Source organism: Oncorhynchus nerka, linkage group LG24, assembly GCF_034236695.1.
Source record: "Oncorhynchus nerka isolate Pitt River linkage group LG24, Oner_Uvic_2.0, whole genome shotgun sequence".
NCBI lineage: Eukaryota > Metazoa > Chordata > Actinopteri > Salmoniformes > Salmonidae > Oncorhynchus > Oncorhynchus nerka.
The window spans coordinates 3,947,861-4,092,039 of NC_088419.1; the positions used below are offsets into that span (position 1 = coordinate 3,947,861).

The following is a 144,179-nucleotide window of genomic DNA, read 5'->3' on the forward strand; positions in this document are numbered from 1 at the left end:
TACCTTCAACCCAGTCACAGACAACAGGGAAGTTGTCTGATATGGACAGCATTTACCTTCAACCCGTCACAGACAACAGGGAAGTTGTCTGATATGGACAGCATTTACCTTCAACCCGTCACAGACAACAGGGAAGTTGTCTGATATGGACAGCATTTACCTTCAACCCCGTCACAGACAACAGGGAAGTTGTCTGATATGGACAGCATTTACTTTCAACCCCGTCACAGACAACAGGGAAGTTGTCTGATATGGACAGCATTTACTTTCAACCCGTCACAGACAACAGGGAAGTTGTCTGATATGGACAGCATTTACTTTCAACCCCGTCACAGACAACAGGGAAGTTGTCTGATATGGACAGCATTTACCTTCAACCCCGTCACAGACAACAGGGAAGTTGTCTGATATGGACAACATTTACCTTCAACCCCGTCACAGACAACAGGGAAGTTGTCTGATATGGACAGCATTTACCTTCAACCCCGTCACAGACAACAGGGAAGTTGTCTGATATGGACAGCATTTACCTTCAACCCCGTCACAGACAACAGGGAAGTTGTCTGATATGGACAACATTTACTTTCAACCCAGTCACAGACAACAGGGAAGTTGTCTGATATGGACAGCATTTACTTTCAACCCCGGCACAGACAACATGGAAGTTGTCTGATATGGACAGCATTTACTTTCAACCCAGTCACAGACAACAGGAAGTTGTCTGATATGGACAGCATTTACCTTCAACCCAGTCACAGACAACAGGGAAGTTGTCTGATATGGACAGCATTTACCTTCTGAACAGCCCTTCAACCCCGTCACAGACAACAGGGAAGTTGTCTGATATGGACAGCATTTACCTTCAACCCAGTCACAGACAACAGGGAAGTTGTCTGATATGGACAGCATTTACTTTCAACCCCGTCACAGACAACAGGGAAGTTGTCTGATATGGACAGCATTTACTTTCAGCACAGACAACATGGAAGTTGTCTGATATGGACAGCATTTACTTTCAACCCCGTCACAGACAACAGGGAAGTTGTCTGATATGGACAGCATTTACTTTCAACCCCGGCACAGACAACATGGAAGTTGTCTGATATGGACAGCATTTACCTTCAACCCAGTCACAGACAACAGGGAAGTTGTCTGATATGGACAGCATTTACCTTCAACCCAGTCACAGACAACAGGGAAGTTGTCTGATATGGACAGCATTTACCTTCAACCCCGTCACAGACAACAGGGAAGTTGTCTGATATGGACAGCATTTACCTTCAACCCAGTCACAGACAACAGGGAAGTTGTCTGATATGGACAGCATTTACTTTCAACCCCGTCACAGACAACAGGGAAGTTGTCTGATATGGACAGCATTTACTTTCAACCCCGGCACAGACAACATGGAAGTTGTCTGATATGGACAGCATTTACCTTCAACCCAGTCACAGACAACAGGGAAGTTGTCTGATATGGACAGCATTTACCTTCAACCCAGTCACAGACAACAGGGAAGTTGTCTGATATGGACAGCATTTACCTTCAACCCAGTCACAGACAACAGGGAAGTTGTCTGATATGGACAGCATTTACTTTCAACCCAGTCACAGACAACAGGGAAGTTGTCTGATATGGACAGCATTTACCTTCAACCCAGTCACAGACAACAGGGAAGTTGTCTGATATGGACAGCATTTACTTTCAACCCCGTCACAGACAACAGGGAAGTTGTCTGATTGGACAGCATTTACCTTCAACCCCGTCACAGACAACAGGGAAGTTGTCTGATATGGACAGCATTTACTTTCAACCCCGTCACAGACAACAGGGAAGTTGTCTGATATGGACAGCATTTACCTTCAACCCCGTCACAGACAACAGGGAAGTTGTCTGATATGGACAGCATTTACTTTCAACCCCGTCACAGACAACAGGGAAGTTGTCTGATATGGACAGCATTTACCTTCAACCCAGTCACAGACAACAGGGAAGTTGTCTGATATGGACAGCATTTACTTTCAACCCCGTCACAGACAACAGGGAAGTTGTCTGATATGGACAGCATTTACCTTCAACCCCGTCACAGACAACAGGGAAGTTGTCTGATATGGACAGCATTTACCTTCAACCCCGTCACAGACAACAGGGAAGTTGTCTGATATGGACAGCATTTACCTTCAACCCCGTCACAGACAACAGGGAAGTTGTCTGATATGGACAGCATTTACCTTCAACCCCGTCACAGACAACAGGGAAGTTGTCTGATATGGACAGCATTTACCTTCAACCCAGTCACAGACAACAGGGAAGTTGTCTGATATGGACAGCATTTACCTTCAACCCCGTCACAGACAACAGGGAAGTTGTCTGATATGGACAGCATTTACCTTCAACTCCAGTCACAGACAACAGGGAAGTTGTCTGATATGGACAGCATTTACTTTCAACCCAGTCACAGACAACAGGGAAGTTGTCTGATATGGACAGCATTTACCTTCAACCCAGTCACAGACAACAGGGAAGTTGTCTGATATGGACAGCATTTACCTTCAACCCCGTCACAGACAACAGGGAAGTTGTCTGATATGGACAGCATTTACCTTCAACCCAGTCACAGACAACAGGGAAGTTGTCTGATATGGACAGCATTTACTTTCAACCCAGTCACAGACAACAGGGAAGTTGTCTGATATGGACAGCATTTACCTTCAACCCAGTCACAGACAACAGGGAAGTTGTCTGATATGGACAGCATTTACCTTCAACCCCGTCACAGACAACAGGGAAGTTGTCTGATATGGACAGCATTTACTTTCAACCCAGTCACAGACAACAGGGAAGTTGTCTGATATGGACAGCATTTACCTTCAACCCCGTCACAGACAACAGGGAAGTTGTCTGATATGGACAGCATTTACTTTCAACCCCATCACAGACAACAGGGAAGTTGTCTGATATGGACAGCATTTACTTTCAACCCCGTCACAGACAACAGGGAAGTTGTCTGATATGGACAGCATTTACTTTCAACCCCGTCACAGACAACAGGGAAGTTGTCTGATATGGACAGCATTTACCTTCAACCCCGTCACAGACAACAGGGAAGTTGTCTGATATGGACAGCATTTACCTTCAACCCAGTCACAGACAACAGGGAAGTTGTCTGATATGGACAGCATTTACTTTCAACCCAGTCACAGACAACAGGGAAGTTGTCTGATATGGACAGCATTTACTTTCAACCCAGTCACAGACAACAGGGAAGTTGTCTGATATGGACAGCATTTACTTTCAACCCCGTCACAGACAACATGAATATGATTATAAAATATACTTGTTATAAAATCAACATGTTCCTAATGCCCAAATAAACACAATTATTAGATATATAAAATCTCAGAAATGTTTGCTTTTATTAAAACCCTGAAATAGACATATTGTGTGTGTCATCGGGCTCATCATTTAAAATAAAACAAACAAGCTTTCAATTCAGCATTGTAACATGAATCTAATCCTCTCGGGATTGCCCTTAACATCTCAGACGGAGCTCTGAAAAAATAAAATTCATATTTATTAGTGTCCGCCATTTTATTGAACAAATATTGTCATGTGACAGGGTCGTGTGACTGGGTCGTGTGACAGGGTCGTGTGACAGGGTCGCGTGACAGGGTCGCGTGACTGGGTCGTGTGACAGGGTCGTGTGACTGGGTCGTGTGACAGGGTCTTGTGACAGGGTCGTGTGACTGGGTCGTGTGACAGGGTCGTGTGACTGGGTCGTGTGACTGGGTCGTGTGACTGGGTCGTGTGACTGGGTCGTGTGACAGGGTCGTGTGACAGGGTCGTGTGACAGGGTCGTGTGACTGGGTCGTGTGACAGGGTCGTGTGACAGGGTCGTGTGACAGGGTCGTGTGACAGGGTCGTGTGACTGGGTCGTGTGACAGGGTCGTGTGACTGGGTCGTGTGACAGGGTCCTGTGACAGGGTCCTGTGACAGGGTCGTGTGACTGGGTCGTGTGACTGGGTCGTGTGACAGGGTCGTGTGACTGGGTCGTGTGACAGGGTCGTGTGACAGGGTCGTGTGACAGGGTCGTGTGACTGGGTCGTGTGACAGGGTCGTGTGACAGGGTCGTGTGACAGGGTCGTGTGACTGGGTCGTGTGACTGGGTCGTGTGACAGGGTCGTGTGACTGGGTCGTGTGACAGGGTCGTGTGACAGGGTCATGTGACAGGGTCATGTGACAGGGTCATGTGACAGGGTCATGTGACAGGGTTGAATACTGTAAAGGCGTAGAAGAGACATATCGGAATAATAATTTTGACCGCCCAATTTTTCAGTTTTTGATTTGTTAAAAAAGTTTGAAATATCCAATAAATGTCGTTCCACTTCATGATTGTGTCCCACTTGTTGTTGATTCTTCACAAAAAATACAGTTTTATATCTTTATGTTTGAAGCCTGAAATGTGGCAATAGGTCGCAAAGTTCAAGGGGGCCGAATACTTTCGCAAGGCACTGTATTTAGAATAATATGGGTTTTATTAACCAAACTGCAGTAGATATCGAAACAAATAAAAACACATCAGGCATTAGGTTAATTAGTAACATTCAACAGGGTTTCATCAGAAGAGTTCAACGTGTCGTCAAACTGAAGGAAACATTCTTCCAAGAGCATTTAGAACGCTAGAACAGCTGTAACTACATCACTGGTGTCACCATGACAACCCTTCTTCTGAAGGAAACATTCTTCCAAGAGCATTTAGAACGCTAGAACAGCTGTAAATACATCACTGGTGTCACCATGACTACCCTTCTTTCTCAGGAGCGCCATGTTCATTTATTCAGTAGTGGTTTTCTTCCTGAGAGTCTGGCCCACACATCTCTCTCAACGTCTACGTAGGTCGGGATGTCACACGCTGTCGGGGGGGGGGGGGATCGTCTCCATACATTTCACTTGTACACTCATTTCATCCGTGCCGAAGGATGATGGTCTGGATAGAGGTCATCATCCTATTCCACTACACACCACTGACCAAGAAGACCTGGATTTCCCCACTGGATTTCGTCCACAGGTTGTGGATTTCTCTCATTGGCTGGCTGTTCTGGAGAAGCCAGGACATTCCTGTCTGAAACTGAAGTGCTTTGTGTTAAAGCCTGTACAGTTTTTTTGGGGTCCTTTGTCGAAACAAAAGGCAGCTGACGTCATGAGACATCAGCTCAGCAGGAGTAAGGGTGATGACCTGGTGTATTCTCATGGTGGACGGCACCGTTTTTTAATCGGGCTTGGTGTCATCTCCATGACACGTTGTGGTGAAGTTCCTCAGTGCTCCTTTCCTCTCCTTGATTCTTTTGTTCTACTGTTTTCTGACACTGGTCTCTGTCACTTAAAATCACCTATCTTTTTCTTTCTCCCCTGCCTCAATATTTATTTTCCCATCTCTGACGCGCTCTCTCTCATCTCTGACGCGCTCTCTCTCATCTCTGACGTGCTCTCTCTCATCTCTGATGTGCTCTCTCTCATCTCTGACGCGCTCTCTCTCATCTCTGACGTGCTCTCTCTCATCTCTGACGTGCTCTCTCTCATCTCTGACGTGCTCTCTCTCATCTCTGACGTGCTCTCTCTCATCTCTGACGTTCTCTCTCTCATCTCTGACGTGCTCTCTCTCATCTCTGATGTGCTCTCTCTCATCTCTGACGCGCTCTCTCTCATCTCTGACGTGCTCTCTCTCATCTCTGACGTGCTCTCTCTCATCTCTGACGTTCTCTCTCTCATCTCTGATGTGCTCTCTCTCATCTCTGACGTGCTCTCTCTCATCTCTGACGTGCTCTCTCTCATCTCTGACGTTCTCTCTCTCATCTCTGATGTGCTCTCTCTCATCTCTGACGTGCTCTCTCTCATCTCTGATGTGCTCTCTCTCATCTCTGACGTGCTCTCTCTCATCTCTGACGTGCTCTCTCTCATCTCTGACGCGCTCTCTCTCATCTCTGACGTGCTCTCTCTCATCTCTGATGTGCTCTCTCTCATCTCTGACGCGCTCTCTCTCATCTCTGACGTGCTCTCTCTCATCTCTGATGTGCTCTCTCTCATCTCTGATGTGCTCTCTCTCATCTCTGACGTGCTCTCTCTCATCTCTGACGTTCTCTCTCTCATCTCTGACGTTCTCTCTCTCATCTCTGACGTGCTCTCTCTCATCTCTGACGTTCTCTCTCTCATCTCTGATGTGCTCTCTCTCATCTCTGATGTGCTCTCTCTCATCTCTGATGTGCTCTCTCTCATCTCTCTCAAGGGATTGTTCCCTTCATTCTGGATCAGCATTTCGACACTTTGTGCTCAACACTTTGTCTTTCTGCTGCTGTGGCACCATCATTCCCTAGATGTTTCAATGGAATAACGTTAAATCAAAGATTATTAGACTGTATAAATGTATACACTATAATCCTTGAGTAATTTAGGATGTAGAGCGACTTAAAGGAACAACCGAAGTGAAGAGCGTTGCCCAACTCTCCTACCACTAAGCTACCTACCTTAAAACATATTCTTTGTTCACATGGAACACATTACAGCATGTTTTATAAGTGAACATAAACAATATATAACGTGTAATATATTGAATAATTCATTTGTTTAGATAGAATATTCATAAATAAAGAAACTAACTCAACTCCGTCGTCACAAGTTTTACAACCATGTTACAATGAAACGTGACGGTTGAGTTTTTTGGCTCAAAATGCTCCTCATGTGGTGAAGAACAGGAGACCACATGGTGTGCATGAAATCAATAGATTGTATATTGTTAAGCGTTAAAGTATAATTTTTGACAGGTTTAAAGTATAATTTTGATAAGTACTAGTTTTCCCATCTTTATTTAATGTAACGTGGTTGAGTTGGTCAGCTCAACGATCCCCACTCGACTTAAAAAAATAAATAAATTCAGGTATAAAAGAATGCCTGTTTCTGTACCATACAGTTTAAAAATGGTTGAATGATGTCACTTCCTGTTAATGATGGCACAGAAGGGTGGACTGACCATTTCTATTGGTTGGAGTGTCGGGGTTGAGTGTAGGCTGAGGGACAGAGCTAAATTGTGTGATTTTAATCAATAATCACACATTTTACTTGATATAAAAAAAAACTTTCTCTACAAAATAACATAAATATATGTTTGCATTAATGGCATGTTTGAATATTATGTGCACATTTGAATATTAATTTCCCAAGTAAAGAATTTGTGAAACGCCTGGGGACATCACACAATTCTTAGTGTCAATTAATTTTTTTCTTTTTTAAATAAAGTTTAAATGAATGATATAATTGATTTAAATTTATATAGAAAATATTTTCACATTTCATTTTGGTGACCCAATACTTGAAATATAATATAAAAAGTCAGAGCGACTGAAATATTCCCCGAGCCCAAGAATGACCCAACTGTAGTTTTATTCTGTTGGCCTTATGAGACATTTGAACATTTCAAACATGGACTTTTATCTAGACAGAAATCATTGAAATAATATTGTCTGTCAGTTTGAAGGAAACAAGTTAGTAACAAGCTCCTCAGAATCTAACTTACCAAATCAGTTCCAATTTTACATTTATAACTTAATGAGTACCAAACAACTCTATCTAGCGATCTGTGCACTGTTGAAGAGTACCCAGCTACCATTATACAGGCAATTACTTTTAATTGGTCAGGGCCCATAACCACCCTATTCCCTATATAGTGCACTACTTTAGACCAGGGCCCATAACCACCCTATTCCCTACCTAGTGCACTACTTTAGACCAGGGCCCTATATAGGGAATAGGTTGCCATTTGGTGCAGTATCCCAGCATTGTTCTAAGTGGTAGTCAACCAGATATGAGTTCAATGATGTGCAATCACTTCACACACAACCAGGTGTACTTTACCATTCAGAAAGTATTCAGACACACAACCAGGTGTACTTTACCATTCAGAAAGTATTCAGACACACAACCAGGTGTACTTTACCATTCAGAAAGTATTCAGACACACAACCAGGTGTACTTTACCATTCAGAAAGTATTCAGACACACAACCAGGTGTACTTTACCATTCAGAAAGTATTCAGACACACAACCAGGTGTACTTTACCATTCAGAAAGTATTCAGACACACAACCAGGTGTACTTTACCATTCAGAAAGTATTCAGACACACAACCAGGTGTACTTTACCATTCAGAAAGTATTCAGACACACAACCAGGTGTACTTTACCATTCAGAAAGTATTCAGACACACAACCAGGTGTACTTTACCATTCAGAAAGTATTCAGACACACAACCAGGTGTACTTTACCATTCAGAAAGTATTCAGAAACACAACCAGGTGTACTTTACCATTCAGAAAGTATTCAGAAACACAACCCAGTGTACTTTACCATTCAGAAAGTATTCAGACACACAACCAGGTGTACTTTACCATTCAGAAAGTATTCAGAAACACAGCCCAGTGTACTTTACCATTCAGAAAGTATTCAGACACACAACCAGGTGTACTTTACCATTCAGAAAGTATTCAGAAACACAGCCCAGTGTACTTTACCATTCAGAAAGTATTCAGAAACACAACCAGGTGTACTTTACCATTCAGAAAGTATTCAGAAACACAACCCAGTGTACTTAACCATTCAGAAAGTATTCAGAAACACAACCAGGTGTACTTTACCATTCAGAAAGTATTCAGAAACACAGCCCAGTGTACTTTACCATTCAGAAAGTATTCAGACACACAACCAGGTGTACTTTACCATTCAGAAAGTATTCAGAAACACAGCCCAGTGTACTTTACCGTTCAGAAAGTATTCAGAAACACAACCAGGTGTACTTTACCATTCAGAAAGTATTCAGAAACACAACCCAGTGTACTTAACCATTCAGAAAGTATTCAGAAACACAACCAGGTGTACTTTACCATTCAGAAAGTATTCAGAAACACAACCCAGTGTACTTTACCATTCAGAAAGTATTCAGACACACAACCAGGTGTACTTTACCATTCAGACAGTATTCAGAAACACAAGCCAGTGTACTTTACCATTCAGAAAGTATTCAGAAACACAACCAGGTGTACTTTACCATTCAGAAAGTATTCAGAAACACAGCCCAGTGTACTTTACCATTCAGAAAGTATTCAGAAACACAGCCCAGTGTACTTTACCATTCAGAAAGTATTCAGACACACAACCAGGTGTACTTTACCATTCAGAAAGTATTCAGAAACACAACCCAGTGTACTTAACCATTCAGAAAGTATTCAGAAACACAACCAGGTGTACTTTACCATTCAGAAATTATTCAGAAACACAACCAGGTGTACTTTACCATTCAGAAAGTATTCAGAAACACAGCCCAGTGTACTTTACCATTCAGAAAGTATTCAGACACACAACCAGGTGTACTTTACCATTCAGAAAGTATTCAGAAACACAACCAGGTGTACTTTACCATTCAGAAAGTATTCAGACACACAACCAGGTGTACTTTACCATTCAGAAAGTATTCAGAAACACAACCCAGTGTACTTTACCATTCAGAAAGTATTCAGAAACACAACCAGGTGTACTTTACCATTCAGAAAGTATTCAGAAACACAACCCAGTGTACTTTACCATTCAGAAAGTATTCAGACACACAACCCAGTGTACTTTACCATTCAGAAAGTATTCAGACACACAACCCAGTGTACTTTACCATTCAGAAAGTATTCAGACACACAACCCAGTGTACTTTACCATTCAGAAAGTATTCAGAAACACAACCAGGTGTACTTTACCATTCAGAAAGTATTCAGACACACAACCAGGTGTACTTTACCATTCAGAAAGTATTCAGAAACACAACCCAGTGTACTTTACCATTCAGAAAGTATTCAGAAACACAACCCAGTGTACTTTACCATTCAGAAAGTATTCAGAAACACAACCAGGTGTACTTTACCATTCAGAAAGTATTCAGACACACAACCCAGTGTACTTTACCATTCAGAAAGTATTCAGAAACACAACCCAGTGTACTTTACCAGTGCATTCGGAAAGTATTCAGACACACAACCAGGTGTACTTTACCAGTGCATTCGGAAAGTATTCAGACACACAACCCAGTGTACTTTACCATTCAGAAAGTATTCAGTCACACAACCCAGTGTACTTTACCATTCAGAAAGTATTCAGAAACACAACCAGGTGTACTTTACCATTCAGAAAGTATTCAGACACACAACCAGGTGTACTTTACCATTCAGAAAGTATTCAGAAACACAACCCAGTGTACTTTACCATTCAGAAAGTATTCAGAAACACAACCCAGTGTACTTTACCATTCAGAAAGTATTCAGAAACACAACCAGGTGTACTTTACCATTCAGAAAGTATTCAGACACACAACCCAGTGTACTTTACCATTCAGAAAGTATTCAGAAACACAACCCAGTGTACTTTACCAGTGCATTCGGAAAGTATTCAGACACACAACCAGGTGTACTTTACCAGTGCATTCGGAAAGTATTCAGACACACAACCAGGTGTACTTTACCAGTGCATTTGGAAAGTATTCAGAAACACAACCCAGTGTACTTTACCAGTGCATTCGGAAAGTATTCAGACACACAACCCAGTGTACTTTACCAGTGCATTCGGAAAGTATTCAGAAACACAACCAGGTGTACTTTACCAGTGCATTCGGAAAGTATTCAGACCCCTTGACTTTTTCCACTTAGTTACGATAGCCTTACTTAGCCTTACTCTCAAATGTATTAATTAAATAAATCCTCATCAATCTACACACAATACCACATAATGACAAAGTGAAAACAGGTTTTTAGAAATTTTTGCAAACAAACAGATATATCTTATTTACATAAGTATTCAGACCTTTCGCTATGAGATTCGAAATTGAGTTGCTCACTCTTAAGTGAAAGAAGTTTGGAACCACCAAGAGCTGGTCGCCCGGCCAAACTGAGCAATGGGGGGAGAAGGTCCTTGGTCAAGGAGGTGACAAAGAAACCCGATGGTCACCTTGACAGAGCTGAAGAGTTCCACTGTGGAGATGGGAGAACCTTCCAGAAGGCCAACCATCTTAGCAACACTCCACCAATCAGTCCTTTATGGTAGAGTGGCCAGACGGAAGCCACTCCTCAGTAAAAGGCACATGACTGCCCTCTTGGAGTTGATGAAACCAAGATTGATCTCTTTGGCCTGAATGCCAAGCATCACCTCTGGAGGAAACCTAGCTTCATCCCTACGGTGAAGCATGGTGGTGGCAGCATCCCTATGGTGAAGCATGGTGGTGGCAGCATCCCTACGGTGAAGCATGGTGGTGTTAGCATCATGCTGTGGGGATGTTTTTCAGTGGCAGGGACTGGGAGACTAGTCAGGATCAAGGGAAGGATGAACAGAGCAAAGTACAAAGAGATCATTGATGAGAACCTGCTCCAGGGCGCTCAGGACCTCAGACTGGGGCGAAGGTTCACCTTTCAACAGGACAACGACCCTAAATGCAGGAGTGTAAAAAGTGAAGGGATCTGAACATTTTCCGAATGCACTGTATATGTACGGACACATAAATCACAACAACATTCAACATGGGCGTATTTTTAAGAAAGCGTACAGTATATCGTGACTCTGTCCTGGAGCCTTGGAATACACAACAAAGGACCATTCTGTCCGTCAGTCATCCTCCATTTCATTGTCTAATTTGTTCATAACAACAGTCCGTCATACTAACAACACTCCCAAAGACAGTTCACCTCCAGTCCCACCACAGAGACAAGGGAGGAAGGTAGACTATGTTCAGCCTCGCCTGTCTGGCTATCTACAGTGGGGAGAACAAGTATTTGATTCACTGATTCACTGCCGATTTTGCAGGTTTTCCAACTTACAAAGCATGTAGAGGTCTGTACATTTTTATCATAGGTAGACTTCAACTGTGAGAGACGGAATCTAAAACAAAAATCCAGAAAATCACATTGTATGATTTTTAAGTAATAATTTGCATTTTATTGTTCTCCCCACTGTATCTGCGTGTCTGACTTTGTCCCAAATAGCACCCTAATCCCTATGTAGTGCACTACTTCTAACCAATGCACAGCTCTTGCCAAAAGTAGAGCACTATATAGGGAATAGGATGCGATTTTGACCAGAGGCCAGTTCTGGACAAAAGTTGGTGCACTACATATGGATTAGGGAGCCATTTTGGACTAAGTTACTGACGTTTGGTTGCGCTGCTCTCTGCTTTAGCATCAACGCTGCAGCCTGTCAGTTTGGTCTAGATCCTATTTAATCTCCCTGTGATGGCAGGGTATTGGGGCCAGAGTTACTAACTCCACTCCTCGACCAGGGGCCCACAGAGTTACTAACTCCTCTCTCCCCTCTACGAGGGGGCCACAGAGTAACTAACTCCTCTCTCCCCTCTACCAGGGGGCTACAGAGTTACTAACTCCTCTCTCCCTCTACCAGGGGGCCACAGAGTTACTAACTCCTCTCTCCCCTCTAACAGGGGGCTACAGAGTTACTAACTCCTCTCTCCCTCTACCAGGGGGCCACAGAGTTACTAACTCCCCTCTACCAGGGGGCTACAGAGTTACTAACTCCTCTCTCCCCTCGACCAGGGGCCCACAGAGTTACTAACTCCCCTCCTCTAACAGGGGGCCACAGTTACTAACTCCCCTCTCCCACCAGGGGGCCACAGAGTTACTAACTCCTCTCTCCCCTCTACCAGGGGGCCACAGAGTTACTAACTCCTCTCTCCCCTCTACGAGGGGGCCACAGAGTTACTAACTCCTCTCACCCCTCTACCAGGGGGCTACAGAGTTACTAACTCCTCTCTCCCCTCTACCAGGGGGCTACAGAGTTACTAACTCCCCTCTACCAGGGGGCTACAGAGTTACTAACTTCTCTCTCCCCTCTACCAGGGGGCTACAGAGTTACTAACTTCTCTCTCCCCTCTACCAGGGGGCTACAGAGTTACTAACTCCCCTCTACCAGGGGGCTACAGAGTTACTAACTCCTCTCTCCCCTCTACCAGGGGGCCACAGAGTTACTAACTCCTCTCTCCCCTCTACCAGGGGGCCACAGAGTTACTAACTCCTCTCTCCCCTCTACCAGGGGGCTACAGAGTTACTAACTCCCCTCTACCAGGGGGCTACAGAGTTACTAACTCCTCTCTCCCCTCTACCAGGGGGCCACAGAGTTACTAACTCCTCTCTCCCCTATACCAGGGGGCTACAGAGTTACTAACTCCCCTCTACCAGGGGGCTACAGAGTTACTAACTCCTCTCGCCCCTCTACCAGGGGGCTACAGAGTTACTAACTCCCCTCTACCAGGGGGCTACAGAGTTACTAACTCCTCTCTCCCCTCTACCAGGGGGCCACAGAGCAGTCTTCCGGGTTGGAGCGAGCGGTCGCATCTCCACTCGGTCCGCAGGTAGTATTACATTTCATTACATTTCATTATAGTACAACGGTTTGATTTGTCTAATCTTAGCAATTTCTTCTTAGCTAGCTACATAGCCGTCTTTGTATCATAGATAATTGCGTAATTATCGTATTTCGTCGTCCTAACGCAGTCTACACTGCCCTGCAGCTAGCCAGCTAGCTAACGTCCACCGTTAGCTAGTCCACCGTCTACCGATTAGCAGCACAACTATTACACTCAACTGAACGACTTGATTAGTGTAGTGTTAGCTAGCTACATAGTTGTCTTTGCTGTCTTCGTATCCAAGATAATTGTGTAGTTTAGAGTGTGTAGTTTTAGAGTGATTATCTTAATTTACCGAGGTTAGCTAGCCAGCTATTTGTCGTCCTTAACGTAGGAGACTCTGCTAGCTAGCCAACAGCTAGCCAACGTCTACCGAACAGAACTTCTGCACTCAACAATCCGGTCGCATTTCGCTTCGCTCCACAGGTAGTATCACATTTTTCATTTCATTTCATTACAGTACAACGGCTTGATTTGTTTGATCGTAGCTAGCTACATAGCTAGCTACATAGCCGTCTTTGTATCAAAGATAATTGTGTAGTCTAGAGCGATTTCCTAGGTTAGCTAGCCAGCTATTGTCGTTCTTTTAACGCAACGTAACGTAATCAACACTGCTAGCTAGCCAGCTAGCCCCGAATAGCAGCACAGTAGAAACTATTACACTCAACGGAACGACTTGATTAGTATAGTGTCAACAACGCAGCCAATGCCAGCTAGCCTACATAGTCAACAACGCAGCCTCTGCCAGCTAGCCTACTTCAGCAGTACTGTATCATTTTAATCATTTTAGTCAATAAGATTCTTGCTACGTAAGCTTAACTTTCTGAACACTCGAGACGTGTAGTCCACTTGTCATTCCAATCTCCTTTGCATTAGCGTAGCCTCTTGTGTAGCCTGTCAACTATGTGTCTGTCTATCCCTGTTCTCTCCTCTCTGCACAGACCATACAAACGCTCCACACCGCGTGGCCGCGGCCACCCTAATCTGGTGGTCCCAGAGCGCACGACCCACGTGGAGTTCCAGGTCTCCGGTAGCCTCTGGAACTGCCGATCTGCGGCCAACAAGGCAGAGTTCATCTCAGCCTATGCCTCCCTCCAGTCCCTCGACTTCTTGGCACTGACGGAAACATGGATCACCACAGACAACACTGCTACTCCTACTGCTCTCTCTTCGTCTGCCCACGTGTTCTCGCACACCCCGAGAGCTTCTGGTCAGCGGGGTGGTGGCACCGGGATCCTCATCTCTCCCAAGTGGTCATTCTCTCTTTCTCCCCTTACCCATCTGTCTATCGCCTCCTTTGAATTCCATGCTGTCACAGTTACCAGCCCTTTCAAGCTTAACATCCTTATCATTTATCGCCCTCCAGGTTCCCTCGGAGAGTTCATCAATGAGCTTGATGCCTTGATAAGCTCCTTTCCTGAGGACGGCTCACCTCTCACAGTTCTGGGCGACTTTAACCTCCCCACGTCAGCCTTTGACTCATTCCTCTCTGCCTCCTTCTTTCCACTCCTCTCCTCTTTTGACCTCACCCTCTCACCTTCCCCCCCTACTCACAAGGCAGGAAATACGCTCGACCTCATCTTTACTAGATGCTGTTCTTCCACTAACCTCAGTGCAACTCCCCTCCAAGTCTCCGACCACTACCTTGTATCCTTTTCCCTCTCGCTCTCATCCAACACTTCCCACACTGCCCCTACTCGGATGGTATCGCGCCGTCCCAACCTTCGCTCTCTCTCCCCCGCTACTCTCTCCTCTTCCATCCTATCATCTCTTCCCTCTGCTCAAACCTTCTCCAACCTATCTCCTGATTCTGCCTCCTCAACCCTCCTCTCCTCCCTTTCTGCATCCTTTGACTCTCTATGTCCCCTATCCTCCAGGCCGGCTCGGTCCTCCCCTCCCCCTCCGTGGCTCGACGACTCATTGCGAGCTCACAGAACAGGGCTCCGGGCAGCCGAGCGGAAATGGAGGAAAACTCGCCTCCCTGCGGACCTGACATCCTTTCCCTCCCTCCTCTCTACATTTTCCTCTTCTCTCTCTGCTGCTAAAGCCACTTTCTACCACTCTAAATTCCAAGCATCTGCCTCTAACCCTAGGAAGCTCTTTGCAACCTTCTCCTCCCTCCTGAATCCTCCTCCCCCTCCTCCCTCTCTGCAGATGACTTCGTCAACCATTTTGAAAAGAAGGTCGACGACATCCGATCCTCGTTTGCTAAGTCAAACGACACCGCTGGTTCTGCTCACACTGCCCTACCCTGTGCTCTGACCTCTTTCTCCCCTCTCTCTCCAGATGAAATCTTGCGTCTTGTGACGGCCGGCCGCCCAACAACCTGCCCGCTTGACCCTATCCCCTCCTCTCTTCTCCAGACCATTTCCGGAGACCTTCTCCCTTACCTCACCTCGCTCATCAACTCATCCCTGACCGCTGGCTACGTCCCTTCCGTCTTCAAGAGAGCGAGAGTTGCACCCCTTCTGAAAAAACCTACACTCGATCCCTCCGATGTCAACAACTACAGACCAGTATCCCTTCTTTCTTTTCTCTCCAAAACTCTTGAACGTGCCGTCCTTGGCCAGCTCTCCCGCTATCTCTCTCAGAATGACCTTCTTGATCCAAATCAGTCAGGTTTCAAGACTAGTCATTCAACTGAGACTGCTCTTCTCTGTATCACGGAGGCGCTCCGCACTGCTAAAGCTAACTCTCTCTCCTCTGCTCTCATCCTTCTAGACCTATCGGCTGCCTTCGATACTGTGAACCATCAGATCCTCCTCTCCACCCTCTCCGAGTTGGGCATCTCCGGCGCGGCCCACGCTTGGATTGCGTCCTACCTGACAGGTCGCTCCTACCAGGTGGCGTGGCGAGAATCAGTCTCCACACCACGTGCTCTCACCACTGGTGTCCCCCAGGGCTCTGTTCTAGGCCCTCTCCTATTCTCGCTATACACCAAGTCACTTTGCTCTGTCATAACCTCACATGGTCTCTCCTATCATTGCTATGCAGACGACACACAATTAATCTTCTCCTTTCCCCCTTCTGATGACCAGGTGGCGAATCGCATCTCTGCATGTCTGGCAGACATATCAGTGTGGATGACGGATCACCACCTCAAGCTGAACCTCGGCAAGACGGAGCTGCTCTTCCTCCCGGGAAGGACTGCCCGTTCCATGATCTCGCCATCACGGTTGACAACTCCATTGTGTCCTCCTCCCAGAGCGCTAAGAACCTTGGCGTGATCCTGGACAACACCCTGTCGTTCTCAACTAACATCAAGGCGGTGGCCCGTTCCTGTAGGTTCATGCTCTACAACATCCGCAGAGTACGACCCTGCCTCACACAGGAAGCGGCGCAGGTCCTAATCCAGGCACTTGTCATCTCCCGTCTGGATTACTGCAACTCGCTGTTGGCTGGGCTCCCTGCCTGTGCCATTAAACCCTACAACTCATCCAGAACGCCGCAGCCCGTCTGGTGTTCAACCTTCCCAAGTTCTCTCACGTCACCCCGCTCCTCCGCTCTCTCCACTGGCTTCCAGTTGAAGCTCGCATCCGCTACAAGACCATGGTGCTTGCCTACGGAGCTGTGAGGGGAACGGCACCTCAGTACCTCCAGGCTCTGATCAGGCCCTACACCCAAACAAGGGCACTGCGTTCATCCACCTCTGGCCTGCTCGCCTCCCTACCACTGAGGAAGTACAGTTCCCGCTCAGCCCAGTCAAAACTGTTCGCTGCTCTGGCCCCCCAATGGTGGAACAAACTCCCTCACGACGCCAGGACAGCGGAGTCAATCACCACCTTCCGGAGACACCTGAAACCCCACCTCTTTAAGGAATACCTAGGATAGGATAAAGTAATCCCTCTCCCCCCTTAAAAGATTTAGATGCACTACTGTTCCACTGGATGTCATAAGGTGAATGCACCAATTTGTAAGTCGCTCTGGATAAGAGCGTCTGCTAAATGACTTAAATGTAAAATGTAAAAAATGTTACTAACTCCTCTCTCCCCTCTACCAGGGGGCTACAGAGTTACTAACTCCTCTCTCCCCTCTACCAGGGGGCTACAGAGTTACTAACTCCTCTCTCCCCTCTACCAGGGGGCCACAGAGTTACTAACTCCTCTCTCCCCTCTACCAGGGGGCCACAGAGTTACTAACTCCTCTGTCCCTCTACAAGGGGGCCACAGAGTTACTAACCTCTCTCTACCAGGGGGCCACAGAGTTACTAACTCCTCTCTCCCCTCTACCAGGGGGCCACAGAGTTACTAACTCCTCTCTCCCTCTACGAGGGGGCCACAGTTACTAACTCCCCTCTCCCACCAGGGGGCTACAGAGTTACCCCTGTACTCCACTACCAGGGGCCCTCTCTCCTCTCCTATTTCTCTCCATGTGCTGCCCTTGACAGGTTTCTTTTGTCCTGTACACCCAGTATAACCTGGGAATACATACATGTTATGTTATGTTATGATGACCTGGGGTATGCTGGGCTGGCAAACGTGGCATGTGATGAATGACTTGTGTTTCTGCTGGGCTGTTCACGGTTGAGCAGAGGCGTTGTGTGAGCTCATCGGAGCAGAAACAAGACCTTTGATCAACAGAGAAGGAATGAAGACATCACACAGATCTGTGGAGAGAAAGTCACTTGGCCGGGAGTCAGTGGCTGACTGGGCGCATTCGAGATTACTTTTTTGAAGACTTTGACTAACGTTGGTCACCGCCTTTCACAGTGTGTTGCATTATGGGTATAGAAATTGTCCGACTTGCGACTACTTGTCGATTGCATGAACTTTAAAAATAATAAAGTGATCAAAAGGTCATGCAGGTGTTGATGAAGTCTCCTTCAGGTCTCTCTGCAGTAGATACTCACCCACTGTACCATGCCGCCCTCTGCTGCATTGTGGGAGGAACTATGTATCAACCAATCGTTAGGGTGTTTTTATTTGACCCACGCAAACGTGGCCAAAGAAGTGACTGAAACAGGAAGCGACTTTTCATCGATTCCAAAGCTACAGGTTGATGGAGATTCTCTCTAACCAAATCATTGTACACACGCTACATTTTCAGTTTGTGAGGGTGTGATATGGAGGGGGGGGGGAGGGGGGGGGTATAGAAAACCGTTTATAGCAACAGCAGCTATATAGACGCTGCCATGTTGATCTGAGCCTTGCTGTTGGGGAAACCCCCAGTGTCTTTTGGCTGTTGCAGATGCACCTCCCCTGACTACACTGTGACTACAGTCGGATTCGTTAGTCTTACCGCTCGAACGCACCCACTGACGCTGTTTGGACTGACTGGCTGTGAGGCGCTGACTGACTGGCTGTGAGGCGCTGACTGACTGGCTGTGAGGCGCTGACTGACTGACTGGCTGTGAGGCGCTGACTGACTGGCTGGCTGTGAGGCGCTGACTGACTGGCTGTGAGGCGCTGACTGACTGGCTGTGAGGCGCTGACTGACTGGCTGTGAGGCGCTGACTGACTGGCTGGCTGTGAGGCGCTGACTGACTGGCTGTGAGGCGCTGACTGACTGGCTGTGAGGCGCTGACTGACTGGCTGTGAGGCGCTGACTGACTGGCTGTGAGGCGCTGACTGACTGGCTGTGAGGCGCTGACTGACTGGCTGTGAGGCACTGACTGACTGGCTGTGAGGCGCTGACTGACTGACTGAGGCGCTGACTGACTGTGAGGCGCTGACTGACTGACTGGCTGTGAGGCGCTGACTGACTGACTGGCTGTGAGGCGCTGACTGACTGAGAGGCGCTGACTGACTGACTGACTGGCTGTGAGGCGCTGACTGACTGACTGGCTGTGAGGCGCTGACTGACTGACTGGCTGTGAGGCGCTGACTGACTGGCTGTGAGGCGCTGACTGACTGGCTGTGAGGCGCTGACTGACTGACTGACTGACTGACTGGCTGAGAGGCGCTGACTGACTGACTGGCTGTGAGGCGCTGACTGACTGACTGGCTGTGAGGCGCTGACTGACTGGCTGGCTGTGAGGCGCTGACTGACTGGCTGGCTGTGAGGCGCTGACTGACTGACTGGCTGTGAGGCGCTGACTGACTGACTGACTGGCTGTGAGGCGCTGACTGACTGACTGGCTGTGAGGCGCTGACTGACTGACTGGCTGTGCGGCGCTGACTGACTGGCTGGCTGTGAGGCGCTGACTGACTGACTGGCTGTGAGACGCTGACTGACTGGCTGTGAGGCGCTGACTGACTGGCTGTGAGGCGCTGACTGACTGACTGGCTGTGAGGCGCTGACTGACTGGCTGGCTGGCTGTGAGGCGCTGACTGACTGGCTGTGAGGCGCTGACTGACTGACTGGCTGTGAGGCGCTGACTGACTGACTGTGAGGCGCTGACTGACTGGCTGGCTGTGAGGCGCTGACTGACTGACTGGCTGTGAGGCGCTGACTGACTGACTGGCTGTGAGGCGCTGACTGACTGGCTGGCTGTGAGGCGCTGACTGACTGACTGGCTGTGAGGCGCTGACTGACTGACTGACTGTGAGGCGCTGACTGACTGACTGGCTGTGCGGCGCTGACTGACTAACTGGCTGTGAGGCGCTGACTGACTGACTGGCTGTGAGGCGCTGACTAACTGGCTGTGAGGCGCTGACTGACTGACTGGCTGTGAGGCGCTGACTGACTGACTGGCTGTGAGGCGCTGACTGACTGGCTGTGAGGCGCTGACTGACTGGCTGGCTGTGAGGCGCTGACTGACTGACTGGCTGTGAGGCGCTGACTGACTGGCTGTGAGGCGCTGACTGACTGGCTGGCTGTGAGGCGCTGACTGACTGACTGGCTGTGAGGCGCTGACTAACTGGCTGTGAGGCGCTGACTGACTGGCTGGCTGTTGGTATGTTTGTTATCAGTAACTTATGCCTGCCCAAACCATAACCCCACTGTCACCACGGGGCACTCTGTTCACCACGTTGACATCAGCAAACCGCTCGTCAACATGACGCCATACACGTGGTCTGCGGTTGTGTGGCCGGTTAGACGTAAAGACAACTTTATGGTCGAAAAATGAACATTCAATTGTCTCCACTGTGGATTTAACAAGTGACGTCAATAAGAGATCATAGCTTTCACCTGGTCAGTCTTTCATGGAAAGAGCAGGTGTTCCTAATGTTTCGTGCACTCAGTTTATAGTTGTATTTTTTGGGGTGTGGTAAAACATGTTTTATGTATGTCCCAAAATGGCACCCTACTCTCTATAGTATACTACATTAGACCAGGGCCCATAGGGGTTGGTATATAGTATACTACATTAGACCAGGGCCCATAGGGGTTGGTATATAGTATACTACATTAGACCAGGGCCCATAGGGGTTGGTATATAGTATATATAGGCTCTGATCAGGCCCTACACCCAAACAAGGGCACTGCGTTCATCCACCTCTGGCCTGCTCGCCTCCCTACCACTGAGGAAGTACAGTTCCCGCTCAGCCCAGTCAAAACTGTTCGCTGCTCTGGCCCCCCAATGGTGGAACAAACTCCCTCACGACGCCAGGACAGCGGAGTCAATCACCACCTTCCGGAGACACCTGAAACCCCACCTCTTTAAGGAATACCTAGGATAGGATAAAGTAATCCCTCTCACCCCCCTTAAAATATTTAGATGCACTACTGTTCCACTGGATGTCATAAGGTGAATGCACCAATTTGTAAGTCGCTCTGGATAAGAGCGTCTGCTAAATGACTTAAATGTAATGTAAATGTACTACATTAGACCAGGGCCCATAGGGGTTGGTATATAGTATACTACATTAGACCAGGGCCCATAGGGGTTGGTATATAGTACACTACATTAGACCAGGGCCCATAGGGGTTGGTATATAGTATACTACATTAGACCAGGGCCCATAGGGGTTGGTATATAGTATACTACATTAGACCAGGGCCCATAGGGGTTGGTATACAGTATACTACATTAGACCAGGGCCCATAGGGGTTGGTATATAGTATACTACATTAGACCAGGGCCCATAGGGGTTGGTATATAGTATACTACATTAGACCAGGGCCCATAGGGGTTGGTATAAAGTATACTACATTAGACCAGGGCCCATAGGGGTTGGTATATAGTATACTACATTAGACCAGGGCCCATAGGGGTTGGTATATAGTATACTACATTAGACCAGGCCCATAGGGGTTGGTATATAGTATACTACATTAGACCAGGGCCCATAGGGGTTGGTATATAGTATACTACATTAGACCAGGGCCCATAGGGGTTGGTATATAGTATACTACATTAGACCAGGCCCATAGGGGTTGGTATATAGTATACTACATTAGACCAGGGCCCATAGGGGTTGGTATATAGTATACTACATTAGACCAGGGCCCATAGGGGTTGGTATATAGTATACTACATTAGACCAGGGCCCATAGGGGTTGGTATATAGTATACTACATTAGACCAGGGCCCATAGGGGTTGGTATATAGTATACTACATTAGACCAGGGCCCATAGGGGTTGGTATATAGTATACTACATTAGACCAGGGCCCATAGGGGTTGGTATATAGTATACTACATTAGACCAGGGCCCATAGGGGTTGGTATATAGTATACTACATTAGACCAGGGCCCAAAGGGGTTGGTATATAGTATACTACATTAGACCAGGGCCCATAGGGGTTGGTATATAGTATACTACATTAGACCAGGGCCCATAGGGGTTGGTATATAGTATACTACATTAGACCAGGGCCCATAGGGGTTGGTATATAGTATACTACATTAGACCAGGGCCCATAGGGGTTGGTATATAGTATACTACATTAGACCAGGGCCCATAGGGGTTGGTATACAGTATACTACATTAGACCAGGGCCCATAGGGGTTGGTATATAGTATACTACATTAGACCAGGGCCCATAGGGGTTGGTATATAGTATACTACATTAGACCAGGGCCCATAGGGGTTGGTATATAGTATACTACATTAGACCATACTACATTAGACCAGGGCCCATAGGGGTTGGTATATAGTATACTACATTAGATCAGGACCCATAGAGGTTGGTATATAGCAGAGGTGGACAATTTCACTCGTTCCGGGTTCTATCTGAACCTCGACACATTTCTCATTAATAATCGTTAAATTAAATACTGGCGAAGCAACCCTTTTTCTTTTTCAATGTACTGGGAAGGTCCCAGACAGCGGCCCATATTATTGTGCGTTGTCCAATCACGTGCGGTATTTAAATCACTTCACGAAAATCAGCCAATCAAAGCGAATGTTTACAATGCATGTTAGGAGACGGAAGTCGGAGAGAGAGAGACAGCGAGAGAAGCTAAAGCGAAAGGAGCAATTATAGAATGGCGTGCCCAAAAAGTCAGGAAAGCTGATACAGAAAATCAAGCTTTAAAAGAGGAGTAGGGCAGACAAATACGCATATGTATCCTTCCCGCAGCGAGTGTTAAACCACTCTCTCTGCCTGATATGTCCAGAGACCGTGGCTCTAATAAAAAGTGCCAACGTGAAGCGCCACTACGAGACAAAGCACAGATGTTTTGAGCAAACATATCCACAGCAGTCTGAGGTGAGGACACGCAATATAAACTAAACTCAGAGCCCAGTGTGATCGGTCCACCAGAGCCCTCTCCCATGTATTCACTGCCTAGCAACATGCAAACGAATGTTCACTAAAAATAGCTTGGATTTTTGGGTCAACGCCAAAAGCCATTTTTTTTACTGATGGTGGGAGTGCATGAATGCTGTTGCTGAAACTTTACTTGACTGGTAAACAAAAAATACGAGCTGTGTGAAAAGATTAAGCAATTCCCAATGTCAAGTACAACAACAGCAAGAAAGAGTGAAATACTAACAGTTTGAGGAAGCTATACAGACTGCACCATGCATAGATAACATTATGCTGTTGATGAATCTACTGATGTGCGTGATAATGCCCAGCTTCTGGTGTTAGATTTTACCCCACAGAGAAGAAGGAATTCTGTTTAGACTTGTTAGGTGTAACACAACTCGAGACACATACAAGAGGAAAATGACGTATACACAAAGCCATAAAGGAGATGTCGAGAAAGAGGGGGATAGACCTAAAACAAGTGGTCTCTATCACCTCAGACGGGGCCCCTGCCAGGACAGGAAGAGAGAGAGGAGCTGTGGCTGAAAGAGGACGTCCCTGATCTCACAGTTTACCACTTCATCATTCATCAGTCCGTCCCGTGCACCAATGTGTCAGAAGACTATGTTGAAGGGATGAATACAATGATGAAACTCATCCACTTCCTCCAGGCGTCCTCATCAACATCGTCCTGCTGAGAGAATTCCTGAAAGAAGTTGAGGCAAATGGCCCACTGCTGTATAACAACGTGAGATGTGGCTCAGTACAGGCAGGGTGTTGGAATGCTTTTGGTCCATTCGAAAGGAATTAACAGCTTTCCTTGTACAGCTCAAGAGCCAGAAGGGAACACAGTTTTCACTTTAAAGAAATTAAATAATAATAATTGAAATGCAAAATGGATATCTTTCTGCATTTTTTGGGGTTGAAATCACACCTTAAATGAGCTCAACGTGAAACTACAGGGCAAGAACGATTCAGTTTGTGATTTGATGACATCTGTCCGACTCCTTCCAGAGGAAACTGGAAGTGTTCAAGGAGACGGAGCACACGTCCCAAAAGGAACAGATTCAGGGGGAGAGATCTTCAGCTTCAGGGTGAGAGATCTTCAGCTTCAGGGTGAGAAAGATGTTTCTCCTCATGTTGACTTGATAGATGAGCTGATTGGAAACGTCAGAAAATCACTTTGACAGCTTCAGCCTTGGACAGCAGTGCCTTCTTCTAATTTGAGAATCTAATCTTCATCACAGATGTCAGAGGATTTTCAAAGGAGGAGACACAGATCTTCACGTGGGCTGGATCTCTACAGATGGAATGGATTGATCTGCAAGCAAATGTTGCACTGAGAGAGTCACTAACTGATCATGACCCTTTCTGGCTGCAGGCTGTGTCTGAGACTGTGATCCCTGGTCTAACCAGCTAGACTCACCAATCAGCACCTACACATGTGTATGAGAATGACACTGACTCCAGCCAAGGTTCAGACGACTGTCAGGGTGAGAAACAGCCCATTTCTCTCACTGAAGAAGAGAAGTGAAGTGGGAGAGAGTAGGAAAGATAAACATTAAACGTGGTTTCTTATTTGTTTCAAAAATCAAAGCACTTTCTTCAGAAACAGGCAACTTTTGTTATTTTTCTTTGTGACGATGCAGTCTTGTTCTGCTTGGAATGAGAACATTTGTGACGATGCAGTCTTGTTCTGCTTGGAATGAGAACATTTGTGACGATGCAGTCTTGTTCTGCTTGGAATGAGAACATTTGTGACAGGTCCACGTTTACTTATGATTCGGCTGCATGTTTAATGTGTCTGCATTGAAAATGTGCAATAAATATTGTTGAAATGTCATTGTAATGTAGCACTTTGTTTATTAGCTATACATATACAAGAACTACATATGACCCCAAATCATGGTGCACGATAGACATTTTAATGGTTTGGACCTTTGGGGGGGACAGTCACTGGACCTCTGAATTCTAACTGTGCACCCCTGATATATAGTATACTACTTTAGACCAGGGCCCATAGGGGTTGGTATATAGTATACTACTTTAGACCAGGGCCCATAGGGGTTGGTATATAGTATACTTCTTTAGACCAGGACCCATAGAGGTTGGTATATAGTATACTACTTTAGACCAGGACCCATAGAGGTTGGTATATAGTATACTACTTTAGTGCCACTTAGATCTGAAGACACAATGACTGGTAATAGGGGATGATCAGAGGAAACACACCACAATGATCGACGGCCGCCATTTCATTTTTCCAGACGATTGTACATGTTGAATCGTCACCTTTGTCAACGCCCTGCAGGTGATCTGCTGTGCGTGGCTGAAGGTGAGGTTGGTTTGGTCGGTCTGCGCTATGAGAAGAGATCGTGTATTGAATTGTCAATCCGCCAGTAACTGGCTTTGTCAGATATGTTCTCCATCCAGATATTCTGAATGAGAGTGTTCAGTTTTACAATACGGTCACATTTTATCAACAGATGTCGTTGACTGAGATAAGACAAAAAGGTAAACGTTAATGAAAAAAAAAACGCTAGGCTAAGGCTAAATGCTAGGCTAAGGCTAAACGCTAGGCTAAGGTTAAATGCTAGGCTAAGGCTAAACGCTAGGCTAAGGCTAAATGCTAGGCTAAGGCTAAATGCTAGGCTAAGGCTAAATGCTAGGCTAAGTGTAAAACATAAAACCACAACAAAAGAGTACAAGTAAATAAAACACAAAGTCCGAACACCAAAGAGCACGCTATTCCCTATTTAGTGCGCTGCTTTTGATGTGTGCCCATGAAGCTCTGGTCAAAAGTAGTGCACTAAATAGGGATTAGGGTGCATTTGAAACGCATATTAAAAAGGAAAGCAGTAAATAATATACAGAGCAGGAGAAAATACTTGGTGGATTAAGTTAACCCCTCCCAGAGTGGATTTCCGCAGCCCGCCGAAATCACATTAGCACAATACAAAAATCCTCATCAACATCCTTCAGTTTAAACATTAGATTTCAGTTTCCTTACATTGGATGCATCTTAATCCGTCACAATCGTCGACGTCACACTTCCAAATCCGTTTTGCTCTACGACCCCCCCCCCCCCTACAAGCCTCGTCTGAACACGTACATGCCGGTTGTTTTGCCTCACAAGACTCGTTTCAAGGTCCCCTGGTACTAGTTGGGGAAAAAAATGAATGGAAGTATATATATGGAGATAGTTTAGTGCCAAAAATAAGGGGTCAAATACATGTAATATAATTTAAAAGATTTCCCGATCTTTCTTATATCTCGCAGATATTGAACACACACCTCTAAAGGAAGTTTGTTCTAACGATCTGTCGTTCCATGTAGTGAATCTGTTATTCAATGTGTTTGTATGGGCTAACAGCAGTAAGGCCAAATTCACTGTTTCATCAAATCAGTTTTATATATTTTCTTTATATTTCAAGGGATCTTAAAATCAAAAAGCTAAATGTTCTCGGTATGACCCTCTTAAAACAATTCCATATGTTAGCAGAGTAGAACCCCACCTCCATATGTTAGCAGAGTAGAACCCCACCTCCATATGTTAGCAGAGTAGAACCCCACCTCCATATGTTAGCAGAGTAGAACCCCACCTCCATATGTTAGCAGAGTAGAACCCCACCTCCATATGTTAGCAGAGTAGAACCCCACCTCCATATGTTAGCAGAGTAGAACCCCACCTCCATATGTTAGCAGAGTAGAACCCCACCTCCATATGTTAGCAGAGTAGAACCCCACCTCCATATGTTAGCAGAGTAGAACCCCACCTCCATATGTTAGCAGAGTAGAACCCCACCTCCATATGTTAGCAGAGTAGAACCCCACCTCTATATGTTAGCAGAGTAGAACCCCACCTCCATATGTTAGCAGAGTAGAACCCCACCTCCATATGTTAGCAGAGTAGAACCCCACCTCCATATGTTAGCAGAGTAGAACCCCACCTCCATATGTTAGCAGAGTAGAACCCTACCTCCATATGTTAGCAGAGTAGAACCCCACCTCTATATGTTAGCAGAGTAGAACCCCACCTCCATATGTTAGCAGAGTAGAACCCTACCTCCATATGTTAGCAGAGTAGAACCCCACCTCTATATGTTAGCAGAGTAGAACCCCACCTCTATATGTTAGCAGAGTAGAACCCCACCTCCATATGTTAGCAGAGTAGAACCCCACCTCCATATGTTAGCAGAGTAGAACCCCACCTCCATATGTTAGCAGAGTAGAACCCTACCTCCATATGTTAGCAGAGTAGAACCCCACCTCTATATGTTAGCAGAGTAGAACCCCACCTCCATATGTTAGCAGAGTAGAACCCCACCTCTATATGTTAGCAGAGTAGAACCCCACCTCCATATGTTAGCAGAGTAGAACCCCACCTCCATATGTTAGCAGAGTAGAACCCCACCTCTATGTTAGCAGAGTAGAACCCCACCTCCATATGTTAGCAGAGTAGAACCCCACCTCCATATGTTAGCAGAGTAGAACCCCACCTCCATATGTTAGCAGAGTAGAACCCCACCTCCATATGTTAGCAGAGTAGAACCCTACCTCCATATGTTAGCAGAGTAGAACCCCACCTCTATATGTTAGCAGAGTAGAACCCCACCTCCATATGTTAGCAGAGTAGAACCCCACCTCCATATGTTAGCAGAGTAGAACCCCACCTCCATATGTTAGCAGAGTAGAACCCCACCTCCATATGTTAGCAGAGTAGAACCCTACCTCCATATGTTAGCAGAGTAGAACCCCACCTCTATATGTTAGCAGAGTAGAACCCCACCTCCATATGTTAGCAGAGTAGAACCCTACCTCCATATGTTAGCAGAGTAGAACCCCACCTCTATATGTTAGCAGAGTAGAACCCCACCTCTATATGTTAGCAGAGTAGAACCCCACCTCCATATGTTAGCAGAGTAGAACCCCACCTCTATATGTTAGCAGAGTAGAACCCTACCTCCATATGTTAGCAGAGGGCTGAGACTGTATAGAAGGTTAATGATTGACCTTAAAGAACAGAAATATAGGCTAACTACTACATACACGAACCTAAGTCATTATAAAATATTCACTATTCTGTGTCCAGGCACATCTTCTGGTCTGCGTGTCAAATGGTACCCTTACTTCCTGTACAGCGCACCCACAGACTACGATTGGCCGTGTTCCAGAGCAGCAGAAGCTGTATGAAGGGACTGACTTGACCCACATATAATAATCGAGTAGGTCGTTTTTTTTAATGATCTAAGGTGATTTGTAGATCAGTCGGTCTCGACTCGCCTTTTAAAAGTCGGCTGCAATGTCAAACGCACCCATTGTGAAGCGAGACACCAGACAGAGCATTGTGGGTATTCAAGATGGCTGCCCTCAGGAGGGCGACTCAGCTTCATCCTGGTCACTGATGGCAGATGCTGCCAATAACAATCAAAACTCCAGAGACTTAAAAGTAAAAACCACTACGAATGGATCAATAAAGTTTTCTTTAAAAGGCCGAGCGGATGGGCCCCACGCTGGCTCACACTGAAAGCTGATTGGCCACAATGCACAGCATGTCATCATCAGGGGGTTGGATCTGGGCTGGCTGGATCGTCCTCTCTCTTGGTTTAGGACGAGTAGGGACTAGGGGGTATGAGCTAGGGCATAGGGAGAAGGGTTTAGGGTCTAGGGTGTGACCCCTCTTGGTACATACTGCAGCACAGTTTCGATGGTAGGGAGTAGGGTCTAGGGGGGTAGGGCGTCATCCCCTCTTGGTCCATACTGCAACCCAGACTCGAGGCAAGGGGTTAGAGGCTAAGGTGTGACCCCTCTTGGTACATACTGCAACACAGTCTCGATGGTAGGGAGTAGGGTCTAGGGTGTGACCCCTCTTGGTACATACTGCAGCACAGTCTCGATGGTAGGGAGTAGGGTCTAGGGTGTGACCCCTCTTGGTCCATACTGCAGCACAGTCTCGATGGTAGGGAGTAGGGTCTAGGGTGTGACCCCTCTTGGTACATACTGCAGCACAGTCTCGATGGTAGGGAGTAGGGTCTAGGGTGTGACCCCTCTTGGTCCATACTGCAGCACAGTCTCGATGGTAGGGAGTAGGGTCTAGGGTGTGACCCCTCTTGGTAGATACTGCAGCACAGTCTCGATGGTAGGGAGTAGGGTCTAGGGTGTGACCCCTCTTGGTACATACTGCAGCACAGTCTCGATGGTAGGGAGTAGGGTCTAGGGTGTGACCCCTCTTGGTCCATACTGCAGCACAGTCTCGATGGTAGGGAGTAGGGTCTAGGGTGTGACCCCTCTTGGTACATACTGCAGCACAGTCTCGATGGTAGGGAGTAGGGTCTAGGGTGTGACCCCTCTTGGTACATACTGTAGCACAGTCTCGATGGTAGGGAGTAGGGTCTAGGGTGTGACCCCTCTTGGTACATACTGCAGCACAGTCTCGATGGTAGGGGTTAGAGGCTAGGGTGTGACCCCTCTTGGTCCATACTGACGCCCAGAGCCTCTATATCATTACTGATATCAGAGATCATGCGGTCCCATTCGTCTCCTTCGGAGGGCACAAGCCCTTCGTCAGACCCACCCCCGTCCCCTCCCACCGCCCCGTTCCCATTGGTGGTTGAGTCGGAGGCGGAGCTGGCGGTGCGTCGGTAGCGTCCGAAGCTGTCAGTGATGATGCCACGACCGTCCTTGACACCGATGGTCTCCAGGAAGTTCTCAAAGTGTTGGCTGTCCTTCTCTGGGATGAACGGCCTCAGACCTGGATGGACGTGGGATCGTAAAGGGGGAAAAAGGACAATGCACAGACAGTCTGAATCACAGAAGCAGGGCTCTGACCTTTTTTACAAGGAGACAAATAAATTTAGCAGCACAATGAGAATGATTTTAGGTATTAAAGCTAGAGTCCCTCATTTCTCTAGACTCACAGGTGCTCGCTCCTAAATTAACAATCGAGGACACGCAGCACATATTTAGGCACATGAAATGGCCCCACTGTAGAACCCCGAGAGCCTTAAGTGAACTGAAATAGTGCAGACTCATTTCACACATTGAAACAGCAAGGTCCTGTTCAATAAAAGCACAACGAAAGCAAAAACAGGGATTGGGAAACACAAAATAAGCCTTCTCAATGGTCAAGCTCAGGTAAAAATCTCCCGTTCGCTTCACAACTGTTTCCTGCTGCTCGGCTTGACCTCTAAACACATCCCAGGTTTGACCTTTTACCCTGTGATCCCCATACAGGAAGTGGTTCTCACCCAGTAGGAGGAACTTCCTGCTGTCCCCGTAGAGCTGGCGAAGGTTGATACAGAACTCATGGACGGACGCTCCGTCACGGTACTCATGAAGAAGAGTAGCAAACTGCTGGATCTCCTGAGAGGACAACTTGGTACGCAACTTAGAGGAAAAGAGGGAGAGAGGGAGGGAGGAGGGGGAGGGGGAGAGGGAGGAGAGAGAGGGAGGGAGGGAGAGAGGGGAGAGAGGGGAGGAGGGAGGGAGAGAGGGGAGAGAGGGAGGAGGGAGGGAGAGGGGGAGGGAGGGAGGAGAGAGAGAGGGGAGAGAGAGAGAGAGAGGGGGAGGGAGGGAGAGAGAGGGGGAGGGAGAGGGGGAGGGAGGGAGGAGAGAGAGAGGGGGAGAGAGAGAGAGAGAGGGGAGGGAGGAGAGAGAGAGGGAGGGAGAGGTGGAGGGAGGGAGAGAGAGGGGGAGGGAGGAGAGAGGGGGAGAGAGAGGGAGGGAGGGAGGAGAGAGAGAGGGAGGGAGAGGGGGAGAGAGGGAGGGAGGAGAGAGAGAGGGGGAGAGAGAGAGGGAGGGAGGGAGAGAGAGAGAGAGGGGGAGGGAGGGAGAGAGGGGGAGGGAGGAGAGAGAGAGGGGGAGAGAGGGAGGGAGAGAGAGGGGGAGAGAGGGAGGGAGAGAGAGAGGGGGAGGGAGGATAGAGGGAGGGAGGGAGAGAGGGGGAGGGAGGGAGGAGAGAGAGAGGGGGAGAGGGGGGGGAGGGAGAGAGAGAGGGGGAGAGGGGAGGGAGGGAGAGAGAGAGGGGAGAGAGAGGGGGAGAGAGGGAGGGAGAGAGAAAAGGGGGGAGAGAAAAGGGGGGAGAGGGGAGGGAAAAAGGTTAAAGAAAAATAAAATGAGATGAGCCTAAAAGAGGGTTAGGTTAGCTGCAACTGAACAGCTGTACATATTTTATAGATCACCAAAGCCTCATAAATCAAATCAAATTGTATTTGTCACATGCGCCAAATACAACAGGTGTAGACCTTACCGTGAAATGTTTACAAACCCTTGACCAAGAACTGTGTAGCTCACGAAATAGAGTTGAGATTTTTACTAAATAAACTAAAGTAAAAACAATTAAATAACAATAACGATGGCTACAGTGGCAAGATGAACCCTTCGGAATTACCTGGATTTCTGCATAAATTAGTCAAACAATGTGATCTGATCTTCATCTATGTCACAGCAATAGACAGTCTGCTTAAAACTAATAACACAGACAATTATACGTTTTCATGTCTTTATTGAACACACTGTGTAAACATTCACAGTGCAGGGTGGGAAAAGTAGGTGAACCCTTGGATTTAGTAACTGGTTGACCCTCCTTTGGCAGCAATAACCTCAACCAAACGTTTACTGTAGTTGAGGATCAGACCTGCACAACGGGGTCAGGAGGAATTTTGGACCACTCCTCTGAGCAAAACTGTTCCAGTTCAGCAATACTCTTGGGATGTCTGGTATGAACTGCTCTTGAGGTCAATACTCTTGGGATGTCTGGTGTGAACTGCTCTAGAGGTCAATACTCTTGGGATGTCTGGTATGAACTGCTCTTGAGGTCAATACTCTTGGGATGTCTGGTGTGAACTGCTCTTGAGGTCAATACTCTTGGGATGTCTGGTATGAACTGCTCTTGAGGTCAATACTCTTGGGATGTCTGGTATGAACTGCTCTTGAGGTCAATACTCTTGGGATGTCTGGTATGAACTGCTCTTGAGGTCAATACTCTTGGGATGTCTGGTGTGAACTGCTCTTGAGGTCATGCAACAGCATCTCAAATCGGGTTGAGGTCAGGACTAGGTGACACCAGGAGGCATATTTTCTTCTGTTGAAGTCATTCTGTTGTTGATTTACTTCTGTGTGTTTTGGGTCATTGTAATGTTGCGTCACCAAACTTCTGCGTGATGTCCTGTTGAGCTTCAATTGGCAGACAGATAGCCTTACATTCTCCTGCAAAATCTGTCGATCACCAAGCTTTCCAGGCCCTGAGGCAGGAAACAGTGATGCTCCCTCCACCATACTTCCTGCCCTGAGGCAGGAAACAGTGATGCTCCCTCCACCATACTTTACTTTTTTCTTCTTCTCAACCCATAGTGTTGTGTGTTCCTTCCAAACAACTCAACTGTAGTTTCATCTGTCCACTGAATATTTAGCCAGAAACGCTGTGGAACATCCACTATTGCAAACTTCAGACGTGCAGCAATGTTTTTTTGGGACAGCAGTGGCTTCTTCCGTGGTGTCCTCCCATGAACACTACTCTTGTTTAGTGTTTTACGTATCGTAGACTCGTCAACAGAGATGTTAGCATGTCCCAGAGATTTCTGTAAGTCTTTAGCTGACACTATAAGATTCTTCTTAACCTCATTGAGCATTCTGCACTGTGCTCTTGCAGTCGTCTTTGCAGGACGGCCACTCCTAGGGAGAGTAGCAACAGTGCTGAACTTTCTCCATTTATAGACAATTTGTCTTACCGTGGACTGATGAAAATCAAGGCTTTTAGAGATACTTTAACCCTTTTCCAGCTTTATGCAAGTCATCAATACGCTATAATAGGTCTTCTGAGATCTCTTTTGTTTGAAGCATGGTTCACATCAGTCAATGCTTCATGTGAACAGCAAACTCACATTTTTGGAATGTTTTTTATATTGCAGGGCAGCTCTAACCAACATCTCCAATCTGGTCTCATTGATTATAGTCCAGGTAAACTGACTCCTGACTCCAATGATCTTTTGGAGAAGTCATTAGCCTTGGGGGGGGGGGAGTTCACATACTTTTCCCAACCTACACTGTGAATGTTTAAATGATGTATTCAATATAGACAAGAAAAATACAATAATTTGGTGAGTTATTAGTTTAAACACATAGCGTTTGTCTATTTTTGTGACTTAGATGAAGATCAGATCAAATTTGATGACCAATTCATGCAGAAATCCGGGTAATTCCAAAGGGTTCACATACTTTTCTTGGCACGGTACATGCAAGTAGTATACATTGTTCAGCAGTCTTATTGCTTGGGGGTAGAAGCTGTTTTGGACCTAGACTTGGTGCTCCGGTACCGCTTGCCGTGTGGTAGCACAGAGAAAAGTCTATGACTTGTGTGACTGGAGTCTTACAATTTTTTGGCCATTTCTCTGACACCGCCTAGTATATAGGTCCTGGATGGCAGGAAGCTTGGCCCCAGTGATGTACCGGGCCTTTTGCACTACCCTCTGTAGCATCTTACGGTCGTATGCCAAGCAGTTGCCATACCAGGCGGTGATGCAACCGGTCAGGATGCTCTCGATGGTGCAGCTGTAGAACTTTTTGAGGATCTGGGGACCCATGTCAAATCTTTTCAGTCTCCTGAGGGGGAATAGGCGTTGTCATGCTCTCTAAAGGACTGTCTTGGTGTGTTTGGACCATGATAGTTTGGTGGTGATGTGGACACCAAGGAACTTGAAACTCTCGACCCGCTCCACTACAGCCCCGTTGATGTGAATGGGGGTGTGTTCTTCCCCCTTTTTCCTGTAGTCCACGATCAGCTACTTTGTCTCATCGTTGTCGGTGATCAGGCCTACCACTGTTGTGGCTTCAGCTAACTTAATGATGGTGCTGGGGTCGTGGGTGAACTGTGACTACAGGAGGGGACTAAGCACGCACCCCCGAGGGGCCCAGTGTTGAGGGTTAGTGTGGCAGATGTGTTGTTGCCTACTTTTACCACCTGTAAGAAAGTCCAGGATACAGTTGCAGAGGGAGGTGTTTAGTCCCAGGGTCCTTAGCTTAATGATGAGCTTTGAGGGCACTGCGGTGTTGAACACTGAGCTGTAAATCAATGAACAGCATTCTCACATAGTAGTTCATTTTGTCCAGGTGGGAAAGGGCAGTGTTGAGTGCGATTGAGATTGCGTCATCCGATCTGTTGGGGTGGTATGCAAATTGAAGTGGGTCTAGGGTTTCCGGGAGATAAATGGTGTTGATGTGAGCCATGACCAGTCTTTCACAGCACTTCAAGGCTCCCGACGTGAGTCATTTATGCAGGTTACCTTCGCTTTCTTGGGCACAGGGACTATGGTGGTCTGCTTGAAACATGTAGGTATTACAGACTCTGTCAGGGAGAGGTCGAAAATCTCAGTGTAGACACTTTTCAGGTGGCCTGATGAGAATTTCTTGTTTGCTTATGGCCTTGTACTGCTCGTTGAGTGCAGTCTTAGTGCCAGCATCTGTTTGTGGTGGTAAATGGACAGCTACAAAAAATATAGATGAGAACTCTCTTGGTAGATAGTGTGGTCCACAGCTTATCATGAGGTGCAATACCTCAAGACTTCTTTAACATTAGACAATGTGCACCAGCTGTTATTGACGAATAGAAACACCCCCACCACCACCTCGTCTTACCAGACTTAGCTGTTCTGTCCTGCCGTTGTACGGAACACCCAGCCAACTGTATAGTATATCTGTGTCGTCGTTCAGCCACGACTTGGTGAAACATAAGATATATTACAGTTTAATACCACGTTGGTAGGATAGTCTCGAACGGAGATCATCCAGTTTATTCTCCAGTGATTGCATGTTGTCCGATAGAACGGATAGTAGAGGCGTGTTACCCACTCGCCGACGAGGCACCCTGATCTCCACCCCCTGTATTTCTGTCTTTTCTCCACGCGAATGATGGGGATTTGGGCCTGTTCTCCGGATAGCAGTATATCCTTCTCGTCGGACTCATTAAAGAAAAAAAAATCTTCATCCAGTTTCAGGTGAGTAATCACTGTTCTGATATCCAGAACCTCTTTTCGGTCATAAGAGACGGTAGCATCAACATTATGTACAAAATAAATTACAAACAATGTGAGAAAAAAACCACACAAAATAGCAGTTGGTTAAACGGCAGACATCCCCTCAGGCACCATTATACATCTATACACGCACAGACACACAACACACCCACCCTACCGTGGTCATGTAGTCTTGTAGCAGCTCTGTGGCGGTGGTGCTCAGCTCTCCTTCGCTGGCTGTCTTGGTCTGAGGGGAGGCTGGGGTAGAGGTGGGGGACGGAGAGTCGCCCCCTGCCTCTAGAGAACCCTGGAAAGAACTATAGAACAAATAGAACCACATCAACAGAACCCTACATAACTATATAATTAAAACCCTACAGACCCACATCACAAAAAACCCTACAGAACCACATCAAAACCCTACAGAACCACACCATTAAAACCCTACAGAACCACATCACTAAAACCCTCCAGAACCACATCATTAAAACCCTCCAGAACCACATCATTAAAACCCCAACAGAACCACATCACTAAAACCCTCCAGAACCACATCAAAACCCTACAGAACCACACCATTAAAACCCTACAGAACCACATCACTAAAACCCTCCAGAACCACATCACTAAAACCCTACAGAACCACATCACTAAAACCCTCCAGAACCACATCACTAAAACCCTCCAGAACCACATCACTAAAACCATACAGAACCACATCACTAAAACCCTACAGAACCGCATCACTAAAACCCTCCAGAACCACATCACTAAAACCCAACAGAACCATAGCAAGCTGTCATGGTCAAAACATATAGATTTAATGGTTGCTAAAATAGGAAGAAGTCTGTCCATGATAGGGCGTTGCCGTCTTGACATCTCATCTGACCAGACTGGTCCTACAGGCCCTAGTTTTGTCACACCTGGACTACTGTCCAGCTGTGTAGTCATGTGTAGTTTCACCTGGACTACTGCCCAGCTGTGTGGTCATGTGTAGTTTCACCTGGACTACTGTCCAGCTGTGTGGTCATGTGTAGTTTCACCTGGACTACTGTCCAGCTGTGTGGTCATGTGTAGTTTCACCTGGACTACTGTCCAGCTGTGTGGTCATGTGTAGTTTCACCTGGACTACTGCCCAGCTGTGTGGTCATGTGTAGTTTCACCTGGACTACTGTCCAGCTGTGTGGTCATGTGTAGTTTCACCTGGACTACTGTCCAGCTGTGTGGTCATGTGTAGTTTCACCTGGACTACTGTCCAGCTGTGTGGTCATGTGTAGTTTCACCTGGACTACTGTCCAGCTGTGTGGTCATGTGTAGTTTCACCTGGACTACTGCCCAGCTGTGTGGTCATGTGTAGTTTCACCTGGACTACTGCCCAGCTGTGTGGTCATGTGTAGTTTCACCTGGACTACTGTCCAGCTGTGTGGTCATGTGTAGTTTCACCTGGACTACTGTCCAGCTGTGTGGTCATGTGCAGCAAAGAAGGAAATAGGTGAATTGCAGTTGGTCCAGATCAAAGCAGCACGTATCGCACTTAGATGTACACGCAGGGAAAATGTCATTCTCTCCTGGATCAAAGTTCAGCCGAGAGATATTGATGTGTCTGTTCAAGCAGTTGTCAACACAGTACAGACACTCGTCGGTACAACACAAGACATGCAACCAGAGGTCTCTTCACAGTACAGACACTCGTCAGTACAACACAAGACATGCAACCAGAGGTCTCTTCACAGTACAGACACTCGTCAGTACAACACAAGACATGCAACCAGAGGTCTCTTCACAGTACAGACACTCGTCAGTACAACACATGACATGCAACCAGAGGTCTCTTCACAGTACAGACACTCGTCAGTACAACACAAGACATGCAACCAGAGGTCTCTTCACAGTACAGACACTCGTCAGTACAACACAAGACATGCAACCAGAGGTCTCTTCACAGTACAGACACTCGTCAGTACAACACAAGACATGCAACCAGAGGTCTCTTCACAGTACAGACACTCGTCAGTACAACACAAGACATGCAACCAGAGGTCTCTTCACAGTACAGATACTCGTCGGTACAACACAAGACATGCAACCAGAGGTCTCTTCACAGTACAGACACTCGTCGGTACAACACAAGACATGCAACCAGAGGTCTCTTCACAGTACAGACACTCGTCAGTACAACACAAGACATGCAACCAGAGGTCTCTTCACAGTCCCCAAGTCCAGAACAGAGGCTGGGAAATGCACAGTACTAAATAGAGCCATGACTACATGGAAGTCTCTGGTAACCCAGGTAACTCAAGCCTCAAGTCTCTGGTAACCCAGGTAACTCAAGCCTCAAGTCTCTGGTAACCCAGGTAACTCAAGCCTCAAGTCTCTGGTAACCCAGGTAACTCAAGTCTCAAGTCTCTGGTAACCCAGGTAACTCAAGTCTCTGGTAACCCAGGTAACTCAAGTCTCTGGTAACCCAGGTAAGTCAAGCCTCAAGTCTCTGGTAACCCAGGTAACTCAAGCCTCAAGTCTCTGGTAACCCAGGTAAGTCAAGCCTCAAGTCTCTGGTAACCCAGGTAACTCAAGTCTCTGGTAACCCAGGTAAGTCAAGCCTCAAGTCTCTGGTAACCCAGGTAACTCAAGCCTCAAGTCTCTGGTAACCCAGGTAAGTCAAGCCTCAAGTCTCTGGTAACCCAGGTAAGTCAAGCCTCAAGTCTCTGGTAACCCAGGTAAGTCAAGCTAGCAATAAAACCAGACAAGACCACCTTACTGTACAAAAAGGACTGAAGAGCCATTTTGTATATCTTGTATTGTAATTTTCACTGTACTATGTATTAGACCTATATATTATGTACTGATACGTAGGCTACAGTCTAATAATGTTCTGTACTATGTATTAGACCTATATATTATGTACTGATACGTAGGCTACAGTCTAATAATGTTCTGTACTATGTAGATATTATGTACTGATACGTAGGCTACAGTCTAATAATGTTCTGTACTATGTATTAGACCTATATATTATGTACTGATACGTAGGCTACAGTCTAATAATGTTCTGTACTATGTATTAGACCTATATATTATGTACTGATATGTAGGCTACAGTATTTGTGACATTTTACATGTATGTATTTCAGTCCTCGACTAATAATGTTCTGTACTGTGTATCATGTCATGTTTCATGAGGACCCCAGGAAGAGTAGCTGATGCTTTTGCAGCGGCTAATGGGGATCCTAATAACATACCAATACCAACCACAGCCTGAGAACCACAGCCTGAGAACCACAGCCTGAGAACCACAGCCTGAGAACTACAGCCTGAGAACTACAGCCTGAGAACTACAGCCTGAGAACCACAGCCTGAGAACTACAGCCTGAGAACCACAGCCTGAGAACCACCGCCCTGAGAACCACCGCCCTGAGAACCACCACCCTGAGAACCACCGCCTGACACCACCACCTGAGAACCACCGCCCTGAGAACCACCGCCCTGAGAACCACCGCCCTGAGAACCACCGCCTGAGAACCACCGCCCTGAGAACCACCGCCCTGAGAACCACCACCCTGAGAACCACCGCCCGAGAACCACCGCCCTGAGAACCACCGCCCTGAGAACCACCGCCCTGAGAACCACCGCCCTGAGAACCACCGCCCTGAGAACCACCGTCCTGAGAACCACCGCCCTGAGAACCACCGCCCTGAGAACCACCGCCCTGAGAACCACCGCCCTGAGAACCACCGCCCTGAGAACCTTGGAACTAACTGCATAACACACAGGCATAATTCTAGCTACTTACAAGGTGCTGGCCTCTGCTTCGAATGATTCCTTAAGGTCCACCTTGCTTGAAGAGTCGTCTTCACAATTAGAAAACAGAAATGGATTCATATTAATTATCAAAACAACAACAAATCAAAACTGTTTTTTTTTTATTGCTGCTCTTAGTAACAGTGAAAACATTTTGAGGAGGGCAGAGCCTCATCCCTATAGAGAGCACGAGGTTGGTGGCTACTTAGTTGGGTGGGACGAGCTCGAGGTAATGGCTGGAACGAAAATCAGTGGAGTGGTATCAAATACATCCAACACATGGTTTCCATGGTTCCCAGGTATTTTTTAATGCCATTCCATTCGCTCCTGTTCCAGCCATTATTATGAGTCGTCCAACCTCTCAGCAGCCTCCACTGGTAAGAGAGAGGTGTCAGTGTCTGTGTGGGATTGATTGATGTGTTAATTGATTGAGGTCTTCACCACTGTAGAGAGAGAGGTGTCTGGTGGGGGTGGTGGCTCCGTCAAAGATGGCTCTGTCCAGGAAGTCTATAGTGGACTCCGTATAGACTATCTGAAACACCTGGCTGAGTAGGAGACACAGCTCCTCTGCTGCTGTCTGCAGACGACAGGAAACAAAGGGGAAATGGTTTGGGAACATAGCCAACAGTCTGAGAAAAGGTAGTTGTGTGTTTTGTCGATAGCCAGCAGGAGGAGGCAATGTGTTAGATACCTTGTTGTCGACAGCCAGTACTAGCAGACAGCAGACCTCTACCAGTACCGCCCCGCTCTCAGACAGAGAGCTGAGGGTCTGGGACTTAGACAGGTCAGGACAGGTACTGGGGCACGGGGACACACCTGCCTCCTGGGCTGGAGAAGCAGAGAGAGAAAGCACACCATCATTACAATCATAATAATCAGGTTTCCTTACGTACGTATCTAGATACATGGACTCCTCTGATACAGGAACGATACACATCTAGATACATGGACTCCTCTGATACAGGAACGATACGTATCTAGATACATGGACTCCTCTGATACAGGAACGATACACATCTAGATACATGGACTCCTCTGATACAGGAACGATACACATCTAGATACATGGACTCCTCTGATACAGGAACGATACACATCTAGATACATGGACTCCTCTGATACAGGAACGATACGTATCTAGATACATGGACTCCTCTGATACAGGAACGATACACATCTAGATACATGGACTCCTCTGATACAGGAACGATACACATCTAGATACATGGACTCCTCTGATACAGGAACGATACACATCTAGATACATGGACTCCTCTGATACAGGAACGATACGTATCTAGATACATGGACTCCTCTGATACAGGAACGATACACATCTAGATACATGGACTCCTCTGATACAGGAACGATACACATCTAGATACATGGACTCCTCTGATATAGGAACGATACACATCTAGATACATGGGCTCTGATACAGGAACGATACACATCTAGATACATGGACTCCTCTGATACAGGAACGATACACATCTAGATACATGGGCTCCTCTGATACAGGAACGATACACATCTAGATACATGGACTCCTCTGATACAGGAACGATACACATCTAGATACATGGACTCCTCTGATACAGGAACGATACACATCTAGATACATGGGCTCTGATACAGGAACGATACACATCTAGATACATGGACTCCTCTGATACAGGAACGATACACATCTAGATACATGGACTCCTCTGATACAGGAACGATACACATCTAGATACATGGGCTCTGATACAGGAACGATACACATCTAGATACATGGACTCTGATACAGGAACGATACACATCTAGATACATGGACTCCTCTGATACAGGAACGATACACATCTAGATACATGGGCTCCTCTGATACAGGAACGATACACATCTAGATACATGGACTCCTCTGATACAGGAACGAAACACATCTAGATACATGGACTCCTCTGATACAGGAACGATACACATCTAGATACATGGGCTCTGAAGTTCTTCAAAGTTTTTTGTAAAAACGGAACATTTGCTATCTAACTGAGAGTCTCCTCATTGAAAACATCTGAAGTTCTTCAAAGGTAAATGATTTTATTTGAATGCTTTTCTGGTTTTTGTGAAAATGTTGCATGCTGAAAGAGAGGCATAATCCTATGCTAGGCTATCAATACTGTTACACAAAAGCTTGTTTAGCTATGGTTCAAAAGCATATTTCGAAAATCTGAGATGACAGTGTTGTTAACAAAAGGCTAAGCTTGAGAGCAAATAGATTAATTTCATTTTACTTTGCGATTTTCATGAATAGTTAACGTTGCGTTATGCTAATGAGCTTGCGGATAGATTTACACAATCTGGATACAGGTTTTTTTTGTAGCTAAACGTGACGCAGAAAATGGAGCGATTTGTCCTAAACAAATAATCTTTCAGGAAAAACTGAACATTTGCTATCTAACTGAGAGTCTCCTCATTGAAAACATCCGAAGTTCTTCAAAGGTAAATGATTTTATTCGAATGCTTTTCTGGTTTTTGTGAAAATGTTGCCTGCTGAATGCTAACGCTAAATGCTACGCTAAATGCTACGCTAGCCATCAATACTGTTACACAAATGCTTGTTTTGCAATGGTTGAGAAGCATATTTTGAAAATCTGAGATGACAGTGTTGTTAACAAAAGGCTAAGCTTGAGAGCAAATAGATTCATTTCATTTAATTTGCGATTTTCATGAATAGTTAACGTTGCGTTATGGTAATGAGCTTGAGGCTGTAGTCACGATACCGGATCCGGGATGGCTCGACGCAAGAAGTTAAAACAACCTGTCTGTTTAGGATGAATAATATCTGACAATACCTTTTTCATTTAACGCGCTATGCATTTTGCTATAGTCTAGTTTTAGCATCACGGTCCATAGAGGTATTTAAAACCGTGTTATAAACACCATAATAATATTGCTTGTAGGGTTGAGACATTATTCTACATATCAACGATAAGTTCAGAACATTAATACAGCACCACAGTTCTGTATTTACGATCCTTTACACTATTAGTGGTTCCATGGTTGAAGTCCGTTAACTATCAGACAAATTAGCAAACATTTCATTTCAAACTTCACATTTCTCTAGTATCATAATGAACAATATTAGCAAAATGCCCGCGATAAGTGATCAATATAGTCAGTTGTCAATCGTTTTTGGTTTATCGGACCCAGCTCTAGTAGGTAGATAGGTGGTTAGGTACCTGTGTTGAGCACCACCAGGTGTAGTGGGATAAGGTAGGTAAAGTGGTTAGGTACCTGTGTGTTGAGCACCACCAGGTGTAGTGGGATAAGGTAGGTAAAGTGGTTAGGTACCTGTGTGTTGAGCACCACCAGGTGTAGTGGGATAAGGTAGGTAAAGTGGTTAGGTACCTGTGTGTTGAGCACCACCAGGTGTAGTGGGATAAGGTAGGTAAAGTGGTTAGGTACCTGTGTGTTGAGCACCACCAGGTGTAGCGGGATAAGGTAGGTAAAGTGGTTAGGTACCTGTCTTGAGCACCACCAGGTGTAGTGGGATAAGGTAGGTAAAGTGGTTAGGTACCTGTGTGTTGAGCACCACCAGGTGTAGTGGGATAAGGTAGGTAAAGTGGTTAGGTACCTGTGTGTTGAGCACCACCAGGTGTAGCGGGATAAGGTAGGTAAAGTGGTTAGGTACCTGTGTGTTGAGCACCACCAGGTGTAGCGGGATAAGGTAGGTAAAGTGGTTAGGTACCTGTGTGTTGAGCACCACCAGGTGTAGTGGGATAAGGTAGGTAAAGTGGTTAGGTACCTGTGTGTTGAGCACCACCAGGTGTAGTGGGATAAGGTAGGTAAAGTGGTTAGGTACCTGTGTGTTGAGCACCACCAGGTGTAGTGGGATAAGGTAGGTAAAGTGGTTAGGTACCTGTGTGTTGAGCAACACCAGGTGTAGCGGGATAAGGTAGGTAAAGTGGTTAGGTACCTGTGTGTTGAGCACCACCAGGTGTAGTGGGATAAGGTAGGTAAAGTGGTTAGGTACCTGTCTTGAGCACCACCAGGTGTAGTGGGATAAGGTAGGTAAAGTGGTTAGGTACCTGTCTTGAGCACCACCAGGTGTAGCGGGATAAGGTAGGTAAAGTGGTTAGGTACCTGTCTTGAGCACCACCAGGTGTAGTGGGATAAGGTAGGTAAAGTGGTTAGGTACCTGTCTTGAGCACCACCAGGTGCAGTGAGTCGTCTCGTATGTATGCCACGGCAGCGATGTCGTGGATGGGAACACGCAGTATGATATCCTCTCCATCCCGCCACACCAGCTTCACATTATAGGCCGACAGACTGACCACTGCATCCTGCTCCGAAGTAAGCTGACCCGCCAACTGGTGGGACTTCTAGGTAACCAGGAAATGACGTCACAGTTTCACTCATGTTGTTCCCATCGCAACACAATATATCCCATGACTTTTCTTTGTAACGTCGTGGAAAAGTGAAATATCAGAGGCTTTATTCAAAACGATTCAAAAAAGAAAGATAACACTTTTTTTTTTTACCTTCTGTGAATAAATCTTGACTTTTAAATTCTTTAGTTTAAATTCTTTAGTTTAAATTCTTTAGTGAACTATATAAAGGATCCATTTGAGATGCAACTTACCCTGGCATTGTCAATGAGCTGTAGCACCTCTGTTCGGCTGGAGGGGTTCAGGTATCCTGGTACTGACGTCAGCTGGCCCAAGTACTACAGAACAGAGGATATAGTCACTTCATTATTAGGGGTTTTTCAGAAGCAGTGGGGAGACCTGGGATGCGAAGCTATCGGCCAACACTCTTAGCTCTTAGTCAGGTCCTCCTCCGTGCCCCGAGAGCCTTGACCTCTGACCTCTCACCTTGACTTCCTTCTCTACGTAGTCATTGAGCAGGATGTCAGGGTCGATGCGGTGGTCGGGGAGGGAGAGGGAGAAGGTGTGGAGGGCACGGCGTTCTGTAGTCTTCTCCTGAGCCTTTTTATCTCTACCCTTTTCTCCCTTCAGAAACACACGCTTGAAGGGAGACACGATACCCGGCTGCAGGGGGAGGTAGAGGGAGGGAGAGGTAGAGGGAGGGAGAGGTAGAGGGAGGGAGAGGTAGAGGGAGGTAGAGGGAGGGGGAGGTAGAGGGAGGGGGAGGTAGAGGGAGGTAGAGGGGAGGGAGAGGTAGAGGGGAGGGAGATGTAGAGGGAGGTAGAGGTAGAGGGAGGTAGAGGGGAGGGAGAGGTAGAGGGAGGTAGAGGTAGAGGGAGGGAGATGTAGAGGGGGTAGAGGTAGAGGGAGGGGAGGTAGAAGGGGAGGTAGAGGGGAGGGAGAGGTAGAGGGGAGGGAGAGGGAGGGAGATGTAGAGGGAGGTAGAGGGAGGTAGAGGGGAGGGAGGGAGATGTAGAGGGAGGTAGAGGTAGAGGGAGGTAGAGGGGAGGGAGAGGTAGAGGGAGGTAGAGGGAGAGGGAGGGGGAGGTAGAGGGAGGGGGAGGTAGAAGGAGAGGGAGGGAGAGAGTGAGAGGGGATGGAAAGAGAGGAGGTAGGGAGGGTAGAGAAATAGTGACAGGGGAAGGGAGGGGAGAGGTATCTTATTAATTCACAGTAACAACAAAGTATCAATAATATAAAGTCACCTAGGCCAGAGTATCTTTATGTTTAACTATATATAGGCTAAGCCAACACATCCATATCAGGCTACGCCTGCCCCAGTGTTTACTCTGGCCTTGTCCGTTCTGCTGCCCCCGTGTTTACTCTGGCCTTGTCCGTTCTGCTGCCCCCGTGTTTACTCTGGCCTTGTCCGTTCTGCTGCCCCTGTGTCTACTCTGGCCTTGTCCGTTCTGCTGCCCTGTGTTTAATCAGGCCTTGTCCGTTCTGCTGCCCCCGTGTTTAATCAGGCCTTGTCCGTTCTGCTGCCCCCGTGTTTAATCAGGCCTTGTCCGTTCTGCTGCCCCCGTGTTTACTCTGGCCTTGTCCGTTCTGCTGCCCCCGTGTCTACTCTGGCCTTGTCCGTTCTGCTGCCCCCGTGTTTAATCTGGCCTTGTCCGTTCTGCTGCCCCCGTGTTTACTCTGGCCTTGTCCGTTCTGCTGCCCCCGTGTTTAATCTGGTCTTGTCCGTTCTGCTGCCCCCGTGTTTAATCTGGCCTTGTCCGTTCTGCTGCCCCCGTGTTTAATCAGGCCTTGTCCGTTCTGCTGCCCCTGTGTTTAATCTGGCCTTGTCCGTTCTGCTGCCCCCGTGTTTAATCTGGCCTTGTCCGTTCTGCTGCCCCTGTGTTTACTCTGGCCTTGTCCGTTCTGCTGCCCCGTGTTTAATCTGGCCTTGTCCGTTCTGCTGCCCCGTGTTTACTCTGGCCTTGTCCGTTCTGCTGCCCCGTGTTTACTCTGGCCTTGTCCGTTCCGCTGCCCCCGTGTTTAATCAGGCCTTGTCCGTTCTGCTGCCCCCGTGTCTACTCTGGCCTTGTCCGTTCTGCTGCCCCCGTGTTTAATCAGGCCTTGTCCGTTCTGCTGCCCCTGTGTTTAATCTGGCCTTGTCCGTTCTGCTGCCCCCGTGTTTAATCTGGCCTTGTCCGTTCTGCTGCCCCTGTGTTTACTCTGGCCTTGTCCGTTCTGCTGCCCCCGTGTTTAATCTGGCCTTGTCCGTTCTGCTGCCCCCGTGTTTACTCTGGCCTTGTCCGTTCTGCTGCCCCCGTGTTTACTCTGGCCTTGTCCGTTCCGCTGCCCCCGTGTTTAATCAGGCCTTGTCCGTTCCGCTGCCCCCGTGTCTACTCTGGCCTTGTCCGTTCTGCTGCCCCCGTGTTTACTCTGGCCTTGTCCGTTCTGCTGCCCCCGTGTTTACTCTGGCCTTGTCCGTTCTGCTGCCCCTGTGTTTAATCTGGCCTTGTCCGTTCTGCTGCCCTGTGTTTACTCTGGCCTTGTCCGTTCTGCTGCCCCCGTGTTTAATCTGGCCTTGTCCGTTCTGCTGCCCCCGTGTTTACTGTCAATGTACCCTTGAGCACTTAACCCTAATGTCCTCCAGGGGTGCTGTACTAGCATGGCTGACCATTGTGTGAGAAAAATACGTATTTACCTGATTTGTTTGATATTAATAGTCAAATTATATACGTAACAAATAGTAAGATATTTGTGTTCTACCAATGCTGTGTTTTTGTAAAAGGATGGTCTCCATCCACTCTAGTAGACTGGACACTAACTATTTAACTTTTACACATTAACAAGTGCAATATACCAAATGAAAGATAAACTTCTTGTTAATCTACCCATCGTGTCCATTTTCAAAAAGGCTTTACAACGAAAGCACAACATATGATTATGTTAGGTCAGAGCCAAGTCACAAAAACACACACAGCCATTTTTCACAAAAAGCAGAATTAAAGATAAACATAATCACGAACCTTTGATTATCTTCATCAGATGACACTCATAGGACATCATGTTACACAATACATGTATGTTTTGTTCGATAAAGTGCATATTTATATCCAAAAATCTCAGTTTACATTGGTACGTTACGTTCAGCCATGTTTTGCTTCCAAAACATCCGGTGATTTTGCAGAGAGTCACATCAATTTCCAGAAATACTCATAATAAACATTGATAAAAGATACAAGTGTTATTCACAGAATTAAAGATAGACTTCTCCTTAATGCAACCGCTCTGTCAGATTTCAAAAAGACGTTACGGAAAAAGCACACCATGCAATAATCTGAGTATGGCGCTCAGACGACAAATCAAGCCAAGGAGATATCCGCCGTGTTGGAGTCAACAGAAGTCAGAAATATCATTGTAAATATTCACTTACCTTTGATGAGCTTCATCAGAATGCACCCCCAGGAATCCCAGTTAAACAATAAATGTTTGATTTGTTCGATAAAGTTCATAATTTATGTCCAAATTCTTCCTTGTTGTTAGCGCGTTCAGCCCAGTAATCCATCTTCATGAGGCGCGAGCACTAGGTCCAAAAGTTCCGTTACAGTCCGTAGAAAACATGTCAAACGAAGTATAGAATCAATCCTTAGGATGTTTTTAACATAAATCTTCAATAATGTTCCAACCGGAGAATTCCCTTGTCTGTAGAAAAGCAATGGAACGGGAGCTAACTCTCTCGTGACCGCGCATCACGGGCTCGTGGCACTCTGCCAGACCACTGACTCAAAGAGCCCTTATGAGCCCCTCCTTTACAGGTGAAGTCTCAAACAAGTTTCTAAAGACGGTTGACATCTAGTGGAAGCCTTAGGAAGTGCAATTTGACCCCATAGACACTGTGTTTTCGATAGGCCAAGCTTTGAAAAACTACAAACCTCAGATTTCCCACTTCCTGGTTGGATTCTTCTCAGGTTTTCGCCTGTCATATGAGTTCTGTTATACTCAGACATCAATCAAACAGTTTTAGAAACTGCAGAGTGTTTTCTATCCAAATCTACTAATAATATGCATATATTAGCAACTGGGTCTGAGTAGCAGGCACTTTACTCTGGGCACGCCTTTCATTCAAATCAAAATCAAATCAAATCAAATCGAGAAAATGCTGCCCCCTATCCCAAACAGGTTAACAACACTTTCTGATAAAAACTAGTTCATTGCATCCGCCATGGAGCCCAGTTTCATAATATGACCATATGTCCCAGCTGCCTGCCGTAGTTTTGAAGTAATCACGAAAAAAAACAGGCCTTATTTTAGAGCATTTTTCACCCTGCCAGCTCCTATTAGTTCTATTGAGCACCGTGGCACCAACTTGTCTTCCAAGCGTTCTAATCCTATTGTTCTATGTCACAATGCTTTGCTATTCATGACGATGAGACCTGCCCACGTTGTTGGTAGTTCAAATTGAAACAAAAAAATGACTCTTGGAACTCTGAGGTTGAACCTGCATTGCTTGCTGTTTGGGGTTTTAGACTGGGTTTCTGTACAGCACTTTGAGATATCAGCTGATGTACGAAGGGCTTTATAAATACATTTGATTTGATTTTGATTTGTCCCATTGTTTCCTATAGGGGAAACATGTCTGTCTATTTCACCAAATGTCTTGCAACGTGTGCATATTTAGATGTTTTCAAGTCGGACACCATTTTAAAAATCAGGAGAATCTCCTCTTTCTAATGATTTAACTCTGGGCAACGAGCTCGGTTGTCATCAAACACTAGCCCACAACTACTTTTTGCCCTTGGAACACTGAGCTCCCCCCATTGTTTTCCTATGGAGAGGCATGCCGGTCTATTTTGTCAAATACTTTAGCCCTACGGCACCCTATTCCCTATATAGTGCACTGCTTTAGACCAGAGCCCTACGGCACCCTATTCCCTATATAGTGCACTACTTTAGACCAGAGCCATACGGCACCCTATTCCCTATATAGTGCACTACTTTAGACCAGAGCCCTACGGCACCCTATTCCCTATATAGTGCACTACTTTAGACCAGAGCCCTACGGCACCCTATTCCCTATATAGTGCACTACGTTAGACCAGAGCCCTACGGCACCCTATTCCCTATATAGTGCACTGCTTTAGACCAGAGCCCTACGGCATCCTATTCCCTATATAGTGCACTACTTTAGACCAGAGCCCTACGGCATCCTATTCCCTATATAGTGCACTACTTTAGACCAGAGCCCTACGGCATCCTATTCCCTATATAGTGCACTACGTTAGACCAGAGCCCTACGGCATCCTATTCCCTATATAGTGCAATAATTTAGATCAGAGCCCTATGGAACCCTAACCCCTATATATATAATGCACTACTTTAGAGCAGAGCCCTATGGAACCCTATACAGTGCACTACTTTAGACCAGAGCCCTGGGGGATGCCATTTGGGACAAAGCCTTACTATCTCTGGTAGCAGCCCACGTTACGCAATATTGCAGGTTCCCAGCATATTCACCATCAGCTTTTCAGCGCTAAAATAAAACACTACCCCAAGCATGACATTAGCTATGTGGTTTTATACGACACTGCTGTGAACAGTACATAAAAACCTGCTGTTGTACACACACACACACACACACACACACACACACACACACACACACACACACACACACACACACACACACACACACACACTTACTTGGCCGGAACATAGTTCTGAGTTACAAACCACAGATATTGATTAGGTATATAAAATTTTAAAAAAAACATCCACATCTTCCTTCTGCTTTCTCCAAAAGTTGAACACATGTTAACTCTACACTTACAATGTAGACCTAAGTGTGGAGTTCCTGTTCAGGTTAGCTGCTGAAGAGCACTGCTAAAACACCACCAAATACAACAGCAAGAGAAGCAGCAAAATGAAGAGTTCCATTAGAGCGTTGACAACGTCACCCATGACGACAGATCAGACAACGAATAAATAATAAAAAATAAAAAATAAAGGAAACTAACTTTTCCCAGCGTAGACATGTATTCCTACCTCAGTCTCCATTTAGCCTCAATGAAAGAGGAGCTGTTGTTTGTGTCTCTGCCTGTTGTCTGTGTCTGTTTGAGGCACTTACTGGGCGGTGTCTGTCAGAGATAGTCTAGTCACTGAGCGGTGTCTGACAGAGATAATCAAGTCACTGGGCGGTGTCTGACAGAGATAATCAAGTCACTGGGCGGTGTCTGTCAGAGATAGGCTAGTCACTGAGCGGTGTCTGTCAGAGATAGTCTAGTCACTGAGCGGTGTCTGACAGAGATAATCAAGTCACTGAGCGGTGTCTGACAGAGATAGTCTAGTCACTGAGCGGTGTCTGACAGAGATAATCAAGTCACTGAGTGGTGTCTGACAGACATAGTCTAGTCACTGAGCGGTGTCTGACAGAGATAATCAAGTCACTGAGCGGTGTCTGACAGAGATAGTCTAGTCACTGAGCGGTGTCTGACAGAGATAGTCTAGTCACTGAGCGGTGTCTGACAGAGATAGTCTAGTCACTGAGCGGTGTCTGACAGAGATAGTCTAGTCACTGAGCGGTGTCTGACAGAGATAATCAAGTCACTGAGCGGTGTCTGACAGAGATAATCTAGTCACTGAGCGGTGTCTGACAGAGATAGTCTAGTCACTGAGCGGTGTCTGACAGAGATAATCAAGTCACTGAGCGGTGTCTGACAGAGATAGTCTAGTCACTGAGCGGTGTCTGACAGAGATAGTCTAGTCACTGAGCGGTGTCTGACAGAGATAATCAAGTCACTGGGCGGTGTCTGTCAGAGATAGTCTAGTCACTGAGCGGTGTCTGACAGAGATAATCAAGTCACTGGGCGGTGTCTGTCAGAGATAGTCTAGTCACTGAGTGGTGTCTGACAGAGATAATCAAGTCACTGGGCGGTGTCTGTCAGAGATAGGCTAGTCACTGAGCGGTGTCTGTCAGAGATAGTCTAGTCACTGAGCGGTGTCTGACAGAGATAATCAAGTCACTGAGCGGTGTCTGACAGAGATAGTCTAGTCACTGAGCGGTGTCTGACAGAGATAATCAAGTCACTGAGTGGTGTCTGACAGACATAGTCTAGTCACTGAGCGGTGTCTGACAGAGATAATCAAGTCACTGAGCGGTGTCTGACAGAGATAGTCTAGTCACTGAGCGGTGTCTGACAGAGATAATCAAGTCACTGAGCGGTGTCTGACAGAGATAATCAAGTCACTGAGCGGTGTCTGACAGAGATAGTCTAGTCACTGAGCGGTGTCTGACAGAGATAGTCTAGTCACTGAGCGGTGTCTGACAGAGATAGTCTAGTCACTGAGCGGTGTCTGACAGAGATAATCAAGTCACTGAGCGGTGTCTGACAGAGATAATCTAGTCACTGAGCGGTGTCTGACAGAGATAGTCTAGTCACTGAGCGGTGTCTGACAGAGATAATCAAGTCACTGAGCGGTGTCTGACAGAGATAGTCTAGTCACTGAGCGGTGTCTGACAGAGATAGTCTAGTCACTGAGCGGTGTCTGACAGAGATAGTCTAGTCACTGAGCGGTGTCTGACAGAGATAGTCTAGTCACTGAGCGGTGTCTGACAGAGATAATCAAGTCACTGAGCGGTGTCTGACAGAGATAATCAAGTCACTGAGCGGTGTCTGACAGAGATAGTCTAGTCACTGAGCGGTGTCTGACAGAGATAGTCTAGTCACTGAGCGGTGTCTGACAGAGATAGTCTAGTCACTGAGCGGTGTCTGACAGAGATAGTCTAGTCACTGAGCGGTGTCTGACAGAGATAATCAAGTCACTGAGCGGTGTCTGACAGAGATAATCTAGTCACTGAGCGGTGTCTGACAGAGATAGTCTAGTCATTGAGCGGTGTCTGACAGAGATAATCAAGTCACTGAGCGGTGTCTGACAGAGATAGTCTAGTCACTGAGCGGTGTCTGACAGAGATAATCAAGTCACTGAGCGGTGTCTGACAGAGATAATCTAGTCACTGAGCGGTGTCTGACAGAGATAGTCTAGTCATTGAGCGGTGTCTGACAGAGATAATCAAGTCACTGAGCGGTGTCTGACAGAGATAGTCTAGTCACTGAGCGGTGTCTGACAGAGATAATCAAGTCACTGAGCGGTGTCTGACAGAGATAGTCTAGTCACTGAGCGGTGTCTGACAGAGATAATCAAGTCACTGAGCGGTGTCTGACAGAGATAGTCTAGTCACTGAGCGGTGTCTGACAGAGATAGTCTAGTCACTGAGCGGTGTCTGACAGAGATAGTCTAGTCACTGAGCGGTGTCTGACAGAGATAGTCTAGTCACTGAGCGGTGTCTGACAGAGATAATCAAGTCACTGAGCGGTGTCTGACAGAGATAATCAAGTCACTGAGCGGTGTCTGACAGAGATAGTCTAGTCACTGAGCGGTGTCTGACAGAGATAGTCTAGTCACTGAGCGGTGTCTGACAGAGATAGTCTAGTCACTGAGCGGTGTCTGACAGAGATAGTCTAGTCACTGAGCGGTGTCTGACAGAGATAATCAAGTCACTGAGCGGTGTCTGACAGAGATAATCTAGTCACTGAGCGGTGTCTGACAGAGATAGTCTAGTCATTGAGCGGTGTCTGACAGAGATAATCAAGTCACTGAGCGGTGTCTGACAGAGATAGTCTAGTCACTGAGCGGTGTCTGACAGAGATAATCAAGTCACTGAGCGGTGTCTGACAGAGATAATCTAGTCACTGAGCGGTGTCTGACAGAGATAGTCTAGTCATTGAGCGGTGTCTGACAGAGATAATCAAGTCACTGAGCGGTGTCTGACAGAGATAGTCTAGTCACTGAGCGGTGTCTGACAGAGATAATCAAGTCACTGAGCGGTGTCTGACAGAGATAGTCTAGTCACTGAGCGGTGTCTGACAGAGATAGTCTAGTCACTGAGCGGTGTCTGACAGAGATAGTCTAGTCACTGAGCGGTGTCTGACTGATAGTCTGGTCCCTGGGTGTAAAGCCTGCTGCTTCATTCACTTACGTGTAACAGTTGGTACGTAAAGATTGACTGACACACACAGTACGTCTTTCTCCAGAGGAAAGGGAGTGTTTCTGCTTCTCTATGCTGAGACACAAGAAGAGGAAGTGTATCAACCGCCAACTTCCTGTGATGGCACGTGCTGCACAAGTCGACTGTTTGAGTAACTTTTAAAATCTTTGTGAATGCACAAGTCCTGAACTCCTTCACACAAGTCGTTTTCTGTCAGCCACAATCTGACACACGATCCCACTCCGCTCCGCTACAAGACTAGCTGGTCGTGCATTATTTAACACGTCTCTCATCTCACCAGTAAGCCTAGTAGACTAGAGGACAGGCGTATTAACACTGCATGAGACATGGGTAATGAAACACCACACTGTCCACAGCTACTACTGGGGTGACCCTGCCCTGACCAGGGGCCTCGTTTATCGAAGGTGTGTGCGTACAAAAAAAGAAGAAGACTAAACTGCTCGCCTTGACAGTATGGTTAGGCTACAGTAGTGTTGGGATTAGGAGTAGAGGTCGCCTTGACAGTATGGTTAGGCTACAGTAGTGTTGGGATTAGGAGTAGAGGTCGCCTTGACAGTATGGGTAGATTACAGTAGTGTTGGGATTAGGAGTAGAGGTTGCCTTGACAGTATGGGTAGGCTACAGTAGTGTTGGGATTAGGAGTAGAGGTCGTCTTGACAGTATGGGTAGGCTACAGTAGTGTTGGGATTAGGAGTAGAGGTCGCCTTGACAGTATGGGTAGATTACAGTAGTGTTGGGATTAGGAGTAGAGGTCGCCTTGACAGTATGGGTAGGCTACAGTAGTGTTGGGATTAGGAGTAGAGGTCGCCTTGACAGTATGGGTAGATTACAGTAGTGTTGGGATTAGGAGTAGAGGTCGCCTTGACAGTATGGGTAGATTACAGTAGTGTTGGGATTAGGAGTAGAGGTCGCCTTGACAGTATGGGTAGGCTACAGTAGTGTTGGGATTAGGAGTAGAGGTCGCCTTGACAGTATGGGTAGGCTACAGTAGTGTTGGAATTAGGAGTAGAGGTCGCCTTGACAGTATGGGTAGGCTACATTAGTGTTGGGATTATGAGTAGAGGTCGACCGACTATGATTTTAGTATGGGTAGGCTACAGTAGTGTTGGGATTAGGAGTAGAGGTCGACCGACTATGATTTTAGTATGGGCAGGCTACAGTAGTGTTGGGATTAGGAGTAGAGGTCGACCGACTATGATTTTAGTATGGGTAGGCTACAGTAGTGTTGGGATTAGGATTAGAGGTCGACCGACTATGATTTTAGTATGGGTACAGTAGTGTTGGGATTAGGAGTAGAGGTCGACCGACTATGATTTTTCAACGCCAATACGGATTATTGGAGGACCAAAAAAAGCCGATACCGATTAAAAATCAGCCAATTCACTCACTCACTCACACACACACACACACACACACACACACACACACACACACACACACACACACACACGTAATAAATGACAATTACAACTTAATATAATACATTCAATTGATTTAGTCTCAAATAAATAATGAAACATGTTCAATTTGGTTTAAATAATGCAAAAACAAAGTGTTGGAGAAGAAAGTAAAAGTGCAATATGTGACATGTAAGAAAGCTAACGTTTAAGTTCCTTGCTCAGAACATGAGAACATATGAAGGCTGGTGGTTCCTTTTAACATGAGTCAAATTGATGTATTATATTGATGTATTATATTAAGTTAAAATAAAAGTGTTCATTCAGTATTGTTGTAATTGTAATTATTACAAATAAATAAATACAAAATTTTGGGCCTCCATTAATCGGTATCGGTATTGGCGTTGAAAAAAATCATAAATCGGTCGACCTCTAAACAGCTTGGAAAATTCCAGAAAATGATGTCATGGCTTTAGAAGCATCTGATAGGCTAATTGACATCATTTGAATCAATTGGAGGTGTACCTGTGGATGTATTTCAAGGCGAGTGTATTTCAAGACCTTCAAGGCCTACCTTCAAACTGAGTGCCTCTTTGCTTGACATCATGGGAAAATCAAAAGAAATCAACCAAGCCCTCAGACAAAAAAATTGTGGACCTCCACAAGTCTGGTTCATCCTTGGGAGCAATTTCCAAACACCTGAAGGTACCGCGTTCATCTGTACAAACAATAGTACACAAGTATAAACACCATGGGACCACGCAGCCGTCATACCGCTCAGGAAGGAGACGCATTCTGTCCTAGAGATGAACGTACTTTGGTGCGAAAAGTGCAGATCAATCCCAGAACAACAGCAAAGGACCTTGTGAAGATGCTGGAGGAAACAGGTACAAAATTATCTATATCCACAATAAAACGAGTCCTATATTGACATAACCTGAAAGGCCGCTCAGCAAGGAAGAAGCCACTGCTCCAAAACCGGCATAAAAAAGCCAGACTACGGTTTGCAACTGCACATGGGGACAAAGATTGTACTTTTTGGAGAAATGTCCTCTGGAGAAACAAAAATAGAACTGTTTGGCCATAATGACCATCGTTATGTTTGGAGGAAAAATGGGGAGGCTTGCAAGCCGAAGAACACCATCCCCACCGTGAAGCACGGGGGTGGCAGCATCATGTTGTGGGGGTGCTTTGCTGCAGGAGGGAACTGGTGCACATCAAAAAATACATGGCATCATGAGGATATATGATGTAGGATATACTACCAAAGTTGTGGCAAAATGGCTTAAGGACAACAAAGTCAAGGTATTTGAGTGGCCATCACAAAGCCCTGACCTCAAACCTATACAAAATTTGTGGGCAGAACTGAAAAAGCGTGTGCCAACAAGGAGGCCTACAAACTTGAATTAGTTACACCAGCTCTGTCAGGAGGAATGGGCCAATATTCACCCAACTTATTGTGGGAAGCTTGTGGAAGGCTACCCAAAACGTTTGACCCAAGTTAAACAATTTAAAGGCAATGCTACCAAATACTAATTGAGTGTATGTAAACTTCTGACCCACTGGGAATGTGATGAAAGAAATAAAAGCTGAAATAAATCACTCTACTATTATTCTAACATTTCACATTCGTAAAATAAAGTGGTGATCCTAACTGACCGAAGACAGGGTATTTTTACGAGGATTAAATGTCAGGAATTGTGAAAAACTGAGTTTAAATGTATTTGGCTAAGGCGTATGTAAACTTCAGACTTCAACTGTACGTCAATGTATGTGTGCAGCAATAAGCTGAGGTAACCTTATTACCCCTCCTGCTGGCCCGTAATACACCCCCCCCCCCTGCTGGCCCGTAATACACACACCCTATGCCACTGGCCCGGCCCGTATAAACACCCTGCTACTGGCCCATATAAACACCCTGCCACTGGCCCATATAAACACCCTGCTACTGGCCCATATAAACACCCTGCTACTGGCCCATATAAACACCCTGCCACTGGCCCATATAAACACCCTGCTACTGGCCCATATAAACACCCTGCTACTGACCCGTATAAACACCCTGCTACTGGCCCGTATTAACACCCGGCCACTGGCCCATATAAACACCCTGCTACTGGCCCATATAAACACCATGCTACTGGCCCGTATAAACACCCTACTACTGGCCCGTATAAACACCCTGCTACTGGCCCGTATAAACACCATGCTACTGGCCCGTATAAACCCCATGCTACTGGCCCGTGTAAACACCCTACTACTGGCCCATATAAACACCCTGCCACTGGCCCGTATAAACACCCTGCTACTGGCCCGTATAAACACCCTGCTACTGGCCCATATAAACACCCTCTACTGGCCCATATAAACACCCTCTACTGGCCCATATGAACACCCTGCTACTGGCCCCTATAAACACCCTGCTACTGGCCCGTATTAACACCCTGCTACTGGCCCATATAAACACCCTGCTACTGGCCCGTATAAACACCCTGCTACTGGCCCATATAAACACCCTTCTACAGGCCCATATAAACACCCTGCTACTGGCCCGTATAAACACCCTTCTACTGGCCCGTATTAACACCCTGTTACTGGCCCGTATAAACACCCTGCTACTGGCCCGTATAAACACCCTGCTACTGGCCCGTATAAACACCCTGCTACTGGCCCGTATTAACACCCTGCTACTGGCCCACATAAACACCCTTCTACTGGCCCGTATTAACACCCTGTTACTGGCCCGTATAAACACCCTGCTACTGGCCCGTATAAACACCCTGCTACTGGCCCGTATAAACACCCTGCCACTGGCCCGTATAAACACCCTTCTACTGGCCCGTATAAACACCCTGCTACTGGCCCGTATAAACACCCTGCTACTGGCCCGTATAAACACCATGCTACTGGCCCGTATAAACCCCATGCTACTGGCCCGTGTAAACACCCTACTACTGGCCCATATAAACACCCTGCCACTGGCCCGTATAAACACCCTGCTACTGGCCCGTATAAACACCCTGCTACTGGCCCATATAAACACCCTCTACTGGCCCATATAAACACCCTCTACTGGCCCATATGAACACCCTGCTACTGGCACCTATAAACACCCTGCTACTGGCCCGTATTAACACCCTGCTACTGGCCCATATAAACACCCTGCTACTGGCCCGTATAAACACCCTGCTACTGGCCCATATAAACACCCTTCTACAGGCCCATATAAACACCCTGCTACTGGCCCGTATAAACACCCTTCTACTGGCCCGTATTAACACCCTGTTACTGGCCCGTATAAACACCCTGCTACTGGCCCGTATAAACACCCTGCTACTGGCCCGTATAAACACCCTGCTACTGGCCCGTATTAACACCCTGCTACTGGCCCACATAAACACCCTTCTACTGGCCCGTATTAACACCCTGTTACTGGCCCGTATAAACACCCTGCTACTGGCCCGTATAAACACCCTGCTACTGGCCCGTATAAACACCCTGCCACTGGCCCGTATAAACACCCTTCTACTGGCCCGTATAAACACCCTGCTACTGGCCCGTATAAACACCCTTCTACTGGCCCGTATAAACACCCTGCTACTGGCCCATATAAACACCCTGCTACTGGCCCGTATAAACACCCTGCTACTGGCCCGTATAAACACCCTGCCACTGGCCCAGCCCGTATTAACACCCTGCTACTGGCCCATATAAACAACCTGCTACTGGCCCGTATAAACACCCTGCTACTGGCCCGTATAAACACCCTGCTACTGGCCCATATAAACACCCTCTACTGGCCCGGCCCGTATAAACACCCTGCCACTGGCCCATATAAACACCCTGCTACTGGCCCATATAAACACCCTGCTACTGGTCCGTATAAACACCCTTCTACTGGCCAGTATAAACACCCTGCTACTGGCCCATATAAACACCCTGCTACTGGCCTGTATAAACACCCTGCTACTGGCCCGTATAAACACCCTGTCACTGGCCCATATAAACACCCTGCTACTGGCCCATATAAACACCCTGCTAGTGGCCCATATAAACACCCTCTACTGGCCCATATAAACACCCTGCTACTGGCCCGTATAAACACCCTGCTACTGGCCCGTATAAACACCCTGCCACTGGCCCATATAAACACCCTGCTACTGGCCCGTAGAAACACCCTGCTACTGGCCCTTATAAACACCAAGCTATTGGCCCGTATAAACACCCTGCTACTTGCCCGTATTAACACCCTGCTACTGGCCCGTATAAACACCCTGCTACTGGCCCATATAAACACCCTGCTACTGGCCCGTATAAACACCCTGCTACTGGCCCTTATAAACACCAAGCTATTGGACCGTATAAACATCCTGCTACTTGCCCGTATTAACACCCTGCTACTGGCCCGTATAAACACCCTGCCACTGGCCCGGCCCGTATAAACACCCTGCTACTGGCCCATATAAACACCCTGCTACTGGCCCGTATAAACACCCTGCTACTGGCCCGTATAAACACCCTGCTACTTGCCCGTATTAACACCCTTCTACTGGCCCATATAAACACCCTGCTACTGGCCCATATAAACACCCTGCTACTGGCCCGTATAAACACCCTGCCACTGGCCCTTATAAACACCAAGCTATTGGCCCGTATAAACATCCTGCTACTTGCCCGTATTAACACCCTGCTACTGGCCCATATAAACACCCTTCTACTGGCCCGGATAAACACCCTGCTACTGGCCCGGCCCGTATAAACACCCTTCTACTGGCCCGTATAAACACCCTTCTACTGGCCCGTATAAACACCCTGCTACTGGCCCATATAAACACCCTGCTACTGGCCCGTATAAACACCCTGCCACTGGCCCGGCCCGTATAAACACCCTGCTACTTGCCCATATAAACACCCTGCTACTGGCCCGTATAAACACCCTGCTACTGGCCCGTATAAACACCCTGCCACTGGCCCGTATAAACACCCTTCTACTGGCCCGTATAAACACCCTGCTACTGGCCCGTATAAACACCCTGCTACTGGCACGTATAAACACCCTGCTACTGGCCCGTATAAACAACCTGCTACTGGCCCAGCCCGTATTAACACCCTGCTACTGGCCCATATAAACAACCTGCTACTGGCCCGTATAAACACCCTGCTACTGGCCCGTATAAACACCCTGCTACTGGCCCATATAAAAACCCTCTATTGGCCCGGCACGTATAAACACCCTGCCACTGGCCCATATAAACACCCTGCTAGTGGCCCATATAAACACCCTGCTACTGGCCCGTATAAACACCCTGCTACTGGACCATATAAACACCCTGCTACTGGCCCATATAAACACCCTGCTACTGGCCCGTATAAACACCCTTCTACTGGCCCGTATAAACACCCTGCTACTGGCACGTATAAACACCCTGCTACTGGCCCGTATAAACACCCTGCTACTGGCCCGTATAAACACCCTGCTACTGGCACGTATAAACACCCTGCTACTGGCACGTATAAACACCCTGCTACTGGCCCGTATAAACACCCTGCTACTGGCCCATATAAAAACCCTCTATTGGCCCGGCCCGTATAAACACCCTGCCACTGGCCCATATAAACACCCTGCTAGTGGCCCATATAAACACCCTGCTACTGGCCCATATAAACACCCTGCTAATGGCCCATATAAACACCCTGCTACTGGCCCACATAAACACCCTTCTACTGGCCCGTATTAACACCCTGTTACTGGCCCGTATAAACACCCTGCTACTGGCCCATATTAACACCCTGCTACTGGCCCGTATAAACACCCTGCTACTGGCCCATATAAACACCCTTCTACTGGCCCGGATAAACACCCTGCTACTGGCCCGGCCCGTATAAACACCCTTCTACTGGCCCGTATAAACACCCTGCTACTGGCCCGGCCCGTATAAACACCCTTCTACTGGCCCGTATAAACACCCTGCTACTGGCCCATATAAACACCCTGCTACTGGCCCGTATAAACACCCTGCCACTGGCCCGGCCCGTATAAACACCCTGCTACTTGCCCATATAAACACCCTGCTACTGGCCCGTATAAACACCCTGCTACTGGCCCGTATAAACACCCTGCTACTGGCCCGTATAAACACCCTGCTACTGGCACGTATAAACACCCTGCTACTGGCCCGTATAAACAACCTGCTACTGGCCCAGCCCGTATTAACACCCTGCTACTGGCCCATATAAACAACCTGCTACTGGCCCGTATAAACACCCTGCTACTGGCCCATATAAACACCCTGCTAGTGGCCCATATAAACACCCTGCTACTGGCCCGTATAAACACCCTGCTACTGGACCATATAAACACCCTGCTACTGGCCCATATAAACACCCTGCTACTGGCCCGTATAAACACCCTTCTACTGGCCCGTATAAACACCCTGCTACTGGCACGTATAAACACCCTGCTACTGGCACGTATAAACACCCTGCTACTGGCCCGTATAAACACCCTGCTACTGGCCCATATAAAAACCCTCTATTGGCCCGGCCCGTATAAACACCCTGCCACTGGCCCATATAAACACCCTGCTAGTGGCCCATATAAACACCCTGCTAGTGGCCCATATAAACACCCTGCTACTGGCCCGTATAAACACCCTGCTACTGGACCATATAAACACCCTGCTACTGGCCCATATAAACACCCTGCTACTGGACCGTATAAACACCCTGCTACTGGCCCATATAAACACCCTGCTACTGGCCCACATAAACACCCTTCTACTGGCCCGTATTAACACCCTGTTACTGGCCCATATAAACACCCTTCTACTGGCCCGTATAAACACCCTGCTACTGGCCCATATTAACACCCTGCTACTGGCCCGGCCCGTATAAACACCCTTCTACTGGCCCGTATAAACACCTTGCTACTGGCCCATATAAACACCCTGCTACTGGCCTGTATAAACACCCTGCCACTGGCCCGTATAAACACCCTGCCACTGGCCCGTATAAACACCCTTCTACTGGCCTGTATAAACACCCTGCCACTGGCCCGTATAAACACCCTGCCACTGGCCCGTATAAACACCCTTCTACTGGCCCGTATAAACACCCTGCTACTGGCCCGTATAAACACCCTTCTACTGGCCCGTATAAACACCCTTCTACTGGCCCGTATAAACACCCTGCTACTGGCCCATATAAACACCCTGCTACTGGCCCGTATAAACACCCTGCCACTGGCCCGTATAAACACCCTGCTACTGGCCCATATAAACACCCTGCTACTGGCCCGTATAAACACCCTGCTACTGGCCCGTATAAACACCCTGCTACTGGCCCGTATAAACACCCTGCTACTGGCCCGTATAAAACACCCTGCTACTGGCCCGTATAAACACCCTGCTACTGGCCCATATAAACACCCTGCCACTGGCCCAGCCCGTATTAACAGCCTGCTACTGGACCATATAAACAACCTGCTACTGGCCCGTATAAACACCCTGCTACTGGCCCGTATAAACACCCTGCTACTGGCCCATATAAACACCCTCTACTGGCCCGGCCCGTATAAACACCCTGCCACTGGCCCATATAAACACCCTGCTACTGGCCCGTATAAACACCCTGCTAGTGGCCCATATAAACACCCTGCTACTGGCCCGTATAAACACCCTGCTACTGGCCCGCATAAACACCCTTCTACTGGCCAGTATAAACACCCTGCTACTGGCCCGTATAAACACCCTGCTACTGGCCCGTATAAACACCCTGCTAGTGGCCCATATAAACACCCTGCTACTGGCCCGTATAAACACCCTGCTACTGGACCATATAAACACCCTGCTACTGGCCCATATAAACACCCTGCTACTGGCCCGTATAAACACCCTTCTACTGGCCCGTATAAACACCCTGCTACTGGCACGTATAAACACCCTGCTACTGGCACGTATAAACACCCTGCTACTGGCACGTATAAACACCCTGCTACTGGCCCGTATAAACACCCTGCTACTGGCCCATATAAAAACCCTCTATTGGCCCGGCCCGTATAAACACCCTGCCACTGGCCCATATAAACACCCTGCTAGTGGCCCATATAAACACCCTGCTACTGGCCCGTATAAACACCCTGCTACTGGACCATATAAACACCCTGCTACTGGCCCATATAAACACCCTGCTACTGGACCGTATAAACACCCTGCTACTGGCCCATATAAACACCCTGCTACTGGCCCACATAAACACCCTTCTACTGGCCCGTATTAACACCCTGTTACTGGCCCATATAAACACCCTTCTACTGGCCCGTATAAACACCCTGCTACTGGCCCATATTAACACCCTGCTACTGGCCCGGCCCGTATAAACACCCTTCTACTGGCCCGTATAAACACCTTGCTACTGGCCCATATAAACACCCTGCTACTGGCCTGTATAAACACCCTGCCACTGGCCCGTATAAACACCCTGCCACTGGCCCGTATAAACACCCTTCTACTGGCCTGTATAAACACCCTGCCACTGGCCCGTATAAACACCCTGCCACTGGCCCGTATAAACACCCTTCTACTGGCCCGTATAAACACCCTGCTACTGGCCTGTATAAACACCCTTCTACTGGCCCGTATAAACACCCTTCTACTGGCCCGTATAAACACCCTGCTACTGGCCCATATAAACACCCTGCTACTGGCCCGTATAAACACCCTGCCACTGGCCCGTATAAACACCCTGCTACTGGCCCATATAAACACCCTGCTACTGGCCCGTATAAACACCCTGCTACTGGCCCGTATAAACACCCTGCTACTGGCCCGTATAAACACCCTGCTACTGGCCCATATAAACACCCTGCCACTGGCCCAGCCCGTATTAACACCCTGCTACTGGACCATATAAACAACCTGCTACTGGCCCATATAAACAACCTGCTACTGGCCCGTATAAACACCCTGCTACTGGCCCGTATAAACACCCTGCTACTGGCCCATATTAACACCCTGCTACTGGCCCGTATAAACACCCTGCTACTGGCCCATATAAACACCCTTCTACTGGCCCGGATAAACACCCTGCTACTGGCCCGGCCCGTATAAACACCCTTCTACTGGCCCGTATAAACACCCTGCTACTGGCCCATATAAACACCCTGCTACTGGCCCGTATAAACACCCTGCCACTGGCCCGGCCCGTATAAACACCCTGCTACTTGCCCATATAAACACCCTGCTACTGGCCCGTATAAACACCCTGCTACTGGCCCGTATAAACACCCTGCTACTGGCCCGTATAAACACCCTGCTACTGGCACGTATAAACACCCTGCTACTGGCCCGTATAAACAACCTGCTACTGGCCCAGCCCGTATTAACACCCTGCTACTGGCCCATATAAACACCCTGCTACTGGCCCGTATAAACACCCTGCTACTGGACCATATAAACACCCTGCTACTGGCCCATATAAACACCCTGCTACTGGCCCGTATAAACACCCTTCTACTGGCCCGTATAAACACCCTGCTACTGGCACGTATAAACACCCTGCTACTGGCACGTATAAACACCCTGCTACTGGCCCGTATAAACACCCTGCTACTGGCCCGTATAAAAACCCTCTATTGGCCCGGCCCGTATAAACACCCTGCCACTGGCCCATATAAACACCCTGCTAGTGGCCCATATAAACACCCTGCTACTGGCCCGTATAAACACCCTGCTACTGGACCATATAAACACCCTGCTACTGGCCCATATAAACACCCTGCTACTGGACCGTATAAACACCCTGCTACTGGCCCATATAAACACCCTGCTACTGGCCCACATAAACACCCTTCTACTGGCCCGTATTAACACCCTGTTACTGGCCCATATAAACACCCTTCTACTGGCCCGTATAAACACCCTGCTACTGGCCCATATTAACACCCTGCTACTGGCCCGGCCCGTATAAACACCCTTCTACTGGCCCGTATAAACACCCTGCTACTGGCCCATATAAACACCCTGCTACTGGCCCGTATAAACACCCTGCCACTGGCCCGTATAAACACCCTGCTACTGGCCCGTATAAACACCCTGCTACTGGCCCGTATAAACACCCTGCTACTGGCCCGTATAAACACCCTGCTACTGGCCCGTATAAACACCCTGCTACTGGCCCGTATAAACACCCTGCTACTGGCCCGTATAAACACCCTGCTACTGGCCCATATAAACACCCTGCCACTGGCCCAGCCCGTATTAACACCCTGCTACTGGACCATATAAACAACCTGCTACTGGCCCGTATAAACACCCTGCTACTGGCCCGTATAAACACCCTGCTACTGGCCCATATAAACACCCTCTACTGGCCCGGCCCGTATAAACACCCTGCCACTGGCCCATATAAACACCCTGCTACTGGCCCGTATAAACACCCTGCTAGTGGCCCATATAAACACCCTGCTACTGGCCCGTATAAACACCCTGCTACTGGCCCGCATAAACACCCTTCTACTGGCCAGTATAAACACCCTGCTACTGGCCCGTATAAACACCCTGCTACTGGCCCGTATAAACAACCTGCTACTGGCCCAGCCCGTATTAACACCCTGCTACTGGCCCATATAAACAACCTGCTACTGGCCCGTATAAACACCCTGCTACTGGCCCATATAAAAACCCTCTATTGGCCCGGCCCGTATAAACACCCTGCTACTGGCCCATATAAACACCCTGCTACTGGCCCGTATAAACACCCTGCTACTGGCCCGTATAAACACCCTGCCACTGGCCCGTATAAACACCCTTCTACTGGCCCGTATAAACACCCTGCTACTGGCCCGTATAAACACCCTGCTACTGGCCCGTATAAACAACCTGCTACTGGCACGTATAAACACCCTGCTACTGGCCCGTATAAACACCCTGCTACTGGCCCATATAAACACCCTCTATTGGCCCGGCCCGTATAAACACGCTGCCACTGGCCCATATAAACACCCTGCTACCGGCCCGTATAAACACCCTGCTAGTGGCCCATATAAACACCCTGCTACTGGCCCGTATAAACACCCGGCTACTGGCCCGTATAAACACCCTTCTACTGGCCAGTATAAACACCCTGCTACTAGCCCATATAAACACACTGCTACTGGCCCGTATAAACACCCTGCTACTGGCCCATATAAACACCCTTCTACTGGCCCATATAAACACCCTCTACTGGCCCATATAAACACCCTTCTACTGGCCCATATAAACACCCTGCTACTGGCCCGTATAAACACCCTCTACTGGCTCGTATAAACACCCTCTACTGGCCCAGCCCGTATAAACACCCTGCCACTGGCCCATATAAACACCCTGCTACTGGCCCGTATAAACACCCTGCTAGTGGCCCATATAAACACCCTCTACTGGCCCATATAAACACCCTCTACTGGCCCATATAAACACCCTGCTACTGGCCCGTATAAACACCCTGCTACTGGCCCGTATAAACACCCTGCCACTGGCCCATATAAACACCCTGCTAGTGGCCCATATAAACACCCTCTACTGGCCCATATAAACACCCTGCTACTGGCCCTTATAAACACCCTGCTATTGGCCCGTATAAACACCCCGCTACTGGCCCGTATAAACACCCTGCTATTGGCCCGTATAAACACCCTTCTACTGGCCCATATAAACACCCTGCTACTGGCCCATATTAACACCCTGCTACTGGACCGTATAAACACCCTGCTACTGGCCCATATAAACACCCTTCTACTGGCCCGTATAAACACCCTGCTACTGGCCCATATAAACACCCTGCTACTGGCCCGTATAAACACCCTGCCACTGGCCCGGCCCGTATAAACACCCTGCTACAGGCCCACATAAACACCCTTCTACTGGCCCGTATTAACACCCTGTTACTGGCCCGTATAAACACCTTGCTACTGGCCCATATTAACACCCTTCTACTGGCCCGTATAAACACCCTGCTACTGGCCCATATAAACACCCTGCTACTGGCCCGGCCCGTATAAACACCCTGCTACTGGCCCGTATAAACACCCTGCCACTGGCCCGGCCCGTATAAACACCCTGCTACAGGCCCACATAAACACCCTTCTACTGGCCCGTATTAACACCCTGTTACTGGCCCGTATAAACACCTTGCTACTGGCCCATATTAACACCCTTCTACTGGCCCGTATAAACACCCTGTCACTGGCCCATATAAACACCCTGATACTGGCACGTATAAACACCCTGCTACTGGCCCGTATAAACACCCTGTTACTGGCCCATATAAACACCCTGCTACTGGCCCATATAAACACCCTGCTACTGGCCCGTATAAACACCCTGCTACTGGCCCGTATAAACACCCTGCTACTGGCCCTTATAAACACCCTGATATTGGCCCGTATAAACACCCTGCTACTTGCCCGTATTAACACCATTCTACTGGCCCGTATAAACACCCTGCTACTGGCCCGTATAAACACCCTTCTACTGGCCCATATAAACACCCTGCTACTGGCCCATATAAACACCCTGCTACTGGCCCATATAAACACCCTGCTACTGGCCCACATAAACACCCTTCTACTGGCCCGTATTAACACCCTGTTACTGGCCCATATAAACACCCTTCTACTGGCCCGTATAAACACCCTGCTACTGGCCCATATTAACACCCTGCTACTGGCCCGGCCCGTATAAACACCCTTCTACTGGCCCGTATAAACACCTTGCTACTGGCCCATATAAACACCCTGCTACTGGCCTGTATAAACACCCTGCCACTGGCCCGTATAAACACCCTGCCACTGGCCCGTATAAACACCCTTCTACTGGCCCGTATAAACAGCCTGCTACTGGCCCGTATAAACACCCTTCTACTGGCCCGTATAAACACCCTTCTACTGGCCCGTATAAACACCCTGCTACTGGCCCATATAAACACCCTGCTACTGGCCCGTATAAACACCCTGCCACTGGCCCGTATAAACACCCTGCTACTGGCCCATATAAACACCCTGCTACTGGCCCGTATAAACACCCTGCTACTGGCCCGTATAAACACCCTGCTACTGGCCCGTATAAACACCCTGCCACTGGCCCGTATAAACACCCTGCTACTGGCCCGTATAAACACCCTTCTACTGGCCCGTATAAACACCCTTCTAGTGGCCCGTATAAACACCCTGCTACTGGCCCGTATAAACACCCTGCTACTGGCCCATATAAACACCCTGCTACTGGCCCATATAAACACCCTGCCACTGGCCCAGCCCGTATTAACACCCTGCCACTGGACCATATAAACAACCTGCTACTGGCCCGTATAAACACCCTGCTACTGGCCCGTATAAACACCCTGCTACTGGCCCATATAAACACCCTCTACTGGCCCGGCCCGTATAAACACCCTGCCACTGGCCCATATAAACACCCTGCTACTGGCCCGTATAAACACCCTGCTAGTGGCCCATATAAACACCCTGCTACTGGCCCGTATAAACACCCTGCTACTGGCCAGTATAAAAACCCTTCTACTGGCCAGTATAAACACCCTGCTACTGGCCCATATAAACACCCTGCTACTGGCCCGTATAAACACCCTGCTACTGGCCCATATAAACACCTTGTCACTGGCCCATATAAACACCCTGCTACTGGCCCATATAAACACCCTGCTAGTGGCCCATATAAACACCCTCTACTGGCCCGTATAAACACCCTGCTACTGGCCCATATAAACACCCTTCTACTGGCCCGTATAAACACCCTGCTACTGGCCCATATTAACACCCTGCTACTGGCCCGGCCCGTATAAACACCCTTCTACTGGCCCGTATAAACACACTGCTACTGGCCCATATAAACACCCTGCTACTGGCCCGTATAAACACCCCTGCCACTGGCCCGGCCCGTATAAACACCCTGCTACTGGCCCATATAAACACCCTGCTACTGGCCCGTATAAACACCCTGCCACTGGCCCGTATAAACACCCTTCTACTGGCCCGTATAAACACCCTGCTACTGGCCCGTATAAACACCCTGCTACTGGCCCGTATAAACACCCTGCTACTGGCCCATATAAACACCCTCTATTGGCCCGTCCCGTATAAACACCCTGCCACTGGCCCATATAAACACCCTGCTACTGGCCCGTATAAACACCCTGCTAGTGGCCCATATAAACACCCTGCTACTGGCCCGTATAAACACCCGGCTACTGGCCCGTATAAACACCCTTCTACTGGCCAGTATAAACACCCTGCTACTGGCCCATATAAACACCCTGCTACTGGCCCGTATAAACACCCTGCTACTGGCCCATATAAACACCCTTCTACTGGCCCATATAAACACCCTTCTACTGGCCCATATAAACACCCTGCTACTGGCCCGTATAAACACCCTCTACTGGCTCGTATAAACACCCTATACTGGCCCAGCCCGTATAAACACCCTGCCACTGGCCCATATAAACACCCTGCTACTGGCCCGTATAAACACCCTGCTAGTGGCCCATATAAACACCCTCTACTGGCCCATATAAACACCCTCTACTGGCCCATATAAACACCCTGCTACTGGCCCGTATAAACACCCTGCTACTGGCCCGTATAAACACCCTGCCACTGGCCCATATAAACACCCTGCTAGTGGCCCATATAAACACCCTCTACTGGCCCATATAAACACCCTGCTACTGGCCCTTATAAACACCCTGCTATTGGCCCGTATAAACACCCCGCTACTGGCCCGTATAAACACCCTGCTATTGGCCCGTATAAACACCCTTCTACTGGCCCATATAAACACCCTGCTACTGGCCCGTATAAACACCCTGCCACTGGCCCGTATAAACACCCTGCTACTGGCCCGTATAAACACCCTTCTACTGGCCCGTATAAACACCCTTCTAGTGGCCCGTATAAACACCCTGCTACTGGCCCGTATAAACACCCTGCTACTGGCCCATATAAACACCCTGCTACTGGCCCATATAAACACCCTGCCACTGGCCCAGCCCGTATTAACACCCTGCCACTGGACCATATAAACAACCTGCTACTGGCCCGTATAAACACCCTGCTACTGGCCCGTATAAACACCCTGCTACTGGCCCATATAATATAAACACCCTCTACTGGCCCGGCCCGTATAAACACCCTGCCACTGGCCCCCTGCCATATAAACACCCTGCTACTGGCCCGTATAAACACCCTGCTAGTGGCCCATATAAACACCCTGCTACTGGCCCGTATAAACACCCTGCTACTGGCCAGTATAAACACCCTTCTACTGGCCAGTATAAACACCCTGCTACTGGCCCATATAAACACCCTGCTACTGGCCCGTATAAACACCCTGCTACTGGCCCATATAAACACCTTGTCACTGGCCCATATAAACACCCTGCTACTGGCCCATATAAACACCCTGCTAGTGGCCCATATAAACACCCTCTACTGGCCCGTATAAACACCCTGCTACTGGCCCATATAAACACCCTTCTACTGGCCCGTATAAACACCCTGCTACTGGCCCATATTAACACCCTGCTACTGGCCCGGCCCGTATAAACACCCTTCTACTGGCCCGTATAAACACACTGCTACTGGCCCATATAAACACCCTGCTACTGGCCCGTATAAACACCCTGCCACTGGCCCGGCCCGTATAAACACCCTGCTACTGGCCCATATAAACACCCTGCTACTGGCCCGTATAAACACCCTGCCACTGGCCCGTATAAACACCCTTCTACTGGCCCGTATAAACACCCTGCTACTGGCCCGTATAAACACCCTGCTACTGGCCCGTATAAACACCCTGCTACTGGCCCATATAAACACCCTCTATTGGCCCGTCCCGTATAAACACCCTGCCACTGGCCCATATAAACACCCTGCTACTGGCCCGTATAAACACCCTGCTAGTGGCCCATATAAACACCCTGCTACTGGCCCGTATAAACACCCGGCTACTGGCCCGTATAAACACCCTTCTACTGGCCAGTATAAACACCCTGCTACTGGCCCATATAAACACCCTGCTACTGGCCCGTATAAACACCCTGCTACTGGCCCATATAAACACCCTTCTACTGGCCCATATAAACACCCTTCTACTGGCCCATATAAACACCCTGCTACTGGCCCGTATAAACACCCTCTACTGGCTCGTATAAACACCCTATACTGGCCCAGCCCGTATAAACACCCTGCCACTGGCCCATATAAACACCCTGCTACTGGCCCGTATAAACACCCTGCTAGTGGCCCATATAAACACCCTCTACTGGCCCATATAAACACCCTCTACTGGCCCATATAAACACCCTGCTACTGGCCCGTATAAACACCCTGCTACTGGCCCGTATAAACACCCTGCCACTGGCCCATATAAACACCCTGCTAGTGGCCCATATAAACACCCTCTACTGGCCCATATAAACACCCTGCTACTGGCCCTTATAAACACCCTGCTATTGGCCCGTATAAACACCCCGCTACTGGCCCGTATAAACACCCTGCTATTGGCCCGTATAAACACCCTTCTACTGGCCCATATAAACACCCTGCTACTGGCCCATATTAACACCCTGCTACTGGCCCGTATAAACACCCTGCTACTGGCCCATATAAACACCCTGCTACTGGCCCGTATAAACACCCTGCCACTGGCCCGGCCCGTATAAACACCCTGCTACTGGCCCACATAAACACCCTTCTACTGGCCCGTATTAACACCCTGTTACTGGCCCGTATAAACACCCTGCTACTGGCCCGTATAAACACCCTGCTACTGGCCCATATTAACACCCTTCTACTGGCCCGTATAAACACCCTGCTACTGGCCCATATAAACACCCTGCTACTGGCCCGGCCCGTATAAACACCCTTCTACTGGCCCGTATAAACACCCTGCTACTGGCCCATATAAACACCCTGCTACTGGCCCGTATAAACACCCTGCCACTGGCCCGTATAAACACCCTGCTACTGGCCCATATAAACACCCTGCTACTGGTCCGTATAAACACCCTGCCACTGGACCATATAAACAACCTGCTACTGGCCCGTATAAACACCCTGCTACTGGCCCGTATAAACACCCTCTACTGGCCCGGCCCGTATAAACACCCTGCCACTGGCCCATATAAACACCCTGCTACTGGCCCGTATAAACACCCTGCTAGTGGCCCATATAAACACCCTGCTACTGGCCCGTATAAACACCCTGCTACTGGCCCGTATAAACACCCTTCTACTGGCCAGTATAAACACCCTGCTACTGGCCCATATAAACACCCTGCTACTGGCCCGCATAAACACCCTGCTACTGGCCCGTATAAACACCTTGTCACTGGCCCATATAAACACCCTGCTACTGGCCCATATAAACACCCTGCTAGTGGCCCATATAAACACCCTCTACTGGCCCGTATAAACACCCTGCTACTGGCCCATATAAACACCCTTCTACTGGCCCGTATAAACACCCTGCTACTGGCCCATATTAACACCCTGCTACTGGCCCGGCCCGTATAAACACCCTTCTACTGGCCCGTATAAACACACTGCTACTGGCCCATATAAACACCCTGCTACTGGCCCGTATAAACACCCTGCCACTGGCCCGGCCCGTATAAACACCCTGCTACTGGCCCATATAAACACCCTGCTACTGGCCCGTATAAACACCCTGCCACTGGCCCGTATAAACACCCTTCTACTGGCCCGTATAAACACCCTGCTACTGGCCCGTATAAACACCCTGCTACTGGCCCGTATAAACACCCTGCTACTGGCCCATATAAACACCCTCTATTGGCCCGTCCCGTATAAACACCCTGCCACTGGCCCATATAAACACCCTGCTACTGGCCCGTATAAACACCCTGCTAGTGGCCCATATAAACACCCTGCTACTGGCCCGTATAAACACCCGGCTACTGGCCCGTATAAACACCCTTCTACTGGCCAGTATAAACACCCTGCTACTGGCCCATATAAACACCCTGCTACTGGCCCGTATAAACACCCTGCTACTGGCCCATATAAACACCCTTCTACTGGCCCATATCAACACCCTTCTACTGGCCCATATAAACACCCTGCTACTGGCCCGTATAAACACCCTCTACTGGCTCGTATAAACACCCTCTACTGGCCCAGCCCGTATAAACACCCTGCCACTGGCCCATATAAACACCCTGCTACTGGCCCGTATAAACACCCTGCTAGTGGCCCATATAAACACCCTCTACTGGCCCATATAAACACCCTCTACTGGCCCATATAAACACCCTGCTACTGGCCCGTATAAACACCCTGCTACTGGCCCGTATAAACACCCTGCCACTGGCCCATATAAACACCCTGCTAGTGGCCCATATAAACACCCTCTACTGGCCCATATAAACACCCTGCTACTGGCCCTTATAAACACCCTGCTATTGGCCCGTATAAACACCCCGCTACTGGCCCGTATAAACACCCTGCTATTGGCCCGTATAAACACCCTTCTACTGGCCCATATAAACACCCTGCTACTGGCCCATATTAACACCCTTCTACTGGCCCGTATAAACACCCTGCTACTGGCCCATATAAACACCCTGCTACTGGCCCGGCCCGTATAAACACCCTTCTACTGGCCCGTATAAACACCCTGCTACTGGCCCATATAAACACCCTGCTACTGGCCCGTATAAACACCCTGCCACTGGCCCGTATAAACACCCTGCTACTGGCCCATATAAACACCCTGCTACTGGTCCGTATAAACACCCTGCCACTGGCCCGTATAAACACCCTGCTACTGGCCCATATAAACACCCTGCTACTGGCCCGTATAAACACCCTGCTACTGGCCCGTATAAACACCCTGCTACTGGCCCATATAAACACCCTGCTACTGGCCCGTATAAACACCCTGCTACTGGCCCGTATAAACACCCTCTACTGGCCCGGCCCGTATAAACACCCTCTACTGGCCCGGCCCGTATATACACCCTGCTACTGGCCCGTATAAACACCCTGCTACTAGCCCGTATAAACACCCTGCTACTGGCCCGTATTAACACCCTGCTACTGGCCCGTATTAACACCCTGCTACTGGCCCATATAAACACCCTGCTACTGGCCCGTATAAACACCCTGCTACTGGCCCATATAAACACCCTGCTACTGGCCCATATTAACACCCTGCTACTGGCCCATATAAACACCCTGCTACTGGCCCATATAAACACCCTGCTACCGACCTGTGAAAGCTACACTGCTTGCTTCCCAAATGGCACCCTATTCCCTGTATAGTGCACTATTTTACACTACAGCCCTATTCCCTATAAAGGGCACTACTTTTGACCAGAGCCCTATGGGAAGCCCTATTGGAAGCCCTAGGGGAAGCCCTATGTGTCCTGGTCAAAAGTAGTGCCCTTACATAGGGAATAAACACTAACTGGCATTAACATGCGGCCAACGGTTTACCAGACAGGTAGTCTGAATCTATACAACAGCACCATCTAGTGGACAGCATCAGACACTACTGTTTCTGTCTAGTGGAATACATAGCACTGTCTGTTTCTTCACAGGCACTTTCAACAACACCCTCCAATCCACTCTCCCAAGCACAGTGGTTTGTGAACCAACTGCTCATAACTAGGCCTAATCAAGATCTGCTGGCCATCTAGAAGTTTCTCCAGGATCAGAGTCGGTGAGGTCTGGTGATGACTACTGAGTTTAAAGCCTGGCATACACTAAATATATAGAGGACACTCTGGGTTCGGCAGGATCAAAAGGACATGACAGGAAATACCCCTCGTGTGGACTCAGATGATGACCACCACCTAACAACGCCTTCTCAGGCTTAAACCTTTCCCCCACCTCGCTAATCTCAATACACAAAGGACGAGAGAGTTATGGCTACAGCTATAGTTTTTCTAACGAGGAAACAAGACTGGATAAAAAGATGGTAGGCAAGTTCCCGGTTGGAGATCCAGTCCCCAGGGTTGGAGTTCCAGTCCCCAGGGTTGGAGTTCCAGTCCCCAGGGTTGGAGTTCCAGTCCCCAGGGTTGGAGTTCCAGTCCCCAGGGTTGGAGTTCCAGTCCCCAGGGTTGGAGTTCCCGTCCCCAGGGTTGGAGTTCCCGTCCCCAGGGTTGGAGTTCCAGTCCCCAGGGTTGGAGATCCAGTCCCCAGGGTTGGAGTTCCAGTCCCCAGGGTTGGAGTTCCAGTCCCCAGGGTTGGAGTTCCAGTCCCCAGGGTTGGAGATCCAGTCCCCAGGGTTGGAGTTCCAGTCCCCAGGGTTGGAGTTCCAGTCCCCAGGGTTGGAGTTCCAGTCCCCAGGGTTGGAGTTCCAGTCCCCAGGGTTGGAGATCCAGTCCCCAGGGTTGGAGTTCCAGTCCCCAGGGTTGGAGTTCCAGTCCCCAGGGTTGGAGTGTAGTGTGGGCAGAAAGCAGTGTAACTTCCTGTCTGGTTTATGTAAGTCCTCCCCCCTCCTCCCTTCACCCTCCCTCCTTCACCCCTTCCCTCCCCCTTCACCCTCCCCCCTTCACCCTCCTCCCTCCCCCCTTCACCCTCCTCCCTGAACCACAGAGAGGGAAACATCATGTCTGTGTGTCAACCAGAGAGGGAAACATGTGCACCACTCCTTCAAGTGAAACGAAAACACTTTCTTGTTCCACGTGAGGATCATCCACCTGATTAAATATAAATAATAAGACTCCTCTCGGCGGCATCCTTAGTCCAGAGTTGTTTTCCAGCTTAACAGTTACAGTCAGTGTAGTGACAGAGAGAGAACGATTCAGAGAGAGAACGATTCAGAGAGAGAACGATTCAGAGAGAGAACGATTCAGAAGATGAAACTCTGCCTGCCAAGTGTCTACTGTGAATGAGACTGCAGACCACAGATGGAAAGATTCACTGATTCGCATCAGTCCCGATTCATCAGTCCCGATTCACCAGTCCCGATTCATCAGCCCCGATTCATCAGCCCCGATTCATCAGCCCCGATTCATCAGTCCCGATTCATCAGCCCCGATTCATCAGCCCCGATTCATCAGCCCCGATTCATCAGCCCCGATTGAAATGTTTAAGAAATGAGGAGTTCATCGGTCCACAGACCCCAAACCGATCCAAACGTAGCATCCATCGGTCAGAAAATCGATTAAAAAATATATATATTACGGATTGCCGATTCACTGTTTTTGTTCTTGCTCATTTTGCATTCTTTCTATCTTCTGAAAATACCCCCCCCCACGAAAAAAAATGTTTTGATGACAATTGATGCGTTCTCTCATTCAGAGTTGAACTGCACGGAACAGTGTTGACAGCCAGTGATCATCAAGTCATTTTGCATGCCGAACAACCCCAGAGGGAATATCAGTAGTCAAACTGGGCACCGTGCCCAGCTTCGCAACTTACCATGTCCTAAAAAATTAAATAAATACAAATATTCTGTGACATCACAGCGTAGGATTAAAAGTTCAAAACTGTGATTTTTCAAAAACCTACAGTTTCTAGTTTAGTAAGGGAGGGTATTTTCTTGCTCTCCAGGTTTGCATAAAAAATAAAAAAAAGTTTAAACTTTTGGTAATGGGCAGGGTAGTCTAGTGGTTAGAGTGTATGGGCGGCAGGGTAGCCTAGTGGTTAGAGTGGATGGGCGGCAGGTAGCCTAGTGGTTAGAGTGGAGGGGCGGCAGGGTAGCCTAGTGGTTAGAGTGGATGGGCGGCAGGTAGCCTAGTGGTTAGAGTGTAGAGGCGGCAGGGTAGCCTAGTGGTTAGAGTGGATGGGCGGCAGGTAGCCTAGTGGTTAGAGTGTAGAGGAGGCAGGTAGTCTAGTGGTTAGAGTGTAGAGGTGGCAGGTAGCCTAGTGGTTAGAGTGTAGAGGAGGCAGGTAGCCTAGTGGTTAGAGTGTAGAGGCGGCAGGGTAGTCTAGTGGTTAGAGTGTAGAGGCGGCAGGTAGCCTAGTGGTTAGAGTGTAGAGGAGGCAGGTAGTCTAGTGGTTAGAGTGTAGAGGCGGCAGGTAGCCTAGTGGTTAGAGTGTAGAGGAGGCAGGTAGTCTAGTGGTTAGAGTGTAGAGGCGGCAGGTAGTCTAGTGGTTAGAGTGGAGTGGCGGCAGGGTAGTGTAGTGGTTAGAGTGTAGAGGCGGTAGGGTAGCCTAGTGGTTAGAGTGTAGAGGCGGTAGGGTAGCCTAGTGGTTAGAGTGTAGAGGCGGTAGGGTAGCCTAGTGGTTAGAGTGGAGGGGCGGCAGGGTAGCCTAGTGGTTAGAGTGGAGGGGCGGCAGGGTAGTCTAGTGGTTAGAGTGGAGGGGCGGCAGGGTAGCCTAGTGGTTAGGGTGGAGGGGCGGCAGGGTAGCCTAGTGGTTAGAGTGGAGGGGCGGCAGGGTAGCCTAGTGGTTAGAGTGGAGTGGCGGCAGGGTAGTCTAGTGGTTAGAGTGGAGGGGCGGCAGGGTAGCCTAGTGGTTAGAGTGGAGTGGCGGCAGGGTAGTCTAGTGGTTAGAGTGGAGTGGTGGCAGGGTAGCCTAGTGGTTAGAGTGGAGTGGCGGCAGGTAGCCTAGTGGTTAGAGTGTAGAGGCGGCAGGTAGCCTAGTGGTTAGAGTGGAGGGGCGGCAGGGTAGCCTAGTGGTTAGAGTGTAGAGGCGGCAGGGTAGTCTAGTGGTTAGAGTGTAGAGGTGGCAGGGTAGCCTAGTGGTTAGAGTGGAGTGGCGGCAGGGTAGCCTAGTGGTTAGAGTGGAGTGGCGGCAGGGTAGCCTAGTGGTTAGAGTGTAGAGGAGGCAGGTAGTCTAGTGGTTAGAGTGGAGGGGTGGCAGGTAGCCTAGTGGTTAGAGTGGAGGGGAGGCAGGGTAGTCTAGTGGTTAGAGTGTAGGGGCGGCAGGGTAGCCTAGTGGTTAGAGTGTAGGGGCGGCAGGGTAGCCTAGTGGTTAGAGTGTAGAGGCGGCAGGGTAGCCTAGTGGTTAGAGTGGAGGGGCGGCAGGGTAGCCTAGTGGTTAGAGCGTAGAGGCGGTAGGGTAGCCTAGTGGTTAGAGTGTAGAGGCGGTAGGGTAGCCTAGTGGTTAGAGTGTAGAGGCGGTAGGGTAGCCTAGTGGTTAGAGTGTAGAGGCGGTAGGGTAGCCTAGTGGTTAGAGTGGAGTGGCGGCAGGGTAGCCTAGTGGTTAGAGTGGAGTGGCGGCAGGGTAGTCTAGTGGTTAGAGTGGAGGGGCGGCAGGGTAGTCTAGTGGTTAGAGTGGAGGGGCGGCAGGGTAGTCTAGTGGTTAGAGTGGAGTGGTCGGCAGGGTAGCCTAGTGGTTAGAGTGTAGAGGAGGCAGGTAGTCTAGTGGTTAGAGTGGAGGGGTGGCAGGTAGCCTAGTGGTTAGAGTGGAGGGGAGGCAGGGTAGTCTAGTGGTTAGAGTGTAGAGGCGGCAGGGTAGCCTAGTGGTTAGAGTGGAGGGGCGGCAGGGTAGCCTAGTGGTTAGAGTGTAGAGGCGGTAGGGTAGCCTAGTGGTTAGAGTGTAGAGGCGGTAGGGTAGCCTAGTGGTTAGAGTGTAGAGGCGGTAGGGTAGCCTAGTGGTTAGAGTGTAGAGGCGGTAGGGTAGCCTAGTGGTTAGAGTGTAGAGGCGGTAGGGTAGCCAAGTGGTTAGAGTGGAGGGGCGGCAGGGTAGTCTAGTGGTTAGAGTGGAGGGGCGGCAGGGTAGTCTAGTGGTTAGAGTGGAGGGGTGGCAGGGTAGTCTAGTGGTTAGAGTGGAGGGGTAGCCTAGTGGTTAGACTGGCAGGGTAGCCTAGTGGTTAGAGTGGAGGGGTAGCCTAGTGGTTAGAGTGGAGGGGTAGCCTAGTGGTTAGAGTGGAGGGGTAGCCTAGTGGTTAGAGTGGAGGGGTAGCCTAGTGGTTAGAGTGGAGGGGTAGCCTAGTGGTTAGAGTGGCAGGGTTGTCTAGTGGTTAGAGTGGCAGGGTAGCCTAGTGGTTAGAGTGGAGGGGCGGCAGGGTAGCCTAGTGGTTAGAGTGTATGGGCGGCAGGGTAGCCTAGTGGTTAGAGTGGAGGGGCGGCAGGGTAGCCTAGTGGTTAGAGTGGAGGGGCGGCAGGGTAGCCTAGTGGTTAGAGTGGAGGGGCGGCAGGGTAGCCTAGTGGTTAGAGTGGAGAGGCGGCAGGGTAGCCTAGTGGTTAGAGTGGAGGGGCGGCAGGGTAGTCTAGTGGTTAGAGTGGAGGGGGGCAGGTAGCCTAGTGGTTAGAGTGGAGAGGCGGCAGGGTAGCCTAGTGGTTAGAGTGGCAGGGTTGCCTAGTGGTTAGAGTGGCAGGGTAGCCTAGTGGTTAGAGTGGAGGGGCGGCAGGGTAGCCTAGTGGTTAGAGTGTATGGGCGGCAGGGTAGCCTAGTGGTTAGAGTGGAGGAGCGGCAGGGTAGCCTAGTGGTTAGAGTGGAGAGGCGGCAGGGTAGCCTAGTGGTTAGAGTGGAGGGGCGGCAGGGTAGCCTAGTGGTTAGAGTGGAGGGGCGGCAGGGTAGCCTAGTGGTTAGAGTGGAGGGGCGGCAGGGTAGCCTAGTGGTTAGAGTGGAGAGGCGGCAGGGTAGCCTAGTGGTTAGAGTGGAGGGGCGGCAGGGTAGTCTAGTGGTTAGAGTGGAGGGGTGGCAGGTAGCCTAGTGGTTAGAGTGGAGAGGCGGCAGGGTAGCCTAGTGGTTAGAGTGGCAGGGTTGCCTAGTGGTTAGAGTGGAGGGGCGGCAGGGTAGCCTAGTGGTTAGAGTGGAGGGGCGGCAGGGTAGCCTAGTGGTTAGAGTGGAGGGGCGGCAGGGTAGCCTAGTGGTTAGAGTGGAGGGGCGGCAGGGTAGCCTAGTGGTTAGAGTGGAGGGGCGGCAGGGTAGTCTAGTGGTTAGAGTGTAGAGGCGGCAGGGTAGTCTAGTGGTTAGAGTGTAGAGGCGGTAGGGTAGTCTAGTGGTTAGAGTGGAGTGGCGGCAGGGTAGTCTAGTGGTTAGAGTGTAGAGGCGGTAGGGTAGTCTAGTGGTTAGAGTGTAGAGGCGGTAGGGGAGCCTAGTGGTTAGAGTGTAGAGGCGGTAGGGTAGCCTAGTGGTTAGAGTGTAGAGGCGGTAGGGTAGCCTAGTGGTTAGAGTGTAGAGGCGGTAGGGTAGCCTAGTGGTTAGAGTGGAGTGGCGGCAGGGTAGTCTAGTGGTTAGAGTGGAGGGGCGGCAGGGTAGTCTAGTGGTTAGAGTGTAGAGGCGGCAGGTAGCCTACTGGTTAGAGTGTAGAGGCGGCAGGTAGCCTAGTGGTTAGAGTGGAGGGGCGGCAGGGTAGCCTAGTGGTTAGAGTGTAGAGGCGGCAGGGTAGTCTAGTGGTTAGAGTGTAGAGGTGGCAGGGTAGCCTAGTGGTTAGAGTGGAGGGGCGGCAGGGTAGCTTAGTGGTTAGTGTGGAGAGGCGGCAGGGTAGCCTAGTGGTTAGAGTGGAGGGGCGGCAGGGTAGTCTAGTGGTTAGAGTGGAGGGGTGGCAGGTAGCCTAGTGGTTAGAGTGGAGAGGCGGCAGGGTAGCCTAGTGGTTAGAGTGGAGAGGCGGCAGGGTAGTCTAGTGGTTAGAGTGGAGGGGCGGCAGGGTAGTCTAGTGGTTAGAGTGGAGGGGTGGCAGGTAGCCTAGTGGTTAGAGTGGAGAGGCGGCAGGGTAGCCTAGTGGTTAGAGTGTAGAGGCGGCAGGGTAGTCTAGTGGTTAGAGTGTAGAGGTGGCAGGGTAGCCTAGTGGTTAGAGTGGAGTGGCGGCAGGGTAGCCTAGTGGTTAGAGTGGAGGGTAGTCTAGTGGTTAGAGTGGAGGGGCGGCAGGGTAGTCTAGTGGTTAGAGTGGAGGGGCGGCAGGGTAGTCTAGTGGTTAGAGTGGAGGGGTAGCCTAGTGGTTAGAGTGGCAGGGTAGCCTAGTGGTTAGAGTGGAGGGGTAGCCTAGTGGTTAGAGTGGAGCGGTAGCCTAGTGGTTAGAGTGGAGGGGTAGCCTAGTGGTTAGAGTGCAGGGGTAGCCTAGTGGTTAGAGTGGAGGGGTAGCCTAGTGGTTAGAGTGGAGGGGTAGCCTAGTGGTTAGAGTGGCAGAGTAGCCTAGTGGTTAGAGTGGCAGGGTTGTCTAGTGGTTAGAGTGGCAGGGTAGCCTAGTGGTTAGAGTGGAGGGGCGGCAGGGTAGCCTAGTGGTTAGAGTGTATGGGCGGCAGGGTAGCCTAGTGGTTAGAGTGGAGGAGCGGCAGGGTAGCCTAGTGGTTAGAGTGGAGAGGCGGCAGGGTAGCCTAGTGGTTAGAGTGGAGGGCGGCAGGGTAGCCTAGTGGTTAGAGTGGAGGGGCGGCAGGGTAGCCTAGTGGTTAGAGTGGAGGGCGGCAGGGTAGCCTAGTGGTTAGAGTGGAGAGGCGGCAGGGTAGCCTAGTGGTTAGAGTGGAGGGGCGGCAGGGTAGCCTAGTGGTTAGAGTGGAGGGGCGGCAGGGTAGCCTAGTGGTTAGAGTGGAGGGGCGGCAGGGTAGCCTAGTGGTTAGAGTGGAGAGGCGGCAGGGTAGCCTAGTGGTTAGAGTGGAGGGGCGGCAAGGTAGCCTAGTGGTTAGAGTGGAGAGGCGGCAGGGTAGCCTAGTGGTTAGAGTGGAGGGGCGGCAGGGTAGTCTAGTGGTTAGAGTGGAGGGGGGCAGGTAGCCTAGTGGTTAGAGTGGAGAGGCGGCAGGGTAGCCTAGTGGTTAGAGTGGCAGGGTTGCCTAGTGGTTAGAGTGGCAGGGTAGCCTAGTGGTTAGAGTGGAGGGGCGGCAGGGTAGCCTAGTGGTTAGAGTGTATGGGCGGCAGGGTAGCCTAGTGGTTAGAGTGGAGGAGCGGCAGGGTAGCCTAGTGGTTAGAGTGGAGAGGCGGCAGGGTAGCCTAGTGGTTAGAGTGGAGGGGCGGCAGGGTAGCCTAGTGGTTAGAGTGGAGGGGCGGCAGGGTAGCCTAGTGGTTAGAGTGGAGGGTCGGCAGGGTAGCCTAGTGGTTAGAGTAGAGAGGCGGCAGGGTAGCCTAGAGTGGAGGGGCGGCAGAGTAGCCTAGTGGTTAGAGTGGAGGGGCGGCAGGGTAGCCTAGTGGTTAGAGTGGAGAGGCGGCAGGGTAGCATAGTGGTTAGAGTGGAGGGGCGGCAGGGTAGCCTAGTGGTTAGAGTGGAGGGGCGGCAGGGTAGCCTAGTGGTTAGAGTGGAGAGGCGGCAGGGTAGCCTAGTGGTTAGAGTGGAGGGGCGGCAGGGTAGCCTAGTGGTTAGAGTGGAGGGGGGCAGGGTAGCCTAGTGGTTAGAGTGTAGAGGCGGTAGGGTAGCCTAGTGGTTAGAGTGTAGAGGCGGTAGGGTAGCCTAGTGGTTAGAGTGTAGAGGCGGCAGGGTAGTCTAGTGGTTAGAGTGGAGTGCCGGCAGGGTAGTCTAGTGGTTAGAGTGTAGAGGCGGCAGGTAGCCTACTGGTTAGAGTGTAGAGGCGGCAGGTAGCCTAGTGGTTAGAGTGTAGAGGCGGCAGGGTAGCCTAGTGGTTAGAGTGTAGAGGCGGCAGGGTAGCCTAGTGGTTAGAGTGGAGAGGCGGCAGGGTAGCCTAGTGGTTAGAGTGGAGGGGCGGCAGGGTAGTCTAGTGGTTAGAGTGGAGGGGGGCAGGTAGCCTAGTGGTTAGAGTGGAGAGGCGGCAGGGTAGCCTAGTGGTTATAGTGGCAGGGTTGCCTAGTGGTTAGAGTGGCAGGGTAGCCTAGTGGTTAGAGTGGAGGGGCGGCAGGGTAGCCTAGTGGTTAGAGTGTATGGGCGGCAGGGTAGCCTAGTGGTTAGAGTGGAGGGGTGGCAGGGTAGCCTAGTGGTTAGAGTGGAGAGGCGGCAGGGTAGCCTAGTGGTTAGAGTGGAGGGGCGGCAGGGTAGCCTAGTGGTTAGAGTGGAGGGGGGCAGGGTAGCCTAGTGGTTAGAGTGTAGAGGCGGTAGGGTAGCCTAGTGGTTAGAGTGTAGAGGCGGTAGGGTCGCCTAGTGGTTAGAGTGTAGATAAGAGCGTCTGCTAAATGACTTAAATGTAAATGTAAATGTAGTGGTTAGAGTGTAGAGGCGGCAGGGTAGTCTAGTGGTTAGAGTGGAGTGGCGGCAGGGTAGTCTAGTGGTTAGAGTGTAGAGGCGGCAGGTAGCCTACTGGTTAGAGTGTAGAGGCGGCAGGTAGCCTAGTGGTTAGAGTGTAGAGGCGGCAGGGTAGCCTAGTGGTTAGAGTGTAGAGGCGGCAGGGTAGCCTAGTGGTTAGAGTGTAGAGGCGGCAGGGTAGCCTAGTGGTTAGAGTGTAGAGGCGGCAGGGTAGCCTAGTGGTTAGAGTGTAGAGGCGGCAGGGTAGTCTAGTGGTTAGAGTGGAGAGGAATTAATCACCCAAAATAGTAAAAACAATTAGATTATGAGATTGGGGGGTGAAATCCAAAGTTGTGCTATATATATATATATTCACCGGCTATGTCAAAGGTAATTTGTAAACAATAAATATTGATACATTAACTAGCTCAAACACTTCATCTGCCAAACGTACAAGTTAACTAGTGGGCGATGAGATTTCAGAACCAAAGTGTGGGGGGGGGACAAAATACATTTGTATTCCCCCCCTTAATTTGATAGTGGATGGTAGATCCCTAGTCTCCTGTATGGCTCAGAGCAGGTGCCTACATAGGATCCACCATAGAAGAAGTCCACTCAGAGAGGCTCATGAGCCCCATCCGCAGCATATTTTAATGTAGAATGGAAAATGAATGTGATTATGCAAACAAACGTTAACACATCCAATCATATCGATTCAATCAAACCGAATCAATTCAAACTAAAACGTATATGGTTCCAGTTTCATATCGGAGCCCATATAGATACTTTATTTATTTATTTTTTATTTCACCTTTATTTAACCAGGTAAGCAAGTTGAGAACAAGTTCTCATTTACAATTGCGACCTGGCCAAGATAAAGCAAAGCAGTTCGACACATACAACGACACAGAGTTACACATGGAGTAAAACAAACATACAGTCAATAATACAGTATAAACAAGTCTATATACGATGTGAGCAAATGAGGTGAGATAAGGGAGGTAAAGGCAAAAAAGGCCATGATGGCAAAGTAAATACAATATAGCAAGTAAAACATTGGAATGGTAGATTTGCAGTGGAAGAATGTGCAAAGTAGAAATAAAAATAATGGGGTGCAAAGGAGCAAAATAAATAAATAAATTAAATACAGTTGGGAAAGAGGTAGTTGTTTGGGCTAAATTATAGGTGGGCTATGTACAGGTGCAGTAATCTGTGAGCTGCTCAGACAGCTGGTGCTTAAAGCTAGTGAGGGAGATAAGTGTTTCCAGTTTCAGAGATTTTTGTAGTTCGTTCCAGTCATTGGCAGCAGAGAACTGGAAGGAGAGGCGGCCAAAGAAAGAATTGGTTTTGGGGGTGACTAGAGAGATATACCTGCTGGAGTGTGTGCTACAGGTGGGAGATGCTATGGTGACCAGCGAGCTGAGATAAGGGGGGACTTTAGCTAGCAGAGTCTTGTAGATGACATGGAGCCAGTGGGTTTGGCGACGACTATGAAGCGAGGGCCAGCCAACGAGAGCGTACAGGTCGCAATGGTGGGTAGTATATGGGGCTTTGGTGACGAAACGGATTGCACTGTGATAGACTGCATCCAATTTGTTGAGTAGGGTATTGGAGGCTATTTTGTAAATGACATCACCAAAGTCGAGGATTAGTAGGATGCTCAGTTTTACAAGGGTATGTTTGGCAGCATGAGTGAAGGATGCTTTGTTGTGAAATAGGAGGCCAATTCTAGATTTAACTTTGGATTGGAGATGTTTGATGTGGGTCTGGAAGGAGAGTTTACAGTCTAACCAGACACCTAGGTATTTGTAGTAGAGTACGGAGATACGTATCGACTCATCTTGAAAGTGAAAGATACACACCCTTACTGTCAATAAACACACCCCTACTGTCAATAAACACACCCCTACTGTCAATAAACACACCCTTACTGTCAATAAACACACCCCTACTGTCAATAAACACACCCTTACCTTACTGTCAATAAACACACCCTTACTGTCAATAAACACACCCTTACTGTCAATAAACAAACCCTTACTGTCAATAAACACACCCCTACTGTCAATAACTGTCAATAAACACACCCCTACTGTCAATAAACACACCCCTACTGTCAATCCTTCTCCTCGACAGCTGACACTATTGTAAGTCGCTCTGGATAAGAGCGTCTGCTAAATGACTTAAATGTAATGTAAATGTAAACACACCCTTACTGTCAATAAACACACCCCTACTGTCAATAAACACACCCCTACTGTCACTAAACACACCCCTACTGTCAATAAACACACACCTACTGTCAATAAACACACCCTTACTGTCAATAAACACACCCCTACTGTCAATAAACACACCCTTACTGTCAATAAACACACCCCTACTGTCAATAAACACACCCTTACTGTCAATAAACACACCCCTACTGTCAATAAACACACCCCTACTGTCAATAAACACACCCTTACTGTCAATAAACACACCCCTACTGTTAATAAACACACCCTTACTATCAATAAACACACCCCTACTGTCAATAAACACACCCTTACTGTCAATAAACACACCCCTACTGTCAATAAACACACCCTTACTGTCAATAAACACACCCTTACTGTCAATAAACACACCCCTACTGTCAATAAACACACCCTTACTGTCAATAAACACACCCCTACTGTCAATAAACACACCCCTACTGTCAATAAACACACCCCTACTGTCAATAAACACACCCCTACTGTCAATCCTTCTCCTCGACAGCTGACACTATAAACACACCCCTACTGTCAAACCTATAAACACACCCCTACTGTCAATAAACACACCCCTACTGTCAATAAACACACCCCTACTGTCAAACCTATAAACACACCCCTACTGCCAATCCTTCTCTATGACAGCTGACACTATATACACACCCCTACTGTCAATAAACACACCCCTACTGCCAATCCTTCTCCTTGACAGCTGACACTATAAACACACCCCTACTGTCAATAAACACACCCCTACTGTCAATAAACACACCCCTACTGCCAATCCTTCTACTCGACAGCTGACACTATATACACACTCCTACTGTCAAACCTATAAACACACCCCTACTGCCAATCCTTCTCTTCGACAGCTGACGCTATAAACACACCCCCACTGTCCATCCTTCTCCTTGACAGCTGACGCTATAAACACACCCCTACTGTCAATCCTCTCCTTGACACCCCTTCCTTTCAGATGAGAGAGAGAAAGAGAAGAACATCTGTGAGTGACCTGCTCAATGACAGTTGACACCAAGAACCCTTTCCCCATTAAAAATCTGACTGCGATCCCAGGAAACATACACCCAGAGTCAAAGTTTATATATATTTTTTACAGTAGACTTGGGCAATATCCAGATTGGCATACCTCTATAATGACCTTGTGCCATACCAGGATATTCAGTAATATTAATGTGTTTATTATTATTATTATTATATATATATTTTTATTTAACCTTTATTTAACCAGGCAACTCAGTTAAGAACAAATTCTTATTTACAATGACGGCCTACACCGGCCAAACCCGGACGACGCTTGGCCGATTGTGCGCTGCCCTATGGGAACTCCCTATCACAGCCAGTTGTGATACAGCCTGGATTCGAACCTGGGTGTCTGTAGTGACGCCTGAAGCGCTGTGATGCAGTACCTTAGACCTCTGCGTCACATTCGGGATCTAGCCTGTAGTACTGAAGTTGAGGCCACAACCAATTTAAATTCCTAACACATATCATACAAAACTCTAATTCGTAAAACATATGAGGAACATCCACGAACTAATAAATACCATACTAAATGTAACACATACTAAATGTAACACATACTAAATGTAACACATACTAAATGTACAACACATACTAAATGTAACAACACATACTGAATGTAAAAACACGTACTGAATGTAACACATACTGAATGTAACAACACATACTGAATGTAACAACACGTACTGAATGTAACACATACTAAATGTAACACATACTAAATGTACAACACATACTAAATGTAACAACACATACTGAATGTAACAACACGTACTGAATGTAACACATACTGAATGTAACAACACATACTGAATGTAACAACACGTACTGAATGTAACACATACTAAATGTAACAACACATACTGAATGTAACAACACGTACTGAATGTAACACATACTGAATGTAACACATACTAAATGTAACACATACTGAATGTAACAACACATACTAAATGTAACACATACTGAATGTAACACATACTAAATGTAACACATACTGAATGTAACACATACTAAATGTAACACATACTAAATGTAACACATACTAAATGTAACAACACATAACACATACTAAATGTAACACATACTAAATGTAACAACACATACTAAATGTAACACATACTAAATGTAACACATACTAAATGTAACAACACATACTAAATGTAACACATACTAAATGTAACACATACTAAATGTAACAACACATACTAAATGTAACAACACACAACACATACTAAATGTAACAACACATACTAAATGTAACAACACATACTAAATGTAACACATACTAAATGTAACACATACTAAATGTAACAACACATACTAAATGTAACAACACATACTAAATGTAACAACACATACTAAATGTAACAACACATACTAAATGTAACACATACTAAATGTAACAACACATACTAAATGTAACAACACATACTAAATGTAACACATACTAAATGTAACAACACATACTAAATGTAACAACACATACTAAATGTAACAACACATAAAATGTAACACATACTAAATGTAACAACACATACTAAATGTAACAACACATACTAAATGTAACAACATACAAATAACACATAAAATGTAACAACACATACTAAATGTAACAACACATACTAAATGTAACACATACTAAATGTAACAACACATACTAAATGTAACAACACATACTAAATGTAACAACACAAATGTAACACATACTAAATGTAACAACATACTAAATGTAACAACACATACTAAATGTAACACATACACATAAATGTAACAACACATACTAAATGTAACACATACTAAATGTAACAACACATACTAAATGTAACACATACTAAATGTAACAACACATACTAAATGTAACACATACTAAATGTAACAACACATACTAAATGTAACAACACATACTAAATGTAACACATACTAAATGTAACAACACATACTAAATGTAACACATACTAAATGTAACAACAAATGTAACAACACATACTAAATGTAACACATACTAAATGTAACAACACATACTAAATGTAACAACACATACTAAATGTAACACATACTAAATGTAACAACACATACTAAATGTAACACACATACTGAATGTAACAACACATACTAAATGTAACACATACTAAATGTAACAACACATACTAAATGTAACAACACATACTAAATGTAACACATACTAAATGTAACAACACATACTAAATGTAACACATACTAAATGTAACACATACTAAATGTAACAACACATACTAAATGTAACACATACTAAATGTAACAACACATACTAAATGTAACACACATACTAAATGTAACAACACATACTAAATGTAACAACACATACTAAATGTAACAACACATACTAAATGTAACACATACTAAATGTAACAACACATACTAAATGTAACAACACATACTAAATGTAACAACACATAACACATACTAAATGTAACAACACATACTAAATGTAACACATACTAAATGTAACAACACATACTAAATGTAACACATACTAAATGTAACAACACATACTAAATGTAACACATACTAAATGTAACAACACATACTAAATGTAACACATACTAAATGTAACAACACATACTAAATGTAACAACACATACTAAATGTAACACATACTAAATGTAACAACACATACTAAATGTAACACATACTAAATGTAACAACACATACTAAATGTAACAACACATACTAAATGTAACACATACTAAATGTAACAACACATACTAAATGTAACAACACATACTAAATGTAACACATACTAAATGTAACAACACATACTAAATGTAACAACACATACTAAATGTAACAAAAATGTAACAACACATACTAAATGTAACACATACTAAATGTAACAACACATACTAAATGTAACAACACATACTAAATGTAACACATACTAAATGTAACAACACATACTAAATGTAACAACACATACTAAATGTAACAACACATACTAAATGTAACAACACATACTAAATGTAACACATACTAAATGTAACAACACATACTAAATGTAACACATACTAAATGTAACAACACATACTAAATGTAACACATACTAAATGTAACAACACATACTAAATGTAACAACACATACTAAATGTAACAACACATACTAAATGTAACAACACATACTAAATGTAACAACACATACTAAATGTAACAACACATACTAAATGTAACAACACAAATGTAACAACACATACTAAATGTAACACACATACTAAATGTAACAACACATACTAAATGTAACAACACATACTAAATGTAACACATACTAAATGTAACAACACATACTAAATGTAACAACACATACTAAATGTAACAACAAATGTATACTAAATGTAACACATACTAAATGTAACAACACATAACACTAAATGTAACAACACATACTAAAATGTAACAACACATACTAAATGTAACAACACAAATGTAACAACACATACTAAATGTAACAACACATACTAAATGTAACAACACATACTAAATGTAACAACACATACTAAATGTAACAACACATACTAAATGTAACAACACATACTAAATGTAACAACACATACTAAATGTAACAACACATACTAAATACTAAATGTAACAACACATATACTAAATGTAACACATACTAAATGTAACAACACATACATACTAAATGTAACAACACATACTAAATGTAACACATACTAAATGTAACAACACATACTAAATGTAACAACACATACTAAATGTAACAACACATACTAAATGTAACACATACTAAATGTAACAACACATACTAAATGTAACACATACTAAATGTAACAACACATACTAAATGTAACAACACATACTAAATGTAACACATACTAAATGTAACAACACATACTAAATGTAACACATACTAAATGTAACAACACATACTAAATGTAACAACACATACTAAATGTAACAACACATACTAAATGTAACAACACATACTAAATGTAACACATACTAAATGTAACACATACTAAATGTAACAACACATACTAAATGTAACACATACTAAATGTAACAACACATACTAAATGTAACAACACATACTAAATGTAACACATACTAAATGTAACAACACATACTAAATGTAACACATACTAAATGTAACAACACATACTAAATGTAACACATACTAAATGTAACACATACTAAATGTAACAACACATACTAAATGTAACAACACATACTAAATGTAACACATACTAAATGTAACAACACATACTAAATGTAACACATACTAAATGTAACACATACTAAATGTAAATGTAAATGTAACAACACATACTAAATGTAACAACACATACTAAATGTAACAACACATACTAAATGTAACACATACTAAATGTAACAACACATAACACATACTAAATGTAACAACACAAATGTAACAACACATAACACATACTAAATGTAACAACACATACTAAAATGTAACACACATACTAAATGTAAACACATACTAAATGTAACAACACATACTAAATGTAACAACACATACTAAATGTAACAACACATACTAAATGTAACAACACATACTAAATGTAACAACACATACTAAATGTAACAACACATACTAAATGTAACACATACTAAATGTAACAACACATACTAAATGTAACAACACATACTACATGTAACAACACATAACACATACTAAATGTAACAACACATACTAAATGTAACAACACATACTAAATGTAACACATACTAAATGTAACACATACTAAATGTAACACACATAACACATACTAAATGTAACAACACATACTAAATGTAACAACACATACTAAATGTAACAACACATACTAAATGTAACAACACTAAATGTAACAACACATACTAAATGTAACACATACTAAATGTAACAACATACTAAATGTAACAACATACTAAATGTAACAACATACTAAATGTAACAACACATACTAAATGTAACAACACATACTAAATGTAACAACACATACTAAATGTAACAACACATACTAAATGTAACAACACATACTAAATGTAACAACACATACTAAATGTAACAACACATACTAAATGTAACACATACTAAATGTAACAACACATACTAAATGTAACAACACATACTAAATGTAACAACACATACTAAATGTAACAACACATACTAAATGTAACAACACATACTAAATGTAACAACACATACTAAATGTAACACATACTAAATGTAACAACACATACTAAATGTAACAACACATAACACATACTAAATGTAACACATACTAAATGTAACAACACATACTAAATGTAACACAACTAAATAACACATACTAAATGTAACAACACATACTAAATGTAACACACATACTAAATGTAACAACACATAAATAAATGTAACAACACATACACACATACTAAATGTAACAACACATACTAAATGTAACAACACATACTAAATGTAACAACACACATACTAAATGTAACAACACATACTAAATGTAACAACACATACTAAATGTAACAACACATACTAAATGTAACACAAATGTAACACATACTAAATGTAACAACACATACTAAATGTAACAACACATACTAAATGTAACAACACATACTAAATGTAACACATACTAAATAACTAAACATAAAATGTAACATACTAAATGTAACACATACTAAATGTAACAACACATACTAAATGTAACACATACTAAATGTAACAACATACTAAATGTAACAACACATACTAAATGTAACAACACATACTAAATGTAACAACACATACTAAATGTAACAACACATACTAAATGTAACAACACATACTAAATGTAACAACACATACTAAATGTAACAACACATACTAAATGTAACACATACTAAATGTAACAACACATAACACATACTAAATGTAACACATACTAAATGTAACAACACATACTAAATGTAACAACACATACTAAATGTAACAACACATACTAAATGTAACAACACATACTAAATGTAACAACACATACTAAATGTAACAACACATACTAAATAAAATGTAACAACACATACTAAATGTAACAACACATACTAAATGTAACACATACTAAATGTAACAACACATACTAAATGTAACAACACATACTAAATGTAACAACACATAACACATACTAAATGTAACAACACATACTAAATGTAACAACACATACTAAATGTAACAACACATACTAAATGTAACAACACATACTAAATGTAACAACACATACTAAATGTAACAACACATACTAAATGTAACAACACATACTAAATGTAACAACACATACTAAATGTAACACATACTAAATGTAACAACACATACTAAATGTAACAACACATAAATGTAACAACACATACTAAATGTAACACATACTAAATGTAACAACACATACTAAATGTAACAACACATACTAAATGTAACACATACTAAATGTAACAACACATACTAAATGTAACAACACATACTAAATGTAACAACACATACTAAATGTAACACATACTAAATGTAACAACACATACTAAATGTAACACATACTAAATGTAACAAATGTAACAACACATACTAAATGTAACACATACTAAATGTAACAACACATACTAAATGTAACAACACATACTAAATGTAACACATACTAAATGTAACAACACATACTAAATGTAACACATACTAAATGTAACACATACTAAATGTAACAACACATACTAAATGTAACACATACTAAATGTAACAACACATACTAAATGTAACACATACTAAATGTAACAACACATACTAAATGTAAAATGTAACACATACTAAATGTAACAACACATACTAAATGTAACAACACATACTAAATGTAACAACACATACTAAATGTAACACATACTAAATGTAACAACACATACTAAATGTAACAACACATACTAAATGTAACAACACATACTAAATGTAACACATACTAAATGTAACAACACATAACACATACTAAATGTAACAACACATACTAAATGTAACAACACATAACACATACTAAATGTAACAACACATACTAAATGTAACAACACATACTAAATGTAACAACACATACTAAATGTAACAACACATACTAAATGTAACAACACATACTAAATGTAACAACACATACTAAATGTAACAACACATACTAAATGTAACAACACATACTAAATGTAACACATACTAAATGTAACAACACATAACACATACTAAATGTAACAACACATACTAAATGTAACAACACATACTAAATGTAACAACACATACTAAATGTAACAACACATACTAAATGTAACACATACTAAATGTAACACATACTAAATGTAACACACATAACACATACTAAATGTAACAACACATACTAAATGTAACAACACATACTAAATGTAACAACACATACTAAATGTAACAACACATACTAAATGTAACAACACATACTAAATGTAACACATACTAAATGTAACAACACATACTAAATGTAAAATGTAACACATACTAAATGTAACAACACATACTAAATGTAACAAACACACATACTAAATGTAACAACACATACTAAATGTAACAACACACATACTAAATGTAACACTAAATGTAACAACACATACTAAATGTAACAACACATACTAAATGTAACAACACATACTAAATGTAACAACACATACTAAATGTAACAACACATACTAAATGTAACAACACATACTAAATGTAACAACACATACTAAATGTAACAACACATACTAAATGTAACACATACTAAATGTAACAACACATACTAAATGTAACAACACATACTAAATGTAACAACACATACTAAATGTAACAACACATACTAAATGTAACAACACATACTAAATGTAACACATACTAAATGTAACAACACATACTAAATGTAACAACACATACTAAATGTAACAACACATAAATGTAACAACACATACTAAATGTAACAACAAATGTAACATACTAAATGTAACACATACTAAATGTAACAACACATACTAAATGTAACAACACATACTAAATGTAACACATACTACTAAATGTAACAACATACTAAATGTAACAACACATACTAAATGTAACATACTAAATGTAACACATACTAAAATGTAACAACACATACTAAATGTAACAACACATACTAAATGTAACACATACTAAATGTAACAACACATACTAAATGTAACAACACATACTAAATGTAACAACACATACTAAATGTAACAACACATACTAAATGTAACAACACATACTAAATGTAACAACACATACTAAATGTAACAACACATACAAATGTAACATACTAAATGTAACAACACATACTAAATGTAACAACACATACTAAATGTAACAACACATACTAAATGTAACAACACATACTAAATGTAACAACACATACTAAATGTAACAACACATAACTAAATGTAACACATACTAAATGTAACAACACATACTAAATGTAACAACACATACTAAATGTAACACATAACAACACATAAAATGTAACAACACACTAAATGTAACAACACATACTAAATGTAACAACACATACTAAATGTAACAACACATACTAAATGTAACAACACATACTAAATGTAACAACACATACTAAATGTAACACATACTAAATGTAACAACACATACTAAATGTAACAACACATACTAAATGTAACACATACTAAATGTAACAACACATAACACATACTAAATGTAACAACACATACTAAATGTAACACATACTAAATGTAACAACACATACTAAATGTAACAACATACTAAATGTAACAACACATACTAAATGTAACACATACTAAATGTAACAACACATACTAAATGTAACAACATACTAAATGTAACACATACTAAATGTAACAAAATGTACATACTAAATGTAACACATACTAAATGTAACAACACATAACACATAAAATGTAACAACACATACTAAATGTAACAACACATACTAAATGTAACACATACTAAATGTAACAACACATACTAAATGTAACAACACATACTAAATGTAACAACACATACTAAATGTAACAACACATACTAAATGTAACACATACTAAATGTAACAACACATACTAAATGTAACACATACTAAATGTAACAACACATACTAAATGTAACAACACATACTAAATGTAACAACACATACTAAATGTAACAACACATACTAAATGTAACAACACATACTAAATGTAACAACACATAACACATACTAAATGTAACAACATACTAAATGTAACAACACATAACACATACTAAATGTAACAACACATACTAAATGTAACACATACTAAATGTAACAACACATAACACATACTAAATGTAACAACACATACTAAATGTAACACCACATACTAAATGTAACAACACATACTAAATGTAAACACATACTAAATGTAACTACATAATGTAACAACACATACTAAATGTAACAACACATACTAAATGTAACAACACATACTAAATGTAACAACACATACAAATACATACTAAATGTAACAACACATACTAAATGTAACAACACATACTAAATGTAACAACACATACTAAATGTAACAACACATACTAAATGTAACAACACATACTAAATGTAACAACACATACTAAATGTAACAACACATACTAAATGTAACAACACATACTAAATGTAACAACACATACTAAATAAATGTAAATGTAACAACACATACAAATGTAACAACACATACTAAATGTAACAACACATAACACATACTAAATGTAAACACATACTAAATGTAACAACACATAACACATACTAAATGTAACAACACATACTAAATGTAACAACACATACTAAATGTAACAACACATACTAAATGTAACAACACATACTAAAATGTAACAACACATACTAAATGTAACACATACTAAATGTAACAACACATACTAAAATGTAACAACACATAAAATGTAACAACACATACTAAATGTAACAACACACTAAATGTAACACATACTAAATGTAACAACACATACTAAATGTAACAACACATACTAAATGTAACAACACATACTAAATGTAACAACACATACTAAATGTAACAACACATACTAAATGTAACAACACATACTAAATGTAACAACACATAACACATACTAAATGTAACAACACATACTAAATGTAACAACACATACTAAATGTAACAACACATACTAAATGTAACAACACATACTAAATGTAACAACACATACTAAATGTAACAACACATACTAAATGTAACACATACTAAATGTAACAACACATACTAAATGTAACAACACATACTAAATGTAACAACACATACTAAATGTAACAACATACTAAATGTAACAACAAATGTAACAACACATACTAAATGTAACAACACATACTAAATGTAACAACATGTAACAACATAAATGTAACAACACATACTAAATGTAACACACATACTAAATGTAACAACACATAACACATACTAAATGTAACAACACATACTAAATGTAACACATACTAAATGTAACAACACATACTAAATGTAACAACACATAAAATGTAACAACACATACTAAATGTAACACCATACTAAATGTAACAACATACTAAATGTAACAACACATACTAAATGTAACACATACTAAATGTAACAACATACTAAATGTAACAACACATACTAAATGTAACAACACATACTAAATGTAACAACATACTAAATGTAACAACACATACTAAATGTAACACATACTAAATGTAACAACACATACTAAATGTAACAACACATACTAAACACATACTAAATGTACAACACATACTAAATGTAACAACACATACTAAATGTAACAACACATACTAAATGTAACAACTACTAAATGTAACAACACATACTAAATGTAACAACACATACTAAATGTAACAACACATACTAAATGTAACAACACATACTAAATGTAACAACATACTAAATGTAACAACACACTAAATGTAACACATACTAAATGTAACAACATACTAAAATGTAACAACACATACTAAATGTAACAACACATACTAAATGTAACAACACATACTAAATGTAACAACACATACTAAATGTAACAACACATACTAAATGTAACACAAAATGTAACAACACATACTAAATGTAACAACACATACTAAATGTAACAACACATACTAAATGTAACAACACATACTAAATGTAACAACACATACTAAATGTAACAACACATACTAAATGTAACACAACAAATGTAACACACATACTAAATGTAACAACACATACTAAATGTAACAACATACTAAATGTAACAACACATAAAATGTAACACATACTAAATGTAACAACACATACTAAATGTAACACATAAAATGTAACACATACTAAATGTAACAACACATACTAAATGTAACAACACATACTAAATGTAACAACATACTAAATGTAACAACACATACTAAATGTAACAACACATACTAAATGTAACAACATACTAAATGTAACACATACTAAATGTAACACATACTAAATGTAACACACATAACACATACTAAATGTAACAACACATACTAAATGTAACAACACATACTAAATGTAACAACACATACTAAATGTAACAACACATAACACATACTAAATGTAACAACACATACTAAATGTAACAACACATACTAAATGTAACATACTAAATGTAACAACACATACTAAATGTAACAACACATACTAAATGTAACAACACATACTAAATGTAACAACACATACTAAATGTAACAACACATACTAAATGTAACAACACATACTAAATGTAACAACACATACTAAATGTAACAACACATACTAAATGTAACAACACATACTAAATGTAACAATACTAAATGTAACAACACATACTAAATGTAAATACTAAATGTAACACATACTAAATGTAACAACACATACTAAATGTAACAACACATACTAAATGTAACAACACATACTAAATGTAACAACACATACTAAATGTAACAACATACTAAATGTAACAACACATACTAAAATGTAACAACACATACTAAATGTAACAACACATACTAAATGTAACAACACATACTAAATGTAACAACACATACTAAATGTAACAACACATACTAAATGTAACAACACAAATGTAACAACACATACTAAATGTAACAACACATACTAAATGTAACAACACATACTAAATGTAACAACACATACTAAATGTAACAACACATACTAAATGTAACAACACATACTAAATGTAACAACATACTAAATGTAACACATACTAAATGTAACAACACATAACAAACTAAATGTAACAACACATACTAAATGTAACAACACATACTAAATGTAACAACACATACTAAATGTAACAACACATACTAAATGTAACAACACATACTAAATGTAACACATACTAAATGTAACACATACTAAATGTAACAACACATACTAAATGTAACACATACTAAATGTAACAACACATACTAAATGTAACAACACATACTAAATGTAACAACACATACTAAATGTAACAACACATACTAAATGTAACACATACTAAATGTAACAACACATACTAAATGTAACAACACATACTAAATGTAACAACACATACTAAATGTAACAACACATACTAAATGTAACAACACATACTAAATGTAACAACACATACTAAATGTAACACATACTAAATGTAACAACACATAACACATACTAAATGTAACAACACAACAACACATACTAAATGTAACAACACATACTAAATGTAACAACACATACTAAATGTAAATGTAAAACACATACTAAATGTAACAACACATAACTAAAATGTAACAACACATACTAAATGTAACAACACATACTAAATGTAACAACACATAACACATACTAAATGTAACAACACATAACACATACTAAATGTAACAACACATACTAAATGTAACAACACATACTAAATGTAACAACACATACTAAATGTAACAACACATACTAAATGTAACAACACATACTAAATGTAACAACATACTAAATGTAACAACACATACTAAATGTAACAACACATACTAAATGTAACAACACATACTAAATGTAAACACATACTAAATGTAACAACACATACTAAATGTAACAACACATACTAAATGTAACAACACATACTAAAATGTAACAACACATACTAAATGTAACAACACATACTAAATGTAACAACACATACTAAATGTAACAACACATAAATGTAACAACACATAAAATGTAACACATACTAAATGTAACAACACATACTAAATGTAACAACACATACAAATGTAACAACATACTAAATGTAACAACACATACTAAATGTAACAACACATACTAAATGTAACACATACTAAATGTAACAACACATACTAAATGTAACAACACATACTAAATGTAACAACACATACTAAATGTAACAACACATACTAAATGTAACAACACATACTAAATGTAACACATACTAAATGTAACAACACATAACACATACTAAATGTAACAACACATACTAAATGTAACACATACTAAATGTAACAACACATAACACATACTAAATGTAACAACACATACTAAATGTAACACCACATACTAAATGTAACAACACATACTAAATGTAACAACACATAACACATACTAAATGTAACAACACATACTAAATGTAACAACACATAACACATACTAAATGTAACAACACATAACACATACTAAATGTAACAACACATACTAAATGTAACAACACATACTAAATGTAACAACACATACTAAATGTAACAACACATACTAAATGTAACAACACATACTAAATGTAACAACACATACTAAATGTAACAACACATACTAAATGTAACACATACTAAATGTAACAACACATAACACATACTAAATGTAACACATACTAAATGTAACACATACTAAATGTAACAACACATACTAAATGTAACACATACTAAATGTAACACCACATACTAAATGTAACAACACATACTAAATGTAACACATACTAAATGTAACAACACATACTAAATGTAACAACACATACTAAATGTAACAACACATAACACATACTAAATGTAACAACACATAACACATACTAAATGTAACAACACATACTAAATGTAACAACACATACTAAATGTAACAACACATACTAAATGTAACAACACATAACACATACTAAATGTAACAACACATAACACATACTAAATGTAACAACACATACTAAATGTAAACACATACTAAATGTAACAACACATACTAAATGTAACAACACATAACATACTAAATGTAACAACACATACTAAATGTAACAACACATACTAAATGTAACAACACATACTAAATGTAACACATACTAAATGTAACAACACATACTAAATGTAACAACACATACTAAATGTAACAACACATACTAAATGTAACAACACATACTAAATGTAACAACACATACTAAATGTAACAACACATACTAAATGTAACAACACATAACTACTAAATGTAACAACACATACTAAATGTAACACATACTAAATGTAACAACACATACTAAATGTAAACACATACTAAATGTAACAACACATACTAAATGTAAATGTAACACATACTAAATGTAACAACACATAAATGTAACACATAAAATGTAACAACACATACTAAATGTAACACATACTAAATGTAACAACACATAACACATAAAATGTAACACATACTAAATGTAACACATACTAAATGTAACAACACATACTAAATGTAACAATACTAAATGTAACACACATACTAAAAGTAACAACACATACTAAATGTAACACATACTAAATGTAACAAACACATACTAAATGTAACAACACATACTAAATGTAACAACTAAATGTAACAACACATACTAAATGTAACAACACATACTAAATGTAACAACACATACTAAATGTAACAACACATACTAAATGTAACAACACATACTAAATGTAACAACACATAAAATGTAACACATACTAAATGTAACAACACATACACATACTAAATGTAACACATACTAAATGTAACAACACATACTAAATGTAACACATACTAAATGTAACAACACATAAAATGTAACACATACTAAATGTAACAACACATACTAAATGTAACAAAATGTAACAACATACTAAATGTAACACATACTAAATGTAACAACACATACTAAATGTAACACATACTAAATGTAACAACACATACTAAATGTAACACATACTAAATGTAACAACACATAACACATACTAAATGTAACAACACATACTAAAATGTAACAACACATACTAAATGTAACACATACTAAATGTAACAACACATACTAAATGTAACAACACATACTAAATGTAACAACACATACTAAATGTAACAACATACTAAATGTAACACATACTAAATGTAACACATACTAAAATGTAACAACACATACTAAATGTAACAACACATACTAAATGTAACAACATACTAAATGTAACAACACATACTAAATGTAACACATACTAAATGTAACAACACATACTAAATGTAACATACTAAATGTAACAACATACTAAATGTAACAACATACTAAATGTAACACATACTAAATGTAACAACACATAAATGTAACAACATACTAAATGTAACAACACATACTAAATGTAACAACACATACTAAATGTAACAACACATACTAAATGTAACAACACATACTAAATGTAACACATACTAAATGTAACAACACATAACACATACTAAATGTAACAACACATACTAAATGTAACACATACTAAATGTAACAACACATACTAAATGTAACAACACATAACACATACTAAATGTAACACATACTAAATGTAACAACACAATACTAAATAACAACACATACTAAATGTAACAACACATACTAAATGTAACAACACATACTAAATGTAACAACACATACTAAATGTAACAACACATACTAAATGTAACAACACATACTAAATGTAACACATACTAAATGTAACAACAAATGTAACAACATACTAAATGTAACACATACTAAATGTAAATGTAACAATACTAAATGTAACACCACATACTAAATGTAACAACACATACTAAATGTAACAACACATAACACATACTAAATGTAACACATACTAAATGTAACACATACTAAATGTAACAACACATACTAAATGTAACAACACATACTAAATGTAACACATACTAAATGTAACAACACATAACACATACTAAATGTAACAACACATACTAAATGTAACAACACATAACACATACTAAATGTAACAACACATAACACATACTAAATGTAACAACACATACTAAATGTAACAACACATACTAAATGTAACAACACATACTAAATGTAACAACACATACTAAATGTAACAACACATACTAAATGTAACAACACATACTAAATGTAACACATACTAAATGTAACAACACATACTAAATGTAACAACACATACTAAATGTAACAACACATACTAAATGTAACAACACATACTAAATGTAACAACACATACTAAATGTAACAACAAATGTAACATACTAAATGTAACACATACTAAATGTAACAACACATACTAAATGTAACAACACATACTAAATGTAACAACACATACTAAATGTAACAACACATACTAAATGTAACAACACACATACTAAATGTAACACATAAATGTAACAACACATACTAAATGTAACACATACTAAATGTAACAACACATACTAAATGTAACACATACTAAATGTAACAACACATACTAAATGTAACAACACATACTAAATGTAACACATACTAAATGTAACAACACATACTAAATGTAACAACACATACTAAATGTAACAACACATACTAAATGTAACAACACATACTAAATGTAACAACACATACTAAATGTAACAACACATACTAAATGTAACAACACATACTAAATGTAACAACACATAACACATACTAAATGTAACAACACATACTAAATGTAACAACACATAACACATACTAAATGTAACAACACATACTAAATGTAACACATACTAAATGTAACAACACATACTAAATGTAACAACACATACTAAATGTAACAACACATACTAAATGTAACAACACATACTAAATGTAACAACACATACTAAATGTAACAACACATACTAAATGTAACAACACATACTAAAAATGTAACAACACATACTAAATGTAACAACATAACACATAAAATGTAACAACACATACTAACTAAATGTAACAACACATACTAAATGTAACAACACATAACACATACTAAATGTAACAACACATACTAAATGTAACAACACATACTAAATGTAACAACACATACTAAATGTAACACATACTAAATGTAACACATACTAAATGTAACAACACATACTAAATGTAACAACACATAACACATACTAAATGTAACAACACATACTAAATGTAACAACACATACTAAATGTAACAACACATAAAATGTAACACATACTAAATGTAACACATACAAATAACTAAAATGTAACAACACATAACACATACTAAATGTAACAACACATACTAAATGTAACAACACATACTAAATGTAACAACACATAACACATACTAAATGTAACAACACATACTAAATGTAACAACACATAACACATACTAAATGTAACAACACATACTAAATGTAACAACACATACTAAATGTAACAACACATACTAAATGTAACACATACTAAATGTAACAACACATAACACATACTAAATGTAACACATACTAAATGTAACAACACATACTAAATGTAACAACACATACTAAACGTAACAACACATACTAAATGTAACAACACATACTAAATGTAACACATACTAAATGTAACAACACATACTAAATGTAACAACACATACTAAATGTAACAACACATACTAAATGTAACACATACTAAATGGAGGAAGACACATGTATATTTACATCTACCCCCGAGTCCAGCTTGGATGAGCATGAATGATGTTTTCAAAATGCAAGTTACCAACATCCTTGAGATTTTCTTAACTTTGTGGCCAAGTGTGAGATCTTAAGTTAGTGAGCTGAAAGACATTAAATGTTACCACCCTGACGGGTGCGCAAAGGACGTTTATTTACTATTTTGTAGAAATGACACAAGGCGCATTTAGAGAAATATCGGCCAGAATTGTAGCAACATAACGTGATGTTTTTTAGTCAGTTACGAAAGTATAATGATGACAATCACGAAACAAGAGAGAGAAAAAACGACGCCCTGAAACCAAGCCTGTTTCTACCACACTAACTACCACTAACTAGCTAATAAAGTTAGTCACGTACCTTTTTCACTTTCTTCACATCCTCTTCCATTTCTATGTGTTGATCCTCTCCATGCTCACTTCAACAGATTTCTTATTTCTCTTAGAGACACACTGATAATCTTTGACATCTCCACCCAAAGTAAAAAATAAAAACAAAATAGCATAGCTAGTGGGCCTTCTGTGAGCATAAAATGTGTGGAATGATAACAGTTTGTAACTTCGATAACATTAAATTCTCGCGTTGTCAAAAAAAAAAACAACAACACTTATTTCCTTATGTCAGATAGCAGTGACTTGGTATTATTATTAAAACAACTACATGGAAAAGATAAGGGGAATACAAAACAGACAAAACAGCATGAACTTTTCTACCGTGTCGCCATTTTGAGTGTTCTTCTTCGGTGTCATGGTGTTCAGCACAATTTGTTTGTGCATGCTGCCACCTACTGTGCGGAAGTGATCAGTCACCTTACATTTTGTGATACAAAAATTAAAACCAAGAGGGAAAATAGAAAAATACTACTGACAAGGCCCACGGACTGGGAGGATGGGATTCATTCATTTTATCATATTTATCCAATGCCAAATCACTGTGTCTTGTTTGCAATGAAACTGTCCCTGTTTGCAAATAATTAAATCTAAGATATTTTAAGGAATCTGAGTATGGTCCTTTCAAAAGTTAGACCAACCTTTCCACCCCAGACAGAGTAGACCTACCTTTCCACCCCAGACAGAGTAGACCTACCTTTCCACCCCAGACAGAGTAGTCCTCATGATGCAGCTTTAACCACTGGTTATTCTTCTTCTGTGGTTTAACCGCTGGTTACTCTTCTTCTGTGGTTTAACGCAACGAGAGAAGGTCTTTCCCTAAAAGCTGTCTGAGTTTAAACATCTTAGATTGCATCCCATTCAAAGTCAACCTCTGAATGTCAATGTAACAAAACAGTGATATAGACAAAACATCGGCGTCTTTCCTGGGCATTTTACAGGTTATTTCTACCATAAAACACTGTGGACCAAATCACACTGAGTGTCCAAAACATTATGAACACCTTCCTAATATTGAGCTGCACCCCTATTTTTCTTGCTCTCAGAACAGCCACAATTCATTGGGACATGAACTCTGCAGTGTGTTGAAAGCGTTCCACAGGGATGCTGGTCCAAAACATCTCACAGTTGTTTCAAGTTGGCTGTGTTTGTCACGACTTCCACCGAAGGTGGCTCCTCTTCCTGTTCTGGGTGGTGCTCGGAGGTCATCATCGCCTGGTCTACTAGCTCCCACAGAAGGTGGCTCCACCTCCCTGTTCGGGCGGTGCTCGGCGGTCATCTTCGTCTGGTCTACTAGCTCCCACCGAAGGTGGCTCCTCTCCTTGTTCTGGCGGTGCTCGGCGGTCGTCTTCGCCTGGTCTACTAGCTCCCACCGAAGGTGGCTCCTCTCCATGTTCGGGCGGTGCTCGGCGGTCGTCGTCGCCTGGTCTACTACCTCCCACCGAAGTTGGCTCCTCTCCTTGTTCTGGGCAGTGCTCGGAGGTCGTCATCGCCTGCTCTACTAGCTCCCACCGAAAGTGGCTCCTCTCCCTGTTCGGGCGGTGCTCGGCGGACTTCATCGCCTGGTCTACTAGCTCCCACCGAAGGTGGCTCCCCTCCCTGTTCTGAGCGGTGCTCGGCGGTCGTCGTCGCCTGGTCTACTAGCTCCCACCGAAGGTGGCTCCTCTCCCTGTTCTGAGCGGTACTCGGCGGTCGTCGTCGCCTGGTCTACTAGCTCCCACCGAAGGTGGCTCCTCTCCCTGTTCGGGCGGTGCTCGGCGGTCGTCGTCGCCTGCTCTACTAGCTCCCACCGAAGGTGGCTCCTCTCCATGTTCGGGCGGTGCTCGGCGGTCGTCGTCGCCTGGTCTACTAGCTCCCACCGAAGGTGGCTCCTCTCCCTGTTCTGAGCGATGCTCGGCGGTCGTCTTCGCCTGGTCTACTAGCTCCCACCGAAGGTGGCTCCTCTCCCTGTTCTGAGCGGTGCTCGGCGGTCGTCGTCGCCTGGTCTACTAGTTCCCACCGAAGGTGGCTCCTCTCCCTGTTCTGAGCGGTGCTCGGCGGTCGTCGTCGCCTGGTCTACTAGCTCCCACCGAAGGTGGCTCCTCTCCCTGTTCTGGGCGGTGCTCGGCGGTCGTGGTCGCCTGGTCTACTAGCTCCCACCGAAGGTGGCTCCTCTCCCTGTTCCGGCGGTGCTCCGCGGTCGTCGTCGCCTGGTCTACTAGCTCCCACCGAAGGTGGCTCCACCTCCCTGTTCGGGCGGTGCTCCGCGGTCGTCGTCGCCTGGTCTACTAGCTCTCACCGAAGTTGGTTCCTCTCCCTGTTCGGGCGGTGCTCGGCGGTCGTCGTCGCCTGGTCTACTAACTCCCACCGAAGGTGGCTCCACCTCCCTGTTCGGGCGGTGCTCGCCGGTCGTCGTCGCCTGGTCTACTAGCTCCCACCGAAGGTGGCTCCTCTCCCTGTTCTGAGCGATGCTCGGCGGTCGTCTGCGCCTGGTCTACTAGCTCCCACCGAAGGTGGCTCCTCTCCCTGTTCGGGCGGTGCTCGGCGGTCGTCGTCGCCTGGTCTACTAGCTCCCACCGAAGGTGGCTCCACCTCCCTGTTCGGGCGGTGCTCCGCGGTCGTCGTCGCCTGGTCTACTAGCTCTCACCGAAGTTGACTCCTCTCCCTGTTCTGGGCGGTGCTCGGCTGTCGTCGTCGCCTGGTCTACTAGCTCCCACCGAAGGTAGCACCTCTCCCTGTTCTGGGCGGTGCTCGGCGGTCGTGGTCGCCTGGTCTACTAGCTCCCATCGAAGGTGGCTCCTCTCCCTGTTCTGGGCGGTGCTCAGCGGTCGTCGTCGCCTGGTCTACTAGCTCTCACCGAAGTTGGCTCCTCTCCCTGTTCGGGCGGTGCTCGGCGGTCGTCGTCGCCTGGTCTACTAGCTCCCACCGAAGGTGGCTCCACCTCCCTGTTCGGGCGGTGCTCCGCGGTCGTCGTCGCCTGGTCTACTAGCTCCCACCGAAGGTGGCTCCTCTCCCTGTTCTGAGCGATGCTCGGCGGTCGTCTTCGCCTGGTCTACTAGCTCCCACCGAAGGTGGCTCCTCTCCCTGTTCTGAGCGGTGCTCGGCGGTCATCGTCGCCTGGTCTACTAGCTCCCACCGAAGGTGGCTCCTCTCCCTGTTTGGGCGGTGCTCGGCGGTCGTGGTCGCCTGGTCTACTAGCTCCCACCGAAGGTGGCTCCTCTCCCTGTTCTGAGCGGTGCTCGGCGGTCGTCGTCGCCTGGTCTACTAGCTCCCACCGAAGGTGGCTCCTCTCACTGTTCTGGGCGGTGCTCGGCGGTCGTCGTCGCCTGGTCTATTAGCTCCCACCGAAGGTGGCTCCTCTCCCTGTTCGGGCGGTGCTCGGCGGTCGTCGTTGCCTGGTCTATTAGCTCCCACCGAAGGTGGCTCTTCTCCCTGTTCGGGGCGGTGCTCGGCGGTCGTCGTCGCCTGGTCTACTAGCTCCCACCGAAAGGTGGCTCCTCTCCCTGTTCGGGCGGTTTTCTGCGGTCGTCGTCGCCTGGTCTACTAGCTCCCACCGAAAGGTGGCTCCTCTCCCTGTTCGGGCGGTGCTCGGCGGTCGTCATCGCCTGGTCTACTAGCTCCCACCGAAAGTGTCTCCTCTCCCTGTTCGGGCGGTGCTCGGCGGTCGTCATCGCCTGGTCTACTAGCTCCCACCGAAGGTGGCTCCTCTCCCTGTTCTGAGCGGTGCTCGGCGGTCGTCGTCGCCTGGTCTACTAGCTCCCACCGAAGGTGGCTCCTCTCCCTGTTCTGGGCGGTGCTCGGCGGTCGTCGTCGCCTGGTCTACTAGCTCCCACCGAAAGGTGGCTCCGCTCCCTGTTCGGGCGGTTTTCTGCGGTCGTCGTCGCCTGGTCTACTAGCTCCCACCGAAAGGTGGCTCCTCTCCCTGTTCGGGCGGTGCTCGGCGGTCGTCATCGCCTGGTCTACTAGCTCCCACCGAAGGTGGGTCCTCTCCCTGTTTGGTGCGGTGCTCGGCGGTCGTCTTCGCCTAGTCTACTAGCTCCCACCGAAGGTGGCTCCTCTCCCTCTTCTGAGCGGTGCTCGGCGGTCGTAGTCGCCTGGTCGACTAGCTCCCACCGAAGGTGGCTCCTCTCCCTGTTCGGGCGGTGCTCGGCGGTCGTCGTTGCCTGGTCTATTAGCTCCCACCGAAGGTGGCTCCTCTCCCTGTTCGGGCGGTGCTCGGCGGTCGCCGTCGCCTGGTCTACTAGCTCCCACCGAATGTGGCTCCTCTCCCTGTTCGGGGCGGTGCTCGGCGGTCGTCTTCGCCTGGTCTACTAGCTCCCACCGAATGTGGCTCCTCTCCCTGTTCGGGGCGGTGCTCGGCGGTCGTCTTCGCCTAGTCTACAAGCTCCCACCGAAGGTGGCTCCAAGTCCCTGTTCGGGCGGTGCTGGGCGGTCGTGGTCACCTGGTCTACTAGCTCCCACCGAAGGTGGCTCCTCTCCCTGTTCTGAGCGGTGCTCGGCGGTCATCGTCGCCTGGTCTACTAGCTCCCACCGAAGGTGGCTCCTCTCCCTGTTCTGGGCGGTGCTCGGCGGTCGTGGTCGCCTGGTCTACTAGCTCCCACCGAAGGTGGCTCCTCTCTCTGTTCGGGCGGTGCTCGGCGAACGTCGTCGCCTGGTCTATTAGCTCCCACCGAAGGTGGCCCCTCTCCCTGTTCGGGGCGGTGCTCGGCGGTCGTCTTCGCCTGGTCTACTAGCTCCCACCGAAGGTGGCTCCTCTCCCTGTTCGGGCGGTGCTGGGCGGTCGTGGTCACCTGGTCTACTAGCTCCCACCGAAGGTGGCTCCTCTCCCTGTTCTGAGCGGTGCTCGGCGGTCGTCGTCGCCTGGTCTACTAGCTCCCACCGAAAGGTGGCTCCTCTCCCTGTTCGGGCGGTGCTCGGCGGTCGTCATCGCCTGGTCTACTAGCTCCCACCGAAAGTGTCTCCTCTCCCTGTTCGGGCGGTGCTCGGGGGTCGTCATCGCCTGGTCTACTAGCTCCCACCGAAGGTGGCTCCTCTCCCTGTTCTGGGCGGTGCTCGGCGGTCGTCGTCGCCTGGTCTACTAGCTACCACCGAAGGTGGCTCCAACTCCCTGTTCAGGCGGTGCTCGGCGGTCGTCATCGCCTGGTCTACCAGCTCCCACCGAAGGTGGGTCCTCTCCTGTTTGGTGCGGTGCTCGGCGGTCGTCTTCGCCTAGTCTACTAGCTCCCACCGAAGGTGGCTCCTCTCCCTGTTCTGAGCGGTGCTCGGCGGTCGTAGTCGCCTGGTCGACTAGCTCCCACCGAAGGTGGCTCCTCTCCCTGTTCGGGCGGTGCTCGGCGGTCGCCGTCGCCTGGTCTACTAGCTCCCACCGAATGTGGCTCCTCTCCCTGTTCGGGGCGGTGCTCGGCGGTCGTCTTCGCCTGGTCTACTAGCTCCCACCGAATGTGGCTCCTCTCCCTGTTCGGGGCGGTGCTCGGCGGTCGTCTTCGCCTAGTCTACTAGCTCCCACCGAAGGTGGCTCCAAGTCCCTGTTCGGGCGGTGCTGGGCGGTCGTGGTCACCTGGTCTACTAGCTCCCACCGAAGGTGGCTCCTCTCCCTGTTCTGAGCGGTGCTCGGCGGTCATCGTCGCCTGGTCTACTAGCTCCCACCGAAGGTGGCTCCTCTCCCTGTTCTGGGCGGTGCTCGGCGGTCGTGGTCGCCTGGTCTACTAGCTCCCACCGAAGGTGGCTCCTCTCTCTGTTCGGGCGGTGCTCGGCGAACGTCGTCGCCTGGTCTATTAGCTCCCACCGAAGGTGGCCCCTCTCCCTGTTCGGGGCGGTGCTCGGCGGTCGTCTTCGCCTGGTCTACTAGCTCCCACCGAAGGTGGCTCCTCTCCCTGTTCGGGCGGTGCTGGGCGGTCGTGGTCACCTGGTCTACTAGCTCCCACCGAAGGTGGCTCCTCTCCCTGTTCTGAGCGGTGCTCGGCGGTCGTCGTCGCCTGGTCTACTAGCTCCCACCGAAAGTGTCTCCTCTCCCTGTTCGGGCGGTGCTCGGGGGTCGTCATCGCCTGGTCTACTAGCTCCCACCGAAGGTGGCTCCTCTCCCTGTTCTGGGCGGTGCTCGGCGGTCGTCGTCGCCTGGTCTACTAGCTACCACCGAAGGTGGCTCCAACTCCCTGTTCAGGCGGTGCTCGGCGGTCGTCATCGCCTGGTCTACTAGCTCCCACCGAAGGTGGGTCCTCTCCCTGTTTGGTGCGGTGCTCGGCGGTCGTCTTCGCCTAGTCTACTAGCTCCCACCGAAGGTGGCTCCTCTCCCTGTTCTGAGCGGTGCTCGGCGGTCATCGTCGCCTGGTCTACTAGCTCCCACCGAAGGTGGCTCCTCTCCCTGTTTGGGCGGTGCTCGGCGGTCGTGGTCGCCTGGTCTACTAGCTCCCACCGAAGGTGGCTCCTCTCCCTGTTCTGAGCGGTGCTCGGCGGTCGTCGTCGCCTGGTCTACTAGCTCCCACCGAAGGTGGCTCCTCTCACTGTTCGGGGCGGTGCTCGGCGGTCGTCTTCGCCTGGTCTACTAGCTCCCACCGAAGGTGGCTCCTCTCCCTGTTCGGGCGGTGCTGGGCGGTCGTGGTCACCTGGTCTACTAGCTCCCACCGAAGGTGGCTCCTCTCCCTGTTCTGAGCGGTGCTCGGCGGTCGTCGTCGCCTGGTCTACTAGCTCCCACCGAAAGGTGGCTCCTCTCCCTGTTCGGGCGGTGCTCGGCGGTCGTCTTCGCCTGGTCTACTAGCTCCCACCGAAGGTGGCTCCTCTCCCTGTTCTGGGCGGTGCTCGGCGGTCGTCGTCGCCTGGTCTACTAGCTACCACCGAAGGTGGCTCCAACTCCCTGTTCAGGCGGTGCTCGGCGGTCGTCATCGCCTGGTCTACCAGCTCCCACCGAAGGTGGGTCCTCTCCCTGTTTGGTGCGGTGCTCGGCGGTCGTCTTCGCCTAGTCTACTAGCTCCCACCGAAGGTGGCTCCTCTCCCTGTTCTGAGCGGTGCTCGGCGGTCGTAGTCGCCTGGTCGACTAGCTCCCACCGAAGGTGGCTCCTCTCCCTGTTCGGGCGGTGCTCGGCGGTCGCCGTCGCCTGGTCTACTAGCTCCCACCGAATGTGGCTCCTCTCCCTGTTCGGGGCGGTGCTCGGCGGTCGTCTTCGCCTGGTCTACTAGCTCCCACCGAATGTGGCTCCTCTCCCTGTTCGGGGCGGTGCTCGGCGGTCGTCTTCGCCTAGTCTACTAGCTCCCACCGAAGGTGGCTCCAAGTCCCTGTTCGGGCGGTGCTGGGCGGTCGTGGTCACCTGGTCTACTAGCTCCCACCGAAGGTGGCTCCAACTCCCTGTTCAGGCGGTGCTCGGCGGTCGTCATCGCCTGGTCTACTAGCTCCCACCGAAGGTGGGTCCTCTCCCTGTTCGGGCGGTTTTCTGCGGTCGTCGTCGCCTGGTCTACTAGCTCCCACCGAAAGGTGGCTCCTCTCCCTGTTCGGGCGGTGCTCGGCGGTCGTCATCGCCTGGTCTACTAGCTCCCACCGAAAGTGTCTCCTCTCCCTGTTCGGGCGGTGCTCGGCGGTCGTCATCGCCTGGTCTACTAGCTCCCACCGAAGGTGGCTCCTCTCCCTGTTCTGAGCGGTGCTCGGCGGTCGTCGTCGCCTGGTCTACTAGCTCCCACCGAAGGTGGCTCCTCTCCCTGTTCTGGGCGGTGCTCGGCGGTCGTCGTCGCCTGGTCTACTAGCTCCCACCGAAAGGTGGCTCCGCTCCCTGTTCGGGCGGTTTTCTGCGGTCGTCGTCGCCTGGTCTACTAGCTCCCACCGAAAGGTGGCTCCTCTCCCTGTTCGGGCGGTGCTCGGCGGTCGTCATCGCCTGGTCTACTAGCTCCCACCGAAGGTGTGGGTCCTCTCCCTGTTTGGTGCGGTGCTCGGCGGTCGTCTTCGCCTAGTCTACTAGCTACCACCGAAGGTGGCTCCAACTCCCTGTTCAGGCGGTGCTCGGCGGTCGTCATCGCCTGGTCTACTAGCTCCCACCGAAGGTGGGTCCTCTCCCTGTTTGGTGCGGTGCTCGGCGGTCGTCTTCGCCTAGTCTACTAGCTCCCACCGAAGGTGGCTCCTCTCCCTGTTCTGAGCGGTGCTCGGCGGTCGTAGTCGCCTGGTCGACTAGCTCCCACCGAAGGTGGCTCCTCTCCCTGTTCGGGCGGTGCTCGGCGGTCGTCGTTGCCTGGTCTATTAGCTCCCACCGAAGGTGGCTCCTCTCCCTGTTCGGGCGGTGCTCGGCGGTCGCCGTCGCCTGGTCTACTAGCTCCCACCGAATGTGGCTCCTCTCCCTCTTCGGGGCGGTGCTCGGCGGTCGTCTTCGCCTGGTCTACTAGCTCCCACCGAATGTGGCTCCTCTCCCTGTTCGGGGCGGTGCTCGGCGGTCGTCTTCGCCTAGTCTACTAGCTCCCACCGAAGGTGGCTCCAAGTCCCTGTTCGGGCGGTGCTGGGCGGTCGTGGTCACCTGGTCTACTAGCTCCCACCGAAGGTGGCTCCTCTCCCTGTTCTGAGCGGTGCTCGGCGGTCATCGTCGCCTGGTCTACTAGCTCCCACCGAAGGTGGCTCCTCTCCCTGTTCTGGGCGGTGCTCGGCGGTCGTCTTCGCCTGGTCTACTAGCTCCCACCGAAGGTGGCTCCTCTCCCTGTTCGGGCGGTGCTGGGCGGTCGTGGTCACCTGGTCTACTAGCTCCCACCGAAGGTGGCTCCTCTCCCTGTTCTGAGCGGTGCTCGGCGGTCGTCGTCGCCTGGTCTACTAGCTCCCACCGAAAGGTGGCTCCTCTACCTGTTCGGGCGGTGCTCGGCGGTCGTCATCGCCTGGTCTACTAGCTTCCACCGAAAGTGTCTCATCTCCCTGTTCGGGCGGTGCTCGGGGGTCGTCATCGCCTGGTCTACTAGCTCCCACCGAAGGTGGCTCCTCTCCCTGTTCTGGGCGGTGCTCGGCGGTCGTCGTCGCCTGGTCTACTAGCTACCACCGAAGGTGGCTCCAACTCCCTGTTCAGGCGGTGCTCGGCGGTCGTCGTCGCCTGGTCTATTAGCTCCCACCGAAGGTGGCTCCTCTCCTGTTCGGGCGGTGCTCGGCGGTCGTCTTCGCCTGGTCTACTAGCTCCCACCGAAGGTGGCTCCTCTCCCTGTTCTGAGCGGTGCTCGGCGGTCATCGTCGCCTGGTCTACTAGCTCCCACGGAAGGTGGCTCCTCTCCCTGTTCTGGGCGGTGCTCGGCGGTCGTCGTCGCCTGGTCTACTAGCTCTCACCGAAGGTGGCTCCTCTCCCTGTTCTGGGCGGTGCTCGGCGGTCGTCGTCGCCTGGTCTACTAGCTCTCACCGAAGTTGGCTCCTCTCCCTGTTCGGGCGGTGCTCGGCGGTCGTCGTCGCCTGGTCTACTAGCTCCCACCGAAGGTGGCTCCACCTCCCTGTTCGGGCGGTGCTCCGCGGTCGTCGTCGCCTGGTCTACTAGCTCCCACCGAAGGTGGCTCCACCTCCCTGTTCGGGCGGTGCTCCGCGGTCATCGTCGCTTGGTCTACTAGCTCTCACCGAAGTTGACTCCTCTCCTGTTCTGGGCGGTGCTCGGCTGTCGTCGCCGCCTGGTCTACTAGCTCCCACCGAAGGTGGCACCTCTCCCTGTTCTGGGCGGTGCTCGGCGGTCGTCGTCGCCTGGTCTACTAGCTCTCACCGGTTGGCTCCTCTCCCTGTTCGGGCGGTGCTCGGCGGTCGTCGTCGCCTGGTCTTACTAGCTCCCACCGAAGGTGGCTCCTCTCCCTGTTCTGAGCGATGCTCGGCGGTCGTCTTCGCCTGGTCTACTAGCTCCCACCGAAGGTGGCTCCTCTCCCTGTTCTGAGCGGTGCTCGGCGGTCATCGTCGCCTGGTCTACTAGCTCCCACCGAAGGTGGCTCCTCTCCCTGTTCGGGCGGTGCTCGGCGGTCGTGGTCGCCTGGTCTACTAGCTCCCACCGAAGGTGGCTCCTCTCCCTGTTCTGAGCGATGCTCGGCGGTCGTCTTCGCCTGGTCTACTAGCTCCCACCGAAAGGTGGCTCCTCTCCCTGTTCGGGCGGTTTTCTGCGGTCGTCGTCGCCTGGTCTACTAGCTCCCACCGAAAGGTGGCTCCTCTCCCTGTTCGGGCGGTGCTCGGCGGTCGTCATCGCCTGGTCTACTAGCTCCCACCGAAGGTGGGTCCTCTCCCTGTTTGGTGCGGTGCTCGGCGGTCGTCTTCGCCTAGTCTACTAGCTACCACCGAAGGTGGCTCCAACTCCCTGTTCAGGCGGTGCTCGGCGGTCGTCATCGCCTGGTCTACTAGCTCCCACCGAAGGTGGGTCCTCTCCCTGTTTGGTGCGGTGCTCGGCGGTCGTCTTCGCCTAGTCTACTAGCTCCCACCGAAGGTGGCTCCTCTCCCTGTTCTGAGCGGTGCTCGGCGGTCGTAGTCGCCTGGTCGACTAGCTCCCACCGAAGGTGGCTCCTCTCCCTGTTCGGGCGGTGCTCGGCGGTCGTCGTTGCCTGGTCTATTAGCTCCCACCGAAGGTGGCTCCTCTCCCTGTTCGGGCGGTGCTCGGCGGTCGCCGTCGCCTGGTCTACTAGCTCCCACCGAATGTGGCTCCTCTCCCTCTTCGGGGCGGTGCTCGGCGGTCGTCTTCGCCTGGTCTACTAGCTCCCACCGAATGTGGCTCCTCTCCCTGTTCGGGGCGGTGCTCGGCGGTCGTCTTCGCCTAGTCTACTAGCTCCCACCGAAGGTGGCTCCAAGTCCCTGTTCGGGCGGTGCTGGGCGGTCGTGGTCACCTGGTCTACTAGCTCCCACCGAAGGTGGCTCCTCTCCCTGTTCTGAGCGGTGCTCGGCGGTCATCGTCGCCTGGTCTACTAGCTCCCACCGAAGGTGGCTCCTCTCCCTGTTCTGGGCGGTGCTCGGCGGTCGTCTTCGCCTGGTCTACTAGCTCCCACCGAAGGTGGCTCCTCTCCCTGTTCGGGCGGTGCTGGGCGGTCGTGGTCACCTGGTCTACTAGCTCCCACCGAAGGTGGCTCCTCTCCCTGTTCTGAGCGGTGCTCGGCGGTCGTCGTCGCCTGGTCTACTAGCTCCCACCGAAAGGTGGCTCCTCTCCTGTTCGGGCGGTGCTCGGCGGTCGTCATCGCCTGGTCTACTAGCTTCCACCGAAAGTGTCTCATCTCCCTGTTCGGGCGGTGCTCGGGGGTCGTCATCGCCTGGTCTACTAGCTCCCACCGAAGGTGGCTCCTCTCCCTGTTCTGGGCGGTGCTCGGCGGTCGTCGTCGCCTGGTCTACTAGCTACCACCGAAGGTGGCTCCAACTCCCTGTTCAGGCGGTGCTCGGCGGTCGTCGTCGCCTGGTCTATTAGCTCCCACCGAAGGTGGCTCCTCTCCCTGTTCGGGGCGGTGCTCGGCGGTCGTCTTCGCCTGGTCTACTAGCTCCCACCGAAGGTGGCTCCTCTCCCTGTTCTGAGCGGTGCTCGGCGGTCATCGTCGCCTGGTCTACTAGCTCCCACGGAAGGTGGCTCCTCTCCCTGTTCTGGGCGGTGCTCGGCGGTCGTCGTCGCCTGGTCTACTAGCTCTCACCGAAGGTGGCTCCTCTCCCTGTTCTGGGCGGTGCTCGGCGGTCGTCGTCGCCTGGTCTACTAGCTCTCACCGAAGTTGGCTCCTCTCCCTGTTCGGGCGGTGCTCGGCGGTCGTCGTCGCCTGGTCTACTAGCTCCCACCGAAGGTGGCTCCACCTCCCTGTTCGGGCGGTGCTCCGCGGTCGTCGTCGCCTGGTCTACTAGCTCCCACCGAAGGTGGCTCCACCTCCCTGTTCGGGCGGTGCTCCGCGGTCATCGTCGCTTGGTCTACTAGCTCTCACCGAAGTTGACTCCTCTCCCTGTTCTGGGCGGTGCTCGGCTGTCGTCGTCGCCTGGTCTACTAGCTCCCACCGAAGGTGGCACCTCTCCCTGTTCTGGGCGGTGCTCGGCGGTCGTCGTCGCCTGGTCTACTAGCTCTCACCGAAGTTGGCTCCTCTCCCTGTTCGGGCGGTGCTCGGCGGTCGTCGTCGCCTGGTCTTACTAGCTCCCACCGAAGGTGGCTCCTCTCCCTGTTCTGAGCGATGCTCGGCGGTCGTCTTCGCCTGGTCTACTAGCTCCCACCGAAGGTGGCTCCTCTCCCTGTTCTGAGCGGTGCTCGGCGGTCATCGTCGCCTGGTCTACTAGCTCCCACCGAAGGTGGCTCCTCTCCCTGTTCGGGCGGTGCTCGGCGGTCGTGGTCGCCTGGTCTACTAGCTCCCACCGAAGGTGGCTCCTCTCCCTGTTCTGAGCGATGCTCGGCGGTCGTCTTCGCCTGGTCTACTAGCTCCCACCGAAAGGTGGCTCCTCTCCCTGTTCGGGCGGTTTTCTGCGGTCGTCGTCGCCTGGTCTACTAGCTCCCACCGAAAGGTGGCTCCTCTCCCTGTTCGGGCGGTGCTCGGCGGTCGTCATCGCCTGGTCTACTAGCTCCCACCGAAGGTGGGTCCTCTCCCTGTTTGGTGCGGTGCTCGGCGGTCGTCTTCGCCTAGTCTACTAGCTCCCACCGAAGGTGGCTCCTCTCCCTGTTCTGAGCGGTGCTCGGCGGTCGTAGTCGCCTGGTCGACTAGCTCCCACCGAAGGTGGCTCCTCTCCCTGTTCGGGCGGTGCTCGGCGGTCGTCGTCGCCTGGTCTACTAGCTCCCACCGAAGGTGGCTCCTCTCCCTGTTCTGGGCGGTGCTCGGCGGTCGTCGTCGCCTGGTCTACTAGCTCCCACCGAAAGGTGGCTCCTCTCCCTGTTCGGGCGGTTTTCTGCGGTCGTCGTCGCCTGGTCTACTAGCTCCCACCGAAAGGTGGCTCCTCTCCCTGTTCGGGCGGTGCTCGGCGGTCGTCATCGCCTGGTCTACTAGCTCCCCCCGAAAGGTGGCTCCTCTCCCTGTTCGGGCGGTGCTCGGCGGTCGTAGTCGCCTGGTCGACTAGCTCCCACCGAAGGTGGCTCCTCTCCCTGTTCGGGCGGTGCTCGGCGGTCGTCGTCGCCTGGTCTACTAGCTACCACCGAAGGTGGCTCCAACTCCCTGTTCGGGCGGTGCTCGGCGGTCGTCGTCGCCTGGTCTACTAGCTCCCACCGAAGGTGGCTCCTCTCCCTGTTCGGGCGGTGCTCGGCGGTCGTCGTTGCCTGGTCTATTAGCTCCCACCGAAGGTGGCTCCTCTCCCTGTTCTGAGCGGTGCTCGGCGGTCGTCGTCGCCTGGTCTACTAGCTCCCACCGAAGGTGGCTCCTCTCCCTGTTCTGGGCGGTGCTCGGCGGTCGTCGTCGCCTGGTCTACTAGCTCCCACCGAAAGGTGGCTCCTCTCCCTGTTCGGGCGGTTTTCTGCGGTCGTCGTCGCCTGGTCTACTAGCTCCCACCGAAAGGTGGCTCCTCTCCCTGTTCGGGCGGTGCTCGGCGGTCGTCATCGCCTGGTCTACTAGCTCCCCCCGAAAGGTGGCTCCTCTCCCTGTTCGGGCGGTTTTCTGCGGTCGTCGTCGCCTGGTCTACTAGCTCCCACCGAAAGGTGGCTCCTCTCCCTGTTCGGGCGGTGCTCGGCGGTCGTCGTCGCCTGGTCTACTAGCTCCCACCGAAAGTGTCTCCTCTCCCTGTTCGGGCGGTGCTCGGGGGTCGTCATCGCCTGGTCTACTAGCTCCCACCGAAGGTGGGTCCTCTCCCTGTTTGGTGCGGTGCTCGGCGGTCGTCTTCGCCTAGTCTACTAGCTCCCACCGAAGGTGGCTCCTCTCCCTGTTCTGAGCGGTGCTCGGCGGTCGTAGTCGCCTGGTCGACTAGCTCCCACCGAAGGTGGCTCCTCTCCCTGTTCGGGCGGTGCTCGGCGGTCGTCGTCGCCTGGTCTACTAGCTACCACCGAAGGTGGCTCCAACTCCCTCCGGGTTGTGCTCGGCGGTCGTCGTCGCCTGGTCTACTAGCTCCCACCGAAGGTGGCTCCTCTCCCTGTTCGGGCGGTGCTCGGCGGTCGTCGTTGCCTGGTCTATTAGCTCCCACCGAAGGTGGCTCCTCTCCCTGTTCTGAGCGGTGCTCGGCGGTCGTCGTCGCCTGGTCTACTAGCTCCCACCGAAGGTGGCTCCTCTCCCTGTTCTGGGCGGTGCTCGGCGGTCGTCGTCGCCTGGTCTACTAGCTCCCACCGAAAGGTGGCTCCTCTCACTGTTCGGGCGGTTTTCTGCGGTCGTCGTCGCCTGGTCTACTAGCTCCCACCGAAAGGTGGCTCCTCTCCCTGTTCGGGCGGTTTTCTGCGGTCGTCGTCGCCTGGTCTACTAGCTCCCACCGAAAGGTGGCTCCTCTCCCTGTTCGGGCGGTGCTCGGCGGTCGTCATCGCCTGGTCTACTAGCTCCCACCGAAAGTGTCTCCTCTCCCTGTTCGGGCAGTGCTCGGCGGTCGTCATCGCCTGGTCTACTAGCTCCCACCGAAGGTGGCTCCTCTCCCTGTTCTGAGCGGTGCTCGGCGGTCGTCGTCGCCTGGTCTACTAGCTACCACCGAAGGTGGCTCCAACTCCCTCCGGGTTGTGCTCGGCGGTCGTCGTCGCCTGGTCTACTAGCTCCCACCGAAGGTGGCTCCTCTCCCTGTTCGGGCGGTGCTCGGCGGTCGTCGTTGCCTGGTCTATTAGCTCCCACCGAAGGTGGCTCCTCTCCCTGTTCTGAGCGGTGCTCGGCGGTCGTCGTCGCCTGGTCTACTAGCTCCCACCGAAGGTGGCTCCTCTCCCTGTTCTGGGCGGTGCTCGGCGGTCGTCGTCGCCTGGTCTACTAGCTCCCACCGAAAGGTGGCTCCTCTCACTGTTCGGGCGGTTTTCTGCGGTCGTCGTCGCCTGGTCTACTAGCTCCCACCGAAAGGTGGCTCCTCTCCCTGTTCGGGCGGTTTTCTGCGGTCGTCGTCGCCTGGTCTACTAGCTCCCACCGAAAGGTGGCATCTCTCCCTGTTCGGGCGGTGCTCGGCGGTCGTCATCGCCTGGTCTACTAGCTCCCACCGAAAGTGTCTCCTCTCCCTGTTCGGGCAGTGCTCGGCGGTCGTCATCGCCTGGTCTACTAGCTCCCACCGAAGGTGGCTCCTCTCCCTGTTCTGAGCGGTGCTCGGCGGTCGTCGTCGCCTGGTCTACTAGCTCCCACCGAAAGGTGGCTCCTCTCCCTGTTCGGGCGGTTTTCTGCGGTCGTCGTCGCCTGGTCTACTAGCTCCCACCGAAAGGTGGCTCCTCTCCCTGTTCGGGCGGTGCTCGGCGGTCGTAGTCGCCTGGTCGACTAGCCCTCACCGAAGGTGGCTCCTCTCCCTGTTCGGGCGGTGCTCGGCGGTCGTCGTCGCCTGGTCTACTAGCTACCACCGAAGGTGGCTCCAACTCCCTGTTCGGGCGGTGCTCGGCGGTCGTCGTCGCCTGGTCTACTAGCTCCCACCGAAGGTGGCTCCTCTCCCTGTTCGGGCGGTGCTCGGCGGTCGTCGTTGCCTGGTCTATTAGCTCCCACCGAAGGTGGCTCCTCTCCCTGTTCTGAGCGGTGCTCGGCGGTCGTCGTCGCCTGGTCTACTAGCTCCCACCGAAGGTGGCTCCTCTCCCTGTTCTGGGCGGTGCTCGGCGGTCGTCGTCGCCTGGTCTACTAGCTCCCACCGAAAGGTGGCTCCTCTCCCTGTTCGGGCGGTTTTCTGCGGTCGTCATCGCCTGGTCTACTAGCTCCCACCGAAAGGTGGCTCCTCTCCCTGTTCGGGCGGTGCTCGGCGGTCGTCATCGCCTGGTCTACTAGCTCCCCCCGAAAGGTGGCTCCTCTCCCTGTTCGGGCGGTTTTCTGCGGTCGTCGTCGCCTGGTCTACTAGCTCCCACCGAAAGGTGGCTCCTCTCCCTGTTCGGGCGGTGCTCGGCGGTCGTCATCGCCTGGTCTACTAGCTCCCACCGAAAGTGTCTCCTCTCCCTGTTCGGGCAGTGCTCGGCGGTCGTCATCGCCTGGTCTACTAGCTCCCACCGAAGGTGGCTCCTCTCCCTGTTCTGAGCGGTGCTCGGCGGTCGTCGTCGCCTGGTCTACTAGCTCCCACCGAAAGGTGGCTCCTCTCCCTGTTCGGGCGGTGCTCGGCGGTCGTCATCGCCTGGTCTACTAGCTCCCACCGAAAGTGTCTCCTCTCCCTGTTCGGGCGGTGCTCGGGGGTCGTCATCGCCTGGTCTACTAGCTCCCACCGAAGGTGGCTCCTCTCCCTGTTTGGTGCGGTGCTCGGCGGTCGTCTTCGCCTAGTCTACTAGCTCCCACCGAAGGTGGCTCCTCTCCCTGTTCTGAGCGGTGCTCGGCGGTCGTAGTCGCCTGGTCGACTAGCTCCCACCGAAGGTGGCTCCTCTCCCTGTTCGGGCGGTGCTCGGCGGTCGTCGTCGCCTGGTCTACTAGCTCCCACCGAAGGTGGCTCCTCTCCCTGTTCGGGCGGTGCTCGGCGGTCGTCGTTGCCTGGTCTATTAGCTCCCACCGAAGGTGGCTCCTCTCCCTGTTCTGAGCGGTGCTCGGCGGTCGTCGTCGCCTGGTCTATTAGCTCCCACCGAAGGTGGCTCCTCTCCCTGTTCTGAGCGGTGCTCGGCGGTCGTCGTCGCCTGGTCTACTAGCTCCCACCGAAAGGTGGCTCCTCTCCCTGTTCGGGCGGTTTTCTGCGGTCGTCGTCGCCTGGTCTACTAGCTCCCACCGAAAGGTGGCTCCTCTCCCTGTTCGGGCGGTGCTCGGCGGTCGTCATCGCCTGGTCTACTAGCTCCCACCGAAAGTGTCTCCTCTCCCTGTTCGGGCGGTGCTCGGGGGTCGTCATCGCCTGGTCTACTAGCTCCCACCGAAGGTGGGTCCTCTCCCTGTTTGGTGCGGTGCTCGGCGGTCGTCTTCGCCTAGTCTACTAGCTCCCACCGGAGGTGGGTCCTCTCCCTGTTTGGTGCGGTGCTCGGCGGTCGTCTTCGCCTAGTCTACTAGCTCCCACCGAAGGTGGCTCCTCTCCCTGTTCTGAGCGGTGCTCGGCGGTCATCGTCGCCTGGTCTACTAGCTCCCACCGAAGGTGGCTCCTCTCCCTGTTCTGGGCGGTGCTCGGCGGTCGTGGTCGCCTGGTCTACTAGCTCCCACCGAAGGTGGCTCCTCTCTCTGTTCGGGCGGTGCTCGGCGGTCGTCGTCGCCTGGTCTATTAGCTCCCACCGAAGGTGGCCCCTCTCCCTGTTCGGGGCGGTGCTCGGCGGTCGTCTTCGCCTGGTCTACTAGCTCCCACCGAAGGTGGCTCCTCTCCCTGTTCGGGCGGTGCTCGGCGGTCGTGGTCGCCTGGTCTACTAGCTCCCACCGAAGGTGGCTCCTCTCCCTGTTCTGAGCGGTGTCGGCGGTCGTCGTCGCCTGGTCTACTAGCTCCCACCGAAGGTGGCTCCTCTCCCTGTTCTAGGCGATGCTCGGCGGTCGTCGTCGCCTGGTCTACTAGCTACCACCGAAGGTGGCTCCAACTCCCTGTTCAGGCGGTGCTCGGCGGTCGTCGTCGCCTGGTCTATTAGCTCCCACCGAAGGTGGCTCCTCTCCCTGTTCTGAGCGGTGCTCGGCGGTCATCGTCGCCTGGTCTACTAGCTCCCACCGAAGGTGGCTCCTCTCCCTGTTCTGGGCGGTGCTCGGCGGTCGTGGTCGCCTGGTCTACTAGCTCCCACCGAAGGTGGCTCCTCTCTCTGTTCGGGCGGTGCTCGGCGGTCGTCGTCGCCTGGTCTATTAGCTCCCACCGAAGGTGGCTCCTCTCCCTGTTCGGGGCGGTGCTCGGCGGTCGTCTTCGCCTGGTCTACTAGCTCCCACCGAAGGTGGCTCCTCTCCCTGTTCGGGCGGTGCTCGGCGGTCGTGGTCGCCTGGTCTACTAGCTCCCACCGAAGGTGGCTCCTCTCCCTGTTCTGAGCGGTGCTCGGCGGTCGTCGTCGCCTGGTCTACTAGCTCCCACCGAAGGTGGCTCCTCTCACTGTTCTGGGCGGTGCTCGGCGGTCGTCGTCGCCTGGTCTACTAGCTCCCACCGAAAGGTGGCTCCTCTCCCTGTTCGGGCGGTGCTCGGCGGTCGTCGTCGCCTGGTCTACTAGCTCCCAACGAAAGTGTCTCCTCTCCCTGATCGGGCGGTGCTCGGGGGTCGTCATCGCCTGGTCTACTAGCTCCCACCGAAGGTGGCTCCTCTCCATGTTCTGAGCGGTGCTCGGCGGTCGTCGTCGCCTGGTCTACTAGCTCCCACCGAAGGTGGCTCCTCTCCCTGTTCGGGCGGTGCTCGGCGGTCGTCGTTGCCTGGTCTACTAGCTCCCAACGAAGGTGGCTCCTCTCCCTGTTCGGGCGGTGCACGGCGGTCGTCGTTGCCTGGTCTATTAGCTCCCACCGAAGGTGGCTCCTCTCCCTGTTCGGGCGGTGCTCGGCGGTCGCCGTCGCCTGGTCTACTAGCTCCCACCGAATGTGGCTCCTCTCCCTGTTCGGGGCGGTGCTCGGCGGTCGTCTTCGCCTAGTCTACTAGCTCCCACCGAAGGTGGCTCCAAGTCCCTGTTCGGGCGGTGCTCGGCGGTCGTCGTCGCCTGGTCTACTAGCTCCCACCGAAGGTGGCTGCTCTCCCTGTTCGGGGCGGTGCTCGGCGGTCGTCGTCGCCTGGTCTACTAGCTCCCACCGAAGGTGGCTCCTCTCCCTGTTCGGGCGGTGCTCGGCGGTCGTGGTCGCCTGGTCTACTAGCTCCCACCGAAGGTGGCTCCACCTCCCTGTTCGGGCGGTGCTCGGCGGTCGTCGTCGCCTGGTCTACTAGCTCTCACCGAAGTTGGCTCCTCTCCCTGTTCGGGCGGTGCTCGGCGATCGTCGTCGCCTGGTCTACTAGCTCCCACCGAAGGTGGCTCCACCTCCCTGTTCGGGCGGTGCTCCGCGGTCGTCGTCGCCTGGTCTACTAGCTCCCACCGAAGGTGGCTCCACCTCCCTGTTCGGGCGGTGCTCCGCGGTCGTCGTCGCCTGGTCTACTAGCTCCCACCGAAGGTGGCTCCACCTCCCTGTTCGGGCGGTGCTCCGCGGTCATCGTCGCTTGGTCTACTAGCTCTCACCGAAGTTGACTCCTCTCCCTGTTCTGGGCGGTGCTCGGCTGTCGTCGTCGCCTGGTCTACTAGCTCCCACCGAAGTTGGCTCCTCTCCCTGTTCGGGCGGTGCTCGGCGATCGTCGTCGCCTGGTCTACTAGCTCTCACCGAAGTTGGCTCCACCTCCCTGTTCGGGCGGTGCTCGGCGGTCGTCGTCGCCTGGTCTACTAGCTCCCACCGAAGGTGGCTCCACCTCCCTGTTCGGGCGGTGCTCCGCGGTCGTCGTCGCCTGGTCTACTAGCTCCCACCGAAGGTGGCTCCACCTCCCTGTTCGGGCGGTGCTCCGCGGTCGTCGTCGCCTGGTCTACTAGCTCCCACCGAAGGTGGCTCCACCTCCCTGTTCGGGCGGTGCTCCGCGGTCATCGTCGCTTGGTCTACTAGCTCTCACCGAAGTTGACTCCTCTCCCTGTTCTGGGCGGTGCTCGGCTGTCGTCGTCGCCTGGTCTACTAGCTCCCACCGAAGGTGGCACCTCTCCCTGTTCTTGGCGGTGCTCGGCGGTCGTGGTCGCCTGGTCTACTAGCTCCCACCAAAGGTGGCTCCTCTCCCTGTTCTGGGCGGTGCTCGGCGGTCGTCGTCGCCTGGTCTACTAGCTCTCACTGAAGTTGGCTCCTCTCCCTGTTCGGGCGGTGCTCGGCGGTCGTCGTCGCCTGGTCTACTAGCTCCCACCGAAGGTGGCTCCACCTCCCTGTTCGGGCGGTGCTCCGCGGTCGTCGTCGCCTGGTCTACTAGCTCCCACCGAAGGTGGCTCCACCTCCCTGTTCGGGCAGTGCTCCGCAGTCGTCGTCACTTGGTCTACTAGCTCTCACCGAAGGTGGCTCCACCTCCCTGTTCGGGCGGTGCTCCGCGGTCGTCGTCGCCTGGTCTACTAGCTCCCACCGAAGGTGGCTCCACCTCCCTGTTCGGGCGGTGCTCCGCGGTCGTCGTCGCCTGGTCTACTAGCTCCCACCGAAGGTGGCTCCACCTCCCAAGTTCGGGCGGTGCTCCGCAGTCGTCGTCACTTGGTCTACTAGCTCTCACCGAAGTTGGCTCCTCTCCCTGTTCGGGCGGTGCTCGGCGGTCGTCGTCGCCTGGCCTATTAGCTCCCACCGAAGGTGGCTCCTCTCCCAGTTCGGGGCGGTGCTCGGCGGTCGTCTTCGCCTGGTCTACTAGCTCCCACCGAAGGTGGCTCCTCTCCCTGTTCTGAGCGGTGCTCGGCGGTCATCGTCGCCTGGTCTACTAGCTCCCACCGAAGGTGGCTCCTCTCCCTGTTCTGAGCGGTGCTCGGCGGTCGGCGTCGCCTTGTCTACTAGCTCCCACCGAAGGTGGCTCCTCTCACTGTTCTGGGCGGTGCTCGGCGGTCGTCGTCGCCTGGTCTACTAGCTCCCACCGAAGGTGGCTCCTCTCACTGTTCTGGGCGGTGCTCGGCGGTCGTCGTCGCCTGGTCTACTAGCTCCCACCGAAGGTGGCTCCTCTCACTGTTCTGGGCGGTGCTCGGCGGTCGTCGTCGCCTGGTCTACTAGCTCCCACCGAAGGTGGCTCCTCTCCCTGTTCTGAGCGGTGCTCGGCGGTCGTCGTCGCCTGGTCTACTAGCTCCCACCGAAGGTGGCTTCTCTCCCTGTTCTGGGCGGTGCTCGGCGGTCGTCGTCGCCTGGTCTACTAGCTCCCACCGAAAGGTGGCTGCTCTCCCTGTTTGGGCGGTTTTCTGCGGTCGTCGTCGCCTGATCTACTAGCTCCCACCGAAAGGTGGCTCCTCTCCCTGTTCGGGCGGTGCTCGGCGGTCGTCATCGCCTGGTCTACTAGCTCCCACCGAAAGTGTCTCCACTCCCTGATCGGGCGGTGCTCGGGGGTCGTCATCGCCTGGTCTACTAGCTCCCACCGAAGGTGGCTCCTCTCCATGTTCTGAGCGGTGCTCGGCGGTCGTCGTCGCCTGGTCTACTAGCTCCCACCGAAGGTGGCTCCTCTCCCTGTTCTGGGCGGTGCTCGGCGGTCGTCGTCGCCTGGTCTACTAGCTACCACCGAAGGTGGCTCCAACTCCCTGTTCAGGGGGTGCTCGGCGGTCGTCGTCGCCTGGTCTACTAGCTCCCACCGAAGGTGGCTCCTCTCCCTGTTCGGGCGGTGCTCGGCGGTCGTCGTTGCCTGGTCTACTAGATCCCAACGAAGGTGGCTCCTCTCCCTGTTCGGGCGGTGCACGGCGGTCGTCGTTGCCTGGTCTATTAGCTCCCACCGAAGGTGGCTCCTCTCCCTGTTCGGGCGGTGCTCGGCGGTCGCCGTCGCCTGGTCTACTAGCTCCCACCGAATGTGGCTCCTCTCCCTGTTCGGGGCGGTGCTCGGCGGTCGTCTTCGCCTAGTCTACTAGCTCCCACCGAAGGTGGCTCCAAGTCCCTGTTCGGGTGGTGCTCGGCGGTCGTCGTCGCCTGGTCTACTAGCTCCCACCGAAGGTGGCTGCTCTCCCTGTTCGCGGCGGTGCTCGGAGGTCGTCTTCGCCTGGTCTACTAGCTCCCACCGAAGGTGGCTCCTCTCCCTGTTCGGGCGGTGCTCGGCGGTCGTCGTCGCCTGGTCTACTAGCTCCCACCGAAGGTGGCTCCTCTCCCTGTTCTGGGCGGTGCTCGGCGGTCGTGGTCGCCTGGTCTACTAGCTCCCACCGAAGGTGGCTCCTCTCCCTGTTCTGGGCGGTGCTCGGCGGTCGTGGTCGCCTGGTCTACTAGCTCCCACCGAAGGTGGCTCCTCTCCCTGTTCCGGCGGTGCTCCGCGGTCGTCGTCGCCTGGTCTACTAGCTCCCACCGAAGGTGGCTCCACCTCCCTGTTCGGGCGGTGCTCGGCGGTCGTCGTCGCCTGGTCTACTAGCTCTCACCGAAGTTGGCTCCTCTCCCTGTTCGGGCGGTGCTCGGCGGTCGTCGTCGCCTGGTCTACTAGCTCCCACCGAAGGTGGCTCCACCTCCCTGTTCGGGCGGTGCTCCGCGGTCGTCGTCGCCTGGTCTACTAGCTCCCACCGAAGGTGGCTCCTCTCCCTGTTCGGGGCGGTGCTCGGCGGTCGTCTTCGCCTGGTCTACTAGCTCCCACCGAAGGTGGCTCCTCTCCCTGTTCGGGCGGTGCTCGGCGGTCGTGGTCGCCTGGTCTACTAGCTCCCACTGAAGGTGGCTCCTCTCCCTGTTCTGAGCGGTGCTCGGCGGTCGTCGTCGCCTGGTCTACTAGCTCTCACCGAAGTTGGCTCCTCTCCCTGTTCCGGCGGTGCTCCGCGGTCGTCGTCGCCTGGTCTACTAGCTCCCACCGAAGGTGGCTCCACCTCCCTGTTCGGGCGGTGCTCGGCGGTCGTCGTCGCCTGGTCTACTAGCTCACCGGTTGGCTCCTCTCCCTGTTCGGGCGGTGCTCGGCGGTCGTCGTCGCCTGGTCTACTAGCTCCCACCGAAGGTGGCTCCACCTCCCTGTTCGGGCGGTGCTCCGCGGTCGTCGTCGCCTGGTCTACTAGCTCCCACCGAAGGTGGCTCCTCTCCCTGTTCGGGGCGGTGCTCGGCGGTCGTCTTCGCCTGGTCTACTAGCTCCCACCGAAGGTGGCTCCTCTCCCTGTTCGGGCGGTGCTCGGCGGTCGTGGTCGCCTGGTCTACTAGCTCCCACTGAAGGTGGCTCCTCTCCCTGTTCTGAGCGGTGCTCGGCGGTCGTCGTCGCCTGGTCTACTAGCTCTCACCGAAGTTGGCTCCTCTCCCTGTTCGGGCGGTGCTCGGCGGTCGTCGTCGCCTGGTCTACTAGCTCCCACCGAAGGTGGCTCCTCTCCCTGTTCGGGCGGTGCTCCGCGGTCGTCGTCGCCTGGTCTACTAGCTCCCACCGAAGGTGGCTCCACCTCCCTGTTCGGGCGGTGCTCCGCGGTCATCGTCGCTTGGTCTACTAGCTCTCACCGAAGTTGACTCCTCTCCCTGTTCTGGGCGGTGCTCGGCTGTCGTCGTCGCCTGGTCTACTAGCTCCCACCGAAGGTGGCACCTCTCCCTGTTCTGGGCGGTGCTCGGCGGTCGTGGTCGCCTGGTCTACTAGCTCCCACCGAAGGTGGCTCCTCTCCCTGTTCTGGGCGGTGCTCGGCGGTCGTCGTCGCCTGGTCTACTAGCTCTCACCGAAGTTGGCTCCTCTCCCTGTTCGGGCGGTGCTCGGCGGTCGTCGTCGCCTGGTCTACTAGCTCCCACCGAAGGTGGCTCCACCTCCCTGTTCGGGCGGTGCTCCGCGGTCGTCGTCGCCTGGTCTACTAGCTCCCACCGAAGGTGGCTCCACCTCCCTGTTCGGGCGGTGCTCCGCAGTCGTCGTCACTTGGTCTACTAGCTCTCACCGAAGTTGGCTCCTCTCCCTGTTCGGGCGGTGCTCGGCGGTCGTCGTCGCCTGGTCTACTAGCTCCCACCGAAGGTGGCTCCTCTCCCTGTTCTGAGCGATGCTCGGCGGTCGTCTTCGCCTGGTCTACTAGCTCTCACCGAAGGTGGCTCCTGTCCCTGTTCGGGCGGTGCTCGGCGGTCGTCGTCGCCTGGTCTATTAGCTCCCACCGAAGGTGGCTCCTCTCCCTGTTCGGGGCGGTGCTCGGCGGTCGTCTTCGCCTGGTCTACTAGCTCCCACCGAAGGTGGCTCCTCTCCCTGTTCGGGCGGTGCTCGGCGGTCGTGGTCGCCTGGTCTACTAGCTCCCACCGAAGGTGGCTCCTCTCCCTGTTCTGAGCGGTGCTCGGCGGTCGTCGTCGCCTGGTCTACTAGCTCCCACCGAAGGTGGCTCCTCTCACTGTTCTGGGCGGTGCTCGGCGGTCGTCGTCGCCTGGTCTACTAGCTCACACCGAAGGTGGCTCCTCTCCCTGTTCGGGCGGTGCTCGGCGGTCGTCGTCGCCTGGTCTACTAGCTCCCACCGAAAGGTGGCTCCTCTCCCTGTTCGGGCGGTTTTCTGCGGTCGTCGTCGCCTGGTCTACTAGCTCCCACCGAAAGGTGGCTCCTCTCCCTGTTCGGGCGGTTTACTGCGGTCGTCGTCGCCTGGTCTACTAGCTCCCACCGAAAGGTGGCTCCTCTCCCTGTTCGGGCGGTGCTCGGCGGTCGTCATCGCCTGGTCTACTAGCTCCCACCGAAAGTGTCTCCTCTCCCTGTTCGGGCGGTGCTCGGCGGTCGTCATCGCCTGGTCTACTAGCTCCCACCGAAGGTGGCTCCTCTCCCTGTTCTGAGCGGTGCTCGGCGGTCGTCGTCGCCTGGTCTACTAGCTCCCACCGAAGGTGGCTCCTCTCCCTGTTCTGGGCGGTGCTCGGCGGTCGTCGTCGCCTGGTCTACTAGCTCCCACCGAAAGGTGGCTCCTCTCCCTGTTCGGGCGGTTTTCTGCGGTCGTCGTCGCCTGGTCTACTAGCTCCCACCGAAAGGTGGCTCCTCTCCCTGTTCGGGCGGTGCTCGGCGGTCGTTATCGCCTGGTCTACTAGCTCCCACCGAAAGTGGCTCCTCTCCCTGTTCGGGCGGTTTTCTGCGGTCGTCGTCGCCTGGTCTACTAGCTCCCACCGAAGGTGGCTCCTCTCCCTGTTCGGGCAGTGTTCGGCGGACGTCGTCGCCTGGTCTACTAGCTCCCACCGAAGGTGGATCCAACTCCCCGTTCGGGCGGTGCTCGGCGGTCGTCGTCGCCTGGTCTACTAGCTCCCACCGAAGGTGGCTCCTCTCCCTGTTCTGAGCGGTGCTCGGCGGTCGTCGTCTCCTGGTCTACTAGCTCCCACCGAAGGTGGCTCCTCTCCCTGTTCGGGCGGTGCTCGGCGGTCGTCGTCGCCTGGTCTACTAGCTCCCACCGAAGGTGGCTCCTCTCCCTGTTCTGAGCGATGCTCGGCGGTCGTCTTCGCCTGGTCTATTAGCTCTCACCGAAGGTGGCTCCTCTCCCTGTTCTGGGCGGTGCTCGGCGGTCGTCGTCGCCTGGTCTACTAGCTCTCACCGAAGTTGGCTCCTCTCCCTGTTCGGGCGGTGCTCGGCGGTCGTCGTCGCCTGGTCTACTAGCTCCCACCGAAGGTGGCTCCACCTCCCTGTTCGGGCGGTGCTCCGCGGTCGTCGTCGCCTGGTCTACTAGCTCCCACCGAAGGTGGCTCCTCTCCCTGTTCGGGCGGTGCTCGGCGGTCGTCGTCGCCTGGTCTACTAGCTCCCACCGAAGGTGGCTCCACCTCCCTGTTCAGGCGGTGCTCCGCGGTCGTCGTCGCCTGGTCTACTAGCTCCCACCAAAGGTGGCTCCACCTCCCTGTTCGGGCGGTGCTCCGCAGTCGTCGTCACTTGGTCTACTAGCTCTCACCGAAGGTGGCTCCACCTCCCTGTTCGGGCGGTGCTCCGCGGTCGTCGTCGCCTGGTCTACTAGCTCCCACCGAAGGTGGCTCCACCTCCCTGTTCGGGCGGTGCTCCGCGGTCGTCGTCGCCTGGTCTACTAGCTCCCACCGAAGGTGGATCCACCTCCCAAGTTCGGGCGGTGCTCCGCAGTCGTCGTCACTTGGTCTACTAACTCTCACCGAAGTTGGCTCCTCTCCCTGTTCGGGCGGTGCTCGGCGGTCGTCGTCGCCTGGTCTATTAGCTCCCACCGAAGGTGGCTCCTCTCCCAGTTCGGGGCGGTGCTCGGCGGTCGTCTTCGCCTGGTCTACTAGCTCCCACCGAAGGTGGCTCCTCTCCCTGTTCTGAGCGGTGCTCGGCGGTCATCGTCGCCTGGTCTACTAGCTCCCACCGAAGGTGGCTCCTCTCCCTGTTCTGAGCGGTGCTCGGCGGTCGTCGTCGCCTTGTCTACTAGCTCCCACCGAAGGTGGCTCCTCTCACTGTTCTGGGCGGTGCTCGGCGGTCGTCGTCGCCTGGTCTACTAGCTCCCACCGAAGGTGGCTCCTCTCACTGTTCTGGGTGGTGCTCGGCGGTCGTCGTCGCCTGGTCTACTAGCTCCCACCGAAGGTGGCTCCTCTCCCTGTTCTGAGCGGTGCTCGGCGGTCGTCGCCGCCTGGTCTACTAGCTCCCACCGAAGGTGGCTCCTCTCCCTGTTCTGGGCGGTGCTCGGCGGTCGTCGTCGCCTGGTCTACTAGCTCCCACCGAAAGGTGGCTCCTCTCCCTGTTTGGGCGGTTTTCTGCGGTCGTCGTCGCCTGATCTACTAGCTCCCACCGAAAGGTGGCTCCTCTCCCTGTTCGGGCGGTGCTCGGCGGTCGTCATCGCCTGGTCTACTAGCTCCCACCGAAAGTGTCTCCACTCCCTGATCGGGCGGTGCTCGGGGGTCGTCATCGCCTGGTCTACTAGCTCCCACCGAAGGTGGCTCCTCTCCATGTTCTGAGCGGTGCTCGGCGGTCGTCGTCGCCTGGTCTACTAGCTCCCACCGAAGGTGGCTCCTCTCCCTGTTCTGGGCGGTGCTCGGCGGTCGTCGTCGCCTGGTCTACTAGCTACCACCGAAGGTGGCTCCAACTCCCTGTTCAGGGGGTGCTCGGCGGTCGTCGTCGCCTGGTCTACTAGCTCCCACCGAAGGTGGCTCCTCTCCCTGTTCGGGCGGTGCTCGGCGGTCGTCGTTGCCTGGTCTACTAGATCCCAACGAAGGTGGCTCCTCTCCCTGTTCGGGCGGTGCACGGCGGTCGTCGTTGCCTGGTCTATTAGCTCCCACCGAAGGTGGCTCCTCTCCCTGTTCGGGCGGTGCTCGGCGGTCGCCGTCGCCGTCGCCTGGTCTACTAGCTCCCACCGAAGGTGGCTCCAAGTCCCTGTTCGGGTGGTGCTCGGCGGTCGTCGTCGCCTGGTCTACTAGCTCCCACCGAAGGTGGCTGCTCTCCCTGTTCGCGGCGGTGCTCGGAGGTCGTCTTCGCCTGGTCTACTAGCTCCCACCGAAGGTGGCTCCTCTCCCTGTTCGGGCGGTGCTCGGCGGTCGTCGTCGCCTGGTCTACTAGCTCCCACCGAAGGTGGCTCCTCTCCCTGTTCTGGGCGGTGCTCGGCGGTCGTGGTCGCCTGGTCTACTAGCTCCCACCGAAGGTGGCTCCTCTCCCTGTTCTGGGCGGTGCTCGGCGGTCGTGGTCGCCTGGTCTACTAGCTCCCACCGAAGGTGGCTCCTCTCCCTGTTCCGGCGGTGCTCCGCGGTCGTCGTCGCCTGGTCTACTAGCTCCCACCGAAGGTGGCTCCACCTCCCTGTTCGGGCGGTGCTCGGCGGTCGTCGTCGCCTGGTCTACTAGCTCTCACCGAAGTTGGCTCTTCTCCCTGTTCGGGCGGTGCTCGTCGGTCGTCGTCGCCTGGTCTACTAGCTCCCACCGAAGGTGGCTCCTCTCCCTGTTCGGGCGGTGCTCGGCGGTCGTCGTCGCCTGGTCTACTAGCTCCCACCGAAGGTGGCTCCTCTCCCTGTTCTGGGCGGTGCTCGGCGGTCGTGGTCGCCTGGTCTACTAGCTCCCACCGAAGGTGGCTCCTCTCCCTGTTCTGGGCGGTGCTCGGCGGTCGTGGTCGCCTGGTCTACTAGCTCCCACCGAAGGTGGCTCCTCTCCCTGTTCCGGCGGTGCTCCGCGGTCGTCGTCGCCTGGTCTACTAGCTCCCACCGAAGGTGGCTCCACCTCCCTGTTCGGGCGGTGCTCGGCGGTCGTCGTCGCCTGGTCTACTAGCTCTCACCGAAGTTGGCTCTTCTCCCTGTTCGGGCGGTGCTCGTCGGTCGTCGTCGCCTGGTCTACTAGCTCCCACCGAAGGTGGCTCCACCTCCCTGTTCGGGCGGTGCTCCGCGGTCATCGTCGCTTGGTCTACTAGCTCTCACCGAAGTTGACTCCTCTCCCTGTTCTGGGCGGTGCTCGGCTGTCGTCGTCGCCTGGTCTACTAGCTCCCACCGAAGGTGGCTCCTCTCCCTGTTCGGGGCGGTGCTCGGCGGTCGTCTTCGCCTGGTCTACTAGCTCCCACCGAAGGTGGCTCCTCTCCCTGTTCGGGCGGTGCTCGGCGGTCGTGGTCGCCTGGTCTACTAGCTCCCACTGAAGGTGGCTCCTCTCCCTGTTCTGAGCGGTGCTCGGCGGTCGTCGTCGCCTGGTCTACTAGCTCCCACCGAAGGTGGCTCCTCTCCCTGTTCGGGCGGTGCTCCGCGGTCGTCGTCGCCTGGTCTACTAGCTCCCACCGAAGGTGGCTCCACCTCCCTGTTCGGGCGGTGCTCCGCGGTCATCGTCGCTTGGTCTACTAGCTCTCACCGAAGTTGACTCCTCTCCCTGTTCTGGGCGGTGCTCGGCTGTCGTCGTCGCCTGGTCTACTAGCTCCCACCGAAGGTGGCACCTCTCCCTGTTCTGGGCGGTGCTCGGCGGTCGTGGTCGCCTGGTCTACTAGCTCCCACCGAAGGTGGCTCCTCTCCCTGTTCTGGGCGGTGCTCGGCGGTCGGTCGCCTGGTCTACTAGCTCACCGAAGTGGCTCCTCTCCTGTTCGGGCGGTGCTCGGCGGTCGTCGGCCTGGTCTACTAGCTCCCACCGAAGGTGGCTCCACCTCCCTGTTCGGGCGGTGCTCCGCGGTCGTCGTCGCCTGGTCTACTAGCTCCCACCGAAGGTGGCTCCACCTCCCTGTTCGGGCGGTGCTCCGCAGCCGTCGTCACTTGGTCTACTAGCTCTCACCGAAGTTGGCTCCTCTCCCTGTTCGGGCGGTGCTCGGCGGTCGTCGTCGCCTGGTCTACTAGCTCTCACCGAAGGTGGCTCCTGTCCCTGTTCTGGGCGGTGCTCGGCGGTCGTCGTCGCCTGGTCTACTAGCTCTCACCGAAGTTGGCTCCTCTCCCTGTTCGGGCGGTGCTCGGCGGTCGTCGTCGCCTGGTCTACTAGCTCCCACCGAAGGTGGCTCCTCTCCCTGTTCTGGGCGGTGCTCGGCGGTCGTGGTCGCCTGGTCTACTAGCTCCCACCGAAGGTGGCTCCTCTCTCTGTTCGGGCGGTGCTCGGCGGTCGTCGTCGCCTGGTCTATTAGCTCCCACCGAAGGTGGCTCCTCTCCCTGTTCGGGGCGGTGCTCGGCGGTCGTCTTCGCCTGGTCTACTAGCTCCCACCGAAGGTGGCTCCTCTCCCTGTTCGGGCGGTGCTCGGCGGTCGTGGTCGCCTGGTCTACTAGCTCCCACCGAAGGTGGCTCCTCTCCCTGTTCTGAGCGGTGCTCGGCGGTCGTCGTCGCCTGGTCTACTAGCTCCCACCGAAGGTGGCTCCTCTCACTGTTCTGGGCGGTGCTCGGCGGTCGTCGTCGCCTGGTCTACTAGCTCACACCGAAGGTGGCTCCTCTCCCTGTTCGGGCGGTGCTCGGCGGTCGTCGTCGCCTGGTCTACTAGCTCCCACCGAAAGGTGGCTCCTCTCCCTGTTCGGGCGGTTTTCTGCGGTCGTCGTCGCCTGGTCTACTAGCTCCCACCGAAAGGTGGCTCCTCTCCCTGTTCGGGCGGTTCTCGGCATCGCCTGGTCTACTAGCTCCCACCGAAAGTGTCTCCTCTCCCTGTTCGGGCGGTGCTCGGCGGTCGTCATCGCCTGGTCTACTAGCTCCCACCGAAGGTGGCTCCTCTCCCTGTTCTGAGCGGTGCTCGGCGGTCGTCGTCGCCTGGTCTACTAGCTCCCACCGAAGGTGGCTCCTCTCCCTGTTCTGGGCGGTGCTCGGCGGTCGTCGTCGCCTGGTCTACTAGCTCCCACCGAAAGGTGGCTCCTCTCCCTGTTCGGGCGGTTTTCTGCGGTCGTCGTCGCCTGGTCTACTAGCTCCCACCGAAAGGTGACTCCTCTCCCTGTTCGGGCGGTGCTCGGCGGTCGTTATCGCCTGGTCTACTAGCTCCCACCGAAAGTGGCTCCTCTCCTGTTCGGGCGGTTTTCTGCGGTCGTCGTCGCCTGGTCTACTAGCTCCCACCGAAGGTGGCCCTCTCCCTGTTCGGGCAGTGTTCGGCGGACGTCGTCGCCTGGTCTACTAGCTCCCACCGAAGGTGGATCCAACTCCCCGTTCGGGGCGGTGCTCGGCGGTCGTCGTCGCCTGGTCTACTAGCTCCCACCGAAGGTGGCTCCTCTCCCTGTTCTGAGCGGTGCTCGGCGGTCGTCGTCTCCTGGTCTACTAGCTCCCACCGAAGGTGGCTCCTCTCCTGTTCGGGCGGTGCTCGGCGGTCGTCGTCGCCTGGTCTACTAGCTCCCACCGAAGGTGGCTCCTCTCCCTGTTCTGAGCGATGCTCGGCGGTCGTCTTCGCCTGGTCTATTAGCTCTCACCGAAGGTGGCTCCTCTCCCTGTTCTGGGCGGTGCTCGGCGGTCGTCGTCGCCTGGTCTACTAGCTCTCACCGAAGTTGGCTCCTCTCCCTGTTCGGGCGGTGCTCGGCGGTCGTCGTCGCCTGGTCTACTAGCTCCCACCGAAGGTGGCTCCACCTCCCTGTTCGGGCGGTGCTCCGCGGTCGTCGTCGCCTGGTCTATTAGCTCCCACCGAAGGTGGCTCCTCTCCCTGTTCGGGGCGGTGCTCGGCGGTCGTCTTCGCCTGGTCTACTAGCTCCCACCGAAGGTGGCTCCTCTCCCTGTTCGGGCGGTGCTCGGCGGTCGTGGTCGCCTGGTCTACTAGCTCCCACTGAAGGTGGCTCCTCTCCCTGTTCTGAGCGGTGCTCGGCGGTCGTCGTCGCCTGGTCTACTAGCTCCCACCGAAGGTGGCTCACTGTTCTGGGCGGTGCTCGGCGGTCGTCGTCGCCTGGTCTACTAGCTCACCGAAGTTGGCTCCTCTCCCTGTTCGGGCGGTGCTCGGCGGTCGTCGTCGCCTGGTCTACTAGCTCCCACCGAAGGTGGCTCCACCTCCCTGTTCGGGCGGTGCTCCGCGGTCGTCGTCGCCTGGTCTACTAGCTCCCACCGAAGGTGGCTCCACCTCCCTGTTCGGGCGGTGCTCCGCGGTCATCGTCGCTTGGTCTACTAGCTCTCACCGGGGTGACTCTCTCCCTGTTCTGGGCGGTGCTCGGCTGTCGTCGTCGCCTGGTCTACTAGCTCCCACCGAAGGTGGCACCTCTCCCTGTTCTGGGCTGTGCTCGGCGGTCGTGGTCGCCTGGTCTACTAGCTCCCACCGAAGGTGGCTCCTCTCCCTGTTCTGAGCGGTGCTCGGCGGTCGTCGTCTCCTGGTCTACTAGCTCCCACCGAAGGTGGCTCCTCTCCCTGTTCGGGCGGTGCTCGGCGGTCGTCATCGCCTGGTCTACTAGCTCCCACCGAAGGTGGCCCCTCTCCCTGTTCTGAGCGGTGCTCGGCGGTCGTCGTCGCCTGGTCTACTAGCTCCCACCTAAAGGTGGCTCCTCTCCCTGTTCGGGCGGTTTTCTGCGGTCGCGTCGCCTGGTCTACTAGCTCCCACCTAAAGGTGGCTCCTCTCCCTGTTCGGGCGGTTTTCTGCGGTCGTCGTCCGCCTGGTCTACTAGCTCCCACCGAAAGGTGGCTCCTCTCCTGTTCGGGCGGTGCTCGGGCGGTCGTCATCGCCTGGTCTACTAGCTCCCACCGAAAGTGGCTCCTCTCCCTGTTCGGCCGTTTTCTGCGGTCGTCGTCCGCCTGGTCTACTAGCTCCCATTAAAGGTGGCTCCTCTCCTGTTCGGGCAGTGTTCGGCGGACGCCGTCGCCTGGTCTACTAGCTCCCACCGAAGGTGGATCCAACTCCCCGTTCGGGCGGTGCTCGGCGGTCGTCGTCGCCTGGTCTACTAGCTCCACCGAAGGTGGCTCCTCTCCCTGTTCTGAGCGGTGCTCGGCGGTCGTCGTCTCCTGGTCTACTAGCTCCCACCGAAGGTGGCTCCTCTCCCTGTTCGGGCGGTGCTCGGCGGTCGTCGTCGCCTGGTCTACTAGCTCCCACCGAAGGTGGCTCCTCTCCTGTTCTGAGCGATGCTCGGCGGTCGTCGTCACCTGGTCTACTAGCTCCCACCGAAGGTGGCTCCTCTCCCTGTTCGGGCAGTGTTCGGCGGACGTCGTCGCCTGGTCTACTAGCTCCCCACCGAAGGTGGATCCAACTCCCGTTCGGGCGGTGCTCGGCGTCGTCGTCGCCTGGTCTACTAGCTCCCACCGAAGGTGGCTCCTCTCCTGTTCTGAGCGGTGCTCGGCGGTCGTCGTCTCCTGGTCTACTAGCTCCCACCGAAGGTGGCCCTCTCCTGTTCGGGCGGTGCTCGGCGGTCGTCGTCGCCTGGTCTACTAGCTCCCACCGAAGGTGGCTCCTCTCCCTGTTCTGAGCGATGCTCGGCGGTCGTCTTCGCCTGGTCTACTAGCTCTCACCGAAGGTGGCTCCTCTCCCTGTTCTGGGCGGTGCTCGGCGGTCGTCGTCGCCTGGTCTACTAGCTCTCAGCGAAGTTGGCTCCTCTCCCTGTTCGGGCGGTGCTCGGCGGTCGTCGTCGCCTGGTCTACTAGCTCCCACGGAAGGTGGCTCCACCTCCCTGTTCGGGCGGTGCTCCGCGGTCGTCGTCGCCTGGTCTACTAGCTCCCACCGAGTGTGGCTCCACCTCCCTGTTCGGGCGGTGCTCCGCGGTCATCGTCGCTTGGTCTACTAGCTCTCACCGAAGTTGACTCCTCTCCCTGTTCTGGGCGGTGCTCGGCTGTCGTCGTCGCCTGGTCTACTAGCTCCCACCGAAGGTGGCACCTCTCCCTGTTCTGGGCGGTGCTCGGCGGTCGTGGTCGCCTGGTCTACTAGCTCCCACCGAAGGTGGCTCCTCTCCCTGTTCTGAGCGGTGCTCGGCGGTCGTCGTCTCCTGGTCTACTAGCTCCCACCGAAGGTGGCTCCTCTCCCTGTTCGGGCGGTGCTCGGCGGTCGTCGTCGCCTGGTCTACTAGCTCCCACCGAAGGTGGCTCCTCTCCCTGTTCTGAGCGATGCTCGGCGGTCGTCATCGCCTGGTCTACTAGCTCCCACCGAAGGTGGCTCCTCTCCCTGTTCTGAGCGGTGCTCGGCGGTCGTCGTCGCCTGGTCTACTAGCTCCCACCTAAAGGTGGCTCCTCTCCCTGTTCGGGCGGTTTTCTGCGGTCGTCGTCGCCTGGTCTACTAGCTCCCACCGAAAGGTGGCTCCTCTCCCTGTTCGGGCGGTGCTCGGGGGTCGTCATCGCCTGGTCTACTAGCTCCCACCGAAAGTGGCTCCTCTCCCTGTTCGGGGCGGTGCTCGGCGGTCGTCTTCGCCTGGTCTATTAGCTCCCACCGAAGGTGGCTCCTCTCCCTGTTCGGGGCGGTGCTCGGCGGTCGTCTTCGCCTGGTCTACTAGCTCCCACCGAAGGTGGCTCCTCTCCCTGTTCGGGCGGTGCTCGGCGGTCGTGGTCGCCTGGTCTACTAGCTCCCACTGAAGGTGGCTCCTCTCCCTGTTCTGAGCGGTGCTCGGCGGTCGTCGTCGCCTGGTCTACTAGCTCTCACCGAAGTTGGCTCCTCTCCCTGTTCGGGCGGTGCTCGGCGGTCGTCGTCGCCTGGTCTACTAGCTCTCACCGAAGTTGGCTCCTCTCCCTGTTCGGGCGGTGCTCGGCGGTCGTCGTCGCCTGGTCTACTAGCTCCCACCGAAGGTGGCTCCACCTCCCTGTTCGGGCGGTGCTCCGCGGTCGTCGTCGCCTGGTCTATTAGCTCCCACCGAAGGTGGCTCCTCTCCCTGTTCGGGGCGGTGCTCGGCGGTCGTCTTCGCCTGGTCTACTAGCTCCCACCGAAGGTGGCTCCTCTCCCTGTTCGGGCGGTGCTCGGCGGTCGTGGTCGCCTGGTCTACTAGCTCCCACTGAAGGTGGCTCCTCTCCCTGTTCTGAGCGGTGCTCGGCGGTCGTCGTCGCCTGGTCTACTAGCTCCCACCGAAGGTGGCTCCTCTCACTGTTCTGGGCGGTGCTCGGCGGTCGTCATCGCCTGGTCTACTAGCTCCCACCGAAAGTGTCTCCTCTCCCTGTTCGGGCGGTGCTCGGGGGTCGTCATCGCCTGGTCTACTAGCTCCCACCGAAGGTGGCTCCTCTCCATGTTCTGAGCGGTGCTCGGATGTCGTCGTCGCCTGGTCTACTAGCTCCCACCGAAGGTGGCTCCTCTCCCTGTTCTGGGCGGTGCTCGGCGGTCGTCGTCGCCTGGTCTACTAGCTCCCACCGAAGGTGGCTCCTCTCCCTGTTCGGGCGTGCTCGGCGGTCGTCGTCGCCTGGTCTACTAGCTCCCACCGAAGGTGGCTCTCTCCTGTTCGGGCGGTGCTCGGCGGTCGTCGTCGCCTGGTCTACTAGCTCCCACCGATTGTGGCTCCTCTCCATGTTCGGGTGGTGCTCGGCGGTCGTCGTCGCCTGGTCTACTAGCTCCCACCTAAAGGTGGCTCCTCTCCCTGTTCGGGCGGTTTTCTGCGGTCGTCGTCGCCTGGTCTACTAGCTCCCACCGAAAGGTGGCTCCTCTCCCTGTTCGGGCGGTGCTCGGCGGTCGTTATCGCCTGGTCTACTAGCTCCCACCGAAAGTGGCTCCTCTCCCTGTTCGGGCGGTTTTCTGCGGTCGTCGTCGCCTGGTCTACTAGCTCCCACCGAAGGTGGCTCCTCTCCCTGTTCGGGCAGTGTTCGGCGGACGTCGTCGCCTGGTCTACTAGCTCCCACCGAAGGTGGATCCAACTCCCCGTTCGGGCGGTGCTCGGCGGTCGTCGTCGCCTGGTCTACTAGCTCCCACCGAAGGTGGCTCCTCTCCCTGTTCTGAGCGGTGCTCGGCGGTCGTCGTCTCCTGGTCTACTAGCTCCCACCGAAGGTGGCTCCTCTCACTGTTCGGGGCGGTGCTCGGCGGTCGTCTTCGCCTGGTCTACTAGCTCCCACCGAAGGTGGCTCCTCTCCCTGTTCGGGCGGTGCTCGGCGGTCGTGGTCGCCTGGTCTACTAGCTCCCACTGAAGGTGGCTCCTCTCCCTGTTCTGAGCGGTGCTCGGCGGTCGTCGTCGCCTGGTCTACTAGCTCCCACCGAAGGTGGCTCCTCTCACTGTTCTGGGCGGTGCTCGGCGGTCGTCATCGCCTGGTCTACTAGCTCCCACCGAAAGTGTCTCCTCTCCCTGTTCGGGCGGTGCTCGGGGGTCGTCATCGCCTGGTCTACTAGCTCCCACCGAAGGTGGCTCCTCTCCATGTTCTGAGCGGTGCTCGGATGTCGTCGTCGCCTGGTCTACTAGCTCCCACCGAAGGTGGCTCCTCTCCCTGTTCTGGGCGGTGCTCGGCGGTCGTCGTCGCCTGGTCTACTAGCTCCCACCGAAGGTGGCTCCTCTCCCTGTTCGGGCGATGCTCGGCGGTCGTCGTCGCCTGGTCTACTAGCTCCCACCGAAGGTGGCTCCTCTCCCTGTTCGGGCGGTGCTCGGCGGTCGTCGTCGCCTGGTCTACTAGCTCCCACCGATTGTGGCTCCTCTCCATGTTCGGGTGGTGCTCGGCGGTCGTCGTCGCCTGGTCTACTAGCTCCCACCTAAAGGTGGCTCCTCTCCCTGTTCGGGCGGTTTTCTGCGGTCGTCGTCGCCTGGTCTACTAGCTCCCACCGAAAGGTGGCTCCTCTCCCTGTTCGGGCGGTGCTCGGCGGTCGTTATCGCCTGGTCTACTAGCTCCCACCGAAAGTGGCTCCTCTCCCTGTTCGGGCGGTTTTCTGCGGTCGTCGTCGCCTGGTCTACTAGCTCCCACCGAAGGTGGCTCCTCTCCCTGTTCGGGCAGTGTTCGGCGGACGTCGTCGCCTGGTCTACTAGCTCCCACCGAAGGTGGATCCAACTCCCTGTTGCTCGGCGGTCGGTCGCCTGGTCTACTAGCTCCCACCGAAGGTGGCTCCTCTCCCTGTTCTGAGCGGTGCTCGGCGGTGGTCTCTGGTCTACTAGCTCCCACCGAAGGTGGCTCCTCTCCCTGTTCGGGCGGTGCTCGGCGGTAGTCGTCGCCTGGTCTAATAGCTCCCACCGAAGGTGGCTCCTCTCCCTGTTCTGAGCGATGCTCGGCGGTCGTCTTCGCCTGGTCTACTAGCTCTCACCGAAGGTGGCTCCTCTCCCTGTTCTGGGCGGTGCTCGGCGGTCGTCGTCGCCTGGTCTACTAGCTCTCACCGAAGTTGGCTCCTCTCCCTGTTCGGGCGGTGCTCGGCGGTCGTCGTCGCCTGGTCTACTAGCTCCCACCGAAGGTGGCTCCACCTCCCTGTTCGGGCGGTGCTCCGCGGTCGTCGTCGCCTGGTCTACTAGCTCCCACCGAAGGTGGCTCCACCTCCCTGTTCGGGCGGTGCTCCGCGGTCATCGTCGCTTGGTCTACTAGCTCTCACCGAAGTTGACTCCTCTCCCTGTTCTGGGCGGTGCTCGGCTGTCGTCGTCGCCTGGTCTACTAGCTCCCACCGAAGGTGGCACCTCTCCCTGTTCTGGGCTGTGCTCGGCGGTCGTGGTCGCCTGGTCTACTAGCTCCCACCGAAGGTGGCTCCTCTCCCTGTTCTGAGCGGTGCTCGGCGGTCGTCGTCTCCTGGTCTACTAGCTCCCACCGAAGGTGGCTCCTCTCCCTGTTCGGGCGGTGCTCGGCGGTCGTCGTCGCCTGATCTACTAGCTCCCACCGAAGGTGGCTCCTCTCCCTGTTCTGAGCGATGCTCGGCGGTCGTCATCGCCTGGTCTACTAGCTCCCACCGAAGGTGGCCCCTCTCCCTGTTCTGAGCGGTGCTCGGCGGTCGTCGTCGCCTGGTCTACTAGCTCCCACCTAAAGGTGGCTCCTCTCCCTGTTCGGGCGGTTTTCTGCGGTCGTCGTCGCCTGGTCTACTAGCTCCCACCTAAAGGTGGCTCCTCTCCCTGTTCGGGCGGTTTTCTGCGGTCGTCGTCGCCTGGTCTACTAGCTCCCACCGAAAGGTGGCTCCTCTCCCTGTTCGGGCGGTGCTCGGCGGTCGTCATCGCCTGGTCTACTAGCTCCCACCGAAAGTGGCTCCTCTCCCTGTTCGGGCCGTTTTCTGCGGTCGTCATCGCCTGGTCTACTAGCTCCCATTAAAGGTGGCTCCTCTCCCTGTTCGGGCAGTGTTCGGCGGACGTCGTCGCCTGGTCTACTAGCTCCCACCGAAGGTGGATCCAACTCCCCGTTCGGGCGGTGCTCGGCGGTCGTCGTCGCCTGGTCTACTAGCTCCCACCGAAGGTGGCTCCTCTCCCTGTTCTGAGCGGTGCTCGGCGGTCGTCGTCTCCTGGTCTACTAGCTCCCACCGAAGGTGGCTCCTCTCCCTGTTCGGGCGGTGCTCGGCGGTCGTCGTCGCCTGGTCTACTAGCTCCCACCGAAGGTGGCTCCTCTCCCTGTTCTGAGCGATGCTCGGCGGTCGTCGTCACCTGGTCTACTAGCTCCCACCGAAGGTGGCTCCTCTCCCTGTTCGGGCAGTGTTCGGCGGACGTCGTCGCCTGGTCTACTAGCTCCCACCGAAGGTGGATCCAACTCCCCGTTCGGGCGGTGCTCGGCGGTCGTCGTCGCCTGGTCTACTAGCTCCCACCGAAGGTGGCTCCTCTCCCTGTTCTGAGCGGTGCTCGGCGGTCGTCGTCTCCTGGTCTACTAGCTCCCACCGAAGGTGGCTCCTCTCCCTGTTCGGGCGGTGCTCGGCGGTCGTCGTCGCCTGGTCTACTAGCTCCCACCGAAGGTGGCTCCTCTCCCTGTTCTGAGCGATGCTCGGCGGTCGTCTTCGCCTGGTCTACTAGCTCTCACCGAAGGTGGCTCCTCTCCCTGTTCTGGGCGGTGCTCGGCGGTCGTCGTCGCCTGGTCTACTAGCTCTCACCGAAGTTGGCTCCTCTCCCTGTTCGGGCGGTGCTCGGCGGTCGTCGTCGCCTGGTCTACTAGCTCCCACGGAAGGTGGCTCCACCTCCCTGTTCGGGCGGTGCTCCGCGGTCGTCGTCGCCTGGTCTACTAGCTCCCACCGAAGGTGGCTCCACCTCCCTGTTCGGGCGGTGCTCCGCGGTCGTCGTCGCTTGGTCTACTAGCTCTCACCGAAGTTGACTCCTCTCCCTGTTCTGGGCGGTGCTCGGCTGTCGTCGTCGCCTGGTCTACTAGCTCCCACCGAAGGTGGCACCTCTCCCTGTTCTGGGCGGTGCTCGGCAGTCGTGGTCGCCTGGTCTACTAGCTCCCACCGAAGGTGGCTCCTCTCCCTGTTCTGAGCGGTGCTCGGCGGTCGTCGTCTCCTGGTCTACTAGCTCCCACCGAAGGTGGCTCCTCTCCCTGTTCGGGCGGTGCTCGGCGGTCGTCGTCGCCTGGTCTACTAGCTCCCACCGAAGGTGGCTCCTCTCCCTGTTCTGAGCGATGCTCGGCGGTCGTCATCGCCTGGTCTACTAGCTCCCACCGAAGGTGGCTCCTCTCCCTGTTCTGAGCGGTGCTCGGCGGTCGTCGTCGCCTGGTCTACTAGCTCCCACCTAAAGGTGGCTCCTCTCCCTGTTCGGGCGGTTTTCTGCGGTCGTCGTCGCCTGGTCTACTAGCTCCCACCGAAAGGTGGCTCCTCTCCCTGTTCGGGCGGTGCTCGGAGGTCGTCATCGCCTGGTCTACTAGCTCCCACCGAAAGTGGCTCCTCTCCCTGTTCGGGCCGTTTTCTGCGGTCGTCGTCGCCTGGTCTACTAGCTCCCATCGAAGGTGGCTCCTCTCCCTGTTCGGGCGGTGTTCGGCAGTCGTCGTCGCCTGGTCTACTAGCTCCCACCGAAGGTGGCTCCTCTCCCTGTTCTGAGCGATGCTCGGCGGTCGTCATCGCCTGGTCTACTAGCTCCCACCGAAGGTGGCTCCTCTCCCTGTTCTGAGCGGTGCTCGGCGGTCGTCGTCGCCTGGTCTACTAGCTCCCACCTAAAGGTGGCTCCTCTCCCTGTTCGGGCGGTTTTCTGCGGTCGTCGTCGCCTGGTCTACTAGCTCCCACCGAAAGGTGGCTCCTCTCCCTGTTCGGGCGGTGCTCGGGGGTCGTCATCGCCTGGTCTACTAGCTCCCACCGAAAGTGGCTCCTCTCCCTGTTCGGGCCGTTTTCTGCGGTCGTCGTCGCCTGGTCTACTAGCTCCCATCGAAGGTGGCTCCTCTCCCTGTTCGGGCGGTGTTCGGCAGTCGTCGTCGCCTGGTCTACTAGCTCCCACCGAAGGTGGCTCCACTCCCTGTTCGGGCGGTGCTCGGCGGTCGTCGTCGCCTGGTCTACTAGCTCCCACCGAAGGTGGCTCCAACTCCCTGTTCGGGCGGTGCTCGGCGGTCGTCGTCGCCTGGTCTACTAGCTCCCACCGAAGGTGGCTGCTCTCCCTGTTCGGGCGGTGCTCGGCGGTCGCCGTCGCCTGGTGAACTAGCTCCCACCGAAGGTGGCTCCTCTCCCTGTTCTGAGCGGTGCTCGGCGGTCGTCGTCGCCTGGTCTACTAGCTCCCACCGAAGGTGGCTCCTCTCCCTGTTCGGGCGGTGCTCGGCGGTCGTTGTCGCCTGGTCTACTAGCTCCCACCGAAGGTGGCTCCTCTCCCTGTTCGGGCGGTGCTCGGCGGTCGTCGTCGCCTGGTCTACTAGCTCCCACCGAAGGTGGCTCCTCTCCATGTTCGGGTGGTGCTCGGCGGTCGTCGTCGCCTGGTCTACTAGCTCCCACCTAAAGGTGGCTCCTCTCCCTGTTCGGGCGGTTTTCTGCGGTCGTCGTCGCCTGGTCTACTAGCTCCCACCGAAGGTGGCTCTTCTCCCTATTTGGGCGGTGCTCTGCGGTCGTAGACGCCTGGTCTACTAGCTCCCACCGAAGGTGGCTCCTCTCCCTGTTCGGGCGGTGCTCGGCGGTCGCCGTCGCCTGGTCTACTAGCTCCCACCGAAGGTGGCTCTTCTCCCTATTTGGGCGGTGCTCTGCGGTCGTAGACGCCTGGTCTACTAGCTCCCACCGAAGGTGGCTCCACTCCCTGTTCGGGCGGTGCTCGGCGGTCGTCGTCGCCTGGTCTACTAGCTCCCATCGAAGGTGGCTCCTCTCCCTGTTCGGGTGGTGCTCGGCGGTCGTCGTCGCCTGGTCTACTAGCTCCCACCGAAAGGTGGCTCCTCTCCCTGTTCGGGTGGATCTCGGCGGTCGCCCGTCGCCTGGTCTACTAGCTCCCACCGAAAGTGGCTCCTCTCCCTGTTCGGGCGGTGCTCGGCGGTCGTCATTTGTTGTGTCTTATTTGTTGATTTCGGTGGGTATATTTACCTCCGCTGCCGGCTACTCTTTTGTGAGGGATTGTTTTCTGGTGTTACGTTATTGAGGGGTGTGTGTCTGCACCACGGGGTTTCTTTTCCTCAAGGCAGTTGTGCCGTTTGGTCTTGTGTTTAGGAGTAGAGGTTTCTCCTCCGTGTGTCGCGCTTCATTTCCCTGTGTGTGTGGCGACCTCGTTTGGGCGTGTTTTCAGTCCCATGTTGGTAGTTGAGTTGGGACTACCTTGCTCTCCTGCTCCTGGCTCCTGCACCTCCCTCCATTAGGAGACACGTAACAGTGTATCCTTTGGGTGGTGGGCCATTCTTGATAAACATGGGAAAACTGTTAAACGTGAAAAACCGTTGGTGTTCTTGACACAAACCGGTGCACCTGGGCACCTACTACCATACTCCGTTCAACGACACTTCAACATGTTGTCTTTCCAATTCACCCTCTGAATGACACACACACAATCCATGTCTCAATTGTCTCAATGCTTAAAAATCCTTCTTTGACCTGCCTCTTCCCCGTCATCTACACTGAGTGAAGTGGATCTAACCAGTGACACCAGTAAGGGATCACAGCTTTCACCTGGATTCACCTGGTCAGTCGATATCATGGAAAGAGCAGGTGTTCATAATGTTTTGTACACTCATTGTCGATAACTTTATATAATCGGATTTTCTTCAAAATCTTAAGCTAACGAGCCTGTGCTTTGTGCCATTTTCTCTAATAAAAGGTAGGCCTATGTCATACCCTCTCATACCCCTTCAATTTGAGTCTTGGTTTTAACTTCACAGTCCTTCAGTGACACTGAGGTAGGCTATTTAAAGAGTGCATGGTGGGTG

At 50.1% G+C, this 144,179-nt stretch overlaps 1 protein-coding gene across 3 annotated transcripts; it reads right to left on the bottom strand.

Annotated features, from left to right (window-relative positions):
• Nucleotides 1-28,540: 28,540 nt before the first annotated feature.
• ccm2 (CCM2 scaffold protein) lies at nucleotides 28,541-103,742 on the bottom strand. Of its 3 annotated transcripts, none has more exons than XM_065008553.1 (10): nucleotides 103,368-103,742; nucleotides 43,733-43,909; nucleotides 43,501-43,584; nucleotides 43,057-43,240; nucleotides 39,568-39,704; nucleotides 39,318-39,453; nucleotides 38,869-38,926; nucleotides 35,257-35,395; nucleotides 30,318-30,456; nucleotides 28,541-29,821 (listed from the first exon to the last, which is right to left on the bottom strand). In XM_065008553.1, the coding sequence occupies exons 1-10, from the start codon at nucleotides 103,395-103,397 to the stop codon at nucleotides 29,517-29,519; spliced, it is 1,389 nt and encodes a 462-aa protein (XP_064864625.1). In that variant the 5' UTR covers nucleotides 103,398-103,742; the 3' UTR covers nucleotides 28,541-29,516. The 3 variants fall into 3 exon arrangements, with proteins under 3 accessions (XP_064864625.1, XP_064864628.1, XP_064864626.1); XM_065008556.1 differs by lacking the exon at nucleotides 103,368-103,742 and adding an exon at nucleotides 49,262-49,350; XM_065008554.1 differs by lacking the exon at nucleotides 103,368-103,742 and adding an exon at nucleotides 49,234-49,303.
• Between the last annotated feature and the right edge of the window lie 40,437 nt (nucleotides 103,743-144,179).

What these genes read in the sequence shown, in the direction of transcription:
- ccm2 (XM_065008553.1), bottom strand. Translation starts at nt 103,397, where the DNA reads ATGGAAGAGGATGTGAAGAAAGTGAAAAAG. An exon ending in TACAAGACTACATGACCACG is followed by an intron (nt 30,457 to 35,256) that starts GTAGGGTGGGTG and finishes TTTTCCTCTAAG; the next exon opens with TTGCGTACCAAGTTGTCCTC. An exon ending in CAGGAAGTTCCTCCTACTGG is followed by an intron (nt 29,822 to 30,317) that starts GTGAGAACCACT and finishes ACGTCCATCCAG; the next exon opens with GTCTGAGGCCGTTCATCCCA.